This window comes from Anguilla anguilla, chromosome 15 (genome assembly GCF_013347855.1).
Source record: "Anguilla anguilla isolate fAngAng1 chromosome 15, fAngAng1.pri, whole genome shotgun sequence".
NCBI classification, from domain to species: domain Eukaryota; kingdom Metazoa; phylum Chordata; class Actinopteri; order Anguilliformes; family Anguillidae; genus Anguilla; species Anguilla anguilla.
In genome coordinates, this window is record NC_049215.1 from 11,541,596 (window position 1) to 11,685,285 (window position 143,690).

At 44.9% G+C, this 143,690-nt stretch overlaps 8 protein-coding genes and 1 long non-coding RNA gene across 18 annotated transcripts in view; 7 read left to right on the top strand and 2 right to left on the bottom strand.

Annotated features, from left to right (window-relative positions):
• The first annotated feature begins 16,163 nt into the window (after nucleotides 1-16,163).
• On the top strand, nucleotides 16,164-21,608 carry aamp (angio-associated, migratory cell protein). Its single transcript, XM_035392643.1, has 11 exons — nucleotides 16,164-16,532; nucleotides 16,891-17,025; nucleotides 17,135-17,254; nucleotides 17,645-17,784; nucleotides 17,953-18,097; nucleotides 18,488-18,571; nucleotides 18,947-19,062; nucleotides 19,711-19,808; nucleotides 20,039-20,129; nucleotides 20,430-20,584; nucleotides 20,953-21,608. Exons 1-11 carry the CDS (start codon nucleotides 16,442-16,444, stop codon nucleotides 21,026-21,028), a joined length of 1,251 nt encoding a protein of 416 aa, XP_035248534.1. The 5' UTR covers nucleotides 16,164-16,441; the 3' UTR covers nucleotides 21,029-21,608.
• A 4,587-nt stretch (nucleotides 21,609-26,195) lies between these two features.
• Nucleotides 26,196-34,381, top strand: LOC118213684 (G-protein coupled bile acid receptor 1-like). The gene is made up of 2 exons (XM_035392718.1): nucleotides 26,196-26,544; nucleotides 30,305-34,381. The coding sequence occupies exon 2, from the start codon at nucleotides 30,388-30,390 to the stop codon at nucleotides 31,399-31,401; it is 1,014 nt and encodes a 337-aa protein (XP_035248609.1). The 5' UTR covers nucleotides 26,196-26,544; nucleotides 30,305-30,387; the 3' UTR covers nucleotides 31,402-34,381.
• A 3,193-nt stretch (nucleotides 34,382-37,574) lies between these two features.
• LOC118214369 (coiled-coil domain-containing protein 173-like) lies at nucleotides 37,575-38,942 on the bottom strand. Its single transcript, XM_035394278.1, has one exon. The coding sequence runs from the start codon at nucleotides 38,940-38,942 to the stop codon at nucleotides 37,575-37,577; it is 1,368 nt and encodes a 455-aa protein (XP_035250169.1).
• Nucleotides 38,943-45,321: 6,379 nt separating this feature from the next.
• On the top strand, nucleotides 45,322-51,789 carry LOC118213656 (keratin, type I cytoskeletal 18-like). 2 transcript variants are annotated; one of them, XM_035392669.1, is made up of 8 exons: nucleotides 45,323-45,808; nucleotides 46,156-46,238; nucleotides 46,607-46,763; nucleotides 46,874-47,038; nucleotides 47,370-47,495; nucleotides 48,152-48,378; nucleotides 49,651-49,685; nucleotides 51,499-51,789. In XM_035392669.1, the coding sequence occupies exons 1-8, from the start codon at nucleotides 45,410-45,412 to the stop codon at nucleotides 51,669-51,671; spliced, it is 1,365 nt and encodes a 454-aa protein (XP_035248560.1). In that variant the 5' UTR covers nucleotides 45,323-45,409; the 3' UTR covers nucleotides 51,672-51,789. The 2 variants fall into 2 exon arrangements, with proteins under 2 accessions (XP_035248561.1, XP_035248560.1); XM_035392670.1 differs by lacking the exon at nucleotides 49,651-49,685 and having other exon boundaries at nucleotides 45,322-45,808; nucleotides 51,499-51,611.
• Nucleotides 51,790-53,234: 1,445 nt separating this feature from the next.
• On the bottom strand, nucleotides 53,235-67,076 carry arpc2 (actin related protein 2/3 complex, subunit 2). The gene is made up of 10 exons (XM_035394273.1): nucleotides 66,854-67,076; nucleotides 65,270-65,304; nucleotides 63,303-63,415; nucleotides 61,731-61,776; nucleotides 61,220-61,406; nucleotides 60,835-60,928; nucleotides 60,106-60,232; nucleotides 58,314-58,414; nucleotides 56,288-56,388; nucleotides 53,235-53,744 (listed from the first exon to the last, which is right to left on the bottom strand). The coding sequence occupies exons 1-10, from the start codon at nucleotides 66,925-66,927 to the stop codon at nucleotides 53,723-53,725; spliced, it is 900 nt and encodes a 299-aa protein (XP_035250164.1). The 5' UTR covers nucleotides 66,928-67,076; the 3' UTR covers nucleotides 53,235-53,722.
• Nucleotides 67,074-70,034, top strand: LOC118214366. Its single transcript, XR_004762611.1, has 4 exons — nucleotides 67,074-67,155; nucleotides 67,791-67,949; nucleotides 69,075-69,168; nucleotides 69,629-70,034. It is a non-coding gene; the product is annotated as an uncharacterized LOC118214366 (long non-coding RNA).
• A 14,022-nt stretch (nucleotides 70,035-84,056) lies between these two features.
• On the top strand, nucleotides 84,057-88,075 carry LOC118213809 (C-X-C chemokine receptor type 1). The gene is made up of 2 exons (XM_035392982.1): nucleotides 84,057-84,160; nucleotides 85,732-88,075. Exons 1-2 carry the CDS (start codon nucleotides 84,154-84,156, stop codon nucleotides 86,811-86,813), a joined length of 1,089 nt encoding a protein of 362 aa, XP_035248873.1. The 5' UTR covers nucleotides 84,057-84,153; the 3' UTR covers nucleotides 86,814-88,075.
• A 6,430-nt stretch (nucleotides 88,076-94,505) lies between these two features.
• On the top strand, nucleotides 94,506-99,655 carry cxcr2 (chemokine (C-X-C motif) receptor 2). 2 transcript variants are annotated; one of them, XM_035393046.1, is made up of 3 exons: nucleotides 94,506-94,619; nucleotides 95,010-95,123; nucleotides 96,412-99,655. In XM_035393046.1, exons 2-3 carry the CDS (start codon nucleotides 95,043-95,045, stop codon nucleotides 97,486-97,488), a joined length of 1,158 nt encoding a protein of 385 aa, XP_035248937.1. In that variant the 5' UTR covers nucleotides 94,506-94,619; nucleotides 95,010-95,042; the 3' UTR covers nucleotides 97,489-99,655. The 2 variants fall into 2 exon arrangements, with proteins under 2 accessions (XP_035248937.1, XP_035248939.1); XM_035393048.1 differs by lacking the exon at nucleotides 95,010-95,123 and having other exon boundaries at nucleotides 94,508-94,619.
• A 33,259-nt stretch (nucleotides 99,656-132,914) lies between these two features.
• tns1b (tensin 1b) overlaps nucleotides 132,915-143,690 on the top strand; it is a 221,163-nt gene continuing 210,387 nt past the window's right edge. For 7 of the 8 annotated variants that reach the window (XM_035394356.1, XM_035394360.1, XM_035394357.1 and 4 more), the window contains exon 1: nucleotides 132,915-133,361. In XM_035394356.1, the coding sequence (XP_035250247.1) occupies nucleotides 133,257-133,361 (105 nt within the window). In that variant the 5' untranslated portion in view covers nucleotides 132,915-133,256. The remainder of the gene's footprint in view (nucleotides 133,362-143,690) is intronic. The other variant, XM_035394367.1, reaches the window with a different exon arrangement.

Here is a 143,690-nt window from a genome sequence, read left to right on the forward strand (position 1 = left end):
CTCTCAGCGAATCCCCTCGTGTGCGGCCCGGGGTTTGATCTGCAGCCACGGCACTCTCCGCGCTGTGATCCCATCTCCGTCTGCAGCCATGGCACTCTCCGCGCTGTGATCCCATCTCCGTCTGCAGCCCTCTCTGCCTTCCCCCCGTCGGATTAAAGAGGCAAACCAGTCCGCCTGCTCGAGTTCCTCTAAGTGCAGCAGTGCAGAGAAGGACGGTGTACGTGTGTCTCACGCACGCGGTCCTCGCTAAACAAAGTAAAAATGCACAAAATGGACACCGGTTCAGGTGGTATAATTTAATTTACCCGCAGAGCTCAATCCCGGTGAGATCAATTTTCCTCCAAATCCAATCACCTCGGTTTTCAAGGAAACGCACGTCGCCGCGCCGTCAGCAAAATACGCACGCGAGCAAACGCGTCCGTTCGAAAACAACACCGGGAGGGCGTAGAATATCTGCAGTTTTAAAACGGACAAGGTAAGGAGAAACTCGGAGCGGATTCGGCTGCTCCCGATATTGCAGACGGGCTGGGCTCCTGCCACCGATATTTCCACACGCTGCTTTCATTTCCAGTTCTTCTCTGAGAAATAAAAACACGCTCGATACGAGAGCAGCTCAGCGGGGCTGTCCCGCAGAGGTTCCCGAATGAAATTTTAGTCGGAATACCTTATTAAATTACATCTGGGAGTATCCAGAGGGGTGACATTATTTTTCAAGCGCTCGCTTGTAATAAGAAGCAATAACTATAAAATAACTAAACACTCATGCAAAACCAGAAGCAGGCCTTCGAGGACTGGGCTGATAAATCCATAAGTAAGATGGAAAACAATCGACCGTATCTATTGTAATCTTAGTCACAATTTGAAAGCGCAGCCATTCTGATCGTGAAGTGCTGCTAGGCTACAGATTACTAAGGCACTCTTTCAAACTGATTTACTCTGGATACACCTACTCCAACTAAAGACATCAATTAACCCACTCAAGTGTGTGTGTGGCACATAATGTTCAGAGATCTATAGAATTCAAATAAAACACCTTCATTGGACATGCCTAATTTGTAAGTTTCTTTCTCTTTTTCTCTCTCTGTCTCTTCTGCCCCTCTCTCTGTCCCTCTTTCCCTACTCTCTTACATCTTCCCCTCCTCTCTCCCATTCTCCATCCCTCTCCCTTACTCTCCCTCCCCCCTCTCTCTCTCTTTCCCCTCTTTGCCCCTCTCTCTCTCCCTCTCTTTCTCTCTGCTACCCCCTCACCCCCTCTCTCCCACTCTTTTTCTCTCCCTTTCTCTCTCTGTTCCCCCGTCTCTCACTATCTCCCTCTTTCCTTCTCTCTCCCTTTCTCCATCTCTCTCTCACTCCCTCCCTCTCCCTCCCTCCCTCTCTCCCTCTCCCTCCCTCCCTCTCTCTCTCCCTCTCTCCCTCCCTCCCTCTCTCCCTCATATGCGCGTGATGCTGAGGCAGTAACTGGCATACGTGCAGCTGACAGAAGGAGACGCCCTGGCAGCAAGCTGTCTGTGGGCCGCTCCGGGGTCCCTTCCCGCCGCTCGCTCACTCGCTCGCTCGCGCACGCAGGCCTGTGTGGGCTGCAGGAGACAGAGCAGCTTGACACATCTCCTCATTCCGGAGGGGTAATTAAATATTTCCAGGAAGGCGCAGCGCACTTGAATTTTCGGGACTAATTAGGAAGCCCAAAATAGTCTCGTCTGTCAGTTAAGAAAACGAAAAGAGAAAAGCGCGCAGGCAAAGAGGGAGAGCTGGATTTTTTGTTTTGGCCAGTGTCTTTCGCCAGCAACCTCGAAGTGGATTGACGGCCGACGGCGAGTGAGAGCGGTGGGGAAGTCCGCATTTCAGCTCCGCGCCAGTCAGAAAGCCAGAACGCCATACTGAGCTTCAGAAGCATAGCCACTAGCCAACATCCCAAAAACAGGGGGTACCCTGACAGCACGATGAAGCCTACGGCTGAGGTTCACGTTCACAATGCGTGGACTGGTTCGTTTGTTTACGCGATGAAAGAAATATTTACAAAAGGGGACCACTCTGCCAGCGAGATCAATGCTCACAGCACATAAATGATTAAAGCAACATACAGAAGCATAGATGAGGGGGACGTGAAATAAATTTATGGGAAAGAGTGAAACCATTAAAAAGGAATCGCTGGCAAGGGAGCGGAAGAGAAGAGCCAACGAAAAACACACACACATACGCGGAGGGTTCACACGCCATTAAATAAGCTAATTTATAGGAAGCCGCTCTCGTTCTTGTTCTCGAAAACCTGCGCAATTTGGGAATACCAGAAACTTCAAACATAAAACTAACCAGAGGTAAACAACAACTCACATCAACAAGACAAACACCGATGCTCTATTCCCCCCCCCCGTGAGCCTAAAATACTCCCGATGTTGATTAGATTATTCGCTTTGAAAATTAATTCGGAACGATCTGCGTAAAAGATTTGCACTCCGGCGAAAGGTTACTGCTATTTTCTTAGAAAATCAGGAGACCAATCAAGGCTCGCTTCTCCAGATGCAATCAGTCATCTATGAAAATTAACCTTTTGAATAGCAGTCTTCAAAAAATTAGTATTAAGAGCTGAAGCTCTACTGTTGGCAGATGTCTCTGCTACACGATTACTTACTGTTCCCCGCTTGTGGCATTGAAAACCGAGCTGTGCCTTTTTTCATTTGCATTTGACAAGTGCATTTATCACATTAATTAGGCTATCACTTCTACTTTTTAAATTCCCCCAGAAATTGAAGTGGTTTTATAACAAAGGAGTATTTAAGGAAAAAACTGTTGCCTGCAAATTGCCTTTGAAACCAATAACAAAAAAAAAACACCAAAAAATGACAAGCATAACTTTTTAAAAAAAGCAAAAATACAGCACTGATTCAAAATGGATTGAAAATGGAAACTCTTTCTATTTGCAGGGTGATAGAAACTGCCAGAGTTGATTTGTAAAAATACAGCGATGCATGCAGAAACACATGTAGAAACACATGCAGAAATGCATGCTCCTTGTGCCTTTACAGGTTGGTGTTTTATTGATGCCACCCCTCACGGCCATTGGCGGGTGGGGGGGGGGAGGGGGGGGCAGCAGCACTGTCGACCCTGACCAATCACAGCTGAGAGGAGGACGTGAGCACAAACCTGTGGGTAAAGGAGTTTAAAGGCATACTATGCAGGATTTTGCAGCCCTTGTAGGTTCTGTGTTTGCAAACAAAAAAGTCTGCTCCTTTGTCCTCAAACCCACCCACACCTCCGTTGAGGACACACCCTCGAGCACTGCAAGCAAAATGTCAAGCGAACAGGTGAGCTGGTCAGAGATGCCAACAGGACAGCCCCCATCTACTTGCAGGACATGATTCGATCCCATGTGCCTGCTCGACCACTCCGCTCTGCAGCAACAGGGTGCCTTGTACCCCCTCCCACCCGACCAAAGGGATCACAGAGCTTCTCCACCCTAGCTCCCCAGTGGTGGAACAAACTCCCCTTCGAACCTCCCCCTCACTACCCATCTTCCACCATGGCCTGAAGACTCATCTCTTCAGACTATACCTGGACTAACTACCACCAGGCTGTATATTTCACTCTAAATCACCCCCCCCCCCCTTTTCATGACACTTGTTAAATGTTGCCCCATCCCAGCACTTTTTGGTCATTTGTATTTGTCCTAATACTGTAGCTTATTCTTCTGCGTAGTTGGCTTTGCAGAGGTTAGGTCTGAATAGTGTTCACTGTGTGAACTAAACTGTGTTCTTGGCTGGAAATAGCTGTACAAAGTAAGTATTGTATCTTATTGAACCTGTGTTTAGTAGTTGTCTATGACCATGAAATGCACTTTTTGTACGTCGCTTTGGATAAAAGCGTCTGCCAAATAAATGTAATGTAATGTAAAGATATTGAAAATAGCATTGTTAGCAACAAGGACAGTTCTACAGTAGTACATAGAGTTTGAAAGGGTCAGAGAAAAGCCAGGGGTGGAGTGAGCGTTGTGTTTTCAGTCAGGGTGTACCCATTCCTGGCCTCACAGACCTAATGGGGCTCCCTCAGAGAGTGGGGGGTGAGAGGATTTTAAAGGGGAAAAGAATCTCTGAGGTGTGAGATCCAGTAGGTTCATGCAAAATAGGCAAATTTGATTACAGTCGAGGCGTGCCTTCTGTACCGCCCCCCTGCCTTCACCAGGTAATGCTTTCCTCTTTTGACTAAGGGAGCAATTGTTGATTTACAACCGACTGTTGAGGTGGTAAACCGTAGATAATCTCACCAACCAGCCCAAAGACCCAGCCTTACTGTGTAAACACAATGCACCAACGGCAGCTGTCACCGAAGAATTCTTTACAGGCAAACCATAGTTTTGTACAAATTGTGAAGAAACAGCATTCTACAGATATTAATACATTATTTGCATTTAAAAGACACTCATATCCATCACGACGACTGTACCAATCATAAATTCTCAAATTGCAGTGTAAGGCAGGGGTGACCAATCTTGGTCCTGGGAGGCCGCAGGGTCTGCCGGTTTTTGTTTTCACCTTAAATACAAACAACCACTTAGACCAAAAGAAACCAGGTGAGGTGAACTGATCAATTAAATGCCAAGTAAAAACAAAAACCAGCAGATCCTGTGGCTGTCCAGGACCTGGGTTGGCCACCCCTGGTGTAGGTGACAGGGTGACTCACCTCGTCCACCACTTTGGTGATGCACGGCAACCATTTTGTGCCAAAGCCCTGACCATGGATCAGCTTTGCTCTACAGTATGTGGAGATAACAAAATGCTGCCAAAGATAAATCTGCCTATGGCGTAAAACCTTGTCTCTGGAACGAGATGATTCAGTTTTGCCTGTCAATCTTTCAGTCATCATTGTCTCATTTTTCATCCATGACAGCTTGAACACAGAGACTTCCTATTGGCCGACAACTGTAAGCACACGCTTTTGTGCTCTGGCAGCTGGGCCCACGATGGGCGTGGCCAGACATGATCCAGTTTCTCCCTAAACAAACAGACACCCACATCCTAGAAGACCAATGCAACGCATACCAGAACCACGAGCCCTGATTGGTCGGAGCCATCGCAAACAAGCGCGCTTCAACCGGCTCTTCTGTTTAAACAGCCTATGGGCTTTCTCAAGGTTCCAGTTATTCAGGACGTGAAGATGGATAAGGCAATGTAACCGCAGTATGTTTCTCCCTAAAAAAAATATCAGTTGTGTGTCCTACACTCTCAGAAATAAAGGTACACAAGGGTACAAATTCTGTACAAGTACAAAACTGTACCTCTAAAAGTACAAGTGACAAGCGATTGTACCTTTCTAGGTACTGAATGGTACCTTTTTTCTGAGAGTGTACTCAGATTATGCCCATGGTAGTCTCCTCCAAACTGGCAAAGTGCTTCACTAATGAGACGCTGTAAAGTTTTACGTGCTTGGCCCACTAACCAAGCAGGATTCTGATGTTGAAGGTTGTCATGACCACCAGACACAACAACAGCCTAACGAACATATATTAAGGAGCGTAATTCTTTCCAGCTGTCTGACAATTAATCAAAGCCAGCTGATTTTTTTTTTTTTTTTTAAGTATCAAGCCGCATTCAAAATGCTCAAATGCAAATCGGGCTTTGCTTCTAACGGTAACGGGATACGCCGGCGCGGGTTTTCCCATAATACCACCCTCCGCGGCGCGGTACGGAGTAATTCAAAAACGCTGCCTACTTCGCTTCTGAACCGAAACTAGGACTGAACCGTCCCTTTTCTCGTCGTGAAACCGCAGCCGCGCGATTGCAGTCAGGAGCGAGCAAGGGTTCCCAGGGGCGACAATTAGATCAGAAAAACACATTGCATTTCTACATCAATGGCCGCGCGGGAGCCGCTTAGCCTTCAGTGCTGAAACACGGCACCTCGGCTTTAGCCTTCCAGATCGTATTAGAAAAGGATGATATGTCTCCCTCAAGCGCTACTCTGTCCGCTGTATAAACTTCAGCATCGGAGCGTAGTTTATGACTCAGAGAGAGATGCCTCTCTCTCACAAGTGTTAAAGCAGCGGTAACCAACCCTGTTCCTGGAGGTCCACCGTCCTGCAGGTTTTCATTCCAAACATAACAAAGCGCACCTCGTTCAGCAGCTAGAGAACTTGTTGAGCAGCTAATTAGTAGCGCCGTCAGGTGTGCCAAATTAGCGCTGAAATGGAAACCTACAGGACGGGCGCTCTCCAGGAACAGGGTTGGTTACCGCTGTGTTGAAACATGTCACGCGCCCTGTGAATCCTGCTACCTGTAACCGTTCCTTTTCCAGGTCTGACAGGATAAGACTGATGCGCGAGGACGCATCACATGGGTACATACACAGAACAATCCAGTGTTAAATCAACTCTGATAGAGTAAATATTACTTTGACAGACATAGGTGAAAAGTCCAGGGGTCAGAAAGTAAAACTCAGAGATACTCAATAAAAATAAAAATAATATTTTTGGAAATTTTCACTGCAACTTTTTTTGTCATCCAAGACAAAAAAAAAAGTCAAATAAAGTTAAATAACTTTTTTTTCTGTTGGGTTGCAGGAGGACATATCCAACATCGGGACACTGGAACACGCATTATTATCCTCTAACATGCATGTTATTGGCTGTTCCAAGACAGGAAAAAAAGAAGTGTACAATTCCAGCGCTGTTGAATGTGTAGAAAGAATATTCTGGAAAAAATATTCCACGTGTTTTGGTTTCCAGAACAAGGCCTCTGCAGGGAGGAGGGATTTTATTCTCACTGAGCGAGGCTCGTTTCTGGGGCGGAGCTAGCAGTGCGTTCAGGCCTGTGCAGGCCTACGGTCAGAAGCGTATCGCGTATTAGCTATTAAAGCTGAAATATTTCACCTCCGTTTGGCTCCTGTTTCCTGATCTGCCCTTACAGTAATGTTTTCATGTTCTAGCATTTCACTTGGAAGACTCCCCGGCTCTTTCCAGGAAAGGGAAGGTGCCGGAACGTTGTTATTTTGGCGAGGGGAAAGGCGCCCGGTGTCACGCCCTTCTGAGGAGCGCCGGTCTCGTCGGCCGCTGAACGTGAGGAACGTGAGGAACGTGCGCAGGACAGGGACGGGGACGGGGCTCCAGCGGACGCCCCTCTCCCCAGACGCATTCCTCACAGGCGTCGGCGCGCGGACGCCTGAGCTGAAGACCGTACGCTACGCACGCCGTCAGCCATGCGGGACGGATAACGCGCGCGGGAGTCTGTCAGGGTCAGGGCTGGGGAAGGTGAGAGAGAGACAGAGCAGAGCAGTCGCCAGCGAGAGGACGGGGAGAGGAGTAATCTTTTAGCGTAGCGCTATCCCTCAGTATGGCGGTAATGCTGGTCATGTGATTGATTGGGATGTTTTTCCCCTTTTTTGCCGCTTCTATCCTGTGGATGCCTGTGACCCTGCAATATGCGGCTCACGTGGTTGGCCGGATGTCCTCCCTCAGAGTCGCCGGGGGCAACGTTACATGATGTCACGGCTGCCGGGCAACACAAAATCCGAATGTCGGTGCCGGCGGCGGCTAACGCAGCCCCAGGCTAACCGCCCAGCCGCGGGCGGGAGCACATCGCGGGGTCGTGACCTCGCCGTCGAGGCCCACGGGAGCCGCCCGCCCCGGATCGCCGCGTGCCGATCGGAGGGATCCGATTTCCAATCTTGGGTACGCGGCGCATCCATGAGCTTGGACAGAAACAAACTTCTTGTCTGTACCTGCCCCACTTCCTCTTATCTCCCTTTGGATTTATTATCTTAAGTTCTGAATATTTCTCTTGAATTTTTTAACCAGTAAATTTTGAAACCCGGTCCTTGAAGCCTACGCCAAATAGCGACTTAACCGCGAATGGTTCAGGGACACATTCCGGCTGTGTCGGATGGGTCCTCTAATTGAATCCAACTGAAATCACTGACAGCCGATACCACTGACAGTAATGTGAAAGCATGGTGTTCATTACAAGGAAGAGAGAAGGCTGAAAAATGATCAAATTTCCCTGTATTATATTTCATTTCAGTTTTCTGGGCTGGGAAATTTTGACCGTTTAAAAAAGAAAAAGTCCCCAGCTCTCCGGGACGTGCTTGGAGAAGGGGGTGGGGGGGGGGGGGGAGTGTCCGAGGGGTTATTGAGCCCGACTTCCGACCGGCACAGTCAGCGTTCCACAGTACGGAAAACTCCGGGGTGTTGTATAGTCGCAGCCTCGAGCCATTAACCGGCAGGGAGGCCTCTCAGCGGTGGCTTGGTCCTGTCGAGGGCACGGCGAGTTTTAGTCCCCCAGGAGTCCTGGCCTGACTGCTCCATTGTTTCCAGCCACCCACAGGCTGTCAGCGGTCATCAGCGAGGGATGCATCTCTCGTCCAATAGGCGCAGGTTATCAGTGAGAGATATACTCTCTGACCCAATCAGTGCATTCCGTTGGTGAGAGATACGGGTCTCATCCAATCGGCACAGGTCATCAGCGAAATGATATGGTCTCCGACCCAATCAGCACATGTCATTGGTAAGAGATACATCTCTCGTCCAATCGGCGCATGTCAGCGGTGACAGACACTTCTCTCCTCCAATCAATGCAAACTCCTGTAGTACGGGGTTCCCTGTGATAGGCCATTTCATACGCCAGTTCACTGAAGCAGGCCGGGCACTTTTGACAGCAGTGCTCAGTGAGTAACTGCAGACCACAGCACAGCAGTATTTCAAAAGTTATTCCAAGCTGGGGAGACAGAATAAAGAGAAGCAAAGTAGTTATTTAGCTTTGCAGAAAGCGATTCTGACGTTTGGTAATGGAGGAAGCTGCAAAGGCAGCATTTGCATATCTGACAGGGCTTTTAGCCCAGGTGTAAAAAAAAAAAAAAAAAAGAAAAAGGTACAAAGCAATAAAAGAAGCGTTTGGCACACCGGGATTTACATGACATTAAATTCATTTAGCGGAAGCTCTCATCCAGAGTCACTTACGCTGAAGGAGAGACGCAAGTGCATCCGGCACATTAATATGTGCAGGAGCGCCCGTCCTGGGTAACAGCTTTCCCATCCCAGCCAGGAAGGAGGCGACGTTTACTGCAGGTCTTCCCGCAATAAAGCTTCGCCGGCGGCCAGGAGACCTTCATCGGATCGTCAAGGTGGGACCGGCGAAGGTTCAGGAACCGCGCCGAGCGGAGAGAACTCGACGACGAAATGAGAAACGACCTCTCCAGGCTGAAAACTTTGTCATTCATCACAGACAAATTAAATCAGCTGCGCAATCTGTACATTACACAGCCTCAATATATTAGGCTTATGTATCGATCAGGTTAAAACTGGTCTTGTTGACATGTATTATTGATGGGTCTCTATTATTGATGAAGTTAGAATTTTAAAGGGGGGAAACATTGAATTAATGCATTGGGGGGGGGGGGGGGGATTTGGCTTATCCCAGATGATGTGTGTTGGAGATGATGAAGGAGAATTTCCTTTTTTAAAGAAAGGGGTTGCCTCTGTGACTTGTTAGGAAAGCCCCCGAGAGGAATCCTGCCCTTTAAAGTTAAGCTCCAGCTCCCTTTGACGCGGCCTTGCTTTATTTATATCTCCTTCGGATAAATTATTTACTTCAGGAATGTCGGCGCCTTTGGAATCTTGGCGGCTTCGAGCGCACGGGGCCTCGCGGTCTGAAAGAACTGGAATCGCGCGGCGGGTTTGGGGCCCCCGGGAGCTCGCCGTGGCCCGCGGGGTCCGTGGTTCTTAATCCCACGTTCCCAGGAAAGGAGGGACTCTGTCCCTTCTGTACGCACAAAGGCCGCTTCTTTATTTTCGAGGAGAAAGCTCAATTCTCGGCGGACGTCGGGTTCGGCTTGGCTGCGGCGCTCCAGAGGAGAGGAGAGGATCTTCAAAAGCTTCTGCGTCATCTCTGGGGGCGAGGAGATCGTGAGCGGTTTTGTTTGGATGCTGAATTTTGCTTTTCTCCTATGGAGTGGGCTGGTAGAATCACACATCATTGAGCTAAAATGACAGCCTCTATATGAGAGAGAGGAATGGGGCTGGTGGAGATATGGGAGAGAGGGATGAGGCTGTAGAGGTATGGGAGAGAGGGATGAGGCTGTAGAGGTATGGGAGGGATGAGGCTGTAGAGGTATGGGAGAGAGGGATGAGGCTGGTGGAGATATGGGAGAGAGGGATGAGGCTGTAGAGGTATGGAAGTGAGGGATGAGGCTGTAGAGGTATGGGAGAGAGGGATGAGGCTGGTGGAGGTATGGGAGAGAGGGGTGAGGCTGTAGAGGTATAGGAGAGAGGGATGAGGCTGTAGAGGTATGGAAGTGAGGGATGAGGCTGTAGAGGTATGGGAGAGAGGGATGAGGCTGGTGGAGATATGGGAGAGAGGGATGAGGCTGTAGAGGTATGGGAGAGAGGGATGAGGCTGTAGAGGTATGGAAGTGAGGGATGAGGCTGTAGAGGTATGGGAGAGAGGGATGAGGCTGGTGGAGGTATGGGAGTGAGGGATGAGGCTGGTGGAGGTATGGGAGTGAGGGATGAGGCTGTAGAGGTATGGGAGAGAGGGATGAGGCTGTAGAGGTATGGAAGTGAGGGATGAGGCTGTAGAGGTATGGGAGAGAGGGATGAGGCTGGTGGAGGTATGGAAGTGAGGGATGCGGCTGTAGAGGTATGGGAGAGAGGGATGGGGCTGGTGGAGGTATGGGAGTGAGGGATGAGGCTGCATGAGAGCGTTCTGAATGGATTGAGCACAGTGAAAACTACTCTTCCCCAGAGAACGGTCTCCTCATCTTCCTCACCTGGGAGGTCAGATTATTCACACACACCCATCTGTGTCTGCAGCAGAACCCTCCCTACGCCTGCCTGCCCATCGTCTTCCTCAGTAGTCATTTCACTTTTCATTTTGTGATCACTTTTAGTTGCTGCCAGAGTCAAGGATTCAAAGTCACTGAAAGAGCAAGTTCCTGTTTTATGTAACACATTTATGGCAGAGCTCCATGTTATTATGGAAATAAGGTTTTTAAAATTTTCAGTTGGTAATTAAATAATGACACAAACTATTGCAGGCATGAATATGATTAAAAAGCAGGCCGAGCCACAGCAAGCCTCGACTAAACTGACCCCTGGAACTATCCTGAATTATTGAAAAGTTTTAAAGGATTTGGCAGTGCTTTATGATTTATTTAAGTAATGTATTTCCCTATCGTCTGATAACCTACAGGCAGGGCATTGGCTGCCCTCCTCAAAGCAGTGTACAGCCGAGTTAGAGAGACTGCTAGCCCACAGGAACATATTCGGTGGTCCCCATGAGCCACTGTTCACACACCACTACCTCTGTAGGGAAATCCAGATATTTGCATCACAAAGCCAAGAGCACACTGATTTTTCAGAAAAGAGAGAAGAGAAAAAAACAGAATACTGGCAACCATCTTATTTTTTATTAATCTGAACAGTGCCAGTGTCTTTTTACATTTTTTTATGTAACTGAAATTAATTTAGTCGTTTTGTTTTTTCTGGAAATTCCCCAGTACTGTTTCAGTCATTCAAGACAAATTAACCCGTTCAGACCAGCAATGATCTTTTAGCACCACCTTGTGGAGACAGGCTGCATTTAAAAAAAATCAGGCATACATTCTGTGAAAACAAGCCAGAAACTCATATTACCACGGATTTCTATATCAAAATCTGAGATCACAGAGGGGCAATGCAGTAATCTGCAAAACATTTTTTTGAAACGTGCGTTATAATAACATTATTGGTATAGAATGTGAAATTAAAAACTGCGTTATTGTACAGACGTCTTAAGATTAGAGATTAAGCAGATGGTCACGTGCTTGCCGGTCAGAGAGAATTTGGACTCTGGACCACCCTCAGAGAGGCAAAAGCATTTCTGAGGTCCCTCGGGTCTGTTTGACCCCGAGGCCTCTTTAAAATATAGCATCTGAGAGACAGCCATGATGAATGCTTTAGCTTAAACCGAGGGCAGCTGGCCCACAGGATGTTTTTTTAAAATAAATATTGTCACCCAACTTGGGGGTGATCGTGTCCAGTACCTCCCTTAATTTGGCACGTCCAATGAGCTATTTGCAACCGCAACCGCATTTGTGGGCGATTCCACTGCCGGTTCGGGAGAGCACACACATCTGCGGTTCGCCCCCGGAACACATGGTGTCACCAACTGCTTCTTTTCACACCGCAGCCCACGGCCAGGCTCGCAGAGTGGAGTCAGAGGAAGACCTTTGCCATGCAGCTCATGGGCACCCAGTTGACCAGCAGGGGTCGCTAGAGTATGGCGGCTTTTCGTATCCTCCTGTACCCTGGGTACCTTAACCAAATGAGCTGACCACAGTGCGCCAGCCACTATGGCTGGATACAAAATGTAAAATAAATCTTTTACAGGCAAACTTTTGACTTCATTCGGATGCGCAGCTAAGGATTAGCCTCTGTAAAAGACTGCACTAGGCTGCTCTCTTAGCTTAGCATTTCTGTAGTGCCAGCCTCCAATTAATTAGCCTGTTACCGAGTTTCTTTAAAGAGCCTCGTTTGTTCAAGTAGTTTTAAGTATCTATTGCACTGCAAATTCTTATACGTTATGCCAAATTTAAAATAACATTTTTCGTTAAAGAAAATAACTAAAAACGGTCTCAAGGAGGTTCATAATGGTATAAGGGCTTGTAAATTCAGCGTTTCTTCCTTAATAGTTGACCGGCGTGACCTCCTTGTACAGATTCTCTCATAATATTTTCAGATATTCGACAATACATTTGAGAGCCAACCCAGTGTGACACTGCAGCGTTTTTCTCTCAGAAGTAAAATGGCTTCACGGCCGATATTGGCTTTACAAACGCAGAGAGCGCGTAACGATGCGGGGACCGTCCTGCGTAACAGCGTCCGGGTGTAACGCGGCGTGAATGCAAACTCTGGATCTGTTTACCATTTAACCAGCTCCACCTGTAGGCTTCGGGCTCCACCACCTGGAATCCACAAACCGACCAGAGCCCCCGAAACTTTCGCAATATCGAACGCCCGCTACCAGCCCGCTCTCCTCTGCAGCAGGACGGACACTTTCATAAGGCTGCAGCGGCAGGGGAATTATGCCCCATTAAACAGAATAAAGGGAATATTTAATGACGCGCGCACTTTTTATTTCTTAAAGGAAAATGTAACCCTGAGCGCGCATTTAAACGGCGTTTCCTGAGATGTTGCAGATGAAGCAAATCTGCGGAGTGTGGAGAGCAGCAGTGAGACTCATCACCTGAAACGTTAATCTTTCAGCACCTGGTTATTAATGTGTCCTCTGTGAAAGGACACATGCTCTGTACTGCTGAACACGAGCGGACATTCTATAGCCTACCTGTTACCAGACACATACTCTGCTGCTGTGTGTGTATACCCATGAGTAGCGAGCAAACACACACACATGCGTGCACATGCACACACATAGCCTACACATACACCCACGCACGTGGGCACCCATGCATACACACACGCAGTCTCTCTCTCTCACACACATACACACACTTACACACATTCACAGTAAACAGCTGGAGAGAGGGAGAGTCAGCCATGATCCCTGTCTCTGCCGTTTCACCTTCTCTCAGCAAGATGAGCTGCCAAACTGGGGGTGGAGACAGTCTGCTGCTCTGCTTCACATCTACTGCCCTGCCTCACATCCACTTCTCTGCCTCACATCTGCATCTACCACTCTGTCTCACATCTACCGCTCGGCCTCATGTCTACTGCTCTGCCTCACATCTGTATCTACCACTCCACCTCACATCTACTGCTCTGCCTCACATCTACTGCTCTGCCTCATGTGTACTGCTCTGCTTTGATACATCCAGAGGATCATCAGTCCCTACACACCAGCCAGACCTCTCCATTCTACCACCTCTGGACGCTTGGCACCTCCCCCTCTTCGTGTCTGTACTTCCCGTTCGCGTCTGCTGTCTGTCCTGGCCCCTCGCTGGTGGAATGACCTTCCCGTGGCAGTCAGAACAGCAGAGAGTCTGACTACCTTCAAGCGCAGACTAAAGACTCATCTCTTCAGGCTGCACCTCTCCCCACCCCTCCCTAGCCTCTAGTTTAGCTCAATGTACCTAGTTAGGTTAATACGATCTTGTTAGTTTTGGATTTGGCAGGATTGTTTTGTTTGATTCTGATTAGGCAAATGTGATTTCAGTGCTAGTTTTGTACTTGGCTGGATTGTTTTGTTTATTTGCTGAGCAGGTTACCCTACAGGGTTGGAGTCCTGATCTATGTGGTCACTTCTGGCATTCTTTACTTCACTCTAGTGTGTTTTTCTGCACCTCTGCACCTTGAACTGATGCACTTGTTGTACGTCGCTCTGGATAAGAGCGTCTGCTAAATGCCTGTAATGTAATGTAATGTAATGCCTCACATCTGTATCTACCACTCCACCTCACATCTACTTCTCTGCCTCACATCTACCGCTCTGCCTCACTTCTACCACTCCACCTCACTGCTCTGAAGTCCTATGCCTTCTGCCGTATTACCAACTGAAAATGTACCCAACTTCTGCAAAGGACTAAACCACTAAACACAACAGCAAATGATCAGATGAAAAATATAGGCTATGTTTTCTAAGTTTTTAATAAAATACTGTAAATAAACAAATAAACCAGTTTGTATATATTCCTGTTGTTTTCTTTTTTGCATTAGAGCATTATTGCCTTTTCAAACTATGTACCTTCCGACTCCTCAATTCATGTTTTCATTCTTCACGATCACAAGACTGCTGTCTCTATCTCCTTTGTGTAAACGCGAAAGGAAACCAGCGCAATAAGAGCAATATTGTTCTGCGCTTGTTGACGAAAGATCCACTGATGCTGGGAAAAGAGCTGTCCTGTGCCACACCCACAAGACTCACAACCCAGTAGCAGCTCTCTTACGTATGTTTACACACCCTCAGTACCGGAATAAGCACAAACCTACACACACAGATGGCACAGATTTAGATGCAGCTGTGAACATTTGAGAAGGTGCAATATCATATACTCTTGCTGTTGCTTGCCACATAAAATAAACAGTGTAGTATGGTAGTATGGTAAGGTAAGTAGGCTTGTAACTCATTAATTGCACGATCAGTTCGCAGGTGGTTGTCACCTATGAACACAGTAGCTCGTGTGTTTAGCTCAATTGCTTCAGTAAATATTCAGTTGTATAAAGATCAGTTCAAATATGTAAATATAATAAATGCATTTTGGGTCTGCTAAATGACTCAGACTCAAGTAAAAAGGATGGAGAAAAGCACAAGAAAAGTGAATTCACACAAGAGTGGAAACAGACTAGAGAGAAATAAAAAATTCTCAGATGTCCATGATACATTCCAATATTCTGCAGCTTACAGCCAGCTGGCTCAAGGATTTACAGAAAATGTGAGATGTGAGAGGAGTTTTGGTCAGTGGATGAGATTCAAATGATAGTTTTCCAACAGCAATTTATTCATTCCTCTCCTTGTTATTGTATATATTAGTGGCTGAGATCAGACAATTTGAGAACAGATCAATATTTATTTAACTCAAAATACACAGATATTTGTCCCTACTGACCTCCCAGTGATAAACCGAACTTCCGCTGGCGGTCAGAACAGCAGACTCGCAATCCATCTTCCAACACAGAAGAACGCCCTACCCCTTATTACTCCATAATCACAATTAACGTTATGATATTTTAAAGGTTTTATCTTTTTGTTCTCCGGAAAAAAATGGTTTGCTACTGTGCCATACAGTGTCCCTGTTGCCGCATTACAACATTTCTGGGTTATTTATTTTGTCTAAAGAGACAGTGTCTAATTTTTTAGCCTACGAGCACTGCTTACAGATGGTCTCCCATCCGAATACTAATCAAGCACATACCTACCAACTTAACTTCAATCATTTCCCATGAGCTGGGTACATTGTGCAGTATACCATCGGCTAAGGAATGGCATCTTAATACGATAATTGGATTTACGACATTATGTTCCACATATTTTAGCTGGAGTACAGTTATTAATTAATAAATGTTCACCAAATTTCCCAGCGTGACGCCCTCAACCAAACCCTCTGTGAATCTCCGCAGACCGCAGGCCACGGGCGACTCGAATGCGAACTTAACTAAGGAAGTCCCGCCTTCTTAATATTTGATTGGCACTTACTCGTAATATCGTCATTTCTATTGGTTTATTCCCTTGTCAGTCATTTCCAGCGTCACAGGAACTTGTCCTGTTTTCCCCTCGAACACGTGAAGAGAAGCATGGGCAGGAAATCTTGAGCGAAGAATAAAACATATTTCACTTGCATAATTATTGCGCATGTTATAACGTGACAATTTCAAACAAGCTGCACGTCGATTTTTATCTGGCCACAAGTTTATCGATATAACTGTCAAGCATTTGCTATTTAAGGTCGCTAGCCAGCAACTTATTTCAGGAGTTGGTGCAAGTGCTAACGTTATCAGAAACCTAGCACACTTTGCTAACTTTTTCGAAGCATGGCTGACACAGAAGAACATACGGTGGACCTTCATGGGGATGAAGAAATAATCGAGGTCATCGATTTAAACGAAAACGAGCCAACAGCAGGTAGTGCTGCAGAAATAACTCACTCACTTTAGCCTAGCTGGCCAACCGGCAGCGCAGCGACTGTAACTAACGATGTAGCTTAGCAATGTTATCGTAGGTCGATAACCTAGGCGATGGCCAGCTAGCGTCTGGCTGTAGTGCTAGTGACAACTGCACGTTTTTAGCTTCTTATCTAGTGACGAGAATTCGTTACAGCTAGCTAGATATCATTTAAATGTCTGAAACCCTTTTATAATTTAGAAACAAGATAACCAACTCTCGTTATTTCCCATTTGACATTTAACTTATAACAAAAGTCAATACATCTAGCTAAGAGTTTTGGTTTGAGATTACTTAGTGTAATTTGTTTTTCGATCAGATGATTTGGCTGAGGAGTTTGAAGATGTGGACTTCGACGAGGCTGGAGGCGAAGATGACGAGGGATGGGAGACGGAGGATGAAGAGATGGAAGCAGACCAAGACGACAGTGAACTCACCTTTTCCAAACATACGGGTAACTTGTTCCACGACGAAGCGGTTTACGAAATGTTCACCAGTTGAATATCTCCGAACGAGTTGTCCACACACAAGTTGAAAGACGTGTGAATATGCTTTATTATTAGGGTCAGTGTTCTGCGTAAGTTTGGACCCAGCAACAAACAGCTTAGCGGTGACAGGCGGTGAGGACGACAAAGCCTACGTGTGGCGAGTTACTGACGGAGAGGTCGTATTTGAGTGCACAGGTGAGTGCAATGATTGTGAAGTTTTTAAAACCATAGGACAAATCAATGAGACCATAGTTCTGATTTCTCAACCATTGTTTCTAGGATTTCCTCAAAGCTTGACACATAATTCAAATGTGGATTGGGTGATGGTAGTTGAAAATGTATTTACCGTAGCACTGTAGATTAAATGAGCAATGTGCAGTAGTTGGTTCCACCATTTTTTCTTTGCATTGTTAGTGGAGTGTTAACTCTCTAGCCACTGCTGGTCTCTCAGATTTATTGAATGCACCGATTTACTTCTGTGTATTTCTCGGAACTGGAGCTTCTGTTAAATGGGTGATGAAATCGATGAATTGATGGTTGCAGTGCACACTGACCTCATTGGCTGAAACCTCTGTTTGCCGCTAGGCCACAAGGACTCGGTCACATGCGTGTCCTTCAGCCACGACTCCAAGCTGGTGGCGACGGGCGACATGAGCGGCCTGATCAAGGTGTGGAAGGTGGAGACCAAGGAGGAGGTCTGGTCCTTTGAAGTGGGAGACCTTGAGGTGAGAGTACACCTGCAACCGTACCACCCTGTGCCCTCCTCATGGCTAACTGCTAAAGAGTTCTCAGTTTACCTGCCTGGTATAGTGGAGGGAAAACAGAATAAATTAAGAGAGGGAGACGTCCCAGATGAGATGTGTGACAGTGGGTGTGGGGATCTGCCCTTTCAGTGGATGGAGTGGCACCAGTGTGCCCCTGTCCTGTTGGCGGGCACGGCGGACGGCAGCGTGTGGATGTGGAAGGTGCCGGGCGGGGACTGCAAGACCTTCCAGGGGCCGGGGTGCCGGGCCGCCTGCGGGACCATCCTGCCGGACGGTAAGGGGCCCGTCCTTGAGCGGAGAGGAGAGGCACAGTTATCCAGATTACCTGTTTATGGAGCTATTAGCCCGAGCTGTCTGCAACCAGCTTGAATACTTCTAATAATGCCACACTGCCACTGTGCGCCCAGTTCCTTAATGGGTAACTGGGCTTGTAAACTAAAGGTTGCGGGTTCAATTCCCGTATAGTACACTGCCGTTGTACCCTTGAGCCAGGTACATACCGTGCATTGCTTCAGTATGTATTCAGCCATATAAATGGATGAAACGTAAAAGCTGTGTAAGTCGCCCTGGATAAGAGCGTCTGCTAAAAGCCTGTAATGTAATGTAATAATGTGCACGATCATATCTGAGTGTGAGTTTGAGAGATTGTGCCCGTTGCTGGCAGGGAAGAGAGCCGTGGTTGGCTACGAAGACGGCGCCGTTCGATTCTGGGATCTCAAACAGGGCAACCCTATCCATGTCCTCAAAGGTAAGTGCGATGCTGAGCCATTCTAGTTTGTATGTTAGAATTTGTATGTTCATCTAGCACATTTGTGTTGCACTTGTACTATCATCTTGATGTTGTAGCTCTTTATCATAATCATGGCTCACTTCTAGTTTGACTTGCCTTAACTTTACTGACTTAGCCTATGTTTACTGCTTGAACTAGACCTGATGTTCAGGGCTGTGGGTAACTGATATTTAATGAGAATTCTATTCTATCGTATCGGACTTGTGTTCTGTAGTTGTTCCAGTGACCTTCGGTGTGCACTTTTTGGACGTCCCATTGGAAAAAAGCATCTGCCAAATAAATGTAATGTAATGTACTGCAGTTGATCTGTCCTCTGTTTTTATGCTGTACCAGGCAATGATGGCCACCAGGGGGCGCTCACCTGCATGGCATCTAACAAAGACGGGAGCCTGGTGCTGACGGGCTCGGTGGATGGCTGCGCTAAGCTCATCAACACTACCACAGGGAAGGTGGGTCCAGCCTATCAGAAACGGGAAAAGAATACAAGGAATACAAGGAAAACTGCTGATTGGCTGATGCTTTTGTGTAGTCATGAAAGAACAGGACACAACTGCTAATGAGTTGCATTGTTACATAGTGGGCAGTGTTAATAGGGGGAGGGGGGGAATCCGTCTATGCTGCTGTTCTAATTAATATGTTGTTTGGGACCACCTCTTAAGCTTTGATCAGCTTAGAAATCTCCAGAGCTTTTCCCTGTTCTCTACACTCTGTCTATAAATATCTTTTCGCTTGGCTCCAGTAGGTTATGGTGAGATATTGGCTGGTAGTTGGTGTGCACATACTTCGGACTCAAATCTTTTCTCATTTAACATTGATATGCCTGTAAATACATTTTGTCTGCCTGAAAATATGGACAAATTCAGTTGCAGAAGCTAAAATTGTACCCTGGAAAATGGCACATCTCTGATTGGTCTGCTTGCTTCCTGTGTGTCAGTGGAATCTCATATGTATATACCGCTAGACAGGTTACCCTTGCATGGCCTGTGTGCTTTCCTCTGCGTGTGGAAACTGTGTGGATATTCAGTGTTTGTGCTTCAGTGCTACCCGTGTGGACAGGATGCGAGGTGTTGTGTCTGAGCTGTCTTTTACCTGTGCAGGTTGTCGGGGTGTTCTCCATAGAGGACGGCAAGGCCGCGGGTTCGAAGGCGGATGAGGAGGACTCAAACTCGGTGGAGTCTGTGGGCTTCTGCAAAGTGTGAGCCAAACCACTGCTGTCTATCCGTCCCTGTCTGGTTTGATTTGCTCCCCTCCCAGTTCTGTCTCTGTCTGTCTGTCCGTCCGTCCGTCTATCTGTCCATGTGCTTTGATTGCTGCACATTCCTGTTTCTCTATTTAAAAAAAGGCTGGAGTTCTAAGGCTAGCCGGCCGTGTTTCCATGGCGACCGTAGGGTCCAGCAGTCACCCATAATCCCCTCTGTCTCGCAGGTTGCCTCTGATCGCGGTGGCTTACCTGGACGGCACGCTGGCGATCTATGACATGTCCACACAGCAGCTGAGGCACAGGTGCCAACACAAGGTAGGCAGCTCTCAGACCTACTCCTGAACATTTCCCCACACGTCCTTTATGTGTGTGGGGTTGTGTACTGATAGCCGTATGTGTGCTTGGGTGTGGGGCTCTGTACTGATGCCCTTATGTGTGCTTGGGTGTGGGGTTCTGTACTGATGCCCTTATGTGTGTTTGGTGAATGCTCTGATGTTGTGCTGACGTTATTCTAATGTTGGGCTGACGTTATTGTAGCATTTTCCTGTGCCTGTATACTGCCGTAGTGCTGATGGTATTGTAACGTTGTGCTGACGTTAATGTAACGTTTTTCAGGCGGGCATTGTGCAGTTGCAGTGGGAGGAGGGCTCCTCCATGGTGGCCACGTGCAGTTTGGACGGGGCGGTGAGACTGTGGGACGCTCGCTCGGGGAGCCCGGTGTCTGAATACCGGGGACACAGCGCCGAAATCCTGGACTTCACACTCAACAGGTCAGTGCCTCCTGACACACACACACACACACACACATGAACACACGCACGCACACACACACAGTCTCTTTCTTTCTTTCTCTCTTAGACAAACTCTTGAGTGTCTGAGTGATTGATTGATGTATTCTTTGTAAAATAGCATTACGTTATGTGTCTCAGTACCTGCCCAGTACTCACTCGGTGCACATTTATACATACAGTGGCAACACAGACTATTAAAAGTGTAAAAAAAAAAACAGATTTAAAGACTTAAAAGGAAAACAAACACGTGATTCACACTTTCAGTCCGACGCACGATGACCTGTGATGTACTTACCCAGTTAACCCTCGCTGGTCCTCTCTCCTGCTGCCCCCGGTGTGTCCCACAGAGAGGCCTCTCTGGCCGTCACAGCCTCTGGAGATCACCAGGCCAAGGTCTTCTGCCTGCAGAAGCCGGACCGGTAGCGAGGGGCGGCACCGTAACCCAGACCCTTCCCCCCGATCGCCCCTTCTTACAGACCCCACGGTCTCCACGGGACACAGGGGACCGCCCCTGCATCTGCCAATCAAGTCCGCCGGAATGCCGTGATTGGTTAGGATTAGCGAGCCGCTGGGAATGGCGGGCAGTGTGTGACTAGATTCTGACGCTGTGGTCTGTGATTTGTGGTTCGTGGGGGTGGCCTGAGCTCTGATTGGATTAGGGCCTGAGGAGGCGGGGTTGCTGTCACTCACAGCTGACATGCCTCATTGACAGTTAAATTGATAATTTAAATATTATCCATGCATTTTTGATTTTATCACCAGCCACAGATATTTAATATTTTGAAATACATGGTGTTGTAACTGATGTAAAAATGAATTTGTGACCGGAACAAAATGACTGTACAAAATGATCATTGTAACAATATTCAACTAGATACTTTTCAGTATTTGTATGGAACTTGTTTTTTTTTTTAACTTTACGTGATGCAACGATGTAAACTCAATTTCGCATAAATACATTTAGACTGTCTTATAGCAGAAACCATTAAATGAGTTTAAGTCATGTGGGCTGATTTTATTTCCTGTGTACTTGCATGGGTGTCAGTGGTTCTAGAAGACATACTCTTCTAAGGAAAGCACTAAACCATCTTGTTGACTTGGCCAATGTTTAATATATGTTTTGTATTACAAGGTACCTTTAGACAGTGTGGCCAGATCCAAGGCAGTTACTCTCTTAGTGTTAGTGCTTAGTCGGTTTTGTCATAAAAACATTTTAAGATTAATGGTAAAACCCTGGGCTTACTTCCTTATGAAAAGAGTGAAAGCCCTCGGGTATGTTTTTGTGTAGATGGGAGCATTTTTGTCACTGGTCCGCTGGGTAAAACAATCACTTATTTCCCCCCACCTACAGAAATAAGGAATTCGGTTTTTTTTCGTTTTTTTTTTTAAACAAATAATTTCTTTTTTTTGTTTTTAATAAATTGAATTTATTTATAGTTATGACCCATATATGGTGTTTCTAGAAAGTAAACCAGGTATCTGGATACTTAGGCGCTCTAGTTGCTATGCCAACCATTTTGAATAGGTCACATTCTTTACTGTTTCCGGTCTGTAGTGCTAATTGGTGTGGTGATGGGTTTGTGTCGTGTGAAAGTGGAATGGCCAGCTCAAAGTACAGTAATCCCTGTTTTTCACAGGAGAGACATTACTCTGTGCGTACAAAACATATGAACTTCTGAAGCTATGCTACAGTCATCTTGCATTCATCAGGGTCTGTTATTCACAAAGACTTACAATGCACACAAGTGCAAAGACCAGGGATCGACATGCTGTAGTTGCATAGATGGGGAACGTATACGTCGAGCTATAGCTATGTATTCGGTAAATACAGAAGTGAAACATACATGATGCAGGATGATGCTTGTGCTAAGAGAGTGAATCCTGAAGCACAGGATTATGGGTTGTGTAGTCCATAGTTTTCTGTGATGTTTAGTCATCAGTGTAAACCAGGCGTATCGAGTTTATCCAAAAAGGGCCAATGTGGGTGCAGATTGTTTGTTTAGCCCAGTACTAAGACAATTGATTTTACTCATCGAGGTCTTGATTGAAAACCATGAGTAGCTAATTAGTTGAATCAGGTGTCTTTAGTGCTGGGCTAAAACAAGAATCTTTTTTGGATACGACCGGACACCCCTGGTCTAAACCATTTGTCTTAGGGCCCTAATGCTCGTTTCTTTTAACTTTGCATTGGCAATTGCTTTGGCAATCGGTAAGTCGTTTGTTTCGTAAGAAGATGTTTATGCAGTTTTCATCTAGAACTCGAAACCTCTGTGTGATTTAAAGGGTTTACTTTGACTCCTTCAGACTCATTGGAGGAGGCTAATCTGTTTACTCTCATTTTGCTCGAGTGAAAATGCATTGGCATTAAACCTTTGCTCAGCTTCGGTCCCCACAGCTCGGCACAGCAGTCCCGGTTAATCATTCACATTTAGCCAACCTTAGCGTAAACGCATAGGCTGTCTTACCATCGGAAAGGCTCCTTCTGCAAATGAAGGCGCTCTCCTAAGTTTCGTGATGGACGCTTTCTTGCGTTTTGGCGAGATGGCCGCACGGCATTGTTGGGAGCAGACGTTTACGTTTCCCTAGACAGTAGAAAAGCAGGATGGGGCTTCTGTGCGTGTCGGTGTTGCGTTCGTCTAAATTTAGGTACAGTAAACAAGTGCAGGGCCTTTGTGAGGGCTCCACACTGCCATTGTGTGCGAAGTGATGAGATGGGAGGCCGGGGAAGGGGGTTGCGGGGGGGGGGGGGTGGTTGGTGATGAAACCGGCGGAAGCCAGCTGCCAACCAGCAAAGGATCGCTTCCCCTTGTCACTCTCCACCCCTCTCTACCCCTCTGCCCTCCTCTTTCCTTTCCTCTCCTCTCCTGCTCTCATCCCTTCGTCTCTGAGGGAGTGGGCATTCGCATTCGCCGACCGCGCCCGAATTAACCAATCGGCCAGCCCGGTTTTCCACGCACGTCTGGTTTCACGCGTCCTTGCCGAAACCGGCCCATCACCTCGTCTGGCAGCCGACACCTGCGCCCAAAATCAGATAAGAGCGCTCGGTGGCCGATTGGCCGCGCGGTTAAACGGGAATGGCCTATTAAATCCTGGCAATGAGCGGCATGACGTGTCGGGAGACGGCTGTGTTTGTCCGGGCTGTGGCCGATGACACGGTGACTCACGCCTCGGGGCTCGGGTACCGAGGATGTTTCGCACATCCATCATGTCGCTCGCGTCCGAGCGGCGCTCATCAAGCACTTGATCAAAGACGAAGAGACGCAGGGGGCGTGACTGCACACAGCACCCACAATAGCCGAGATCTATGGTATTACACTTAATCACATTATGGGAACGACTGGACCTGAATACGCTGCCGGCTTACTCAGGAAACAACTGTCTGGATTCTTTTTAAACAAATACTGAACTTTGGTATTTCAACTGAAATTAATCTATTTCTGGCATAGAATGCCCTGCATGCTCTCTCAGTTTATTCACTGTAAGGGTGAAATTTCCCAGAACTTAAATTCAAACCCAAATAAATAATTGCTGTGTGTGTGGTTGTCCATATGTATTGCGCCAGTTGAGAACTTTGGCTTAATTCCCTGAGATCTGGATATTTTCAGTTTGCTGCCAGGGCCCAGTTCTGACAGCAGTTCTCCAGGAGATCAAGGCTCTGATATAACCCTGCCCAGTGGGCGACGACAGAAGCGAGTCGTCTGCATAGAGCAGGGATTTCATTTCTATATGAAGTATTGTTAAATAAAGCTGGAGATTACAGACTTCCCTATTTAACACTCCACGTCTTGATTGCAGAACTGTTCTTTCGTTTCCAGTCCTAATTCTGCAATGGCGTATTGTTGTATTCATTGATTTTGTTCTTTGCTAATTTCAGATAAGATATTTCTTGCTATTTCTCCAAATACATTATTTATATTTGTCACTGGCAGATTGTCCCATTCTTAGCTGTGCGGTTTCCAGAAAGGTGTCTAAGTGTGTTTAAATGCTGTGGTTGTTTTCTGGTGTACTTCCATACTGTTTTGGGTACATCTGTGTGAATCTGGTATGTGGGTCTACCAGGCTAAATTAGCTTGGTGGTGTTAGCTTCTGTCCTTTTGAGAAACAGTAATTTGACTGATCAGAATGTGGTGTCGGTGATTTTACCATGACGGCTCTGAGGGGGAAAGGATCTATGTCTGCGATCATTTAGTCAACCGTGCTGCTGCCAGGAGGGAAGCAACAGGTATGTCTGCCCACAGAATCCCCACTTACCCTACCACTGACAACGTACAGACCCAAGCTTCAAACTGCAGAAGGCCCTTTCCATGTTTCCTGATCTTTGTCATACTTTTTCCTGTGGAGAATACGAAAAATGACATATAACTGTTAAATAAACTTTGACTAGTGATGCACTTATCTCCTCCTGTGCTGGTGAGATCTGGTGGGTCAGTAGCTGCATTCCAGTCCCCTGAGATTAGTTTCCTTGGGCCATGGAAGCGCCACATCTCTCCGAATAAAAGAATAAACTCTCCGTAGTCTGGCAGTAAGAGGCCATGTCTGCCCTGCACACTGTCTGTTTCATTATTATTTAATCAATGCCTTTAGCTTCAAACTCAGATGCAAACCTCTTCAGTCCAAAGACTGTAGAGCTTAGGCCCAGAATGTTCCATATGCTAAATGAAAGTGATTTTATAAGAGAAATGACTTCAGGAAACAACTTAAACAACTTGGTGTGTTAAGATGAGAGATAACCAGTGCAGTTTTTTAAACATTTGATAACTATTAGTCATTTGTTTGTTTATGTATGGTTTCATTCTATTTGTCTCGTAACTGAAAGGGTAATCCTAAAGGGGTCTGTCCGCTTTGTACACTGTCCTGCACAGCAATCCCTCACAGTAACATTAACCAGTTATCTTACCGAACTCACGGTCTCAAAACCGCACCATAATCAATCCCAAGCACCACAGAAACATTCCAAAGGGAGTCGCTGGTTTTTATTAAATGTCAAAATTTTGTAGAACTTATTTTTTCCCTCCTCATTCTTAATCGTAAGATGAGGCATGTACAGCTGCTACCGTTATCTTTCATTTTGAACGTGAACATCCACAGCACACTGTATACTGGCTACTTTCTCCTTTTTGCTCTGTAGATACTTTATCATTTCTGCTGGATGTCTGCGTCCTCTTAATCTCAAGGGGAGCAGTGAGCAAAAAAGGAAGCCACTGGTATAGTGGGACGGAAACATTCCCCTCTTAAGTACTTTGAGGGGAATGGACAAAATCAAATGGCACAAGATGGGCTTACTGTTTTAAATGTGCCAGTTCAGTTTTATTCTGTTCCTTTGTTTTAAATGGCCATTTGTACATTTTTACAGCAGTGGCACTTAAGCATTCACAAAACGCAGATACCTATGATTCTACTTTTCCATACCAACATTCAGTTTTTTGTTGTTGTTTGTTTGGTTGTTGCATTCTCAGTGAGGTGTGGAGCGAATTGACAGCAATGTGAGATAAACTATAAATGTCTGTGGTTTCCTCTCCTGTGTCGACACACCACAGGCCTTTATCATGAACAGTTTCACTCTTCACAGTTTCATGAACAGAACGCTCTTAAAGGCGCAGCGCCATTTTGCGCTTCCTCCCCGCGCGAGGACTTTCTCACAGTCTGCGCTGCCCCTGTGCAGGGGTTAGCAAGTTCGGCTGAGCCGGTCTGTGAAGCGATCGCCCCTCTCCTGCGCTCCGTCCCTCTCTGCCCTCAGAGGGGAGGAACGGACTGACGGACTCCCGCCGGTCAGTGGGAGAAGCTGCTCGACTGTCAAAACACACAGGAAACAGAAGACGCACCGGTCGCTGGAGCAGCACGAGCGGCCGGTCTCCGAGGATCCCTGATGGATGCGAGGAAAGCGCACGAGTTCGTACGTTTCATCTGGCACAACCGCGGATCCCCGCACTTTCACTGAGGTAAGCTCCGGTTTTTTATTTTTATTTTTCTTTCTTTTATTTATTTATTTACTTATTTTTACTACTAATATATCTGAAGTTGAAGGAATTTGATTTGAAATGCTCCTCACCAAACTGCTTGGTGACTGCCTTACTTTGAAGATAACTGACATTTTATAACCAGCTTACTGGTTTCTTTTGAGGGCTCAAATGATTGAATGGATATTACTCTGCAATATATTGGCACAATGCCTCTCTTGGGCCCAGATGCATGATAAATGTCATTATCACAATGCATAAGTACAACTGCAGTGGAATATTTATAATTGTGTACATCATGTATATGTGGACAGATAGTGATTTTGACAGTTATCAAAATCCAGTTTGCCATGAAAAATGTTGCTAATGCTTATGTAATTGCATAAAGAAACTGAAACTGTTCCACATAAGTTGCATATGTTATGTTCATGTGTTCTGTCCCATACACTGTATATGGTTCCAGACCAGGTTATTAAAGGTATTGTATTTTAAAAACTGTTTGACATACAACAGACTTTTAGTCTATAGTGGATATAAGATATGTATTTTTAATTGACTTTTCTGTTTCTGTTCTTTATTTCACTTCAGAAGAAATTCTCTGAGAAATTATTTTAATTCTGGAAAAATAAAATCAATCAGCTGTATAAGGAAAACCATGGCTAGATAAAATTTAGGTGCAAATGAACAAAAATAACGAACTCTACGTCAAGCAGTGAAAAGTGAGCACTTGAGCACTTTGAGATAGCGAAAGTGACACATTCATCTAGGAACTTCCATAAATAGAGATTTGCTTTGAGAGAATCAGTTTCAAGTTTTTGAAGGCTGCCCGTGTACACATTCCCATTTCTAGTATATTCCAGTGCCCATTTTCTAATCCATTTCAGAATGCTCAGATGAACAGGAAAACAGTGCTTAAACATCACACATAACGTTTCCTTCACCCCGCTTACAAAGATGAAAAAGAGGCCAAGAATGACTAAAGCTGTAGCACAACAGAGATAAACAATCATGATAGTAAAATCCATTAGGCCTCTGTGTTAGGATAGCGAAGTCAAGAGACCGAAATGTTTGCTGGATATTGCATGTGCCAAAAATTAATGGTTTGTAGCCTGTGTGATCATCCTATTAAGGCACTGTTCTAGTGCATGGATGAGCTCTATGGTCTGGTATCTGTTAAGGCTTTGTGCTAGTGCATGGATGAGCTCTATGGTCTAGAACAGTGGTTCTCAACTGGGGCCAGAAAGGGCCGGTGTGGGTGCAGGCTTTTGTTCCAACCAAACAGTTACACACCAGATGCAAACTCTACTAATCAAGGTCCTTAGTGAAGACCCCAAAGGTTGATAAGTAGAATCAGGTGTGTAACTGCTTGGTTGGAACAAAAGCCTGCACCCACACCGGCCCTTTCCGGCCCGAGTTGAGAACCACTGCTCTAGTATCTGTTAAGGCTCTGTTCTAGTGCATGGATGGCCCCCAAGGCTTTGTTGTAGTGCACGGATGAGCCCCAAGGTCTGGTATCTGTTAAGGCTCTGCTCTAGTACATGGATGGGCCCCACAGTCTGGTATCTGGTGGAGCCGAGCATATGCACATTTGTAATTCCAACCAATCACTTCACCTGCTGATTTCACTAATTAGTCCCATCTTGTCTGATTGAAGGTGATAATTAGCAACATCAGCAGGTGTAGCGATTGGCTGGAATGAAAACACGCATACCCTCAGCCCACCATGACACCTGATTGGGCACCCCTGACCTAGTGTCACTCAGGGTAGGGTAGGGAGGGATTCATTCGGCTGGGCTGATTGCATCTCACCACAAAACAGTGACCCCTGCTGGAAGGGTTTGGTGCCTGCAGGTCCACCTGGTTAGCTGCAGGTGTAATGTCGTCCTCCAGCTGATATCTACAGGAGCCTGATTAGCAAACTGCAGTGTGATAAGAAGGGACGATTGGCATCACGGCCGTCTGCACTCTCCCGAATTTATATATGCCAAATTTGGGCACCCCTGGTCAAATCACGTTATGTTCATTTGTAGCTAAAGCAACCTCTCCAGGGAACAAACTTCAACATTTCTGTAAATTTTTAATGCACTGATACGTTTTATTTCACAGTTGAAAAAGAATATAACGGTTAATGTGGCACACGCAATTGTGCGCTAAGATCTGCGGAAATGTTTAAGTTTGTACCTTGCAGAGTTTGTGCTAACGTCTTCTGCTGTGGGGCCCAAGTCTGATATCAGATGTCCATTCTGTGTGGTCATTCCCGCAGCCAAGAATATCAAACCGATAAAAGGAGAGACAAATATTATGAAGTGCATTTCCTGTTATGCGTGACCTCGGAAACATAACCGAACAGGACAGACGGTCTGTGGCATTATGCGCTCCTGTTCACAGGTGGATCCCCGATTTCATGGCATAGGAAGAAACGTTTAAGGACAAGAGAGCCCAGTGGCCTGAATCCAGTTAACCGGTTCAATTCAATTCCGCACAAAGCCAGACGCACGGACCGCTCTTGGGTGTCCGGTGGATGATGTTAACGGCTCCAGACACAGCAGGGCTTTTAAAGCGCTAGTCTCGACCTGGGAGCCTTTAGCGCTGATCTCTGAAACCAACGGACTCTGTCTAAGCACGCACGTGAGGCACAGCTCATTTCACTAATTAAATTGGCCCGGTTATGAAGTCCACAATTCAGTTTTATGAACATGCCTCTCAAGGGCAAAACGCCAGTGTGTGCCTACGGGGGAGGCTCGGGACACAGCTTCATAAAGTCAGCAGTTAAAATGATGGCAAAGACTGGCAGTAACACAACAGCCCTTGTGGAAATGGAAGACACTGGAAAGTGTCGTAAATATACGGGCTTTCCCTAACATCTGTTGACCTGTTTCATGTCAACGTGTTTGTAAAAATATTACTTTTTCCGATATCTGAAAGTGAAGATAATGTGTACTTTGTCCATATATTTTACGATATAATTGTCATATATTTATAATATTTCAATATTTGAAAATGTAAATATTAAAAAATGTATTTGACTGGGCCTATGTGCAATGCTTGTGAGAGAATTGTCACCATTTGATTTATTATACCATAGTTAGTCCCTGATCAGGCTACAGTCATATGACACAATATACATACAGTTTTTGAGGCCTAGCCAGGCCACACATTGTCTGCCAACATTGCAGTCCGACATACTGCTGGTAATGTGGTCTATGGACCGCTGCACTCGTTTAATGTCTGTGACATTATTAGAGTTATTTAGTCTGTCTAAGTAGAAAATGAGGTCAATGCAAAAAGACCGTAAAAATAATAAATTACCCGTTTCTGTGAGTCCTCAAAACAGATATTTGCTGTCAAAAAAAAAAAACATAAAAAATGAAACGTGTCAATGGGAACAAAATAAACGGGAAATATAATCATTTCAGCAACTTTTAAGAGACAATCAGAAGCAATATTGAGCTGTTTTAGTGTTATATTATATGGTTTGATTCTTCGTTTCAGTCACTTCAAAGTATAGTCATTTCAAATTCAACTATGTGTTATGTGTGTGTGTGAGAATTGAGGCTGTGAGATATTGTTCAAGGGAAAGTTTTGCTTGTGAAAATGCGGAAGTGCTCTGCCGAAATGTTTCATAACATCCTACCCGCCCCCCCCCCCCCACCAGCTGCTCTGTCTCCACCCCCACCCCCCCACCCACCAGTTGCTCTGGCCACTTACTGTAATCTTCTCTCTCTCTCTCTCTCTCTCTCAGGTCCTGCTGCGTGAATGGGAAGAGGGAAGGGGAGGTGGGGGGTGAGCGGTGGGCGCTGCTGACGAAGTTCGGAGCCCCCAGCCATGACTCCCGATGACCCCGCCCAGGAGCGACTCATCCTGTGCATAACCCTGCCCCTGTCCACCGCCATCATCCTGGCCAACCTGCTGATCATCCTGGGCATCGCCAGCAACCGCCAGCTGCACAACACGCCCAACTACTTCTTCCTCAGCCTGCTGGTGGCGGACCTGTGCACGGGCGTGGCCCTGCCCTTCATCCCCCGCATGGGCCTCAGCCGCGACCTGGACTTCAGCGCCTGCCTGCTGGTGCACATCTTCCCCAACTTCCTCTTCCTGTCCTACCTCTTCAACCTGGTGATGGTGCACTACGAGCGCTACCTGTGCATCGCCAGCCCGCTGCACCACAGCCAGTTCTGGGTCCACCGCTGCTTCCCCCTGGCGCTGCTCACCGTGTGGGCCCCGCCCCTCCTCTACGCCTCCCTGCCCGCCTTTGGCTGGAACAACTGGGGCTCCGCCTCCAACGCCACCTCCGGCGCCGGGGGCGGGAACGGCTCCGCCCCCTCCGGCCTGGGCGAGGAGGGCTGCTCGTACAGGCTGGTCTTCCCCAACACATTCATCTACCTGGAGGTGTACGGGCTCCTGCTCCCCGCCATCCTGTCCATCGTGGGCATGACGGGGCGGGTCCTGTGGATCGCCCGGCGGCAGGTGCGCGACCTGTGCAAGCTGCGGCGCTCGGTGGAGCGGGCGCAGGCGGTCACGGCCGAGCACAGGCTCAACCTGCGCTACGCCAAGTGCGTGGCGGCCGTCTCGCTGGTGTTCGTGGCCTGCTGGGTGCCCTACATCGTCTACGTGCACGTGTCCGTAGGCCTGCTGCGGCGGGGCGGGGCCGGGGGCGGGCCGGGGGGCGGGGCCTCCAGCACACACATCGTCCTGTCCTGCACGGGCATCGGCAGCATGGCCATCATCCCCGTGGTCCTGGGCCTGGCCAACCGGCAGTACACCGACCCGGCCCGCAGGCTGCTGCACACCCTCAGGGCCCGCTGGAGGCGGAGGGAGCCAGGCGACATCGCGCTCTGACCACCCCCCCCCCCCCCCCGGCAGACCCCAACCCTTACGGGACCACCCCCCTGTGGGGCCCGGCCGGCCTTGTTTGAGCCTCTCCATTTCCCCCCCGTTCCCTCGTGGGCCCAGGAGGAACCCCAGTGCCAAAGACCCATCCAACGGTTGCTGCCTGTGTTGGTTCTGTTTGGTTTTTACACCTTTCTTCCCTGGCAACATGGCAACATTTGTGAACCATCATCATGGATTGGTTCAGTATTGTAAACCATAATCATGGATTGGTTCAGTATTGTGAACCATCGTCATGGATTGGTTCGGTATGAAACTACTTGGATTTCTTTTTTTCGCGAATCCAAGAAATTATGTTTAGGATGCATCACACACACGTTTTAGGACTCGTTTAAGTGACAGTATTTATAACAAGGGCGGAAAACCTTCCTGGAGGGTCGGCATGGACACTGACCGATCATTCTGGCCTTCGTTTGCAATGGCTCTGTCCTCTGATGCGGTTTCTCTCCAATATCGGATGACAGTAAAACATTTTCACTACGGATACACGTTTAAGTCTGCAGCTGCAGCCCAGTTTAATGGAAAATGTCTGGCCTAATGGATGATTGAGCCAATTAAATAGAACAGAAGTGGGCGTGTAAGGCCTTATTTTGCACCCCTGATTTATGTCTTTGACATAAATTGCAAGGCATTGTACTGCAACTATCAGCCCTCTGGTTTTGAAAACTGAAAAAATTATTTTTTTTGTGGATGATATCTGAAATGGTAAATAAATTTTTAAAATGTTGCAATGGAAATAGTCACACTGGCAACTGTGGTGAATCATGGTCCTGAAGTAATAAAATATAATTATTCAGATTTTTATTCGGTCCAATTTCTCGCGACCTTCCCCCTCTTCTGATAAGCGGAACTGGAAGAGTCGCTGCGGACGGAGAGTGAGTCAGTTAGCCTATATTCAGAGTTTGGGAGGATGGTGGTTTTCACAATAACCCATGTGGACCAAGGATGACCTTTCAGATGTGGTAAAACAGCCCACTTCCTGTTCATTCTTTCACAGCCATTATGCGCAACGTCTTTACGTTTGGCCTGGCATAAACACAAGAGAAACTGGCCACTTGGGTCCAGTTAAAATGGCAGACGTTCTCGACTCGACGGACGTCACCGGTTCCTGTTTACAGAGCGTGAGTGACGTCCATTTGACACTCACATCCGACACTCACATGGTAAAAAACGTGGGGACAGAATAAGGGACGTTATTTTACCTTATGGCAACGTGCTGGCAAATGTTTAAAGGTGGATGGCAGTACCTGAATGAACACCTCAAAATGATAATGTGAAGAGAGCTGCACTCATAGGTGGTGGTGGTGGGGGTTGTGGAAAGGAAGTTTCTACAAGCACTGCTGTGCAGTTTGCACATGTTGTGCTTACAGAAGTGATTAATATATGCGACCGCTAAAGAGAAAGTTCTCGCATGACCAAATGTTCCATAAAATGCATTCCTGTATATCCTCCTAACAACCAGCAATGCATCTGTGTCCCCTGTAAGGGACATGTGTTCCATCTCTATATTCTACTGTGCTGAAACATACACTACAATGAACATCCATAGACTCACCAAAATTCTTAAGGCATGCTGTGCTGATGAGAGTATACATTTCTAGACAATCAAATGTTTCTTGCTGTTTGGCTTATTGTTTTTTTTACCAACAGTGACAAAAATACGAAGATTTACAAATTGCATCATAAAACGGCACTAATCCGGCGGCTGTGAGCCGAGCCAGCGACGCGTAACGGCAGGAGCTGTCGCGACACGCAGACACGGGCTCGTTATCGCTATTGTAGGCCTTGCGCGGGAGTGCTTGTGAAAGAGAGGTCCGGATACATTCTCAGATGTCTCGCCGAACGTCAGCATGCGGTTTCAGCAGCTTCATCATCGGTGGACTTTTTCCCTTCAGCCAGTAAAGTTCTGCTATTTTCACTGCTTATCAAGAACACCTAAAAATAAATGTCCCCCTGTTGCCACATTTAACTTATCTGAGAATCTGGTTTTCATTCTGGCTAGTGGCCATGGAACACGATTAAAACCAATCCTATTGACAGGTGATTTAAAACAGTCTTAAAAACCTCCATGGGTCTTGATGGTATCACTTAGGCCTATATTTGACTTCCCTGGGGCAAATTTGTCAAACCGTAAGCCAATATGGCACAATCCATTTTTTCCCAATACTAAAAATGTAATGCCACAAACTTTCCGCCACTTGACCTAGATTATTTTTGGTTTTACACATTTACAGTACAAGGTTGCTCGTGAGGGTAAAATTTTAAAGTTGATCTACAGCATGAAAACACAATTTTCTAAGCCTCTTATTTCCAAAATGAGATTTTTTTGTTTTTAACTTTCAATAAAGGTTACGCTAGCTCTAATTTCCTCTAGGTTTGATTAAAGCCATTCAAAACAGAATAACCAGTGTTGTCTTCTTTGCTTTGGTTACCTGTTAGAGCTACGTTTGCATTTTAGGGAAGTTTGCAGAGGATCAGTAGCCTACAGATCAAAGTAGTGAGACCAGAAAAGATTACTAGATCAGAAAGTTTTCAGAGTGTAAAACTAAGCAGTGTATCAAAATATCAAAACTTTTTTTTTTAAATCATACACTTCCTTTACCTTTGCACAATACAGTACACAACAAATGCATATACACATATTTAAAGAACATTTTAAAGTATTACTGGATTGTAGGATTTCGCTACTCATTAGTAGCCTAAAGGGTATTTTGGTGGTCACTCAAAAGTGCTCAAGTGACCGAGGTTTCTCCTTGGTAGCCTAAACCATGGCATAACCTGCAACCGTCGTTTTCTCTTTTATAAATTTATCTTTAATGCCTAATTTAATTTAATTGCTGTATTTTTTCCTGATGTAATTGTTTTCTGATTTTTGAAGCCCTTGACACCTCGTTTGAAGACAGCTATAGAAATAAAATGTATTGGAATACTTCTTGCTCTTACTGGTGTGAATGTTGCACATGCTTGTGTGGGATTGCGCAGTGATTGCATTAATGAAACGTCAACAGGACATGCTGGGATGCTAAAGGCTACTTCCTCTGCAAACAAAGCCTTTATTTTAAAAATGCATGCAAGCAGCCATCTTAGATTTGCACCATTTGAAATACTGCAATTAAATTTTTTTTTAAAAGTCAGTTTCACGCGAAAAACCACAAGGCACGTTTAAGATAATATAGCTTCACATACTACAAACTAATATCTGAAAACCCACTTCAGAGGTACTCAAAAACATTGCTTAACCCATTGAAGGGTAGGTTTTTTTGGCATATTCTTTCAAAATTCAAAGTCAGTATTCCAGAACTCCATTGCTTTCAGTTACCAGTAATTGTTACATCAGCATCCAAATGTTCAGTTAAAAACATTCCAATCATATATTTGTGACCTTGCAGCTGAAAGGGTTAAAGGCACCGAGTGACATCCTACGTGCAAGGCTACACAAACTGTGAGCCAGGCTAGCAGCCAAGATTTCAGTGGGCCAGCAGGGAATCAAACCCCACAACCTTGGCCTTGATTTACAAGCCCATGCAGTTCCCTAACAATTATACTACACTACCTGTTTGAGAGTCCCTCTGAGGCTGATCAGTTATTTTTAAAAATAAATTTATTTTTTGTTGCAGTTTCTGGGAGCTTCCATTGAAACAAATAAAATTACCAGATGCTAATGTGTTTGGTGTTTCATAATGCAGAGAAATACTGCTTTTTGTTTGATTTGTGGTGGCCAGTTCAAGATTATGGTTAATTCATAGGACAAAGTCACTTCTGCAAGTGACATAGGTATTAGCCACTGCTGCAAGTTTGATTGCGAAATAAATTGGTTTTTCATTGAGTATTTTGACATACTGCTTTAAAAAATATAGCATTTTAAATTTTTTTAAAAAAAACAGTGTGCCACCATGCCGTTCAATTGCTGTGATGACTGACAATTCAATTAGTATTTTTTTCCAACTGTCAAAGTGAAACTGGTAATTCACTTTTGCACAATAAAGTCACATCAATTTTCATTTGGCTTTATGGTGGACAAATCTGTTATTGAGTCCAATAAGCAAGCCAGAGAAACTTGTATGTTGATGCAAATGGCGTCAGAGGTCAATTTATTTCGTGAAGCAGGATTACGGAGTTAGCTGGATAACTGCACTGAGTAAACCTGGAACCCTCTCAAAGCTGGAACATAGACGAAAGTAAAAATAAAAAAGCGCTGTTCCAGGTTTTACTCAGGACCGTTATCCATCCAACTCAATCCTGTGTCGTGAAATACCCTCTGGATCATTGGGTCAAATTGTTCTTGGAGAGCGATTTAGTGACTGACACTCGGCAAGTTTGCGTCAGAGAGGCCAGGACCCGTGTCTAAACATTGCCATTTTCTGGCTTATAGCACTACCCAGTGGCCAATTAGCGCCAGAATTTAACTCGTTCTGCAGTTTGCAGAATACGCCTGTGCGAAAGATAGAAAAATCTGACCTGGCGATTTAGCCAGAACTGAGAAATTTGAATATCAGTACAATAATACTAACAAATACAACAGCGCCAGCACTGCTAGGCCCACGCATAAAGCACAATAGATAAACTATAGAATAACAACGCCAAGGATTGCAAATCAGAAATATTCAGCTTCCGAAAGAAGCCAGATCCATCACAGACCAAGATAATGAAGGGGATTATATACACTCTTCATGTTATGTTATGTGACACGACCACAGTAGGTGGGCTGCAGGCTACCTAAACAAAAGCTGGGCTTCAGAGATAACGAGAAAAGTTACGCAACGCAAACCACCGACCGTATATTGCACGCCCTCTCCGGAAGCTGGAATGGACAAAAATGTGACCCTTATATAAACTACGCAAACTGAACCGATCCGGACTCGGCGTAAATAATTATTAAATTAAACTGGGAAATCATTCGCACCGGTTTCTAATCGCTTCCATTCGCGTCCACCACATTTTTCCCTGATTTCCATCGCACACACGTGCGCACCTGATCCGGTGCTATTTGCAGTCAAAGCCCAGACCGCTAGTCTCGTGTCCTGCTAAATATTTAAAATACTTGTTGATTTTATTATTTTTCGTTTCATGTTCCCCTTGGAAACACGTGGACAATGGTGGCTTTCGAAAGCTAAGAAATGCTAACAAAGAATATCCGTCCCAAAAACAAAGTAGCCCCAGGCTTTTAACAATAGCTGCAGTCATTTCTCCTCTGTGATGTGACATCAATGGAGCCTCTTCCAGCCCCTGAGAGATATAACACACTAAGACCAAAGGATTATGGGGGATTTGAGAACCCCAGACATAGAGCAGGTTTTGACAAAAATGGGAAAGTTTTTTTGTTTGTTTGTTTAGCAAAGTACATTTGCACCTCACAGGTTAGAAGGGATTAGTACACACTATGACAATTGGGATTTGAACATTGAACATTTGACATAATTCATTGGTTTTACTAATGAGATTCAAGTTTGCCTCAACTTCACAGTAAAACTTACAGTGTTCGATCAAGGTCCCAATAACTCTGGTAACACTGGACATTTTACTGTTCTGACATTAGTACTACAGCTATTAAATAGTTGCACGGAATATGTTTTGAGTAAATACCTGTGCAAATAGGTATGCAGTGTGTGCATAGGTGACACATATGTATATTTTAAGTCATGAGCTATGTACACATGCACTGCAGTCAAGATTGTGAATAATATAGCTACCACATAATTGGTGAATATTTTAGTAAACATTTCTTATGGTAACTCCACTATTACGTGTTGTGGACTATCGCAGCCTATCCAGGGCTTGTGTGATGGGAGTAGCCTAGGTGTTGAGTGCAGCTGCCACTGGCCTGTCTGTGCAACATTAGCCTGATTGGCCTTCTGAGCTACAGCCGGAGGTACCTGGTCCTTATCGCTTCTTCAGGGATGACATTATGCTCACTGATTTCAATAAAAATTTTGAAAGACTACTGCAAATTTGATAATCATTTTTCTAATGATACTTTACCTTGATGGTGTGTTGTGTGATTATGACTAATATATAAACACAGACCTTTATATCAAGTTGCTGCTTATTTATTTTCCTCATTAGAACTACCAAGACATCAAGATTTTCTTTGGTGTTCCTCTTTTGAACTTCCTCTTAATCATTCACCATATGAATCCAAGTCTTCGCTCTGTAGACTCGTCTTCAGAGGCCCTGTATAACCTGTTGATATCGCGAGCCGCGCTGTTGTAATACTGCGGTATTTGAGAATGGTTGGCCCCGGGAACCAGATAATTGGCTCTAATTCCACCCGAAATGGGCCCCAAGCCCACACCAGTCCCCTTGCAGGTGGTCTTGCGGAGCGGGAGGGTGTTCCTGTCGGCGTCTGTCGCCGCATCGATGACGCCTTTGGTGTACCTCTGGAACTCCAGGTCTTCCAGTGCGAGCAGTTCCAGAGTCTTCAGGTCGAATTCCTCATCTTCCTGCTTCCTCAGCTGCTCCTGGGCCTGTTTCTGGGCGATTTGCCGGTGGAGCATGCCGTCTAGCACGGCCCTGTCCTCCCGCTTCCTCTGGGCGGCCCAGCGCTGCGTCTCCTGGAAGGCCCTGTCGGCCTCCTTGCTGGACTGGAGCGTGTCCAGGGAGCTGCGGCTCTCCTCCATGGCCCGGAGCTGGTGCTCCTTCTGCTTGTACTCCCGGTAGCCCGCGATGGAGTTGGCCATGTCCAGGTTCATCTGCTTCTTGCGGTTGCGCTCCTGGATGAACCTGGCCTCCTGCTGGGCCAGGGCTTTGGCCAGCGCCCGGGAGTTGGCGGCTTCGCGCCACCGGGCCTGCTCGCGCGCCTGCGTCTCCAGCTTGGCGCCCAGGACCTCGCTGCGCCGCATCCTGCGCCGGAACCCGTCGGCGTGGTCCTCGTTGCTCGCTTGCGTCCACTGGTCCTTCTCCACGACAAAGCGCCGCCGCCCTTCCTCCGCCACCTCCTCCCGCTTGTCCTCCGTCTCCCTGTCCCTGCGCTTGTCCGCCAGGTGCTCCAGGTACGAGTTCATGGCCTTCATCTCCTCCTGCCGTTGGTTTTGCCTGAGCCTGCTCTGCTCCGTCGCGTACTGCCTCCGCATTTGCTCGCACTCCTGCATCTCCCTCTGCCTTTCCAGCATCTTCTGCGTCCTCTGTTGTTCCATCTCCCTCATCTGCTGCCTCAGGTCGTCCGCGTACGCCTTCTTCTTCATCTCCCGCTGCCTCTCTTTCTGTCGCTCCTGATCCATGGCCTCCGCCTCGGCGCGTTTCAGCTCGGCCACTAGCTTCCTGGCTTCCTCGTTGGCCGCATCCCTCATTCGCTGATTGCGCTCAATCTGCAGCTTTCTTTCATTCAAGGTCTCCGTCAGCAGGAGGTCTCTGTGAAACTGCTTCACGCGGTCGCTCTGGTAGAACTGCTGCCGGGTGGTATTTTCAAGAACCCTTTCTCTGTTGTCAACAAGAAGGCCTCTCCTTTTACCCTGGCTCCCATTGCTGGAAACCAAAGCAGAGGAAACTGCCATTCTGGCCCATTTGAGGTTTCGAAGAACGGAGATTTATAGAAACGGTATAAGAATTCTTACTGTTACGTCACATTGGCATCAGCCAGTAGAATTCGTGAACAGCCTTGGGGGCGTGCCATTGAGTTTCAGTGTTCCGCGGTGATGTCACAAGAGATTATCTCGTAGGCTGCTGGTGACGGAGAGCTGTCTTGACATCTTTATCAGGCTGTTATTTTATTACGAAATGAGAAGGAAAGAACTCGTATTATGAAATACGTTATTTTCAAGTACGTAGGCATACAAGTGCATGTCACCATCATACATAAGGTTTTTCCTGTAATTTCGCTCGGACAAATTAGTTGCTAAAATAAAATAAAGGAAGATTGAATGATCACGCCACGTTGATATCCGCAACGATCTATCAAGCAAAGAAAAATAAAAAGTAGACCAATAACTGTGCCGTTCTAGATGCACAGGCAACGGCAAATACTGAGCTAATTTTATTGCCTTAGTTAGTGCACTAAAGGATTTTGTAAGAGAAACCGAATTATAAAATATAATGACAAGGACACTGTACATAAGTGCATACTGGCGCTGTGTGGCTTAATTTTTCAGTGACAGGCTACTGCACAATTTTCGTATTTATAAAGGTGTCAGCATTTTATTCAAAAATCCACAAGAACCTGCCAACCGAAAACGTATTTTTTGTTCTCGTTCAATCCCCCCGGTTCGCAATTGCAACCCCTCCCAGTCAGCGAGTGGATCATTCTAGGCGAAAATTGCCACGAAAATTTTTTACTCTGTCCGGTCCTGTTTGTGTAATCTCATAACGCCTAAACTAAGAACAAAGACATTCTTATCTCAAGACAATCACCATCCACGATCTCTTCCTTTGGATTTTTTTTTCATTCGTAGCATGTATGAAAGAGAAGTTTTGAGAGTCCGAAGGCAGGTTGTCATTGAGCATGTTTATACTGACTTATTGTTCAGTCAAATGGAGTGCACATTTGGCAAAAGCATCATGGGTAATTTAATCGTCTGTGAAATCGAGTGACCCCGTTGCCTGTCGTAATTCCCAGAAGAGACCGAAGTGCTCAAACTCTTGTGTACATTTTTTCCTCCTAATGCGCAGAACTGTTTGTCTTAATGTTTCATGCAGCCCACAGGCTCATCACCTGCAGTGTAAGTGTGCGGGTTTGAGACTGTGGGCCTGCATGTCTGACAAGGGCAGAACCAGACTGAGGAAAAACAGACAGAACAAGAACTGGATTGATAGTAGAAAGGAGGAACTCCTTCAACACAAGAGACTGTTCCTGCTCTTGGTTAAGGTACAAAAGGCGGAACAGAGCGGGTGTGTGTTTAGGAAAGGGGACATGACTTTGTCTCATGCTCACCAGATGCAACGTAGCGGCTTTCCGGTATATTTTCTTCCTATATGCATGTGTTTACCAAACATTCCTGACAGCAGATTATGAAGACATGGGACTCATGGGAGGGCAGTGACTCATGGGAGAATGGAGCAGTGTCTCAGGGGAGAACAGAGCAGTGACTCATGGGTAAATAATCTCACTGATGTTACCCTTCTGAAGTAGGTGTCTTTTTAACAGGGGTCGAGAACCATGGTCCGCACAACAAAAGAAACCATTGGCCAGCTGATCCCCAGGTTCATGTATTAACCGCACTCTTATCGCATCACCAGGGCTGGGACATTGTGTGACGGATGCTCATAAATATGCATCTCTGAACTGTACTGCATCTGGTCCAGCAGGATAGCCAACCCAATGCGTCACTCCTAGCCTGAGGCTACAACCCAGCGCATCGCTCTTAGCCTGAGGCTACAACCCGGTGCGTCGCTCCTAGCCTGAGGCTACAACCCGGTGCGTCGCTCTTAGCCTGAGGCTACAACCCGGTGCGTCGCTCTTAGCCTGAGGCTACAACCCGGTGCGTCGCTCTTAGCCTGAAGCTACAACCCAGTGCGTCGCTCTTAGCCTGAGGCTACAACCCAGTGCATCGCTCTTAGCCTGAGGCTACAACCCAATGCGTCGCTGTTAGCCTGAAGCTACAACCCAGTGCGTCGCTCTTAGCCTGAGGCTACAACCCAGTGCGTCGCTCTTAGCCTGAAGCTACAACCCAGTGCATCGCTCTTAGACTGAAGCTACAACCCAGTGTGTCGCTGTTAGCCTGAAGCTACAACCCAGCGCGTCGCTCTTAGCCTGAAGCTACAACCCAGTGCTCCGCTCTTAGACTGAAGCTACAACCCAGTGTGTCGCTCTTAGCCTGAGGCTACAATCCAGCGTGTCGCTCTTAGCCAGAGGTTACAACCTGGTTTGTCGCTCTTAGCCAGAAGCTACAACCTAGCGTGTCTCTCTTAGCCAGAGGCTACAACCTGGCGTGTCGCTCTTAGCCTGAGGCTACAGGTGGTGCCCCTGAAAGTCACCCACAGCCAGTGATGAGCTATCACTCCAGATAGAACTCTGTGTGTGGTCCTGTTTTTACATGCTTTCCTCAAACACACTATTGTTATTCCGCCCAAATATCTGTACGCGTGTGGCTAGCCCAGTCTTTCCCAGACAATGCAAGTTCATTGGCCTTTTTGGTAAAATAAATATGACATAAAACTTTACAGAGCCGACCGACGCTGCCCCACTGATGAGGGCCAAAAACAAGATGTCTGAATAAAGCCTAGACGTGGGCTGGAGGACTGCACCCTGTCTGTGTCATCCGTGCTATTAGGCAACTCCGTCTCCTACCGCACACAGTAATTACGCTGTCATAACCCCCAGCAGTCTGCATCATCGCAGCGACGGGGGATTTGCGGATCAGCGCATCTGTCTGTGAGCCGCCCGGTGGCATTCCTGCCCGCTTGTTCTCATGCTCTCTCTCGATGCCGGACCACCTCGCGCTCGGCTAGCACAGAGCGCACTGTGCGCTCGCTCGTCATGACTGTTCCACATTGAGCCATTGGTAGCCCGAATAACTATTTTGTGCAACGCGACAAACCAATAATTAGGCTACTTACATTGAAGAGAGGGGAATGGAACACGCCCAAGATTTTCACAATGTGTAATTAAAACTCCTCCAGTTTTGCGTAGTTTCAGAAGTCTAAACCACCTTACCGAATGCCACGGGTGTGGACTGACAGTGTATCAATTGTGTTTCCTAGCCCACATCTGAGAAATATTTACTTCGTGAAATATTTACATCTACTCTCATTTGTGTTTTGTTGTTCCTCGAGGGACATTTTGTTTGTCGTGTCAAGAAAGCAACATCAATCACAAAACACAAAAACACAGCAAATTATATACGAGCAACAGCACTGTGGACCAGTCTTCTGGTCCTTGCACATTAGTGAAGCTTGAAAGCAGATTGATTCATTGATAATGGCATTAGCTTACACTGCCACTTATAGGAGAGATACTGAGCTGGGATGACTAAATGCTCTGTGACTGCCCTGTTGTTGGGCTACATGTGTTGTGTGTTTAGTGAGTGCCCTGTTGGGATGAATGCAGTGTTTTTGTATGAACAGCCTGTTGTTCCTGTTCATAGGCGCCCAATAACATCTCACAGCAGGAAACATTTCAGATCTACAGAATGAAGGCTGCATTGGGTCTGGGATCATTTGTGTGTTTGGTGAAGACTCTCTTAATGGATATCTCCTTGGCCGGCTTTGCTTGTTGCGTTAACAGGCCTTTGCAGATACTAGCCGATAACACGGATAATGAAAATACTGTCTGCAAATGTCTTCTAAAACTGTCAACATCAAACCAAATTTTCTTTAAAATAGAGTGGCACCTTTTTATAGATATTGTCTATGATTTTACTCCATTATAATTATTGCCCAGCAAGAATGTCGGATACTTATAGTCCTCCACTACTTCTACTGCCTGCCCTTGTTGGTGAAGAAGTTCTGTTCCTCCTGAGCTCATGCAACTCAGTCATTCGCCACAAGAGGGAGTATGTGGGGAATGCTGTCTGTGCAGTTACTGTAGGTGAGATTGTGTGCGTGTTCTGTAATGTGTGAGCAGACAGAGGGGAATTTGCCGTTAGCCCAACATGCTCAAAGGATACATCCCTATCATGGAAGACAACCAGGTCTTTCACAAGCACAGGTTTGCTTAACAGGTGTAACAACAAACAGCCTACCTAACCACAGGTATTTCTTGCCCTCTTGACCATATTGATCATGTACGTTAAGTCATAGCCACACCCTTATTTGAATGAAGTCAGTCCTGTGAAATTTCCAAACTAAACATCAAACTTAAATCAACCTTAACAGGAGTAAACGTGCAGGCAACAAGCAGAGTAGACTTTTTAATTTAACTCTTTTTTGTGCTTTGCTGTGTCCTGCTTTTGACTTGAAATGATGTGTTAGTATTTTGTGTGTGTGTGTGCGTGTGTTGTAATTGTATTGTATGTTGGTATTGTTTATTATGAGTGTACTGTGTATTTGTATAGTTATGTATTTCAAGTGTACTCTGTCTCTAATTTTTGTTGTGTATTGCAAGTGCACTGTGTTTGTTTATATTATTGTTGTGTAATGTAGGTGTATTGTGTGTTTGTACTGATGCTCTGCATTCCCAGTGCTTTGATTGTGTTTGGTAAATGTTTTAATGTTTGGCCTGAAAACTTGCACACTGAGCATCAGTTTGCAGTAATGACTTAATAGTAATAATAAGTCATTAATGCAAACTGATGCTCAGTAAAGAGCTCACAATTATCATCAATACCAGTATAAAAAAACAATAAAATATTTCCTTGTAATGATCACCTGCATCTAATAATACAATCAAAAATATGTTATTATGGGGCACTGCAGCAAAATATTACAGCTTCTTAAAGCACTGGTGTGTATATTTTGAAGGTCAAACATTAAAAAATTAACCAAGCATTGCCACAGTGCTGTATCAGTATTATTGTTTTTTTAAACAGCCTGATATTATGAGCATTATGAGTGTTTAATATAGTCCATGAATACATAATTATCAACTAAGTTTACATGCGCTGTGAATTTAAAATAAACATAAAATATTGGCAGTGTTGCACAAAAACCTTGCATCTACAAAAAATATAAATGTCTGGAACAGCAAAGGTTTCTTTCACCTCTTCAACAAAGCAGCATTTTGGTTTAGTTGGATTTTAACCAGCAGAGCAAGGTGGGGACTGTGGAATTACAAGACATATACTGCTGTATATAGTGCTGGATAAGAACAATATATTACAAAATGACAGGAAATGTGGGCAGATTATATAAGTGAAGATTCAAGAACACCCAGAGGGTCTGTTTCCAGCAAAACATGCATCACTAAAAAGTCTTAGAAGTGTTGAAGGAAAAATAAACATGCCAGTTGTGAAACTCTCGGTAAATGCAGCTTGCTGACTTAGTCCTTTAGACAGTACTATACCGGGCAATTTCAGGTTCGGTTTATGAAGCCCTATTCTTATCTGTAGCCCTGTGAGTGCGTGTGCACATTGTGTTTAAATCACAGGTATAGTCTACACTTTACCTGAGACACCACGCCGTCTTATAATTCCTTCTGCTCAATCTCATTGGATTCATCTGGTCATGTGGCTGCTACAGATATAACCAAACTATAGGGAACATTTCGGTTCTGTTTGCATTTGCACTTCCCTATTCAACGATCCTAAGGCAAACAAACCGCTGGTAACATTGCACCCATCGGCGGGACGGTTGATGACTCAGTAAGACTGAAAAGACAATAAATGTGTATAATAGCTGAACAGGTACAAGATTAAGAAGGTACAAGACGAGTTGGACTAAATGTAAAATGCATTTCTGCAGGATTGCTGTTTACATAGCTAAGCTGAGCAGGGAGAATGCACTGCATGCTGACCCTGTTAAATGAACTCAACCAGAAGCTAACAATAACTGAACTAAATAAACAATTGCAACAATTACATTTGACCCCTTTTAGACTCATACAAACTTACATTTAATTGTCATTAATAAACTCCTTTTATTAATATACTTCCTTTATTCTGAATACTTACTGAGATTTTGTATTTTCTAAAATACTGTCTTTTCACCTAAATTATATGTGTGATGTTTAACATTGACGACCCAGTTTTAAAAACTTGTTATAAATCATACATAGCCTATACAAGATAAAAGGGCAGTATATTAGGAAATACACAATACATTGTAGTAAGTACACTGACAATACTGTTGAAGTTATCAACACAATGTGTTCTGTAGACATAAAAGCTGCGCCTTTCCGTGTATAACGTATGCATGTCGGTTGTGAAACTCAGGTGACAACGGGAGAGTGACAAAGACTGTGGCGAATCTGGTTGGTAGAAAGGCGCTGGGTTGTCCAACCACCACAGCAGGTTGGACAGCACAGATCACGATGAGGTAAACGTTGGTATAAAGGCGATTCTACAACGCCTCCTGCACTCCACACCTGGACAGGTGAGCGAACAGTGCGGCGCTCCTTCTTTTATCTAAGCAAGACCCCCGTGCCTTCATTATGTCCGTGAGGTACTCCAACGCGCCCCGGAGTTTCTCCAGCATGAGTGCTTCGGGCACGCCGGCTCTGATGGGGGGTCGATATAGCTCCAACAGCATGTTCGGGGGCGCAGGTGGACGCGGTTCTCGCATCTCCATGTCCACATTTCAGGGCGTTTCAAGCGCGCCGCGCCCGTACGCCCAGCAGAACAGTGCGGTTTTGGTGAATGGAGCGGACGACAAAGGAAAAATGCAAGATCTGAACTGCCGCCTGGACAAATACCTGTCCCAAGTGCGTATGTTGGAGGAGTCCAATAAAAAGCTGGAAGACCAAATCAAAGAGGAACTGTTGAAGAGGGGAAGTCAGGGTACGCGAGACTGGAGCGTCTACGACGAGCCGTTGGCTGACCTTAGGGGACGGGTAAATATTTATTGATTTATAAAATTTGAATCACTCAAGATTATATCTGATTGTGATATCGGCCACAATAATCGCAACTATTATAATTAGTTATGGAAATGAGAAAATCAATTATGATTCCCACGCCCTTCAGGTAGGCTGCCTGTAAGTGGCCACACCCAGATATTTAAGGGAAAAGCCTAAGAACTTTAAAATATATATTTTTTGGTTAACGTAGTGATTACTCTAATTGTTTTGTTATTTTCACGACGATAATAACTACTTTCCTTTACAACGGAGAGCCACATCGCCGTAACAAAAGCTTGGGAAAGTTTCAAATGGAATGGTTTTAAATCTTTGCCCCGCAGATCCGCGACACGACCATGGATAACGCTCAACTGCTGCTGCAGATTGACAACGCCAGACTGGCCGCTGACGACTTTAAAGTCAAGTGAGAGAAATTTAACAGATCATTAAATTAGATTTTAACCTTAATGTTATTATTTTTGAATGAGCTGTATTCAACATGCAAGTATAATAAATATGTTTTTGTTTTAAACTTTCGTTTTTAATGCGAAATTACATTCTATTCACTTAGCAGTTCTTATCCATAGCGACTGCTCTTCCGCTGTAAGAGAACACAAGTGCGTAGCTACACTTCAGCTGATATAAATGTGCAAGATAATCGGGCAGGAGGGTAAATGAGCATAAATAACCGGAGGTTTTTGTTTTAAATCTTGAACAAGAGTAACTTTCAGAATTTATTGTGCGGACTCATTCTATTGCTCGCTGTTCTATTGAACCGAACCACCTCCGCAGGTTCGAATCTGAGCTAGCCTTGCGGCAGGGTGTGGAACAGGACATCGCCGGATTGCGCAAGATCATCGACGACACCAACATGTGCCGCTTGCAGCTGGAGAGCCAAATCGAGGCCACCCAAGAGGAGCTGGCCTTCCTCAGGAAGAACCACGAGGAAGTAGGCTCTCTCTCCCTCAAAATAACCGCCGTTCTCCCTTTCAAATCTCCCAGCGACGAGGGCGGTCTGTCGGCTCATCTCGCGTTTTGTCGCCCTGTGTTCCCTTAAAGGACCTGGCCAACTTGCGCAGCCAGATAACCAACTCCAACGTCTCGGTGGAGCTCAACGCTCCTAAAGGTCAGGACATGAACGAGACCATCTCCAAGATCCGTGATCAGTACGAGAAGACGACTCAGAAGAGCCAGGAGGACACCAATGCCTGGTTCCAGGACAAGGTGTGGGCACTGAGGAGGAGGAGGGGGCGGGGCGTGCTTTGTCATGACCTTCATCGTTCTTGATTCTGCAAGTAGAATCTTGCAGGCTTCTCTCTCTCTCTCTCTCTCTGTTAATCTGTATGTCTCTCGCTCTTTCTCTATTCAATTTAATGGTGCTTTATTGGAAGAGCAACCAGAGTTGCATTGCCAAACCACCTACAAACCATGTGAAGTATGACATAAAACACATGTGACACAACTATGACAACTACTACTACTAATACAACTACTACTACTGCCATCACTAATAATAATAATAATAATAATAACATATCCTCTGGATCTCCTCCAGTTCGACAAACTGACAGCGGAGGTGAGTCTGAACACGGAGGCCCTTCAGGACGGGAAGACGGAGCTGACCACCCTGCGGCGGGAGAAGCAGGCCCTGGAGGTCGACCTGCAGGCCCTGCACAACATGGTGAGTGAGCCGGCCGCTCGGTCCCGCCCGACGAGCCTGGCAACCGCAGCATTCAGCATGTCACTCTCACACCCTGCAAACCTGGCAACCACAGCATTCAGCATTTCACTCTGACACCCTGCAAACCTGGCAACCACAGCAGCTCACTCTCCTGCCTGCCGAACCTGGCAACCGCAGCATCTCACTCTCACTCTCGGCAAGCCTGGCAATCGCACCCCAGCACCCCAATGTAATCAGATGGTACAGACACATGTAGAGTCCCTCACAATGTCATACTGTGTACCCAATGTTTCATGGCCATATGCATGAAGTATTATATTTTCACAAGAACAAGTTTCTGCTGACATCCTTGGTTGATAGAACCATTGCCTGGATTCTAGCCTGCGCACACCAAGGTACGCCTAGGTCAGGATCCAAACAGCATTTATCCATAACTTTGACTAAGGGCAGCTGTTTATTGACCCTGCCCCCAGTGTACGTACCTTGTTTTGTCTCCATGGTGACCCTCCTGTCAAAAGCCTGTGACTGCACACAGTGAAAAGGTCTGTATTGAGTCCGTTGATGAGCCCGACTGTGTCCCACTCAGCATCACCTGCGCACCGCGTGGTTTGCTGCCGCGTTAAGTCACCCCTGACTGCGCGTCCCCCCCCCCACAGAACCACACCCTGGAGGACACGCTGATGGACACGCAGAACCGCTACGGGCAGAAGATGACGGAGCTGAACCAGCAGCTGCGGCAGCTGGAGGCCCAGCTGGCCGACCTGCGGGCCCAGGCCGAGAGGCAGGCGGGCGAGTACCAGGCCCTGCTCAACCTGAAGAGCAAGCTGGAGGAGGAGATCGCCGACTACCACCGCCTCCTGGGGGACGACGGCCAGGGCGACAGGTCAGAGGGAGGGGGATCCTGCCGGGGGGAGAGGGGGAGGAGGTGGGTCGTCCTGGGGGTTTGGTGATCAGTGCTTCAGTATCAGAGCTTACCTACTATACTCCAATCCCGTAAACACTAGGAAAACCTTCTGTAGATTTAGAGAAAGCAAATATTTGCCAATATTCTGAGTGAAATCTCTTCTCTCAGACATGTGAGTGTTTTGTATGTGTTGGTTAGGGACGTATTTCACTTAAATTTGTCAGGGAATTGCAGGAATCTGATCAAATTTGACCAACTCATGAAGACCTACTTATAAAATTTCAGATGTCTGAATCAGGTCTGTTCCATATGCGTTAGCCGACTTCCCTTATTTCATTCAAATCTACACCACAGTGTGGTTATCTGAGCCAGTAGAATTCCCCCCCTACTCACTGATGAGCATTCAGGCACAAAATGGCGGCTGTGCATCCGCCAGGCGGGTGTGGCCCATTGGTGGTGGCCCCTCCCACTGTGAAGTGGTTTCAGATCCGTGAAACGTACGGAGTCCATCAGCCAATCGGCAGCTTCGAGCGATGCAGTGCGGCTCACACCTGTGGTTACAGTCAGATACAATCCTATTCTTCCTGTTTTGGAAACAAAACACAATACCCCCTCGTGTTTGCGTCAAAGCTGCAGTTCTCTTGTGTATACTTACTAGCACCTGCTGTGAAACTGTTATCCTGGATCAGACATTGTTGATTTTAAAGCAATACAGAAATAAATTTCTGCAAAAATGCACTATGTATTATCTATCTCAATTCCAAACAATATAAACAGTAATATACGGTTAATTGTTTACCATTTACCTCTGCTAGCTCACATTTAACAATGAAAGCGTCATTCATTTGTGATTAAGATGTGATTTATATGAAAAATCCACTGTAGTGAAGGCACGGATTGCATAAATCATGCTTATCTGTGAAGTGGAATACAATAGATAGTTGATATTTATTGTTTGGAACTGAGACTCAATTTTTATCTTTCTTTACATTACAATAACTGGGCAAAAGGACAAAGCAAATACAGATGATGAACTACAAATAGAAACGCAAAACAAGAAACAAATTTGCACTGGTTTAGTCGCTCAAAAGTGAAAAACATTTCTCTTTGACTGAAAGTTTAAAATAGGTCACTTTGAGCCATCTGGGTTTAAGCGCACTTGCTCTCCGTGGCGGGGGGGTGGGGGTTGTGCGAAAGGGTGGTGCCACGCCCGTCCGTTGAGAACGCTCTCCCTGTCTTCTCCTCCCACAGAGTGGAGTTTTCTTTAGATCAGGCCCTGCAGGCTGGTAAGTGGCACTCCCGTTACTGTGGATAAGTAGCCATTAAAGAGGCATGACGGGGCGGCCTCCGGTGGCGTAGCCCGTAGAGCGCCTTCCGCATGCTCGCTGCGAGCCTCCACGTCGGCGGTTCGAGTCCGACCGCTGTCCTTTGTCACGTCTCTCCCTCCCTCTCTCCCCTCCTAGTTCTTCCTGTCTCTCTACACTATCCTGTGTAATAAAGCTGAAAAAAGCCCCAAAAAAATATATATAAAAAAAAAAAAAAAAGAGGCATGAGGGGTTAAACTGTAAAGCATCACTGTCCTGTCGTAACCCTGTGTGCGTCCAGCATGTCTGCATGCCTAGAGTCTGCCGCATTAAACGGCAGCGCCTTCACTCTTCACCTCACTGGAACCAACCCTGCGCCGTTCGCTCACCCTCTCTGCATGCTTCGAATCACGTCGCCGCTGAACCGGTTACGATTTCCCACCGCTCTGTGTAATCGGGTCTAGGCACAAGTGCGTGTGATTACCCGTCAACTCACGGCTCCAAGTGTCTGAAGAAGAACGTGAATTCTGTGGTGGTGGATTTGATGTGCTGTCTGACAAGATTAGAAATTAGACCAGGGGGTCCTCAATCTTCAATCTAAATCCTCAATCAAACGAAGGGCCGGTGTGGGCGCAGGCTTTTGTTTTAGTCAAGCAGGAACACAACCCCTTAGTAAACACTCTGGTGGCTGATTAGTGGAATCAGGTGTGTAACTGCTTGGTTGGAAGGAAAGCCTGCACCCACCCCGGTTCTTTTGGGATATGGTTGAGGCCTCCTGAAGTAGGCTTGAAGCAAGCTTCTCTGGGTGATCAGCATGGAGAATGTAGAAAGGGGTAGCAACAAATAGAACCTGCAAAAACAAATTAGTACACGCCCAAATCCACACTTGTGGACCATGATCACTCTTTGCTTGGAGTTGTGCACTTTGCTTCTGCAGATAGAGCCATAGCCAGGGCTGTCCAGCTCTTTTCCAAGAGATCAACCATCCTGAGAGTTTTTATTTCAAAGCTAACAAAGCACATCTGATTCTATTCATTAGTAGCTGAGAGAGATCTTTAGGTGCTGAATGAGTTGTGCTTTGTTAGTGTTGGAATAAAAACCTACAGGACAGTATATCTCCAGGAACAGGGCTGGGCAGTCCAGGCCATGGGTATACGTCCTTGCACAGGATTCTGAAATCTGCCCCTCAAGGTCAGTAGAACTGCTGGTTTGCTCTTCTGCCTCATAGTCCACAGTCCAGTAATGTCACTGATTGGCCAGAGGTTACACTCACCTGGAGCATCAGGTTTAAATCAGTCCCTGATTGGAGGGGAGGAATGAAAACCAGCAGTACCACTGGCCCCGAGGTCCAGGTTAGAGTCTTACTCGTCTTTGTCTGTCATTACCAGGAGTGTTCTAACCCAGGGTTGTCCAATGTTATCCAGAAAGGTCCAGTGTGGGTGCAGCTTTTTGTTTTAGCCCAGAATTACAATACCCAATTCAACCAATTAAGTGATCATCAATTAGATAATTGATTATTAAAAAATCTAAATTATTACTTATCTAATTATTACTTCAATCAGTTCTCTTAGTCCTGGGCTAAAAAAAAAGACAAAAAAAGAAAAAACCTACATCTACACTGGGCCTTTTAGGATAAGATTGGATACCCCTGTTCTAATCTCAGTGATTATGCATAATCCAACTCCAGTAAATGTTTGCCAGCATAGAACTCTCCGTTTAATTTCTCCCCGGATACAGTGTTAAACCAGTACACCGGGTAACCGTGGAGATTCTGACCGTCTGTTCCGCTCCACAGCCCCGCCGCCGCAAACTCGTAAGAGGGTGATCATAGTCAATCAGGAGATCGTGGACGGTAAGGTGGTGTCCCGGCATCAGATGGAGGCGGACGCTCCGAACGGCTCTGCCGAGGATGAGGACGAGGAAGAGGGCACCCGGAGCCCGCCCGAGCAGGAAGTGACCTCAGACTGATGAACGCATTGACAGACCGCCGTGCTGCCTGACCCCCTCTCTGCCTGAGGGTCCTGTCCTGGAGAGGACAGGGCTCCCATAGCCTCCGCTCTCTAATAAAACACTGATTTACACTCCACTCCTCCTGTGTGCCTCTTCTCATTCGCAATGACATAAACCACTGTGGTTCTGCAGGGTGTATTCTTACATGATTACTGTGGATGTGACACACAAGCTGACTTTCCCCTGAGTTAACTGCACTATGACTTTGGGTTATTATAGTTTTAATATAGTATAGTATAATTTTTTACTTTTTTATTTTTTTTTGGGGGGGGGGGGGGTAACCCATTGGTTAGTGTAGGGGCATAGTATTATAACTGGTATTGTGTAAGATAAACAGTAAATACAATTATTTTTAACATTTAATTTTGCAAACCATTTCAAACTAACCTGACGTCTTGAATGATCTAATGAAAAACAGGTCCAAACTACAATCAACAGTAAGTCTGAGACAGAGTCATGCTCATAGCAATCCCAAGAGGAGCATGCCGCTTTCTCGCGGTATTTTCGACATATATTTAGATTTTTCTAACTCTGCAGTGGAGTCGCATGCTGACATTTCCTCATTCGCCAATGCGTGAGCAGCACGAGGTGCCCATGGTTAGAGAGCAACGATTTGTTAGTTTATTGGATCGCACAAAAATGCCAAGTTACTGCAGCACACAAAGCGCTGTCTATTAGCCCGTAATGAGAACTTGTAAAATCTATGCAGTTAACAGCATAGAAGGCTGCTAGCTTGTGCGCTGTTGTAAACATCTGAAGAATAGCTAGGCACTGTAGCTACTAGTTAAGCAGGCTAGTTAGCCGTACCAGGAAACGCTGGTTAGCTAGCTACACCTCTAACGTTATCAGATTCTGTAAAGGAAACGCTATTCACTTTTTCCATTTTAACTGAACTGAGCTGAAGTTAGCAAGTTAGCTAGCCGTGCAGCTTGTTTAATGTGTGTAAGTAGCCTGCCAGGTGTATGAATGAGACAAACATGGCTATGTAGCTGGCTACACCATGTTTTGGTTAGCAGTAGTCTAACGGTTCACCAATTCAGAGGTTTTATGGCCTACCTTGTAACGATAGTGATACAGCTATCGGAGTCATGATAGGAACGATATTATGTGGGGTTTGCTGAAATGAAATTAATTAAATTAAATTAATGAAAGTTAATTAAAATAAAATAAAATAAATTAATGTGCTGCGAGTCTATGGCCATTGTGGTTACTTCTGTAGGAAACCCTGAAAACTGTCCGTGCTCTATTGGTATGGGTCATGCTGCGAGGCGACAGTGATATTCACTGCAACCACGTGCTGCCAGTGAACCACACACTAATGAGAAATTGGAAACCCGGTAATTTCATAGGGTTTTACGATATCTAAGGGGCAGATGGTTATAACAGTACCTTGACAATCAGTAAATCTGATTTGTTGTTGACTAGCAGGTTTGTCAAGTGTAATAATTATTACCTGGCTAGAGGCCTCAAGGAATAAGAAAAATGTTATTTTGCACCGTCATTAAATACAAACATGACAGGTTTTTTTTATAATACAGGTTTATTGATTTATTTTTTTTACCAACATGTGATTTCAAAATGGCACATACAATAACGTAGCCATAGTTCAAAGGAAAAGGGGATACTGCATTTTTCTAGCAAACACTGTTGGGTATCAGCAGAGCAGTGGCAAAAAGGCAAAAATGACCAAATGTCCAACAGAATAAAAGTCATATTGTATCAAAAAAACTCATTTATACATGGATATGTGACTAAGAGTGACTTGCCTGTCTTTCTAACTACGCAAAGTAATGAATGCTCTTATTGAATTCCTTATTTTCCTCATAAATTCCCCCCCACGTTGAAATGCCAGGTTCTGCTGCGACGCAAGACGCTGGCCAGAGAGGGCATTTGATCCAGCTGGTCTTGAGGGGGTAGGGGGGCGGGGGCGGGGGGGTATTTGGGGGAAGGGGCGGTGTGCTGCTCGTCTGACGTGTCCAGACGTGTCCGAGGGCTGATGCCCCGCCCCCTTAGCGCAGGAATGTCTTGCCCCTGAAAAACAAGACGTCGGTGTTCAGCACTCAGGGATTCAGGCTGCCTGTTCAAACACGTACAGGTGTGAGAGTGGGTCAGTGTGTGTGTGAGTGTGTGTGTGTGTGTGAGTGTGTGAGAGAGTGAATGAGTGAGTGAGTGTGTGTGTGTGTGTGTGTGTGTGTGTGAGAGAGAGAGTGAGTGAGTGAGAGTGTGTGTGTGTTTATGTATATACGAGTGCCCACTAAGTAAACTTGTGAAAAAGGAGAAAGACCTGAACATTAAGGAACGAAACGGTTCAGCTCGAGCAGGGGAAGCCCACACCAGTAAGCCAGTAAGCAGGGATATTTAACTGTCCTGTTAGAGCACGCTCGTTCGGACAGAAATCCTCCTCCGCTCAAACCAAGAGTGGGCATTCCCAAAACGTTCCCTCGGGCCATGTTCCAGCCCCAACGACAGACGGGATCTCTTGAACGCTTTCCCTGCCACACTCCAGACATTCTCAACAGACCGGGGGGCCGGGGGGGGAGGAGGGGGTCTCCTCTGTCAGACCCGGTGAGGTGCAGAGGGGCAGGAATTCAGGCTGCGGAGCAGGCCGCGTTCAGGTGTGCGGAATGAGGCCGCGCGTCAGGGAGGCTGCGCAAGCACGGGTTTCCACACGGCCGGAGCCATCGCCACAGACCCCGCCCCCGCCCCCGCCACGCTAACCTCAGCAAATATTAACACAGCCGCGCTCGCCTGCAGAGGGGAGGGCTCCTGCTCGCGGGCCTAATCTCTTCCTTTCAGAAACGCTGCAGTTAATGGAGGACAATAAAAAGGCCCCTATAAGCCGCCCCCACAGCATGTAAAAATACCAGCGTTCTTAGGTCAGCTTTGCTCTGTGACTCATAAGAGGAGAACAAAAGAGAAGAAAGACATTCATTGAGGCTCGAGTTCCTTCATCTAAGATTCTTTGTTTCTTTTCAAAGCACTACTACCACCCTAAGTTAAGAGTACCTGTGCTAACATAATAGTACCTGCACTGATAAAGCCGTACATGTCATCACAGCACATTTAAAACTTTGCCCTTCGGTTCGTTCATCTTGGTATGGGCAAATCTGGAGAGAATTTAAATGACAAATTGTTCGGAAACTCAAAACTTGGAAGTGCAACGTGTCTGAACCTCAGCGTGTTGCACGTTGGTTCATAATGCAAAGTCAGTGAGGATATTGCTTAATGGAGTAGTGAGTAAGGATTGGTCATAAACTCAGCCATAATCGTTCCGTTCAGACATAGCCGCAGAGTAATGTGCAACGATGAGATTAAGTTCCAGGCACACTGGTGATCTCTGCCCTGCCCCAAGGTGTGTGTTCACCTTTGCCTTTGCCACTACTGTGGCCACTGCTTCCCGACAGCAACCAGGCCTTCCTCAATATAACCACTAAATCAATTATTACTCTCAAACCGTTTCCGCCTACGTTATTGGTTTTCAAGCAAACTATTTTTTTTCTGAATAATAGATCCCAAGAACAATGCGGTGGCACTTTTCTTCATGGCACATACATTATATATATATATATATATCTGAACTTAGATGGATGAACGTAGCGTATCTTTTGTTCTAGCGCCAGAATTAATGGAACATTGACTCCATAACCACCAGATCTATACAGATCAGGTGGCTTAACGCTCACTGAAAAAAACCATTGTTTCCATCTGAAAGTTTATTTGCCAAGATTTAATTGAAATTTCTCAGAGCTAGCGCAGTAAACAGGTTTAAGTTAAAAGTAGTCTATTCAGTCTGATTCAGTTTATTTTTACTTTCCTGTAGTTCTCCAAGGCGATCCAAAGAAATTTGAACACTACAGAATCAAGAGGATGCTTCAGGATTATCTGCCAGTGGACCTTTCCAGCAGCCCGCATGCTAACTAATGGTAACATGCTAACCGTCACAAATAAAATGGGTCGAGATCAAATGATGTGTTTAAAGATGTGTTAGGTTACTGAAGGCATGGTTGTACAGCCCACAGGACCCTGTGGAGCTGCCCTCGTCCCCCTGCCCCCAGGACGACCCGTCCCAGGGGTGCGCAAGGACCCTATACCCTTTTTTGGATTTAATGCCATATTCTGCACTCGATTACTGAATCAGCCAAACATTCACATAATCTGACATTTTAGGTCTATTTCTTTTTAGGCTCAACGGAACACCGTTATGTTCCTACACAAAACATTGGAATATATGGCTAATTATCCAACTGACCCAAGGGGCTAATCTGTGGAAGCCAAAACCTGTCCCCACCCCAGCATGTACACGAGTATGCTGACATCATTCAGCTGATGCTCCGATCTAGAGACTCCTACACAAGCGCTTTCAACTTAGCGACAAGCGCTAGCATGTCTTTATCATACACCGAGTCCATATCATACATCGACTCATGTTTAACATCCCCGCCTTAAGGCCTGGTGGCCATGGGCCATTAACACTGAACGCTGAGGGTGGATAACGCTGAACGCTGGGCCGAAACGGCTGAGCGCCCCGAGCCAAAATGGCCGACGAGCCATTATAGGCTGCAGACGGAACTTACGACATGGTCTTCATCTCCTTCTTCTCGGCGTCGGGCCGGGCTCGGTTCAGAACCTTCAGGAATTCGGAGGTCTTGGCCCTCATGCGGGTGTGGATGTAGGCCTGCGGCAAGGGAAGAAGCGCCCGTCAGAAACGGGGAACCTATCAGAGGACGAGCTGGCCGTTGAGGCCACGCCCACTCCCAGACTGCTCTGCACACAAACGGAACGAAATGGAGAGCAAACAAGCAGTGGGCTGCGGCAGCCCTGCTGAAAGCTTGCTTTGTTTCCTCTGTGAAGGTAAACAGAGGGCTCTACGGAAGCTTCTGGGAGTAATCTGATCAGTCATTCAGTCAGCATGCGAGGGGAGGAGAGGTTTCGAAATGCATTCAAGTTAATTTCCCAAGAGCAGATTACAACCTTCAGGGCAGGCACATATTTTTAGCAGCATAACAATGGAGTATGAAGCCAGTGTATTGATCATTTCATATGGAAGCTATTTTTTACTGTGCTGGGACTACATAAATTAATATTTGAAATTGATCACGCATGTACTACAGAATTATAGAGTTCCGAGCGGGGTGTACAGTAGGGTCAGTAGTATACACGCACATACAAAGGGTGTACAGTGCGGTCTGATGTCAACACGCACATGGAGAGGGTGAACAGTGTGGTCTAGGGCTGTCAAAAAATATTCGAAGTTCGAAAACTATTTGAAAATCTTTCTTTTTTAAACCTAAATTTGAGCATTCGAATATTAGTTTTGTATCCCGCGTATTGTAATTAACATGCAGGCTTTAATTTCATGCGGCGAATCACGTTCATGCACGCAAAGTTCATTTCCTGCGCTAACGTTACTTCCTCTGTCAACAAACAACGTTCATCCCTGGACCCAGGTCAAGTGGATCGCCTGGTTTTCCTTGCCAATAACCTCTGGTGATACTTTCAGCTCCATGGACACCGAACGTTACTGGTCAGCTAGCCTCGCGAGCCAGTCTCTTTTTTCACTTCGTTCAACAGATCTGGTCAGCTAACAATTTAGGCTAAATAATGTTCCCATGGCAGGCTATGTTTCCTCTCTTTTCTGAAGATTTTGATAAAAATTGGATGATGAAAGAAGTTAAACAAACTAAACAGTAAGTAATTTATGTTGTTTTAGGCTACAGGTATTAGCCGTTTGAATAGTTTTTGTGTTAAGAAATAAACAGGGATTACTTATAAACAATCATTTCCCTATGATTAATAAATGCCGATTTGTGGCAAATTACATCCACGAGAAAGTGCTTTATTCATTTGCACATTAGGCTATAGAAACTGAAGGGGGCTCATTTATAAAAATGAACTTGCGTGCATACGTCAAGTGAAGACCTGACGTAGAGCCACAACCGTTTCCACGGTCAAATCGAGTCATATTGAAATTTTATAAATCACTACTTTGACGTGGTTTTCTATGCACGCGCCACACAGTTGATCTAAAATACGTTTTATAAATGAGGCCCCAGATGTAGTAACCTAGTATTAAAGTTCACCGATGTCCTCTATTCTACTGCCTGCTTGTGGAAAATAACGCATAGGCCAGTTTAGAGGGAGCGTCACGTGCATATTGCGCCCGACAATAAGCAGCTTATTTTTGTGAATTATAGGCAAATGATATTCAAATATATTCGAACTCTAACTAATTACAAAAGCTAATATTCGAACTCAATTTCATGGCACTTTTGACAGCCTTAGTGTGGTCTGTGGTCTACATGCACATACAGAGAGGGTGTACAGTACAGTAAGTAGTGCGTGGTCCACATGCACATACAGAGAGGGTGTACAGTGTAGTAAGAAGTTTCTGGTCTACATGCACATACAGAGAGGGAGTACAGTGTAGTAAGAAGTTTGTGGTCTACATGCACATACAGAGAGGGAGTACAGCGTAGTAAGAAGTGCGTAGTCTACATGCACATAGAGAGGGTGTACAGTGCAGTATGTGGTCTACATGCACACAGAGAGGGTGTACAGTGCGGTCTGTGGCCTACGTGCACAAGGAGGGCGCAGTCTTACCTTGGAGCACTTTATGTGGTAGTGCAGGTAATCGCGGAAGGTGTGGATGAGATTGATGGTGTTGTCTCTGGCGTTGGCATTGGTGTGACGAGGGAACAGGACTGCAGGAGAGGAACAGAACCTTTTAGGCCGGAACCGGCAACCATGATACACAATCCCAGCTGTCCCAACCCCAGGCAACCCTGATACACAATCACAGATTTTATTTCACTGGAACTAAGGGGCCTAGCCTAAACCATGAAAAACAAGACCAAGGGAGGTCCAGATACTTTTGGTCATACAGTGTATTTTAAAGTATATATTGATTGACGAGACACAGTACCTATATTACACTTTTTAAAATTCTGATTTATGAGTAAATGAAAAAAGAAATCTGCAGACCCTTTGAGCTCCGAAGAAAAAGAAAAACAAGCACAACTGGAGTGATCATAATTTTGTGCTTCTCAGCAAATCTACGAAACCGTGACCAGCATAGCAGAGCACAGCCAGAGCTGCAGCGACTGTCACGCAGACAAAGGCTGAATATCGACAGGGAGCAGAGTAGAACTGAGTAGAACAACTATACGGCAGAAATCCAGGTTCAACATGAACCAAGGAAAACAACACCGGCTTGTAAATCTCTAATTAAACGAATATTGGATTTGTGTGCTGCTCAGGATGTTCTAACTTCTAAAACTCAACAAAAAAACAAATAAATATACTCCAATTAAATTGTTCCAATTATCAGCACAGAACTAGGTTTTGTAAAATGTCGGCTTGTTCTGCCTGCTCTGTTCTAGCTGCTCACCCCTGCTCAGGGAGGCAGGACTTCTTAATGCTTGTTTTACAGCGTCTTCCTTGCAGAAACATATTTTACCTGCAGCAGTGAGTTTTACCTGCAGCAACGCGTTTTACCTGCAGCAACGAGTTTTACCTGCAGCAACGAGTTTTACCTGCAGCAGCGTGTTTTACCGGCAGCCATGAGGTTTACCTGCAACAGCGTGTTTTACTTTTGCTTGAATCAGTGCATTTTACCTGCAGCAATGAGTTTTACCTGCAGCAGCGTGTTTTACCTGCAGCAGTGTGTAAAAAGGCCGAATAGAGAGTTGTCCTCACAGCAAACAAAGCGCAGCTGCAGGCCAGTAAATCCCCCCCCCCCTCCCCCCCACGGTGTCTCCTTACGGCTCACCGCGGCCCCGCTCGCCGGAGGGCGGAGCAAAAGGAGCAGTGGGCGGAGTCAGCGGAGCGCACAATAAGGGGCGTGGGCGTGCGGGCTGGCTGAAAAGGCGCCGCAGGCCTCGGGGCGTGGCGCAGACCGCGTGACGGTTTACAGAGGCTCTGCCCGAGCGCCCCACGCTACCACAGCCCCGCCCCGCTCCCCCCCCGCACACGAAAGAGCGGGCCGCAGGGCACAGCCCCCCCCCCCAGCGTTCACTGACTGCACCGTCAGCTTCGCTGCGGCACACCTCTGCCAGAAATCCAGAATTTAAAAGGCAAATTCTCTCTCCTCCTCCACATCCGCCTCAGCCATTTCCTCAAACACACCCCCTGTCTGACTGCCGTGGGTACACAAGAAAGCCCTCGATGCATATAAGGGCCATTTTGAGATAATGTTACAGGTGGATTCCAGACAGTAATACTGTGTCAGTGTTCTGGTAAACCACACTGCATTGTGGGTAGATGTCCATGAAACCTTCCACCAGCCTATAAAATAATGTGAAGGGGAGTCCTGATTTGGTCTACAGCGCTCTGAGGTTACTGTGTGTGTGTGTGTGTGTGTGTGTGTGTGTGGGGGTGGGGGGGTGGGACTGACCGAAGGTGATGTAGCCGATGTTGTCCCCCACGGCGGCGTCGGTGTCCTTAAGCTCCAGGGGGGGCTCTCTGTGGTTGAACAGCACCTGGGGGGCGGTGTGGCTGGCACGACGGCCCTCTTTGAACTCCTGCGCAGACAGGGGGGAAAGGCATGTGAGCCAATGGCAACGCAGTGTGAAAGGACAGTCAGCCAATCAGCACTTCCCACTACAACATGAGTGTGAAGCGAGCCAATCAGAACTCCTCGCTAGAACAGGACAGTGAAGAGGGCCAATCAGTACTTCTACACACAACATAAGACTGCAATGAACCAGTGCACTATATGCACTATAATTCAGTACTTGGCAGGTGTTCTTATACAGATTAAATTTTTTTACATACAATCCATTCCAATCTAATACATACCCAGGTGAAAAATAGCATACTAGGTCACATGATATAGACTGGAATTATATTTCACGTATTCTTCAGTATAAAATAGTAGACTTAAGCATACTATTTTTTCACATGGGTACATAGCTGGATATTTACAGAAGCAGCTGAGATTATGTGCTCTGCTCAAGGGTACAACAGCAGTATCCCAGCTAGGAATCAAACCCACGACCTTTCAGTTACAAGCCCATCACACTTCACTGCCACCCTTCGGCTTGGTTTAAGGCCTTCCATCTTTAAAGTGAGCGCGGCCAACCACAGACACACACACGCAATCATTTTCAGGTTTACGCCTCACCTGCATGAAGACTTTCCCGATGATGACGTCATCGTCGTCCTTGAAGACCGTGCTGAAGACCACGGTCACACGGTCCTTCTTCGCCTCGAGGTACCTGAGCCACGAGACAGCGAGGAAAAAATAAAACCGTAGAGCGTTAACCCCTTGCAAGCCGCGCCATGTTAGCATTTTACCAATTCGCCAAAACACGTTTCTAGTCAATCGGACTCTGAAGGATCATTATCAATGATGCAAATATTAAAAATGCTAATCTAAGGGGGTTTAAAGGGAAAATCCATGATTACTTCCTGAATGAATCAAAAGGAAGCAGAGGCCCTAACTACCGATACTCATTCCACATCGGACGGGCTCTATCGTGGCCTTTGGGGGCCCGGGGGACACCCACATGGACTCGTCGTCCCTGTAGTGGACCACGGCCCTCTTCTCTCCCTCGCGGCCCTCCTCCTGAAACTTGAAGTACTTCTCGAAGACGGAGGCGAAGCAGTTCCTCTTCAGCATGCCTGCCTGGTGCACCACCTCGTCCTTATTGGCCGGCACGGAGTCCAGGTCATAGAGCAGGGACACGTTGTAGGCTGAGGGCCGTCCAATCAAAAAATATGAATAACAATAATATAAATAAACAATAATACAAAAAATAAAAAATAAAAAAAACACACATCAAGCTCAGGAGGTACACTCACATGGCCTCAATCACCCAACCCATTAGAATGTTAGCTTTGGCAGGTTCCTGCCACTTGATCAAGATAGTGCACACAGACACACCAAGCTCGGCTGCTTTGATCTTAAAGTAAACAATCTGCCCGGTTCTAATAGTGTAGCAGTGCAAGCTATAAAACTTCGCGAAATCCGCACGGCGAGAACGTGAAGCGGCGTGGGTTTCGACGGACGTCTCTTACCGTCCTCCGGCGGCACCAGGAAGTTCCCGTACAACCTCTTCAGGAGCTGAAAGAACACGCGTCGGTCCCGTTACGTCAATCGGATGTTCAACAACGGATTTCCAAACGCTGCTTTTTGTATTTTACGGCCGCCAAAGGTATAATCACCATGTTATCTACATACAGCCTTTGGCGTTTTTTCTCAACTATAGCCTTGACAACGTAAGCGACCAGGAATTCTCGAGTTTAAAAACAAGAGCTTAAGGGTGTAGATTAAGGGATGACAGTTTACAGACAATGCAGAATGGATATTACGTTTGGCAACGGACTCCTGGAAACAACAAGGCATTGTGAAACCCCGCATATACATGTAAACATTGACCTTTTTCCCTTTACCCACCATTTTGATTTGACGTGATTGATTTCAGTTACATTTTTTTAAACAAAGGAACCCTCTCTACAGGCTGGGTCAGCCAGGATGTAGGTACACGGGTGAAAATGAAGGCCTTTACACTGTGGTTTAGACGCCGTTTCGGAAATTGTTTTCTCCAAAACTAGCATCAGCGAAAGGGCACATTCCTGATGCTACGTCTCGCTCTACACTACCGCCAAGCGTGGCACGAAGACGTTTCAGACGACGACGCGTTCCACGCGTCCTCAGCTGCATGCGCACACACGCAGCGGGACCACGGACTGCGAGGGACTTACGACAACGACTCACTCCATAAACACCCTGCTGCGGTTTAGTTTCTTTAACAAGCGCGTAGATTATCTGAATAATCCATCGGCAACTAATCTCATCGTTTACTCTCAACTGCCTCGAAGCTCTGATGAGCAACGCACCTCAGTGAGGGGTTCTTCTGTCGAGGGGCAAAAAATAAATATAAAAAAACCTTTCACAGAAAAGTGCCTTTCCCCAATTCTAGATCGCACAACACGTACATTACAGTGTAAAGATGGCAGATATCTCAGGGATTGTCATCAGGAAGAAAGGGGAGTGTGGGCTGGTTCTATTTGCACTAAATTTCCCTGTGCCTCGTGATGGGGGGGGGGGGGGGGTTAGGTCGAGCCCAGGGAAGGTGCAGGTGCACTGTAGATGGCTGTGACTGTTGGTTTTGATGGATTAAAAAAAAAAAAAAAGAGGCCCCAGTGCGGTTTCCAGGCCCCGCAGCCGACTATAAACGGCCCGCGTGGCATCGGTCCAAAAGCGCGAAACCCTGCAGGCTATTTGAGGCCTACGACTTCCTCTACCAGACGGTGAGTCAGACCGCGTTTCCTCTCGCGCTTCTGAGCCGCAGCAGCTGCGTTCTTCCTTACAAGGAGAGATTCTGACCGGCCAGCTCCGCTGCGAGCGGCTCGGTTACAACTTAATATGGAGTTAGGATTTAAAAAAAAAAAAAGGGAACTATAAAACGCAGTCAGCTTTATTCTCTGGTCTTTGACTTCGTTCCTAATAATGTCAGCCGGAACACCAACCCCGGTCTCTCGCAGGGGCACATTTGACTGTCAAATTCTCTGTAAGCCTCGGAGGTCAAGCGCTTCGGGGATAATCGGACGACTCGACGCGGCAGAGGACGGAAACCGTGACATTACCTCATCGGCGCCGTGTTCCTGCAGCTCCTTGTAGAACTTTAGCGAGATGCTGACCATCACCTTGGTCTTGTCGCCATTCGGGTTGGAAATGTGATAGAGGACGCCATCGAAGTCTGCACAACGGAAAAAAACCCATTTCAGAGGCCTTGTTCTAATGACGTGATTTCAGACAGGAAACTGGGGAGCTGTTCTTTACATTGGCATTAAACTACATCTTACCTCAAGGATTAATTCAAAGAAGGACTTTATTTTAAGGTTACTTTGCAAACACCCAAATCCTCTCGAAGGCTTAGCTCATCCAGTCTTCATGATATTTTAAAATAAAGATTTCCACCCCCTCTGCTGGTAAAACTCCTGCAAAACTTTAAAAAATAATTTTACACTCTTTGTTCAGATAAGGTTTTCCCCACACAACATGCAATTCCCAGTTATATTTGCCAGCCCTCCCCATCCTTGTAAAATCCTCCATTTTGGGAGAGTGCACATGAGTACAATACCCTTAATGAGCAGCATGAGCAGGAAGACCGCAAGCATCCCATTGGTCAGAGGAGTTGTGGGCGTGGTATGAGATTAAGACAATCCTACCAAATGAACCCCACCCTCCCTGGTAGATCCAACGCCCTCATAAGTGCTACTCTGCCAGCCACGGCTGGCTCCGGCATGGGTAGGACTCATCACCAGACTGTGGGGTGAGTGCGATAGGCTATCAGCACAGTCGTGACAGATAAAGTAGAATCCGCACACTCCATACCGCTCCCAAGATAAACGTGTTTATTAACGCCACGGACGTGACGTTTCATCGGTCTACTTTATCTATGACTCATTTTCTGACTGGCGCCTGTTTAGATTTTGGATGTGTGAATTTTTACTAAGGGGTCAATACTGCGGTGCGTTTTTGTAGCTCACTTCCTGGTCTTGTTGAGAGACGTTACTCACTATCGCCTGTGCAGTTGGCTCCAGTATAGGTGTTTCAGCCACCCGTTTCAATGCAAGTGAATGGTAACAGTATGGTCAAAATATGAAGTCAATCCATTTTTTCCACAAGAAAATGCAGTCGCAATAGGTATTTTTTCTTTGTCTAATGTTTGCCGATTTGTTAAGCTATTGTGTTATTTGGACAAGACTGTAATATCTTGTGGATGAATCAAGGACAGTTTGTGAGTCACTGCCGAGTCACTGCATCTCACGTGCTTAGTGGATGACTGGACTTCATGTCCCTACTGCACAGTCTCTGGCTCCAATTTGTACAACATGGTGGCGTCCATAAACTACACTTCCCGGCCTTCAAAACGCTTTTCACCAAGCCCATGGAGAGTCAATGGGTGACGTCACAGTGACTGCAGAATAGTATGTACACAGTCTATGGTTTTAACTCCACCCCCCCCCTTTTATAAATTATTATAGTCATACCTTTTGTTACAGTAAAATTGTTTGTTAGATAAACATTACATTTATCGATTTATTTTTGTATTCCTGAGAGTTAGATTGATGTTCTACACGACTGTATGTCGCTCTGGATAAGAGTGTCTGCCAATTGACTAATGTAATCTGTTGAATGACCACACTCAGCAAGTGCTTTTGCACCTGGCAGTCAATATAGGCTTAGCATCATATAATACATACGGCTGCAGACTTATTACAACAGTCAATAATAAGTGAGAAGGAGGCCTATGACATCAGTATAGGAACTAGAACAGAGATTGGTCACTTCTGTCCTGGGTGCCACGGTTTTACTGTTTTAAGAGGTGACGTACAGTTGGTAATTGATTCATATAGATGGTAAACCAGATGATTTAAATAATTCACATTTTCAATATTTTTTTAAAAAGCAGCTGGCCACATCACCCTAATGGATGGAGGCAGCCCATTTCTAAAAGAGTGTACACTTCTCTGTACAAACAGACTAAGCCTGAGCTTATAGTTAAAATGATACCAAACAGAGCTCTATTAAACTCAGTGAGAATTACCTGCAAACGTGACTTCTACTGCTTCAGGCTTGTTCCTGAAAAACAATTAAAAGGCATGTTTCAATTCTCCAATTTAACAAAAGACACTTCAATGACAGGGGGAAAGGATGCACACTCAACTTCAATTCAGACGCAGCGAATTTTAACGGTCAAAGACAACTCTGAATAGGCGGTACGGCGTGTAAAATACAATCAGATAGGAGTCTCTTGCACGCGCAGGGTGGTCAATTCATCAGACCTCTTTAAACCGGTCGGACCGGTTGACATGCGATACCTGCTGAAACGCAGGCAAATATAATCAAGGTGGTGGTACACGTTCCCAAAATACTGAGAGTTGTTTAACAGACGGGAGGAGCCTTGTTCTTATAACGGAAAACGATCATTAAAATTCATACTTCAGCATTTTCTATAGCTGAAATATACTTTCCTAATATTAATCATATCTTCATCGAAACACCACTGGAAACAGGATGACAGACTGCTGTCCCTGTATTCAAACAAATAAGTGCATTTCTGGGCTCTTCCAGTGCAAAATCTTTTTTTTAATTTTTTTGATTCGAATACATATTTCCTACCAGCAAGGGTTTTGTTGAATGTGAACCCAAAAACTCATGCATGCATATTTGATTACAGAAATAGCTTCCACTACGAAAAATGACAACAGTGATTTAGGAATAGACCTGCAGGGATCTAAGGAAGGGAATTCTATGGCCGAAAGACAAGTGAACAGCACGGTAGTCGCTTCACAATAGCCTTCTAATATAACTTGTAATATTCCCTTCATTCAATGAATGTGCACATAATATCGGTCCGGTTAAAAATGCCCTGTAGGTACATATTTGTGGAGAAACAGTAGAGTATCGCGTACAAAACCCGCCTGCCTGAACACCGCCCATACCTGACCCACCACCGCCCAGACCTGACCCAGCGGATTCAGGAACGCGGAAGTAGACGAATACGTGAACAGAATGCAACGGGAAGGAAATCGAGATATGACAGCAAGCACGAAAAAACTAATCACAACAGTGCTAATTTATGCTCAAAATATTCTATAGTCATTAAATTTGCAATCTGGTAACATCAGTACTGTGCACACTTCAATAATGCGGAAGTAGCCTACTCGACAACTTCAGTTTGCTTTCTTGCTAGCTGCGCAGCGTTCGCTAGCTAGAAATGTGGAACTTGGGAGTGATTCCTTCATGCCAGATTCACGCAAATGGCATATGATATGTCAAAGCAGTATCGTTAAACATCGTATCTTATGTGATAATATAAACTAATAAAAGATTCAGTCCAGAGGCTGCCTGACGCCTGCCACGAAGCACATCGCGGTTTTGGGCTAACTAGCTAGCTGCGGCTACCTGGCCGGAGACACACCCCGTGTTGTTAACTAGCACATCACTCAGCTATGAATGAATCGAAGCGGAACTGTGATTTTCAGGTCCCAGCTAGCACAGGTCCCCAGAAATCATCGACTGTTCATTAAATTAAATAAATCTGTAATGCATACATATCCGCTTAACCAACTAGCTTAGTCAGCTAACAGAACTGCTGAAGGAGAGAAACAGGAAGACGCTGCCTCACCCGTTTGAAGCGCTGTCAAATTTGAGAGACAGCGTCTCCTCGATAATCCGGTTGTTGATTTCCAGTAGAATCATTGCAACGGAGGTTCAGCGGATTGCAATTTAAAACAAGCTTTAAAATATTTTCTGCAGCTGTACCCCTTCCAATCCTACTGGCTGGCTAATTTTCTACCCCGCAGAAGCGCTTCCTTCCGGCTGTCAGATCTTCCGCCTTCTCCGAAGGACCGACAGAAAAGCCGTTTGCAATTGTGCCTGTCACAATTTCCCTTGTAACCGAGAGGGGGAAAGTGCACATCATCAGTGGTAATCGTGTGATATTTATGCATAGCCTAAAATGTTACCCATGCCATAGAATTTTCCTAAATTATTGCAACTTATTCATGTTTTTGAAACACGTATCTAGATAGTGAATGCTAGCTAACTGGCCCCAAAACGGTGCCCAAAACATTCATATAACCTGACCAAGTTGTCGCCTTTATAGTCACAAAACGTCATCGCAGCAGTACTGTGTATCTTTGAATAAAGGTGAAACTAAAATTACATTGCTTGTTTTGGTTTCGTATGTCTACCTGTAATATAATATCCCGCGGGTGCACCTTGCTTAAATAGGCTAATCGACAAACGGCGACCTAACGTTCTAACTAGTTTTTTATGCTGTTTGTGCCAAGGTCCCTTATGCATTTTAACCCATTCAATTGGCTAATACATTTCCAGGGCGACAGACCGACAATTACTGAACGTTTAGTTTAGGTGTACAAATATTCAGAATAAATAATATGTGATATGATTTTTACTAGGATTGTTTTAGCCTTGTTTTGGAGTGAAACGTGTATCTGTAACATAGGCTACTGGTAGTTTTTTGCATGGTTTAAGCGTTTGCACATGACAGTAACGGACATGTCCATCCTTCCTCCATGGTCTGTGTCTCACAAACAAAGCGCGCTCAGAATTCAGAGTGACGAACAGAGACGATGTTCCACCAATGTCAGTATCTGGAGACCGGAGAACGGGGCGACTCCACTCTCTTTGCACTGCATCCATCCAGAATTCAGGAAAGAACGGATTCGACTGAAAGAAGTGCAAAGCGCCCCATGCTGGTAAATGTTAGAATTGAATAGCGTAATTGTACCCTTCGCTTAAAACAATGGAGCTACAATAGTTCCTGTTCAGAATATGTAGTGTATTGTTTGTTTCTTTCGAATTTGGTCAGAGGGAATAAAATAAATACATGAATAAATAAAAACACAGAAGCAGAACATTTTTAGCTGCTTGGAATGATCAATAAAGTTAAGTAAAGATAATCTACTACTGATATCTACCTGCCATCAATCTCCGTGCATATGGAACCTGTGTGGAATTTTGGGACGTGCAAGGACAGGCCCTGTCAGAAGAAACAAGGATGTGAGATATATCGCCTCTGAGCTCAGTATATTCTGTTGGCTTATGGGGTGTACATGGCACATAATTGACATACTATGGAAGTGCTACATACGTGTGTGGGTGGTGGGGAGGTGGGTGCGGGGGTGCAGGCAATGCGACAAAGATCAGCCATTCTAGACGTTTAGCTATTGGTGTAAGCATGCTGAACCAATCTGTTACAGGTAGCTTACTGAGGAATGATAGAATCTTCAAAGTGCTCTGAGCAAGTGTCTGATTTGTTCAAGTGCTGTTGGAAATCCTTTACTAGATCCACATTCTCAACTGTAGGGAGGAGCAGTTGCATTGCATTATGTACTTAATGCCACATCATACATTCATTTTTGTGTGCTGGTTCAGTTTGGTAGGTGTTTCCAGGACTTTAGTGGAGTGTTTTATGTTTACAGTGGATATGACAGCGCCAGACTCAGTACTTAGCGACCAACAGCGATGATAGCCACTGAAAACATATAGTGATGCTTGCATTAGATAACCTGGCAATAAGTAAAAATACATTTTTTTATAGTGCACAATACTTATCTATTAGCCTTTGTGAAGTCTGGATGTGAGCTTTCTTTGTTTACATTTACTGTTTTTGAGACAAATCCCTGTTGTGCAATAGCTTACAAATGAAAGTTTATACTTGGTAGTAGAAGTATAGGGTTCACGCTGTTTCTGTAAGGTAAGTTACAATAGTACTATCCATGGAACTCTAGGTGAAAGTAAACATTTGATTGACGGCTGGTGGGGGTGATGACTGTGCGTGTGTGTTCTCTTGTGATTGGCCCACCTACCGCGTGCAACAGGGAGATGCCTCCTCGGAACGTGGAACCCGAGGTGAATAGGATTCCAAGAAGCCTTACTGGGATTCTCCAGAAAATTGCAGCACTGGGCATTAAGGTGATTAGTACGCAAGGTTGAATGACTGCCTTGGGCTAGTGTGGAAATGTGTGGAAAAGTGTGGAGAGTGCAGAGACTGGAAATTTCTCCTATTGTTTCTGTACCTCACCTCTCTCTCTCTCTCTCTCTCTCTCCATCTCTCTCAAATTATATTGCATTTCTTGTGATGGTTTCTCCTTGTGTGTGTGTGTGTCTGTGAGTGGGTTTTTGTGAAAATGGAGACCCAAAAGTAAAAATAAAAGTCTCTCTCTGTCTCTCCACCACCTCTTCCTCTTTCTTTCTCTCTCTCCCCCCACTCTTGCTCTCTCCCCCCCTCGCTCTCTGTCTCTCTCCCTTCCTCCCCCCACCTCTCCCTCTCTCTCTCTCTCTCTCTCTCTCCCTCTCTCTCTCTCTCCTCATGTGTTCAGTGTCTCTGGTTTTAGTCCACGCCATTATGCTAAATGATGGATTTTATGCGTAGAGGAAATGTCATTCAAATGCGGCTCTGCGCACCAAATGCTGGTGTAATTCTCACCGCACAACAAAGGCCCCCGCGTGTCAGAGAAGAATCCCGGTCCCTAATTCAACGTGACGCGGCTGAAAGGTGTTCCAGCCGCTCCACATGTTACCCAGAAACACCGGCTGCCCGAGGCATCTTCGAAGGTAGCGTGTGATCCGTGCCATGGAGTCAGATTCAGAAAACTTCAAAGCAGGCTGCTGGAGCTGGATAATCATCACCTCGTCCCTGATTCAGTCCATGTTTTGTCCACAGGCGTTTTTAAGAGCTCCACTCTTCTTGTGCAAAAACCAAAAAACGCTGCAGGGCAAAGTCTGAGTCCATGCTGCTTCTCAATGGAAACTCTAAGGCATTCCTTTCTGATAACTAATAAAACAAGGCTTCGTTATGGTCGTATCCCATCTTCCTTTGCAACTGAGCGAGATTACGTCAGAGAGAAACGGAAACAGCTGGTAAAAACACATATACGCACTTAATTTCAGACATTGGTTGCTAACCGTGATATCACTCAATTCCTCCTGCCGGTGAAAAAGTCCACCTTTTCCTGTCCGTGCTGTTAGTGTTCTGGCACTGTTCTAGAGCCCTCCTGAAAAAGTGAAAGAACCTTTTCCGCAGGCAAGATGTAGCTGACGGCAATGACTAGCCCCCTCCATAAAACACCAAACCACCCCAATGTAATGGCAGTTGGCTCGCTTTCTCCAAGTTCTCTCAAATAGTTTTCACACAAAATTCTTAACAAGGGGTCATTCTGTCTTTCTGTGACCGGTTTATCGAACAGATGAAAACCCTACAAACACATTTTCAATCCAACCCAACAGACACGACATCAGATCTGAGGAGTGGTTATAATAGTGACTTCAAACCAACCTGTCAATCATGTGAACAAGAAAGAAGAGAATAAGGCATTTTATTTGACAGCTAAGGTGCACGGCAGCCATCAGTTATTAAAAAGCTACGCCTTTAAGACTCACAGCGCTATAATTTTCACATGAATCCTTTTGCCGCTGTTCTTCAAAGATGTTTCTGGAAAGAAGTTTTTCTGGGGTCCGCGTGTTGCGTGATGGACAGAACTGAGCCAGACGTGCTTTTTTCAAGCTCATAAAGAAGAGATAAACCCAGAGTCACCCCAGCCCTGTTCAAAAGCTCTTTGCTTTTGTTCTATCTAGCGGGTGTGTCATGTGAGTAGCAACAAAATTAAATCTGGGAGTGAACTGTACAGCACAATTTATGGGTTAAGTGTGAGATTTAGTCATGAGATCAAAGGTGTCATTTTAGAATGTCAATTAGCTACCTTTACACACTCGCCGTATATCTTTGGTCTGCGGAAATATGGAGATTTTAATGATGTCCTTAAACTGAGCAAAAATAAATAAATAAAAAAACCTTTCCAAGCACTAAAGCATCTGGTTTAAATCCCTTAGCTTAAGACCCAGATAGTCTTTCTTTTTTACAAATCCCTCTTCCGTGCCTCTTTGACAAGTATTTGAATAGAAGAGACCCAAGTTATTTAAAGACTTTCTTATCAAACCTCAACCTCCAATGTGTGGCTACCTCTTTGGTTCTCCACGGCAGCCATTTTGTGGAAGAACACTCATGCACCACACGTCCTGGTGGTGATTTAAAAACATACATGTTCTATTATACGTTTTTATTTCACCACCAATAATGTCCAAATTGTAAAATAGATCTGATGCCGATGTTTCATGTTGCATTTAAATCCAGTTTCAAAATCAGTAACCTCTACTTTTTACAGTTTTTCTCAAATGTTTACACACTAAAACTGGAACTATGCACACGATGGTGAAAACTTGAAGCTCATATGTCAACAACAAAGACTATTTCCACAAAACTCTAAGCACAATTCCTTTGTTTTCACTCAAATAGCAATTCTAAATCACATTTTTGCACAACTCTACACACAAAATCTCATTATTTAGCACAATTTTGATAATCAAGCCTTGTTTGTTCACACTGGCCTTCAAATGCCAAACTTTAAGTACCAATTGGTCTCACTCATGCCACACCTGCTCAGACTCAATTGGCTAAACTTTTAAATTATCTGTCAGAGCATAAAAGAGACCTCATATGACTTCTATTGTGTTGGAAAACAATGGAGCAACACGCAGCACAGCACGGTAGAGGTAGAGGAGGAGGAGGAGGAGGAGGAAGAGGAGGTGTACGTGTATGAGGTGAACGAGGAAGAGGGAGATGAGCTAACATTTCAAATGAAATACGTGCAACTTTGGTTGATCATGTATTTGTTTTTTGTTTTTTTTACAGCAGGCCTACAAACTACGATTTTTATTTTTGTAGTCTGCTGAACAAAGATTTATTTTACAGTAACAAATAAAGATTTGCTTTGTTACCTTTTTGAATTTGTTCATTGATTTCATATATGACAACAGATCATTACATCCATTGTCCAGACTGACACAGTCTAAGCATGTTCTAGTTTTGAGAAGCCACAAATGTTATATATTTTGGCAAAACTCATAATTCACTGATAAGGAAAAAAGAAAAACACTTCTAACAATGTTCAGTATGACTCTTGATGGAACCTGGGTTGTGAGTGCAGCCCAACTGGACCTCATTGGCAGGACAATACAGTAAATGTGCATTGTATCATACACAATAACAGCAACACTCAAAGTGATAACAGTTCACACACTTTGCTGTACTGTACTGAATTAGAATTAGGTTTACCTAGCAAATGCACTATTTATATGATGGTATATTTACTGTATTGTATCATGGCAACAGTCTTTATATTTACTGTAAAATTGCAACCTATTTTGGAACCCCTCGAAAAGAAAACTAAAACTTCAAAAAAGGAGAAAATATAAGCAATTTTTACACAATTTTATAACTTGAATATGTAACATGACCTCATGAGGCCAAAACATATATACAGTATTTTGATGGTTGTGCTTTTAAATTTATCGCACCAGTGTGAAATCAATGCTCAATAAGACCTATTCATATGAGGCCTGTGTGAATCATTTTGATGGAAAAAGTCAGTTTTGAGAAGAGAGAACATGGTTTTGAATGCATGAATGCATTTTGCAAGAGATTTGTGTAGTTTTGGCAAAAGGTTAACTGTTGCTGTGCTTTGTGTGTAGAGTTTTGAGAAACTGAGCTATAGTTTCAGAAAACGTGTTTAAACAATTGAGAAAAACTGTAAGAGAGAATGATATCCTCGATAGTTGCTGGACAAGCCCAGGACTCAGCAAATGAAGGAGCAAGCTATCCACACATTCAAAAAATAGCCAGAGGTCTTTAATGTGCGTCAAAAATGTATTTTATTACGCTTACCCTATTAAGGAAAAGATGCGTAAAGCGGTTGTTGATGTTGTTCTGAGCAGAAGCCCTGCCGTACCCGTGCCAATTTTGACCAGGGGTCCAGTGGAGTGAGCCATTGTTTGCCACAGCAAGGCAGAGGGGGCTTTGGTTAGCAGTCAGTTCAGCTGGTTGGAACTGCAGAATATAAAGATGCAGTCTATTGAAACAGGTGTAATATGCCAGCAGTGTGTTGGCTCCCCCTAGTGGTAGGTTAAAATTAATTACAGTTTTTCTCAAATGTTTACACACTAAAACTGGAACTATGCACACGATGGTGAAAACTTGAAGCTCATGTGTCAACAACAAATAATATTTCTGCAAAACTCTAAGCACAAATTCTTTGTTTTCACTCAAATAGCAATTCTATATCACATTTTTGCACAACTCTACACACAAAATCTCATCATTTAGCACAATTTTACTAATCAAGCCTTGTTTGTTCACATGGAGAACACTGGCCTTCAAATGCCAAACTATACGTACCAAGTGGTCTCACTCATGCCACACCTGCTCAAACTCAATTGGCTAAACTTTTCAATTATCTGTCAGAGCATAAAAGAAACCTCAGGTGACCTCTACTGTGTTGGAAAACAATGGACCAACACGCAGCACAGAGAGGTAGAGGTAGAGGAGGAGGTGAACATGTACGAGATGGACGAGGTGGATGAAGAAGAGGGAGACGAGCTAATATTTCAAATGAAATACGCGCAACTTTGGTTGATCATGTATTTGTTTTTTTTTGTTTTTTACAGCAGGCCTACAAACTACGTTTTTTATTTTTGCAGTCTGCTGAACAAAGATTTATTTTACAGTAACAAATAAAGATTTGCTTTGTTACCTTTTTGAATTTGTTCATTGATTTCATATATGATAACAGATCATTACATCCATTGACAAGTCTAAGCATGTTCTAGTTTTGAGAAGACACAAATGTTATCTATTTTGGCAAAACTCATAATTGCACTGATAAGGAAAATGAAAAAAACACTTCTAACAATGTTCAGTATGACTCATGATGGAACCTGGGTTGTGAGTGCAGACCAACTGGACCTCATTGGCAGGACAATACAGTAAATGTGCATTGTATCATATACAATAACAACAACAATCAAAGTGATAACAGTTCACACACTTTGCTGTACTGTACTGAATTAGAATTAGGTTTACCTAGCAAATGCACTATTTATATGATGATATATTTACTGTATTGTATCATGGCAACAGTCTTTATATTTACTGTAAAATTGCAGCCTATTTTGGGACCCCTCGAAAAGAAAACTAAAACTTCAAAAAAGGAGAAAAAATAAGCAATTTTTACACGATTTTATACACTTGAATATGTAACATGACCTCATGAGGCCAGAACATATATACTGTATTTTGATGGTTGTGTTTTTAAATTTATCGCACCAGTGTGAAATAAATGCTCAATAAGACCTATTCATATGAGGCCTGTGTGAATCATTTTGATGGAAAAAGTCAGTTATGAGAAGAGAGAACATGGTTTTGAATGCATTTTGCAAGAGATTTGTGTAGTTTTGGCAAAAGGTTAACTGTTGCTGTGCTTTGTGTGTAGAGTTTTGAGAAACTGAGCTATAGTTTCAGAAGACGTGTTTAAACAATTGAGAAAAACTAAGCACAAATGAGTTGTTTCTGTAAGCTGGAAGAGAATCTTGCAAAGCTACCTATGTTTTGAAAGACTGCACACTTTTTGAGAATCACAACCAACAGTTAGCATGTTTATGTTTAATAAGGACACCCACATGAAGCATGTATAGGATTCTGGGTAAAGATTTACCTAACATTTATAGACTGGTAGTATGCTGAAATAGACAGGGACATTTTTTTATTTATGAATTTCCATGAATTCAGTGCCTTCGAGTGCTGCCGTAAGGCATGGCAGATTTGGTTAATATTATATTCCTGGTTAAAATCCTAAAATCAATGAGGCTATTTAGCAGGTAATATTTTATATTGTTGTTGGGCATGTGGTAATAAAGGGAATAAACATATTGTTTCATTGTATGCTAACACTTCCTGTTTTTAAACATGAACAATGCAGGTAGCATTACAGGCATTTAGCAGACGCTCTAATCCAGAGCAATTTACATAGCATTTACATTGTACCCAATTACACAGCTGAATATATACTTGAGCAATGCAGGTTACATACCTTGCTCACGGGTACAACGGCAGCATCTTACTTTGGAATCGAACCTATGACCTTTAGATCACAAGATCAACTCCAGACCCACTACTGCACTGCCCCTGTAGCATTCTGATGACTAAAGACAGTGTTTTGTGTGAATTTCATCATAAATTTACAGTGAGGGTTCATGGTATTGGATATCAACGGAGAGATTTGAAATCAGGGAATTAGTCTGTACAGAGTCTGTAACTTGAGAAAGCAGAAAGAGTAAAGCTTTGGCAATTACATCACCCGTTTCAACACAGCTTGCACGGATTTCACCGCAGGTTCCGACAACAGCATAGACCAATTAGGCAATTTGATCCGTCAAGAAATGTGGAAAAACGTAAATGGCTTCATTTGACGTAGATGCTACACGTGCAATCTGTAGCTGTAACGGTACGGGTGCTGGGACCCAGGCGCAGAGTGGGAAAAAACACAAAACTCAAAAGGGAGAAAATTAACAAAGACTTTACTTACAGAAAATTAACAAAGACTTTACTTACAGAAAGGCAAACAGGGAACAGAAAGGACACGAAGGGCAAAAACACAAACTCAAAATCTAAATAAGGCAAACAAACAGGGAACAGAAAGGACACGAAGGGCAAAAACACAAACTCAAAAAATATCTAAATAAAACGGAAAACAAGAGGAACTCACAAACATGGGCAGGGCAGAACACAGGCAGGTAGAGGACAAGGGCAGGTCAAACAGAGCACAAGGACAGGTCAAACAAAACACAGGCAGGTAGAATCAGTGGTTTGCAAACAGACATCGGAAACAAACACAAGGAACCAGCACCCGAGTCAAGGGAACAGAGAACTTAAATAGACAGGGGTAACAAGACACAGGTGAACTCAAAAAACAATCAAACCAGAAGGAGGGGATAAGACACAGGTGGGAACAATGATGGGATAACGAGACAATGAAACAATCATACAATTAACAGGGGGGGAGCAGGACACAAAACAGAAGTGCCGCCATCTGGCGGCCCAACAGGGGAAACACAGACAGGAAAACAGGACCATGACAGTAGCGAGACGATATACACTTTAGAACGAATCCCCTGTAAGTAGCATTACAGACCTATGAAAACAGCTGCCCATGCTGCCCTTCAAGAATGTATTGCTACAGTTGCCATTTCAGATGAAGTTTAAAAATTCTCCAAAACACCTATCTCCATAAACAGCACTGACCACTGACTTCCATAGGAAAAAGGAATTATTGCAGATTTATTTACCCGGAATACAAGAGCATCACTGTTCTCCTCATCTCCGTGCAGGTTTCCTCCAGGTACTCAAGTTTCCTCCCACAGTCCAAAGACATGCACGTAGGCTAATTGGAGACTCTAAATTGTCCATGGGTGTGAATGCGTGGGTGAGTGGTGTAGTGGTGTATGTGCCTTGCGATAGTTTGGCGACCTGTCCAGGGTGTAGTCTTGCCTCTAGTGCAATTCAGTTCAATTCAATAAATTTTATTTGTCCCCAAGGGGCAATTAATTGCTGGGCATATCATCAATCAACATCAGACACAGACAGGACACAGTACACACAACAACCTGACGTCACATTCTACAGAAATTCAAATAAACAAGCAGAAAGGAAAATGCAGTACAAAAAAGTGCAATAAAAAAGGTATCAAGTATGCATGCAAGCATAAACACATGCACATGTGCAAATTCACTTGTGCCATTCAGGCTCAGAGAATGCAGGGGAAAGGTGACGGCCTCTGGCTCAAACGTTACTCTCCGCCTGACGACCCGGCACCGGGGGCAGCGGTACCGTCGACCCAAGGCTCCCGCACCCCCCGCGACCCTGACCAGGAATAAGCAGGTTCGATGATGGATGGATGGATGGATGGACACGTGCATCATGCGGTGGTTCCTTAGTCTTTTTAAATGGAGGGTACATTTATACAGGGCACACAAACCTGGGTCAAATACATATTTGTTTTGGATTCAAATACTTTTCTGTGCTCTATTGATCTTGCCTGGTGTAATTGAGCCTGCCAATATGATCAGAAGGCAGGGTTTGCACTTTTTGAGAGTATTTCATTGGTTCCAATACACCAGACAAGCTCAGTAAAGCGTAGAAAAGTATTTGAATGCAAAACAAATACACATTGGACCCAGGTCTGAGGGCATATCGGTGTTGAATATTTTCCTTCTACCATCACAGTGACCTGACATTTCACTCACTAAGCAGATGTTCTTCTCCACAGTGACACTTCCCAGAGAACAGTTCTCCATTATTTTATATTGTGGCAGAAATAATATTTATTTTCCTATAATTTATTTTGCTTTCAACCTTTATGCAATTATTTCAGCTATATTGCTGTTTTGACGAATGTTTACTTTCTTTTTTTGATATTTCATTACTTTACTTTTGATATTTAATTACTTTGATATTTAATGACTTCATTACTTAAAATTTTACCAATACTTTTAATGTGTGAAGCAGTGGTTCTCAAACTCGATCCTGGAAACCCCGGTGTATGCTGGGTTTTGTTTCAACCACAATTGCAATCCCAGAATTTTAACAAGCTGTTATTTCTTCTTAATTAGGCGCTTTTTATGCTAGAGGGATTATTTAAGCCCTCTTAAGCCACATGATGTCAGAAATTGCTATGCATGCCATGAAGAATAAAAGTCCTGTGTTCACATTGTGCTATATGGTATAGTTTAAGGGAAAATTATGAAAGAATACAGGTGTTCAGCAACCTAATTAGAAGCTTATCAATTCACCTCAGTCTTCAATTGGATCAGTTAAAAATATGTGACCTCTTAATTGATCAATTAAAGTATTTAGGGTGAAAACAACAACCAGAAGACCCTGCTGCTCCCATTATTGAAGGGACTATGAATTCTACTCTGTACCAGAAAATTCTTAAGGAGAATGTTCGGTCACCTGTAATGAATCTACCAATATATCTGAATTAAAGCAGTTCTGCAAAAAAGAGTGGGCTAAAATTACTTCACAGCGATGTGCAAGACTGATTTCAAATTATAGGAAGCTTTACTTCGTTTCCTTTGTCTAACATTACATTTTGTTACAGTAAATGTATCTGAAAACATTCACTGTATCAAATATGCAATAATGGAGGAAATCAGGAATGAGGCAAATACTTTTTCACGCCTCTGTATGCATACCATGTAATAAAATCACTGCAAATAAAGTTATTATTGTCATTATTCTAAGTAGTATTGAATTCATTTGTATGATAAAATTGCATTATTTGTGTGACAGAGTCTGCAAATACACTATTTGAGCTTTAAAATGAGTCAGTTGATCACATGTTAGTGGATCACATTGGTCAGTTCATTGCATGTCAGAGGATTACATTGTGGAGTTAATGCTGACTTCCACTCAGGGTTCTGCTAGGTTTGGTTCCCTAGTGCACCCTGGGAAGCGAAACTTTTTATAACCTTAGAGGCACAAACTGCAGGAACTCTCCTCACTGTTAGTGACCCTGACTGATTTTCTCCCAGTTACTCAGATGGTAACACAACACGTGCAGCTGCTCGCCTCTGTTCCTTTGCTAGTATTTAAGTTTGGCGATGGCGCGGTCCCGCTGTGTTACTTTACAATTCCATCCTTTCTTCCTTTCATCCTTCTTTCCTTAATTATTCAATCGTTTTCAGCAAATGCATCTTGTGCATCCACTCAAATAAAGTGGATCCATGGTTTTTCAATGCAGTGTACAGCAAATATGTAGGAGCTGACCGAATTTAAGAGGTTTGGGTTTTGTGAGAAGCCCCAGTTTCTTGCCTCATTTCCTGTCTTGCACATATTTCTTCCTGTGAAAGGTGTTCAGACAGCCTTTTCTTGAAAGTGACTGCTTCGTAGCCCATGTGACGTTTTGCTCACTTGCGGGTTTTCACGCACCTCAGGGGGATTTTGAAAGAACAGCTTCGTGAGTTTCATGTCGTCATTACTGTTTCATGACAGGAAACAAGCATGGACACAGAGTCGGCTCTAGGGTTTTGGTGTCCCCAGGGTTTTGATGGCCCCAGGGTTTTGATGGCCCCAGGGTTTTGGTGGACCCAGGGTCTTGTTGGCCCTAGGGTTATTGTGACCCCAAAGTGCTCCAAAATAAATTATACCAGCCACTTAACAGCTGAATGAATGAATTCACTTACTTGCTTATAGCATTCCATGTAAAAACAAAGATGCCTGAGACTCCATGCTTTGGCAGGACGAAACTCTGTTTCTGTATTTCTGATGCTGCATGTGCCTCTACAGGGATCAAGTGTTTATGCCAGCAGCCAGGACTAGACACAAAAAACTAAAACAAATGCACACAGAAGATAAACTGTGAGCTGTAAGAGGGGATGGCCATCTCTTTTCCCAACCGGCCGTCTCCATCAGTCATATTAAAAGCCAGGGACAGGCAACCCTGGTCCTCTCTATAATCCACTCGAAGTGCTCCTGGTTTTTTTTTCCAATTCAATTTGTTTGCAAGCGCTTTATGGATTATAGAGAGTCTGAATTGTGAAACACTGGGTACCTCCAGCACATGGTCACCAGCGTTCAACAAGCCTAATAATGAATCTGATAATGTAGTTATGGGTTTGGATCAGGTTTGGATGGAGCAAAATCCAGGAACATCTCTGAAACTCCAGTGCCATGGTTGCCTAGCTTAGCAGTAGCGTTAACAGCAGAAGTAAAGCAGATGAAATATAGTTTCATCTTTTTTATCACTCCTGTCTGAGTCAACTGGACCAGGCAATATATTATATTTACCTTTTATGAATTTAGCAACTGCTGTTATTCAGAGTGACTCACACAAATTGCGTTATTTTACATACAATCCATTTATATAGTCAGATATTTTTACTGAAGCACAGTCATTTGCTTGCTTAAGTGCTTAAGCTTAAGCACTTACAACCTCAATGTTGCAAATCCAATATCCTAACCATTATGCTACACTGTTGCCCAACATATACATTCATATATTCTGTTACCATAATAATATTGCCATACTGGGTTAAATGTAGCAGACTTATTTCTTAGCATTTGATATCATCTGGAAAGTCCCCTACTTTTTCCCAGGAAACAGTTTTCCTTTATCTAATAGTAATTTGTTTGTCCCCAGTGCTAGACTAATATTTATTTTCCTAAAATTAATTTTGCTTTCAATCTTATGTAAATGTAATGCTTAATGTACATTTATACCTCTATTCTATGGAATATTTACTGTCCTGTTCTGCTTTATTACTTCATGGGCCAATTTCACAGACATATATTGAGCTTAGTCCTGGACTAAATTGAGTTTTGTATGGAAAATCTCCATTCAACATTGAATTTAGTCTAGGAATAGGCCAAATCTGTGTCTGTGAAACAGGCCCTATTTTTCCTGTGCTTTTATTGTGTAAAGGAATGTGGTTGGCGTATAATAAAAGCACTCTACATATAAAGTTAGCATTATTCTAAGTAGTTTTGCATTCATTTGTATTGCATTATTTGGGCAACTGGGCCTGCAAAGATGCTACACATGGCTTCAAGTCCCACAATGCTTTGCTTTGAACAAGTAATCAGACGGACAGTGGAAAGGACAGTGCATAAGTTTACTGTCCTACCATAACTATGAGATGTTTGTTCGTGTTAACATGCATTTACATGTGGCTCCTTGTGATCTGTAATCATTGCAACCTTTACCTAATGAATCCTTTCTTCATTCTTTCCTCCTTACCTTAGACGCATCTGTAAATGAAAAGCAATTTTGTCAATTGTCACAAAGGACAGTTTACAATAAAAGGCAGATCAACCTGAGTTAGAGCACACGTATGTAGGAGGCTTCAGCTTCAACCCACGAGAGACTGAAAGAAAGTGACTGAAAATGATACCCAGCAGTTTCCTCTTTTTTGGCTGCTTCTCCTTCTCTCCTTTTCTCTTTTTTTTTGTTTCCTGTGAAAACAAAAATGAAAGGTTTGGAGGGAACGAGGGAAAGGACAGCAGGCAAGGAAACAGGGAAGACTTTTAATGAACTGGAACACACCCTTGTGTCTGCCACAGGGCCAAATTAGGACTGGTTTAAGCTTAAGTTTAAGTTTAAGTTCACAGCCCTGTATGAGCTGGACCCAGGTTCTGTTTGAGCTGGACCCAGGTTCTGTTTGAGCTGGACCCAGGTTCTGTTTATGTTGAACCCACAGTTCTGTATGAGCTGGACCCAGGTTCTGTTTGAGCTGGACCCACAGTTCTGTTTGAGCTGGCGCCAGGTTCTGTTTATGTTGAACCCACAGTTCTGTTTGAGCTGGCGCCAGGTTCTGTTTAAGTTGAACCCACAGTTCTGTTTAAGCTGGCGCCAGGTTCTGTTTGAGCTGGTCCCACAGTTCTGTTTGAGCTGGACCCAGTTTCTGTTTGAGCTGGACCCACAACCCCGTTTGACCTGGTCCCACAGTTCTGTTTGAGCTGGCGCCAGGTTCTGTTTGAGCTGGTCCCACAGTTCTGTTTGAGCTGGTCCCACAGTTCTGTTTGAGCTGGACCCACAACCCCGTTTGAGCTGGTCCCACAGTTCTGTTTGAGCTGGTCCCACAGTTCTGTTTGACCTGGTCCCACAGTTCTGTTTGAGCTGGACCCAGGTTCTGTTTGAGCTGGACCCGCTCCAGCTCTGTCTGCCTGGGCACAGCAGGGGCAGTGGAGGTATGGGCAGGGTCATAGACCCTATAATACTTCACATAATTTATAAGAATAAATGTCAAATGTGCCACAGTCTGCTTTCAGATAACAACATGCTTTCATAATTGAGGAAATTTAGTTAGATGTGTCTACTTTGAACAATTATTAATAAGCATTGCCAAATAATCCCAAAATATTTACGCCATTTAAAAAACATGTCAGTTCTTTTGTGAAGGAAGAACACCCAAACACATAATTTCCATTGAGATTCAAATCTTTTTCGAGGGAGTCCTGGCCAAGACAGCAGCACAAAAAGTTACCCATACAAACCCAACAAAACGCTTAAAACAGACAGCAAAGTTCGTCAGACCGTGAATTTACAATTTACAGCGTTTAGTACATTACTCGGCACCATATGTGCATTTAGTAACCAAGTAGTCCTTAATCTTGTTTTAATAAGCCTCAATGATTATGAAATAGTCCAATGTAAGATGGACTATGGTGATCACACCAGGATGATGAAGGTGCAAAGACTCTAAAAGCTTTTTCACCAAAAACAGGGCAAGGTAAGGCGTATGTGATTTGTCCCTGTGGCCAAAGTTTAAAGCTATTGATAGTTTTGTGAGTCATAAAAATGCAGCAGTGTTCCATTCTATGGTTACAAAAGGCCTGGACTAAAAGTTTTGCTTTGGCATACAATTTTAAGGGGTCCACAGAGAATGCATATGCACTGGAATTTTGTGCTACGCCCCTGTAGATCATTAATATACATTGCAAGCAAAATAGGACCTCAGATCCAGACCCTTGAGGGACACCATTTTGTATACTCAGTGGGCTAAAAAATAAAAAGCCAACTTGGAGTTAGTTAAGTTTTCTAATTCTGTACAGTTTGTGAGCCAGATGACCATCAATCATCAATCTTGCTAGGAGACACCTCTTCCCCAAAAAACTATGATTTTAGCATGGCATTTTGGGATCCCTGGTTAATTGGCCTCCATTTGCACATCTTGCTAACCAAGCATTTGTTGGATTTTTTTATTCAGTGCTTAGAACATCTTAAATGTTTCCAATTGATGTATCAGAATTTTTTCATGGTAAAAGAATGTGACAGTAATCCCAACTTGGATTCAGTTTCACAGCTGTTTTTGAATTCTCCTGAATAAAACTCCACTGATGTTTTGCAACCACTGTCATAAAACCAAAATAACCCTAGGTTATTTTAATATAGGGAACTGGCTCATAGCTAAAACTATGAAATGAAAATAGCTGTGTATGGATGCTGATGGCTGTTTTCAACAGATTTTGTAAGAGTATTAAAGAACATTAAAGAATGTGTCAATAATCACATTATTTGTTTCTCTACAGTTACTCCAATTATGATTAAAGCATGTAGATAAATTTAGGGATATTATTTTTAATGCATATTCTCATAAAGTCTTATAAAGGGTTCATTCTGGAGGCAGAAATAAAACAGATGAATTTAGCCAGGGGCAGTTCAGAACATAATCTGTAAGTGAGGCCTGCTGGATGCTGGACATATTAGCCAGTTACGGGAGAGAGTTACACAACTAATTCAAGTAAATGTTCTTCTGCCAATCACAACAGGTCTTCTCTACAAAAGCCACAGAGGAGCACACAATACAGTAGAGCATCTTTGCTTTGGTACATTTTCTTGGCATGTGGAAATATGTTCAGAGTTTCAGAATGACTGGAACCCATAAGCTGGGGCTCCTCTGACACATTTTTAAAATGATGAAACAAAGACAAGGCAAGACATTAACAAAGTACACAAAGACAAATCACATAAAACAAAAAAGACTATAAAGGAACGATGAAAAAGTGATATTATTTTCACAAAAAATACTTCCATCTTTCAGTGCCAACATTACCTTTAACTACCTTTACCTTTTATCCGCTAATGTCCCCCCCCCACACCCCGATTTCAAACCTAAAATTTCAATATTTTATAAGACCACTGAACTATAGCACAGAAACACTCTTAATGACTCGCATACGACACAAATATATTTCATGCAAATCTGTTAGAACACAGTATCTTTTTTGTGTATCATCCGCATCACTCAGATTATGAATCTGCTTTTTAAAATGAATTCAGTGAAATAAAATGTAATTGTATTATTCAGATGATTACTATGTGATATGGGGTTGGGGTTAAATTCCTTTTTTAAAAATCACACAGATTTTGAACACAACTCAGAATTGAGCAAACAGGAACTGGTGTCACACATTGACGGGACCATCTCTACTGCTGTGTTTCTGCGGCAACAGGGATCACAGACTGCAGACTGACAGCTCTGGTTACCACCGAAGAGAACACCGTCACCATGGGTGGTAGGTACTGAGATATCATACTCCGTACATACATGTTAACCAAGTTATGAGTAAAAATACTTGCTAAACAGTATATTAGTACGACAGATACATGTAATTGCAGTCTAGCATTACGGTCAGTTTACTTTTTTAAAATAGCATATGATTTTAATTGTTCATTCTGCGGTGTTATCTGTAAATTTTGGATTTAGTTTCCCAGCATCTCGACCCACTGAGTGGTGAGAATGTTTTAGCCTGAAATGAATGTGGTCCATCACATTTGTGAAAAGCAGGGTGTGTTGGAGATTACTGCCTTGGTAAAGATTTTCAAGACTGTGGGACTTTTAAAAACATTTCTCAGCTTCATCTCTTTGTAACTCCTGCGGACACCTGAGAAACCTTTCTTTGGCAGGAATAATTGAATAAACAAATAAATATGGAGCCAGATTCACATTATTTACCATGATATATACATTAGTATTTTCTTGCACATAAAATTCAATGTTTTCTACAGTTTTCTTTTCCTCCAGTAAAAAACTAAAATATTATTACACATTTTCCTAATGTAACCTACATTTAATTTCCATTCATTATTATTTGTATTATTTCTCATTTTAAGTTGAACACTTATGCAAACATTTTAGAATAGCTTTTTATAGAACTTTAGTAATAAGGTATATACATTTATTTGAATTTGTGAAATTTGAATTTATTAAATTAAGCATGTGGTTTATTTATTTATTTATCTATATTTTATTTGAATTTTATTAGAATACATTTGTCATAATTTCATGAAATTTACAGCGATATGTGGAAGCAGCTCATGAGAAAAATCAGAAGTTACTCTCTGTTACACATTTCCTCTGCTGATGACATAATACTATATGTGCGTGTATATGAGTGTGTCTGCTTGTGCGTGTATGAGTCTGCATGTGCGTGTGTGCATTAATAGTTATGTGCTGTAAGTCACATAGTAGAAAGTCATGCATGTAACGATAGAAATATCTATGCACAATTATATAATGTGCTGCTGTTCATTCATCTCGCACAGTCAATTCAATGTTCTAGACCCACGTATACGCAAATAAAATATGACATATACCTCCACAATACATAATTATATCACTGTAGAATAATATTTGCTTCACAACCAATTCATTACTACAGGGCCCCAGGGGAGACTTAAAGATAGCATATTTATGATGTGGCCACCTTATGGGAACAAGATCCTTAACTCATGGCCACGACTTATTTCCACATAGCCACAAGACAAAACTAATTATGGCATGGCCAAGACCACCCCATTTAAAGGCCATTCACCTGCACACACACCACCCACCTGCCTGCCTGTGTGAAAATGGGAATGTCTGCACCAGTTTTGTTTTATTTTATCCGGCTTATCGCTTGATCTCCCGCAGGTGAAGGATCTCGCGGCCACCAGTTAATAAAATTTGTGGCCGCGTGTTAATTAATGATTTATATGTGGCCGCTAGTTAAGGATCGCGTACTGACAAATTAACAAATTAAATTCATTTGTATGTACAAATATATTTGTTTGTTTTTGTGTAATTATATGTTTATCTTTTACGCAGAACCAAACACTCCTTTCTATGTGCTTGACTTCGAATCCTTTTACGAAGAGACGTTCAACGTCACGCTCGACGACAGCACCGTCTACGAGATGAACGAGAAGACCCTGATCTGTGCCGATGCGGCCCTGCCAACCGTGGTTCGCGTCGTCATGAGTTGCTTCTACATCCACATCTTCCTGGTGGCTCTGCCCGGGAACCTGGTGGTGGGGCTGGTCGTAAGGTCCTGCAAGCAGAGCCTCTCCCCCTCGGACGTCTACCTGTTCCACCTGGCGGTGGCTGACACCCTGCTGGCGCTCACCCTGCCCTTCTGGGCCGCCTCGCTGGTGTGGGGCTGGGTGTTCGGCGGCACCCTATGCAAGCTGGTCAGCCTGGTGCGGGAGGTCAACTTCTACAGCAGCATCCTGTTCCTGGTGTGCATCAGCGTGGACCGCTACCTGGTAATCGTGCGCGCCATGGAGACCAGGAGGGAGCGGCGGAGGCTGTGGAGCTGGGTCGTGTGCGGTGCCGTCTGGGCGGCGGGAGCCGTCCTCTCCCTGCCCGTGCTCTACCACGAGGTCTTTGTCCCCAAAGGGCAGGAGCAGGCGGTGTGCATGGAGAACAGCGACCCGGAGAACGCGCGGGCGCTGCGCCTGGTCACCCGCCTGCTGCGCCACACGCTGGGCTTCCTGCTGCCGCTGGCGGCCATGCTGGGCTGCTACTGCGTGACGGTGGCGCGGCTCCTCCGCACGCGCGGCTTCCAGAAGCAGCGCGCCATGCGGGTCATCGTGGCCGTGGTGGCCGCCTTCCTGCTCTGCTGGACGCCCTACCACGCCGCCGCCATGGCCGACACCCTGATGAGGGCCCGGGTGGTGGGCTACGGGTGCGCGGCTCGCCAGGCCGTGGACCTCGCCCTGTTCGCCACGCAGAGCCTGGGGCTCCTGCACTGCTGCGTCAACCCCGTGCTCTACGCCTTCATCGGGGAGAAGTTCCGCAGGAACCTGCTGCACCTCTGCAGGAGGAAGGGGGGCCTGGAGCGCGGATCCGCCTCTCGCTACAGCCGCTCCACCTCCCAAACCTCGGAGGCCATCTCTCCTGTCATGTGACCAGGGACACTGCTCAAACCTCAGAGGCCAACTCCCCTGTCATGTGACCAGGAACGTTGCTCAGACCTCAGAGGCTAAGTCCCCTGTCATGTGACCTGGAACATAGCTCAAACCTCAGAGGCTAACTCCCCTGTCATGTGACCAGGAAAAATAATGGTTAGGGAACTGGGCTCATAACTTTAAGGTTGCCAGTTCTGTTCCCTGGTAGGACAGTGCCATTGTACCCTTGAGCAAGGTACTTACTATAACCTGAATTGCTTCAGTCTGCACCCAGCTGTTTAACTGAATACTATCTAAAAATGCAAAAGTTGTATAGGTTACTCTGGATAAGAGCATGTGATAATGCCTGTAATGTAAAGTAATTTTGGGTTGGGGGAGGGGGGAGGGGAGAGGGTTGCTGAAAGCGCATGCATTGTTTAAATTGAACTGTCTCACAGATCATCATCGATCCCTCAACAAGGAAACCTAGGTCTTGACCTATTTCTATAGAAATGTTTGTGATTCATTATCTCATTTTCAAAGTTTCATTTGCACATTAAACATGACCACAATTTTTTTCCTAATGGTGACTGTAATTGTTTAAACACCCAACATCAAGCTGCAAAACTAACGGAGCTGGTTAATTTCACAAGCAAGCGATATGTGCAGTAAAATGCAGTAGTTAGGTAGGTGAGACTGTCATGCTTAAATTCAAGTAAAAAGCAATTTTTTCCAGCATTGGTGCATGCTAGCCCCCCTGCCCCACCCACCCGAGTGTCACTCAGTGCAGTTTTACTTTGACTTGTGCCTGTATGTAACCGATCATGTCCTTCTTACAAGGGACATCTACAGCAATTTCTCTCTTAAAATGCACACAAACACGCACGTGCACACACACAAGCACGCACACACGCACACACGCACACACACCCCCATACTGTGTAACACAAGCGTGAACAACAATGACAGGATAATGCGTCAGTATCTGGCAGACTGGATCAGAGAATTTGCCTCGAGAGCAGGCTTTTTGCTTTTCTGCGTTTGCACACTTCTCTGTGCCCTGAACTTAGCCTTTTGAAACATTAACATCATTGCCAATGCTGGGCAGCAAACCTGTGGTGTAAGGACTGTAGGCTATTAATATTGTACGCATTTCTTTCAAAAGTGTTTTAATGTGTTGAAAGCAAACACATTAATAATTGATAGTCTGCATAAAATTGTATTCCTGGTTGTACATCTCGTGGCATAACTAGTCAGGCAAGAATAAAAGATTTACCGGCTTTTAAATGAAATTGATACTGTGAAAAGTTTGTGGTTAAAAAAGGTCATCCTCAGGTGTCATTTCTGATTTATCGATGCCTGTGATGACTCACTGCCATCTTGTGGTATCTGTAGCATATGACGTTCATTTTCTGTGCGCCAAGACAAGTATGAAAACACAGTAAAGGTCACACAGTGCTTCCTGGTGAATAAAACTAGCAGTTGACCACTATATTACTTTATTTATTACTTCACATTTTGCTCAAGGTCTTGAGAGTGATAACGTTCAGCCAGGAATTGGTTCATTGTCAAGCTAGTGGGTAGCCAATCGATGTTACGATAAGTTACATGAGTCAGCCAGTCACAATCAGCCAGATCAAGAACAGATACAGTCCCTGGTCCTCCCGTGACCCAGCCCTGATCATTTCTCAGAAAAACAGAGCGCTCATCCAAACTTCCATCCGATTGGCTGATCTTTTGTCAGATCAGAAATAAATGCACTATGGCCACTAGAAGCGCTAAAAGTGAATACTACAAGCAGCGTTTCACTAACTTTACATCTAACCCCAAAAAGTTTTGGCAAACTGTAAAATCCATGGAGAATGAAGTATCTTCTCCCCAGTTGCCAACTACACTTAAAATGCATGAATTGGTTGTTACTGATAAAACTCATATGGCTAAACTTTTCAATCAACACTTTGTGAAGGTTGGTCATATTTTTAATTCTGCATCTCCCAGCCCAGTGCCTAGCACCCCCTTTTCTGCTCATAATGCTCCCACGGTCCCACCTCTACTTTTTCCATATTGTCATTTTCTGAAAAAGGAGATACTCCATGAGCTCCTTACCCTGGATCCCAACAAGTCAGCCAGTGATGATGTTGATCCATTCTTTTTAAAAACTGCTGCCCATATACTTGCTGCTCCAGTTACACACCTGTTTAATTTATCTACATCTACATCAGAGTTTCCCCAAGATCGGAAAACCGCGATAGTACTTCCCCTCTTTAAGGGCAGTGATAAGAGTGACCCTGTCACTGTGACAGACCCATTTCACTTCTGCCCTGTTTGGCTAAAATAATGGAAAAATGAGCTAACAACCAGCTTTTACGCTACTTGGATAGCCATTGTATTATTTCTGATATGCGATCCGGTTTTCGTCCTAAGCACGGGTGCCCCTCTGCAATCCTGAAGGTCTTGAATGACATCCTCCCTGCCCTTGATCGAAGAGAGGTATGCGTGGCCGCCTTTATTGATCTGGAAAACGCTCTGTGGATTTATTTATTTATTTATTTAGGATCCCCATTAGCAATACACAGTGTGCAGCTAATCTTCCTGGGGTCCGAACATAAAATACATACAATACATACAAGATTATATAGTGAGACATAAAATCAAACAAACAGACAGAATAATACGAAACAGTAACATTAGAAAAAATAAAATAAAAACAGTAATAAATGAAGAATAACAATAATTAAAAAAAATAAATAAAAAAAATTAAAAAAAAATATATATATATATATATACACTGTTCAGATGCTTACACAAGGACAACTAAGTTAAGCCACCTTACGTAAAAAAAAAAGAAAGAAAAAAATCCACTTATATATTTAATAACAATTAGAGTTCATCTTCAAAGCTTTGAGCCGTGGTTATAAATACCTGAGTGCCGATTACAGACATGAAGGTTGTATTTATGTGTAGGTATGTGTGTGTGTGTGTGTGTGTGTGTGTGTGTGCCTATCCGCGTGTATGTACGTGTGCGCGGGTATGCTACATATGTGTGCATGTAGGTTTGAGTACTGTCCAGTCATTCAGCCATTTTTGCCAGATGATTTTTTACATGCTTTTTAAAAGTATACTTGCTATTGACACTTGAAATTATATATTTTGGCAGTGAATTCCATATTGAGATTGATCTGTAACTGATGGTCTGTTTAAGTAGGTTAGTTCTTGGTTTGGGTAGTGCTAGGTGACCATCGCTTGCGCCTCTTGTGCTATAACCACATTTGTTAGATACGCTTACTAACCGTTCAGCAAGGCCAGCAGGTTTATCAGAGCTTACTACTGATCTAAGGAACATCAGGAGACTTAGAGATGCCTTTTTAACAACCGAAAGCCATCCACTCTGTGGATCATCATATCTTACTGCAATGGCTATCATATCTTACTGCAATGGTTATGTAATGTGGGTACTTCCCAACAAACATTAGCATGGTTCTCCAGCTTTTTGTGTTCCCACATGCAGTGCGTCAAGGCTGAAAATATACTTTCCCAACCTCTTCCTATTACTATAGGTGTGCCCCAGGGCTCGACTTTAGGTCCTACACTCTTCTCCATCTACATAAATAACATTGCACAATTTACTGGTAATGCTCAAATACATCTGTATGCTGATGATACCATAATATATTGCTCCCACCCTTCACTACACTCAGCCCTCACCAACCTGCAATCATCCTTCCTTGGTATCCAGAAAGCTTTCACCGATTTACACCTCAAACCTAACACTAAGGAAACCAAATGCATGGTCTTTACCAAAAAGAAATACACTCTGGACAACATCCCTAAAATCACCAACATGGATAACTAATCTCTGGAATTTGTTACCTCATATAAATATCTTGGACTTTGGTTAGATTCTTCCCTCACATTTCAAACTCACATCAGTACATTACGTGACAAAGTTAAGGCCAGACTCAGATTCCTCTACCGTAACAAAACGGCCTTCACCTACACTGCTAAACTTACACTGGTCAAGATGTCAATACTTCCCATTTTTGATTACTGTGATATTATTTACCGGACTGCTTCAAATACATTGCTGAGCAAACTCAATATACTTTATCACTCTGCTATCCGTTTTATTACTAATGCTCCTTTCGCTACACACCACTGCACTTTATACTCCCTTGTTGGCTGGCCATCCCTCCACACCAGAAGGCTCATTCATTGGCACCTGTTTATTTACAAATCGCTCTTCCACATCACACCTGCCTACCTCTCAGATCTTCTGCATCAGTCCTGTTACACTTACAACCTTAGATCAATACATTTTTTCACCCTGGTCGTGCCCAAAACCTTAACAATGTTTGGTCGAAATTTCTTTAGTTTCTCTGCTGTGCATGACTGGAACACTCTAGAATCCATTCTCAAACTCCCCAATCTTAACACACCCATATCCCTCTTTAAAAGACTTTTACACAACACATTTACTGATAACTGCACATGCTAATCCCATCTCTTTGCTACTGTTGACTGCTCCGTACCAAATTTAATGCAATTTTCTGTCTTTTTATTTTATCTCTGTAAATGTACTGTGGTGAACTTGGTTTTTTAAAGCAATGTTTGTATGTTTTTTGACTGACGCATGCCTTCTTGGCCAGGTCAGTGTTGTAAATGAGAATTTGTTCTCAATCACTTTTGCCTGGTGAAATATAGGTTAAATAAATAATTAAATAAATAAACAATTTGCAAAGGTAAATAGACCTGCTACTGGACAATACATTTTAAAAATCACTATTTATTACAATAGAGTAGCAGATTTTTTGACACTGCTGTCGCTACTGGATTGTGGGATACAGCGGATGAAATGTCTTCAATTTTTACTCAAAATGAAAACCAACACTTTACCATCGTGAAGGAGAATGATGCATCTCTTCAACAGGGCAAGCTGTCTGTCACCAAGAACTGTCCTTCAATTAACAAAGAGACTGTTAAATAACTGACCACGATTACATTTTACAGTTTAGAAACTTGAATTTCCATTTTAAGTACACACATGACATTGATATTATTTTAAATATACCTCTGCTATAACTATTTATGTAATTAAAACTATTTATTTTAACTTTATTTTGCACAGGTTATATAACTGCTCTCATTTTTATGTGCATTTCCAATTCCCACCACTGAAAACAAAAACTACTATCCCCTGTACAACCTTGAAGATTCTGCCATGTGTTCACAATCCAAAACAATCCAAAAATTGGACTGAATTTACAACACAAGTATCACCATTATCATCATCATCATCATCATCTATGCTCAATTAGTGGTAATAACGTTATCATTGTGGATGATGGCAGAGCTGAAATAAGGACAAATGTTTGACATGTGGTTTGACAAAAAGTCTATCGCCCCAATATTGACGGAGGACTGAAGTGTATGTGAGAAAACACTCAGGGACAAACTGGCGGCCCTGTTAATGCCATATGACATTTTGACTATTGTTATGACAGTGTCAACATGGCAGATATGCGAAGCATCTTGACATGTCGTGAAGAGACACAGTTCACAGTTCACAGAAAAAACCCACCTGTGACGCGTGGTATTCACTTTTAACGATGGTTATAGTACTACATCCTTTGTAACTGTCATGGTTTTGGGTGGTAGTTCCATTTCTTTTCCATCTGCGTCATTCTTTCGTTTGTTACGGCCTTTGGTTTTTCTTTTTTTGTTTTTCTGCGCCTTTCTTTCAGTGATTACGGCCACGGGTTTTTTCTTCTGATTGATTCGTACGCGTGCATATTTTATTTTACGATTTTCACCTGTTGGCTTTTCTATTTGGAACCCAGGCAAACCGTTAAGCTTTGCTTTAGTGTCACTTACATTACACGATAGAAGGCAATCTGTCAAGTGTGGTGAAGGTATATGATTGAGTTTTTGCGGTATTGGGTTGATGCAGCTACAAAGTTAGCACAACAGTATTTAGCTTAATTGGTAGTTGGCAACAAGTTAGTGCCGCAACCTAAACTCCGAATTCTTTTTTTAGGGCGTTACTGTTTCAGCCTCGGTTCGAGGCCTGTTTTCTTTGAGTTACCCCGTTTTCTGCACAGGCAGTTTGGTTTTATTTTCAGAAAGTTCATACTCCTTAAGCTTTTTTTTTTTTTTTTACCCTGTACGTGGGTTGTTTAGAGCTTTTCTTTGGGATACTCTCCCTTAGGAGTATTGTCGTTCTTTTCCCCCTGTCCTTTTGACTCTTTCGAGACTTAGTGGTTATTCTACCCCAGGTGAATATCTTAAGGCAGTGGTGTCAAACTCGTGCCATGGAGGGCCGTGTGTATGCAGGTTTTCATTCCAACCAATTAATGCTGCCTTAATTGAGTCCAATTACTCATTCAGCCATATGCGTTTAACTGCATTGAAGCACAGAATATAAGAATTTTTATTTAGACAATGCGGGTCACCATAGACGTCGGGTCACCATTGTGCACAAACCTGCATCCCTAATTCAGCAAATAATTTTACTAATTATATAATCAAGATCTGAGGCTGGAATGAAAACCTGCATACACACGGCCCTCCATGGCACGAGTTTGACACCACTGTCTTAAGGAATCCCTGTTCAGTCGCATTTGGTCTCCCAAAACCCCCACTCCCTCACAGTAACATGAGGATATTATTATTTAGTAAGAGTCAGAATTTTGTCCTCATTTGACAACTTCGTAGGGTAGTTTAAAGTTTAGAAGTTGAGGGGGAAAAATTAATTTGTAATGTGGGTCCTCATTTGACAACTTCATAGGGTAGTTTAAAGTTCAGAAGTCGAGGGGGAAAATTAATTTGAATAATTAAGACTCTTTTGTGCATATCTGAAGTAAGTTTGGCTGAAAGACAACAGAACCTTGCTAGGGTGTTATATTCTGTTAGAGGCAGGGCCCACTTTGCGAAGATGTGGTTGAGGCACTGAAAATTGTATCTCATATCTATTCATTTTGCATCCATTACATTATGCACCAGGTTCTATAAATACTCCAGACTCTGTGAAATACCAGTGAAACTCACCTATCCCACTATCCCTGATTTTGCATTATGCTAATGAAGCCAGCATGAGCGTAGTGTCATTTATAAAACTCTCACTGTTAGGTTCAGACGCCTGTGTATTTTTGACTCTTGTTATCTCCTCATTGTTTCACACCTGATCGTTATCTGTGGACATTTAAAAAAAAAAAAACACGTTCGATTGTCAGTCGTGAAATGTAGTGATAACGTGCTTGCACTGCGTTCAGAGAAAAACAAAAAGCGTCCTTACAATAAATGTGCGTATTTCAATCTGATGCGTAAACTGTAATAGCCTAGACAAGCGCATCTTTACTTTCAAAAAACAAAAGCCCTTCATGAGAAAGCATTGCTATTGGCACAGACATCTGTCATCACTGATAAAAAATAAATGAATACCACGGTTGCAAATGCCAAATGCCTCTGATATTTAATATCGGGACTGCAAATCTAACGTACGTGGAAAATCACGCAGCTATCACCCCCATAAGTAAAATCACTCAAATATTTACGCAGAGGGGGAGTCCTAGTATAGTTCACTACCCACGGATGACTTTGATCCTTGTGGGCGAGAAAGAACAGAAGTTGAGTTTTTTTTTGTATTTCGACCGCTTAGCAGGGTTCATCTCAGCAACGTGACTCAGAGTGCGGCATTTAAACCGCCTCCATTCTCCCGGCGTGGCAGGAAGGACCAGGCTGCAGATTTATAACACCCTCAGAGCTCCTCGTCGGATAAACAGAGCTAACTGATCGCATTTCACTGACTGAAAATAAGACAACCTGCAGCAGGTAGGAATTCTAGCATTTCAGAAATCAGCTTAATATTACATCTGAAGTCAAATGCAAAAAGTATAAATATTCTCTGAAAAAACAAACAAACAAACAAACAAACAAAAAAACCATTGGCTATATTTACAGTAAAAACTCTGCTTTTGCACTAAGAATGGTCACTGGGTTTTGCGTGTAACTCACAACAAGTAGTTTTCATCTTAAATTTTGATATCAGATGTCATTACTCTAGATTGGCCTGCGTTTTTTGAAGGTGGGTCATTATCACGACGATATTATTTTAACGGTTAAATGAGATGCCTGATTAGCGTTACAATCTCACTTCCTGTCAAATCAAGTGAAATCAAATTATATTTCTTTGGACATAAGTTTGCTGATTGTACTCTTCAGGGCTGTAAAGTGGTTCACTGGTGAAAGCCATGCATGCGAAACATCCCTGCCGCATGTGAGATAACAGTCGCTCCAACGTTCACCCAACGCTCACCAAACGTTCATCCTATGGAGGTGAGAGGAGAATGGGCTATTGCTTTATTAATGTGGCTACCGGGTAGGAATTCAGTCACACCCAAGAGTGGTCGCAAAACCCCAACTGTGCTATGTGCAGCTAGAGCAAGAGATAATAGTCTATAGAAATGCGTTTATTTTTCAGTCTTTTATAGTCGGCACTTTCGTGTCTTATGTTGAGAAACAGCTGCGGCCACATCCTTCTCTGGCCAGCTTCAAAATGACCAACAACAGCCATGAAATGTTATAAAAGGTTTATGAAGGCTAATGTGGCAGCATGCGATACATGCATGTCACAGGAGCAGCAACAACAGGAAGAGTTGACAGTGGTGAAATAGGACTGGTGCCAGACAACTGTCCAGAACAACACACAGTACCATGGCAACTAACGACCAATTCAGTAATCAAGATCAGTGTGAATCTTCGACATTAGAAGAAAATAACACAAAATGAATGATAATTGTGTGCACACAGACTTAGACACCACATGTACACACACACACGCACACAAACACATTCTTATTAATGTAATGTGTGATCAGGACCAGATTACATTTCCCCAAGTAATCCAGCCAACACTGAATGTACGTTCAGAGTAATACATGTACAAAAACTGCAATACCTACCGTTATTATTATATGTAGCATTGTAGCTTAATTGCAGTAGTAGGTTATGTAATCACAAATATACATACCTCACATACTTATGAAAAACGGTGTTGAATTTCTTTTATTGATTTTCACCTTGTGATGCAGTGGGTACCTTTGTACACAAAACACTACAAATGCTTTTCTACTTTTGGTCAACTGCACAATTAGGGAACTTAAATGTCACTGAAAATATTAGCAGTGGTTAGCACTGTCTGCCTCTCAAGAAGGAGGTTGTGGGTTCGAGTCCTAACCGGCCGGTTCCTCCCCGCGTTGAGTTTGCTGGTCCGCTGCAGGCTCGCGTGGGCTGACTTCCTCCTGAAGTCCAAAGACATGCAGGCTCCTGGGCTCACTTGCAAAAGAGATGTCGGCCTTGACGTGGCCACCCTGGTTAAATAAAGGCTGCATTAAATGAAAATAAATAAAGTAAAATAAATACGCGTCTGAACTGCTATGCGAATCGACGTGTAAGTAGCGATCGTGAAAACGCGGAACGGGCGGCTTCGTGAGAAGGTTGTGCCTGCAGTTTCCCACAAGGCCCCTGAACTGCAGCCGGGCTGTGATAAAATCAGTACTCCAGACGTAGCTAAATGTGCATACCGTATGCACGCCGAGCTTAACCACACGCTGTTTCACCACAGGGCTCTCTCATTACCGCGATAATTATGGAGGACATGATGGATAATGACAGCTATTACTATGAGAACACCAGCGACTCGTTCAGCCTGGATGACCTGATGAACGGAGCGGAGTCCCCCTGCGTTCCCTGGACGCTGGGCTCCGGCAGCGTGGCGCTGGCCTGCGTCTACAGCGCCGTGTTCCTCTTCAGCCTGCTGGGGAACGGCCTGGTCATCTCCGTGGTGTCCTGCGTGAAGGGGGGCAGGAGCTCCACCGACGTGTACCTGATGAACCTGGCGGCGGCCGACCTGCTCTTCTCCGCCACGCTGCCCTTCTGGTGCGTGTACCTGCACTCCGGGTGGGTCTTCGGCGGCCCCCTCTGCAAGCTGCTCTCCGGCCTGCAGGAGGCGACGTTCTACGGCGGCGTCCTGCTGCTGAGCTGCATCAGCGTGGACCGCTACCTGGCCGTGGTGAAGGCCACGCAGCCCGTCTCCCGGAGGCGGAGCCTGGTGGGGACGGTGTGCGGCGCGGTGTGGCTGGGGGCGGGGCTCCTGGCCCTGCCCGCCCTGGTCCAGCGGCAGGCCTTCCGCCCGGGCAACGGGGCGCGCACCGTGTGCCACGAGCACCTAAGCGCGGGCAGCATGGGCGAGTGGCGCGTGGGCCTCCGCGTGCTGCACCACGCCCTGGGCTTCTTCCTCCCGCTGGCCGTCATGGCGCTCTGCTACGGCCGGGTGGCGGCCGCGCTCTCCCGCGCCCGGAACCGGCAGAAGCGGCGGGCGGTGCGGGTGGTCCTGGCGGTGGTGCTGGCCTTCGTGGCGTGCTGGCTCCCGCGCAACGTGGTCGTCCTGGCGGACACGCTGATGCGCGGCGGGGCGGTGGCCGAGACCTGCGCCCTCCGCCGCCGGCTGGACCTGGCCCTCCAGGCCACCGAGGTCCTGGCCTTCCTGCACTGCGCCCTCAACCCCGTCCTGTACGCCTTCATCGGGCAGAAGTTCCGCGGCCAGCTCCTCAGGAACCTGCAGGCGCGCGGCCTCGTGGGGAAGGGCGCCCAGCCCGCCTGCAGGAGGAGCAGCTCCAACACGACCTCCTTCACGCTGTAGGGCGGCGGTGTGGGGACGGCGATCCTGGATCCTGGTGTCTGGTTCACCCTCCAACCCTCCAAGCTTAATTTCTTTAACCAGGCACACCTTCCACAATGGCATTATATGATGTGATGTACACTACCGGTCAAAAGTTTTAGAACACCCCCATTTTTCCAGTTTTATTGAAATTTAAGCAGTTCGAGTCCAGTGAATGACCCGAAATGGTACAAAGCTAAGTGGTAAACTGCTCACTTAAAGGTTAAAGAAAAAAAAAAGGTTACCAAAAACTGAAAAATAATGTACATTTTAGAGTTATAAAAAAGGCCTTTTTCAGGGAACGAGTAATGGCTTAACAACTTACAGCTTCCCTGCAGCAATGGAAGTAAATTAAGCCATGAAAGTTAATTCAAACAATTCCTACAGGTGTCCAAACCTTTGTCGATTACTTACAAACCCTCTGGCTGTATAAAATCAGACTGTATTACTACACCCTCTGAAGCATTATTTGGACAATATTGCACTGCAGGAAGTAGTATATTGTTATCGTAGTGGCGAGAAAAGGGCAATTAACAAAGGAAGACAGACAGACCATTACAACCATTAAATGTGTAGAACTTTAGAGAAATTGCAAAGGAAGCCAAGGCATCAGTGAGTACAGGGTCCTATACCATCAAGGAAACTGGAGGAAACTCTGACAGAAAGAGGTTAGGCAGACCCAAAACCACAACAGAATCAGAAGACAAGTTTCTGAGAGTAAACAGCTTGCATGGTAGGTGGCTTACAGGACAATAGCTTCAAGCACTTCTAGTTTGAACAAGAAGAGAAGTCTTCGAGCTGCAGGTTTGACAGGTTGAGTGGCAGTACGAAAGCCATTGCTAAAATGGCTAAATAAGAAAAAGAGGCTTGCCTGGGCCATGAAGCCCGGCAGTGGAATACTGAAGACTGTAAGAAGGTCTTATGAATCAAAATTTGAAATCTTCGGTTCATCAAATCATGGAATGGCCAACACAGTCTCCAGACTTAAACCCCATCGAGCTGGTTTGGGTTGAACTGGACAGAAGGGTGAAAGCAAAGCAACCTACAAGTGCAACACATTTGTGGGAACTTCAGCAACAGTGTTGGGAAGATCTTTCTGAACAATATTTGATTTCCATTGTTGAACGAATGCCACGAGTGTGTTCAGCTGTTACATCTGCAAAAGGTAGCTACTTTGATGAGTCAAAAAATTAGAATAAATTGTGTTAAACAGAACAATTCCATGATTTATCTTTTTAATTGTTTATTTGTTCTATGCTTTAATTTCAGAGACAACTGCGTAAATTTCAATAAAAACTGGAAAAATGGAGGTGTTCTAAAACTTTTGACCGGTAGTGTATAATTTCACATTTTGGCTGAATTTCTTTGATAAGATCATGAGCGACATCTTGTGTCCCTACATGCATCGCTTTACTGTGGTGTAATCCTTGAGTGAACTGGCATAGTCTGCATAGCTAATAAATGTGGAAAACAGACAGAGACATATTCTAACCCTAACCCCCGCTCAAAATAAATAAATAAATAAAAGAAGTAGCAATCATTAATGCATACTTTCACCTACCATGTGAAGGAGATAATTAGTTAGAAAGAACTATCTAACTGCAGTAGATGAGTGCAACAATGTTATAGCTGAGACATTGATATTGTCAGTTCAAGTATGGAACCACACATTTGGGGATTATAGTATACCTGCTGATTGCATACTTGGGGAAACAGTATGGCAACTGTACTTGCTGTGCTTTCTAACTAGAATGCAAGTATGCATAACGCAACAGACATAATTTTTTTTTTTTTTACTGTTGTATGTGGAACAGTCTAGGGCAGTCTTGAAAAGCAATGCTTAAAAACCTTGTTGACTTGTTCACAGGTGGGAATCAGTTGCAGCTGGCAGAAGCTATGACTGTTGCACAGCTAAATTAGAAATGAAATGTTCATACCCGGCACTTGAGTGTTGTTGATGGGTGTTGCTTATTTTTCTTTTGTTTATGTTAAGTTTAAGAGGAAGAGATTTAAGAGTTTCAGGGCATTTCTCTGCAGATCTCTTGAGTTACTATATAATTCATATGTGTAACACCGATGGAGAGTTAAGCAAACCTCTTAACTCAGTGCACTGGCTTGCTGGCTAATTAAAAATAAAACATTTAAACTATTGCTTTTGCATGTGTAAAATCTTTATGGGAAACTCACACTTTATATTTCTGAAATACAAATGAAATACACCCACACTTCAGACAGCTCTGCTTTCGGCATTTTCACCGAGTTTAACGTTGGCTATCTTGCTAAAGAGATGACAGACTGCGTGCATAAGGTAAGTAGCCTACAGATGCCTCCGAAATTAAGCACTAAAGTCTGTTATGCGATTTGGTCTGGTAGGTAACATTACCGGTCTTATAGAAACTGGCGAAATGCAGACTGTGTGTTTGCATGTACTTGTGTTTATGCATGTCTCTCATAGGCTACATTTATATGAATTACTATTATCAGTTACTCATAACAAACACAGTACAAAAAGAAATTAAATCTGATGAAAAATGTGTTTTCAGTGCACAAAAATGCCAAGTTACTCACAAAACACTGTAAGTCATTAATTCCAACTGGCAAAATCTAGGCCTGCCATTAAAAGTAAAAAGCAATGCAACCCAATGTTTCCTACCCAACGATTCCTAAATTGTTTCAACTAACTTGACCCTGTGTTTTGATCTTATCATCTGAAGACAATGTGGTCATTCAAACTTTGTGTCACATCAAAGTGTCAAAAACCAAAAATTCCCTCATGCAAGACTTGCAAATGAATGTGTGAAACTGCTGGTGAAGACCCACAGAAAGCACACTCCTCCAGAAATGATACGTTTATACTTGGTTGTCATGTTCATTTTACAAAAAGTACAAATTCTTGTATATTTGCTGATTAAAATAAATACCGTTTGTAAAATAAATACTGTACATGCATACACACATACATAGAAAACTTCTTTATCCCCATGGGGACATTTCCCTTGCAGCCTGTTACATTCACATTTTCAAAAAGACCAAGAAACATACAATCATTCATGCTACAGAAAGGGGATAGACATTTACTCTTGACTCCACACATTTGTTTTCCCAATTAATGTACTCTATGCTTGTACACACAGGGCCAAGTTAATATAACAATTTTGGAAACATTGGGTAGCATTGCATTCAGCTTGTTCAATTTGTGTGAGGTAAGATAGCCAATATTGTTTCTTGTAACTTGGTGCAATTTTGATATCAATACTTTTAATGGCAGGCCTAGATTTTGCCAGTTTGAATGAATGACTTATAGACAGTGTTTTGGATGTGAGTAACTTGGCATTTTTGTATACTGAAAATGTGATTTTTTTCATCAGATAGTAGATAACACAGGGCTACACCCCACTGTAGATTTGGGGTGTTTTCACATCGAAGCGAAGAAGGAAAAACTGCAAAGCTGACAGAGGTATTGCACGTGACAGTCATACAGATATTATCAGTTAGCGTTCAGGTATATTTCTGCCTGTACAACTCAAAAAATTAAAAATACAGAGACGGCAAACACCCCCTGGTTACGGTCTGATAAGAGGGATATGGGATTGGCAGCACCAAGGGAAGTGGTTTCTTGCAGCGCACAGGAACACATTCGTTTGGAGATCTTTAATGATAAAACACACTTTGTACAAATACAAAAACAGGTTCCACTAGTCATATCTCATTTCTCACCCCCAGAAACTGGTTTTGCGTCAATAGGTTACAATGCTCTAATTCTTTTTTCTTTTAACAAGAAATTTGATCGTCTTATGATAGGACTATTTTTCTGAGATTTGCATTACCTGTAGGAGGTTTTCGCTGAATGTCAATTTTTCTGCCCTCACCCTTAAACTTTTTTCTAAACCCCATCTTAACATCTTATCTTGTCTGTTGCTCGTGCCTCACAGACTCTAAACGTGCAGCGACACAAATGTGTGGGGCTTCAGTTGATTCACCTGACTGCCTCTCTAGTCCCTCTGCGTTAAGCACACAGAATCGGGGAATGAACAGTTGACTGGCTGTTAGACCAGTAGGGTGGTTTACAGAAGTGTGGCCCTTCTCAGAGACTGAAAGGAGAATGGCCCTTGTTTACAGGGTTGACGGGGGGTCAGCAGGGTTTGATAAAGGGACGATGTCATTGCCCAATAGCACTGTTGCAATCAAACCAGAGGCACGTTTGCATAGATGGTCGTATAGAGCCGCACTACTGGCGGAAAGAGGCTATAGGCATTTGCAGTCTCCTCCTTTGTATGAGTGTTAGCACTGGAGAAAGGTTAAAATATTATTTTGGAGTCAGATAAACAGGACAACACTGAATTAAATTAATCCTGTTCCGGTAGCACCATGGAAGACTACAAACGTTCCTTCGCTACTCAGATACTTCTGCAGTTTGGTGTATCTGAGGGAAGTCTTACAGAACTGCTCTGACACTGAGTGAAACAGGTGAAGTTTGAGACTTGGTAGAGGAAAACATAGGATCACAGCCACATTTTAGAATAGCGAATACAGGTAAACGTGCACAAATTTGGCGAAAGTGCTAAAAAACAGAGATTGCCAATGTATCATAGATATGACTTAGCAAGGTTATTTAATAATATCTCCAAGGTAAAACTCCTGCATAGTATGCCTTTAACAACCAAACATTCTAATGGTGATGTAAGAGTAACTGCTGGTAATTGAAAGCAATGGAGTTCTAGAACACTGACTTAGAATTTAGAAAAAAAAAAAAAAAACAACATTCCAAAACACCTACACTTCACTTTAAATCTAAAGATGACCTCAGCTGTACAGCAGGCAGGGTGGCAGACTCTCATTCTAGGTTTGATGTTTAATATGAAGCAAATATTTTAATATAAGGAAAGCTATTCTGGTCAGAAGCTATGCAGGGGCTGAAAAATGAAGCAATATGTGTTAGGGGAAGAGTATAAAAAGGGTTGTCTCATACCGAGAGAGCATCCCTCCTCTTTTAAACTGGGAAATGCAGTCACCTCATATAGCAGTTGACCCTGTGCTATAGACTTGCGCAATGATGCAATAAGGAAAAAAGGAACACAGCTGACTCTGAGCACGCAGATCTTTATAGTGTTATTGTGCAGCCAAGCGATTCCACAGAAGAGTGAATTTGATTAAACTAAATGCCACATTTCACACATCGTGAAGAGATGATTTCTAGCGATAGGGTCGTCCCGTGATGGCCATTTTTCAAAACTCTAAACTGTTTACAAGTGTTCTGCAGCGACCTTCGAGATACGTTTTCACGTATCGTTTCGTGAGCTTGTGACCAGGAGCAGCGAGCGGCACGTTTAAGGATTGGTATCATTCTGTACAGAATTGCCCTATCGACAGCCATATGTACATTACATTACATGACATTAGTAATGCCGTCCCATAAGCAACAGCACGCTACAGCTGGGCATTCAATAGAGCAACTTTCCAGTTTGTTACACTGCAATAGTTCTCTTACCTTAAAACCGTCCATGAGCCAGCCAGCTCATTTCTATGGCTTCCCCAATTAATTAAGTTTTCTTCCAAACTACAGTATACTCATGTAGTACTTCCACTCTGGGTAAGAATGTGTCACTATGCATCATAACCTAGACTGGGACAGCAGAATGAAGTAACTCACTGTGTAAGATGCTGTTACTGCTGTAAATCATTGAACAACTGACAGTTTTATTATACAATACAGCAAAAGTATCAAATAACAAATACAAAAAAGCAGGTGTTTTTAAGTCTGTGTACACTAGCCTGCATTAGTTTGCTATCAGGGTAATAAACACAAACTAAAGCTCTCCAGACCTCTCTGATCTGCATTTGGAGATTTGAAAGCTCAGAAAGTTGAGTCGCGTGGTCGAGACGAGCGTGAAGCTGTCCGCGCTGCTTCGGGTCGCTCGTCCATCGAGCGCCCTCTCACCGGGACGGGGCTGCCGTCTCTATGCAGGACCAAGGGCGCCACCAGGGATTTCGGGCCCCGTGAAAAGACCTCATGCCGGGCGCGGCCACCCCAGGCCACCCCATGGCTGCATATTTACCCCGCAGTCAAGGCCCATGGAATCACTCTGAGTGAATGTTGCTCAGACGCAAGTCAAGGCCTCATCAGCCCCAGCTGGGCGAGGGCGTCTGATTTGAAAAGCTCTGAAACACCCTGTGGCCCCACGTTACATAACTGATGTTGTGACTTGAGTGAGTCAGAGGATGCATTTTTCTATTTGCAAATGTGCTTTGCACAACAGAGCTAAGCAAGGAGGATAAAATAAAGGAAATCGGCTTCTTCGCTGTAATAAACTGGTAACTTGCAGAAACAACGCCTACTACCTTGGGTTAGATCAAATCCAGACTATTTAAAACCATAATCTCAATATTTAAATAAATACAAATTCCAGAAATGTTTTGATTCCAAGATCTTTTTACTGATCATTGGGATAATTTTCTTCCTTTCAAGTTTGAGAAGAACATTTTTTTGAAAAGGTTTTGTCTCTTCCAAGCACCCTTAGTTGGGAAATGCTGTGACTGGAGGTCACGCCAGCCAATCATAAATGAACTCCTCCACCTTTGTTTGGCTGAAATTGTGGCACAGTTGTAACACCCTGTATGTTGAGCAAGCGCACAGGCAAAGCTCGGTGGGAACTGAGCAGGGATGTTGAAATAAAGAGAGACAGAGAGGAAGAGAAAGAGAAAGACAGAGAGAGAGAGAGACAGAGAGGGAGAGAAAGAGAGAGACAGAGAGAGAGAGAGAGACAGAGAGGAAGAGAAAGAAAGAGACAGAGAGAGAGAGAGACAGAAGGACAGAAAGAGAAAGACAGAGAGAGAGAGAGACAGAGAGGGAGAGAAAGAGAGAGACAGAGAGAGAGAGAGAGACAGAGAGGAAGAGAAAGAAAGAGACAGAGAGAGAGAGAGACAGAAGGACAGAAAGAGAAAGACAGAGAGAGAGAGAGAGACAGAGATTGCGAGCAAGAGAGAGAGATACAAATATATATATATGTATATGTGTGTATGTATATATATATATATATGTGTGTGTATATATGTGTGCATATATATATATATGTCTGTGTGTATGCATATGTATGTGTGTATATATAATACTCTTATTGAGAAAATACTTTTTTTAAATTAATTAAATTTAGTTAACTTAATAGATAATAAGTATTATGTTACTGTCATTTATGCTGTTATTGTTGTTACTGCTTGTTTTCTTTTTTCTTTTTAATTATATACTCTTACTGTGGTTGATTATTGTTATCACTACGCTTTGGCAATATGTATTTTTAAATATGTCATGCCAATAAAGCATTTGAATTTGAATTTGAGAGAGAGAGAGAGAGAGAGAGAGAGAGAGACATGGTGTGTGCAGAACTACACAGAGTCACAAAGTCAGAATTCTGCGCATGTAAATATTAGCAGACATGTAAATAAACCTTTATCCAGTACAAAATTTATTTTCATTTTCTCAAAATGAACAATTCTTTGTACTACAATACATTTCTCCATATTCTCAAAAAATTATGTTAATTTAAAAAAAATTTGCACGTGCAAAAAAATTCTTTATGGCCCTAAATTATCCTCTCACGCATTTGTCACAAAAACAACTCCATACTTCATGAACATTTGTTCTTCCTAGAAAGAATGAATTTGCATGCGCCCTCTACAGGCAATGATGCAATTTTCACTCAAAATATACCAGAAAACCAAAAACAAACCCTTTTACAAATTCCCCTATTTGTGTGGGTTACATTTGCAGCTCTTGAAGATTATCAACTACTTAAACATAGATTTTTTTTTACCACTAATTTCTCAGTGACATTTTTACCCCTGTTTTTACCCCCTATTTACACCTAATCCCTCCCTACCAGGATGCCAGTCAGTAGTGTGCCACGGTGAGGGCCTGTTGGCCAGTTGGCACTGGGACCGGGGGGCCTACCGACACATTAAAACAGGGCCCAAACAGGATGAGCCGCCTGGTCGCACCTGATTGGTCACTTTTCTTGTATAATCGGGATGTTTTACACTTTCATTTCCACATTGCATCAGAAACATGTCCACATGCTAAGAGTAATAAACCTCCCGTGTTGATCTAAGAACTTAATCAGCCGATCAGCTCTCAGACAATGAACGCTTTCATTGTCTGCTTTTGTAGAACGATTCCTCAGATAGAGGTTTTTAATGGGTGAACACGTGTTCTCAATTACCTCAGCTGATGAAGAGATTTGTCTGGAATGGAAGGTAGCATGTGTGCAAAGGCACAGAGGACCGGAGGCGCCTTCATCTACACTGCAGGCCCTTCAGAAGGTGCAGTGCGCAAAAACATTACTGGCACACACTGTAGTTTCAGCTGTCACCCTGTAGAGGGCAGGCATGGTCCAACTTCCCTCATCTCTTTAGGCTGAAGTTGATCAAACCACAAACTAGAATCCAGAGTACTAACTTTTGACTCCAGAAACATAAAAAGGGGGGTCTTCTGCATAGAAAAACTTTTTTTGATAACTCACTTTAAAAACATTTCATCACTTATTCCTGACTGTTATCACCCCACGGTACTGGTTTTGTACTTCATAGACATATAGTTTCAATAAGAAAAGAAAAATCAATTGCCCATAACTGAATTTGAGTAAAACACTACTCTGTGTTCTCCAAAGAAAAGCTGCTTATGTCAATTTACCAATACAAAACTATGGTTTAGGTTCAAGGTTTTAACAGTTAAATTATCACTATGTTTACAGTACATATACCCGGATCAAAGTTTTATGTGTGTAAAGAAGCAACAAGGAACTGAAAATACAGTCAAATCTGACAGTATGTAACAACAGCCATAAACCATCCACTCTCACCATTTTTCAGACAAAATCAGTCAAAATGTTATGTTTTGGCATACTGCCTTTATCAGTACTGCACACCAGAGTAACAGAGAGGACACAGAACACACCAGAGTAACAGAGAGGACACAGAACACACCAGAGTAACAGAGAGGACACAGAACACACCAGAGTAACAGACAGGACACAGAACACACCAGAGTAACAGAGAGGACACAGAACACACCAGTGTGACGGAGAGGACACAGAACACACCAGAGTAACAGAGAGGACACAGAACACATCAGTGTGACGGAGAGGACACAGAACACACCAGTGTGACGGAGAGGACACAGAACACACCAGAGTAACGGAGAGGACACAGAACACATCAGTGTGACGGAGAGGACACAGAACACACCAGAGTAACAGAGAGGACACAGAACACACCAGAGTAACAGAGCGGACACAGAACACACCAGAGTAACAGAGAGGACACAGAACACACCAGAGTAACAGAGAGGACACAGAACACACCAGAGTAACAGAGAGGACACAGAACACACCAGAGTAACGGAGAGGACACAGAACACACCAGAGTAACAGAGAGGACACAGAACACACCAGAGTAACAGAGAGGACACAGAACACACCAGTGTAACAGAGAGGACACAGAACACACCAGAGTAACAGAGAGGACACAGAACACACCAGAGTAACAGAGAGGACACAGAACACACCAGAGTAACAGAGAGGACACAGAACACACCAGAGTAACAGAGAGGACACAGAACACACCAGAGTAACAGAGAGGACACAGAACACACCAGAGTAACAGAGCGGACACAGAACACACCAGAGTAACAGAGAGGACACAGAACACACCAGTGTAACAGAGAGGACACAGAACACACCAGAGTAACAGAGAGGACACAGAACACACCAGAGTAACAGAGAGGACACAGAACACACCAGAGTAACAGAGAGGACACAGAACACATCAGAGTAACAGAGAGGACACAGAACACACCAGAGTAACAGAGAGGACACAGAACACACCAGAGTAACAGAGGACACAGAACGTGTTAATGAGGTGTTAGAGGGCAGGGTGTCACACCCTAGCACAGGGAGCAGGTGCTGGCTCCAGCTGAAGCCCTACACTAAACAGGTGTCCAGCAGGCTAGCGGCAATGGTCTGGGCGTGTAGCATTTAGCTGAGCCAACAGTCACCTTCAGACCTCCTCTGCTCTTTCAGATGTGAATACAGACCCTAGCATTGGCCCCCATTCTGCAGGGCCCTTCCCAGCCTATGCGTCCCAGACGCTAACTGAGTCACTCAGTCCCATCGGATCAGTAAAGCCCGGACAGGGCCAAAGGCTCTCACCACACCCACCGAAACAAACACACACACGCGCACACACACACACACACACACACACACACACACACACACACACACACACACACACACACACGCACACACACACACACACACACACACACACACACACACACACACGCACGCACGCACGCACGCACGCACGCACACACGCACGCACGCACGCACGCACGCACGCACGCACGCACGCACGCACGCACGCACGCACGCACGCACGCACGCACGCACGCACGCACGCACGCACGCACACACACACACACACACACACACACACACACACACACACACACACACACACACGCGCACACACACACACACACACACGCGCACACACACACACACACACACACACGCACACACACACACACACACACACACGCGCACACACACACACACACACACACACACACGCGCACACACACACACACACACACACACACACACGCACACACACACACACACACACACACACACGCGCACACACACACACACACACACACACACACACACACACACACACACACACACACACACACACACACACACACACACATGTGTGCGTCACATTCTCGGGAGGGCCGGACCCTCCGAGCCCAGCGAGGACCCCGCGGTGTTAATCTCCACTGTCCCTGGGGTATAATCGCTCACACGTCCTGTTGCGCCGGAGAGCAGTGCATTGTGGGAAGCCACATGCCGCCTGCTGAAGGCCGCTTCGCAGACAGGACCGGTGGAATCCGGTCAATGTTCAGAACGTGTTTTTGGAGTACCGTAACAGTTTGCTCAGCATAACTCCAGGATTCTGAACACATCCACTGCCCTCTGCTTTAAAATACGAAAAAAAAAACCTGGTATCACTTTCTATGAAGCAAACACATATAATACCTTATAGCTGCATTTATAATGCCTAATGATGCTCTTATAATGCACTATAAACACTGCAGTAGAGACTCATAACACTTCATAGGCAATTGCAACAAGCTTCATAATGATATACAAATCCTGGTAAGAGCATAATAAGTGCAACATAAGGCGCTATAAACGCAGCTATAAGGCATCATAGGTGTATGCTTCATAGAAAGTGTTACCAATCAGGAATTAATCTTGAAATGAAGCATGCTGAGAGAATGAATTGGTCAACCCTTCATATTTTGATGCAAATAAATCTGAGTTATACTCCCATATTTCTCTCTGGTAGCATACATAGAATCATACAATTCACCAATCAACTTCCAACCCAAATACATAATAGACAATAATAACATATAATTACCGCAGTATAATTTATGTTTAAGCTTCATGGAACCAGATCTACAAATCACTTTTTTTAGCCTCCCACATCAGAATGTGTACTTCTCCCTGTAACAATCTGTCTTTTTAAAAATATTTTTAATGAATAAAGCACAAACACAAATGAGAGATCTTGTTTTGGCCCAAATACAAGGCTTCCAGTTCCTTTTAGAACTGATTTTAGAGATTCACTATTCACTTTTAAAGCAAGGCTCGGTTTAGCCCCAGAATTACAGATCTCTTAAAAACACTCCCTTAGATCCCCAACAAAAGACCTCCTCTCTGTCCCAGCCACAAATTCTTTTTAACCAAGAAAGGACACATCATTTGTGATTAGGACTCTGAATCTCACTCATTTAATCAGGGCCTCTGTTTTTTCTTGCATTCAAAGGTTTATAACTATTTTACCTATATTATTGCTTTATGCAATGTTTTATTGTTTTTTATTCTTGTTTTATGTGTCCTTATTTTATCTATGCACTTTATACTTTATCATGCAAAGTACTTTGTGTACCAAGACAAGAGCTATACAAATAAAGTCATTATATTTCATATTATAATTATTCACATTCACTGACATTTCAGTGTCTTATCGCACACTTGACAGGCTCCATTGCAGTCTCTCCGTTCCTCTACACCAGCGGCCTGTTTCTACACCAGGGGCCTGTTTCTACACTAGAAGCCTGTTTCTACACCAGGGGCCTGATTCTACACTAGGAGCCTGTTTCTACACCAGGAGCCTGTTTCTACACCAGGGGCCTGTTTCTACACCAGAGGTCTGTTTCTCAATAGGGGCCCGTTGTGTGGCTGATCTCAGATGGACCAGGATTGCTGGGGAACTGGGGTTCTGAGGGCCCGGTGTTCTGGGGTCCCCAGGAGGAGAAAAGGGCTATCGTTAGAGGCAGCGCTAAAGGTCATCTGCTGAGCACCCTGCCCTCTGTGCGTCTGTCAGTTGGCTGCAGCCATGGAAACAAGAGGCCATGTGCACATCTCACGGAGATTAATTGCACCCTCCAGGCCCAGACTGGGGTTGGGGGGGGGGCTACATACTCCTGTGGTTAATTGGGGGGAAGAAGAAGTTTGGAGGGAGATGATTGATGGGAGTAGGGGAAGCACTGAACAATCCCACTTTCATCTTTAGTAAGCTGTGTACTGACAGAAACTACAAAGGATGTCATCTTGTTAGCCTTTGGGTACTTACCAATCTAAATATATCAGCTCATTTATGTAAGCGGGTCTATGAATCACTTTCAAAGCTGCCGCCAACTCCTCCAAGTCATAGCACCACCTCCCCCAGGTTACAGCACCACCTTTCCCAGGTTACAGCCCCCCCCCCCCCCCCCCCCACGATACAGCACCACCTCCCCCAGGTTACAGCACCACCTCCTCCAGGTTACAGCACCACCTCCCCCAGGTTACAGCACCACCTCCCCCAGGTTACAGCACCACCTCCCCCAGGTTACAGCACCACCTCCTCCAGGTTACAGCACCACCTCCCCCACGTTACAGCACCACCTCCCCCAGGTTACAGCTCCACCTCCCCAAGTCACAGTGATGTTCTATGATATGCTCTTTGGGTTTCCTTTCAAATGCTGATGAGAAGCAAGGCCACCAAAGTTGGTCTGCTGAGGGTTGACATTTATTCCTCCCCAGATTGGGAGGAAAAATACAGAAAATACTAATAATTAGAGAGAGGAGTGTGTCTTACCGCTACGGCTAAAGACCTGTCAATAATGTGCAAAAGTCAGCAGTGTTTGAGGTAAAGAACATCAAACCTTTCCTAAAAGAATGGACGTATTTGATCAACGTTTTTACTGTGGAGGATCTGAGAGGTGGGCAAAGCCAGTCATTCCACTGGGGATTGTGAGTAAATCCGCTACACAAACAGATGCAATTCGTGCAAGGTTACCACTTAACTAGGCCACACTGACACACCTCCCTGAGTCAGTCCAACTTCTCTTCTTTAGACCAGTTGCCAAGAGTGAAATCAGAGAGGCAACTCTAGTACGTGACTTTCCAAGAGGGTAACCCCATCATGTGTTTTTCTGTTCAGTATGAGTACAACCGGGATTTCTATGTGGCAGAAAGAAAGGTTATCTAAAAAAATGCTTTCCCCCATTTTTTCTCAGAGTTTGGAATGCCCAATCATTACATTATTACATTACATTATAGGCATTTAGCAGACGCTCTTATCCAGAGCGACTTACACAACTTTTTACATAGCACTTTACATTGTATCCATTTATACAGCTGGATATATACTGAAGCAATGCAGGTTAAGTACCTTGCTCAAGGGTACAACGGCAGTGTCCTTACTCGGGATTCGAACCTGCGACCTTTCGGTTACAAGCGCAGTTCCTTACCCACTGTGCCACACTCCGTCCCTCATCAATCATACTCATCCTCATCAGCCCTCAGTACTGAAACCGCCGCTATCGAAACGTTAAGACAAGCGCTCCTCCAAAGGGCGCGATGTCAGCCACCGCTTCACATCGTTCATAAATCGGGCTCACACAGACACAAGTCGGAGGAAGACCCTTTCCCTGCAGCAAAACACGGTGCACTTTCAGGTGCCTGCCTGACCAGCAGGGGTCACTGGTGTGCAGAGAGACACTGCCATCCCAGCTGACTGAAAGCCTCCCATCCCTGGGCGACCATTACGCACTGCCCTGTGACCCTGTGCTGCTGCCACCAACGGACGGCACTGGCACTGCTGGGTCTCAATACCAGACCGTGAGGCTCATCCAGCACTAGACCCGTATCCAAGCCACTTGGAAGGCTGAAAAGGAAGGTTTGCATCTGAAGAACCCGGGGCTAACCTGCCAAACCCTTCTGATGGCTGTCCGGGGTCCTGCCCTGTCTCTAGGCCCAGTCTCAGATAAGCGCTGTGAAGCTATACGGCCCTAAAACATGTCCTATGACACGTCTTCCTGTCACTCCCAGTTCTTTTTAAAAGTCCGATTCCAACACCAGCGTGACCTCTGACCTTCCACATGCCTAGCTCTTGGGGAGAGTTTGGGGAGAAACCTACTCTCGTTGTCGCGGTGCAATCTGACCCCCAGTCATTGTCACAGGTATGGGAGTCACCATTAGACCTGTCTGTTTGACCCTTTAAGCAGTTTAGGGTCACTGTCCGCAGAATGGCTGAGGGGGGTGCGTTTCCACGGCGAGACCGACGCCCTAAATCTGTGTTAATCTATCGCTGCCGCGCGTGAACGGCTCCTCTTCTTCAAACTGCGGAGGAACTGGATGAGATGTGTCTGAGGAGCTCCTAACCGCACTGACAGATTACAGCGGCCCATACATCAAACTGTCAGTTCTAATCTTTCAAGGAAGATCCTCCTTTGAAATAAAGTGACTAAGTGCTTGTGAAAAAACACTTGATCATTTCCTAAAGTCCAGTACATTGTCCGTGTCAAAACAGCCACGACCACTTATAAGGAAACCACGTCCAGCTTCAGGATTCTCAAGCAAACTTTCCTAAACGCAGGGCACAATAAAATTAAGAGAAAATATTTACCATAAAAATATTTGTGCTTTGATTGGTCTCCATATCCCAAATATACACATAAATACAAATCCAACCAAAATAGACTCTTATGTGTAAATTCATGGTGCCCAAGTATTTGAGTAGTCTAATGAACCGCATACATAATATTTTCATATAAAAAATAAAATGTGATTAGACATATTCCGCACTTTAACTAACTCCAAAAATGACGAAATCATGCAATTCTCATTGTTATGGGGGACTCATGGTGAACCACCATAAAACACGAAACATACTTTAAATGCTTACCGATACGCTCCATCAAAACCAGTTTACTCTGCTCAAAGATATGAAGATAAGATCAAAGGCCTCGGCGGGGACAGGCCGTTTATCCTAAGCGTTTGCGGCAGATTATCCGCAGTTTCACACTGTCGGATCCAGCCCTCATTAAAGATTTTACCAACCAAGCAGGGATGAAATGAAACTCAAGAACTTCCGTCAACTATATTAATTTTTTTGGACACCGTTGCTTTCATTGGATCCTCTAAAAGCATGCTTGCTTTTAGAGGATTACACCTCTGCTACACAGCTAACTTTTTGACATAGGCTAGTGCTGGGAAATGCTAGGTTTTCCCCAAATGTTTTTTCACATTTACTCGTACGTCTCCCGTTTGCGGAGCACGGATAGCTGTCGAGATGCAGGTTGGTGTGGTTCTGTTTTCAGCCTGGCCCGCTGTGTTTAGTCATAATTTCGGTACATGTTTTCTGCGTAATGATTTAGGGAGATTTGGATTTTCTTTGTTTTCCGTGTTTTCTTTGGGCATGTGTTCAGAGCAGCGTCTGATGCTCAGCAATCAGACAACACGCGCTCTCCTTGTCTGAACCGGTTATTCTATCTTTTTATTTTTGCGCGCTGTTGGCACGCCGCATCACGCTCTTGTATTCTTCGTTCTGTTTTTACTACGCCTTGCTGCTTTTGGCTCGGCTTCAAACAGCATCTAAACAGAGGGTGATATTGTGATATTGTTCATTATCTGGGTTTCAAGAGAAAACGTTCCAGCTGCACAGAATAGTGCTTTTGAATATCCTGCATACACACGGTAACCTCTCTAGTTCAGTCATTACTCAACTGCTCAAGTCCACGAGTTAAAGGGGAACTCCACCTAAACATCAGAATTTCATCACTGTGAAAAAATTCCAAGGTAGTTCATCTTAAAAACACAACAAACTGCCTTAAAATCACAAATAAACTCTCCTTGAAAATGTTTCCACATTTAAAATCACATTGAAAAAGTTTTGATTAAAAAGTTTCATAGTTTCAATTAAGTTTTTTCAATTCAATTACAATTTTAAGTTGTTGAAGTTAATCTAACTAATGATCATTTGTTGTTTCAACTTGATTTTCTGATTTTAAAAAATAATGACTTCACATCATTAATTTAAGAAAACTTGCTGCATTCAGTGCACTGGGTCAAATAAATGTAAATTTCTGCACCGTCAACTCGTCATTTTAAGTTCCAATTAAATACATACGTATATACACATCAATAGCCATTTTAAGTTCAGAGCACTAAACGTTTTGTATGTGTTTCAGAAGATAAGAAATATTAGTTCTCTGAATTACACTATTCTCAGGTTGTCAGGTGGGAAGAGACGATGCACTAATAAGGAATTCACTATTAGCCGAGCGGTTAGGCAGCCTGACCGCGAACGGATCGCCACGCTACTCCCCATGAACCCACGGGGCGTGCCACAAACAGGCTGCCGCCCCTGCGAGGCACCGCCCCCTCCACCAGTGCCCCGCCTCCACTTCTAACGCCAGTGTAGTGATCGACTCGTGACAGAGAGACCAAGCGGATCTGGGACAACACTCACGCTTCTTTATTAAACGACAGAGCGAGTCATCAAATCAGAACAACCCGCCCAAACAATAGAGAATGCCAAAAGACCATTTTCTCGGCTAAACAAAGAACCAAAGGTCACCCCCTTACAGACACACAGACGTGGCTTTAAGGGCGTTATTATTGTGATGACACAATAGTAGCCACACAACATGATGCGGAACACTAGCCGAAATCACCGCAGATGATACCAATGCGAACATCGTGTGTGATTGGTCAAAAATTCAAGGTGGGCGTGATTTATTTTGTTTTATTCCCGCAAGCTGATTCCCCGTCTCCATGGAGACCATCCTGCCGGCAACGTTACAATAATTACATATATACACAATACAATAATACATAATAATACATTGGCAATTCAATCCAATAATACGTTTACAACCCATTCATACGTTACTATGGACAGTGTTGAAGAAAGGTTGGCTGAGGAGGTGGTGTTGTTTTGTGTCCCAGCGAGTAGCCGTATTGATACTTTTGTTGCTACGTGCTGTTGCGAAACCGCGTCGAGAATAAAACAATTTCGTCCGCAGAGAATTTCTTCGGTTTCGGCAAGCTGAAAAAAAATTCAACTTCTTCTGAAGTATGCTGCCCGCTTTAGCCTTTCAGTGGTTAGCCAACCACTGTGTCGACATGATGTCAAGTTCCCTTTGCTGCCTTGTTTGCATGCCTGCGGTGGCACCACATGTGGAAGTACCAAACAGAATAGGGCTGAATGGAATCTCTTGACCTAATTTACTTTCTAGTTCTTACTGTCGAGTCCTGTGGTGTTTCCCCACCTTTTTTTTGGAATTTACCAGATAACTTGCAATGGACCTAAACTCGCCTCTGACAACTTTCAAATAGTCAAGTTAATGAGTGATTTTAAGTTAAAAATGTAAGTTAAAACTTAAAAAATTGAGTTTGATATCCCAAAATGATCATGATACATATGCATTGAAGAGAATAAACACGTGGTCATGACTAAATAGTGCTGTTGATTTTAGTCTTATGTTCTGTCTTACCCGAGTAATTTGTACTTATGAGTCAAACTGAATTGTTCATCAGTATTTACAAAATACCAATTAAAGTCATGCTGTGATTTGGGTATAACTCCTCTGAATTCTTTGTATTACTTAGTGCATTGGTATACACAGTCCAGCCCTGGAGGGCTGCAGTGTCTGCTGGTATTCAGTGTATTTCAGCACTAGTGATTCATTAAGTTGCTGATTGGCTAAAGAACCCACACAGCTTGCTCTCAAAGCTTTAATTGGCCCCAGAAAGAAACCACAAATCTCAGCAGTAACTGCATCCCCCCAGGACTTGGGTTTGGCACCCCTGATTTAAAGATAAGCTAAACCCTAATTTGATGTTATTGCGTTTGTCACCGATGCCAAAATGCCACTCAAGCAGATTTCTCCAGAGTGGGACGTCTAGAAGATTGGTATGCTGTAAATGTTCTCATTTTTTTGGGAGACAGATCCACTTACATCAGACATTGATTTTAGGGGGTTAAGTTTCTCTTTAAGTAGTGCGAAAAATCTACATGCCAATGAAATAAATTGAATATTTCAGTGCATTTACATGATTATTATTTGAAAACTTGAATCTACAGATGACCATCATAAACAGGGTAGTAATGACATCACTACTTTGTCTGTACTGCAGCTTCTTTGCATACATGCAGGACAGGTGTAAACTGGGACACCTTGTGATTTTAGAAACTTGGAAAGATAGATCAGAATATAAGAAAGCAAGCTATAAAATAATCTAGGGAAACCAATAACAATGGAAATTGAACAAAGTCAAAGAGTGTGAAAGCGTATTAACAAAAATACAGAATGCAAAATTACTTTAAAAAGCTGTGAGTAAAATTGCATGATGTAAGTGTATAAGTGTGTAAGTTTCTGTGTGTGTAATTGTAGGTACGTGTGCATAGCCTATGTGTATAATTGTGTAACAGTGTAGGTGTGTGCATAAGCGTGTAACTGTGTGTGGTGTGTACAAGCGTATACAGAAATCATGTAATTGTGTAAATGTGTATAAGTGTATAAGAGTGTAAGTGTATACGTGTATAAGTGCATAAGAGTGTAAGTATATAAGTGTAAATGTGTAAGTGCATAAGAGTGTAAGTTTATAAGCATGTGCAAGTGTATAGGTGTGTAAGTGTATTAGAGTGTAAGTGCGTCAGTGTATAAGCATAAGTATGTAAGTGTACGAGTGTAAGTGTGTAAGTATAAGTATATAAGAGCATAAGTGTGTAAGTGTATAAGTGTAAGTGCGTCAGTGTATAAGCGTAAGTATGTAAGTGTACGAGTGTAAGTGTGTAAGTATAAGTATATAAGAGCATAAGTGTGTAAGTGTATAAGTGTAAGTGTATAAACGCAAGTGTGTAAGTGTATAAGAGAGTAAGTGTGTAGGTGTGTAAATGTGTAAGTGCATAAGAGTGTAAGTTTATAAGCATGTGCAAGTGTATAGGTGTGTAAGTGTATTAGAGTGTAAGTGCGTCAGTGTATAAGCATAAGTATGTAAGTGTACGAGTGTAAGTGTGTAAGTATAAGTATATAAGAGCATAAGTGTGTAAGTGTATAAGTGTAAGTGCGTCAGTGTATAAGCGTAAGTATGTAAGTGTACGAGTGTAAGTGTGTAAGTGTATGAGTGTAAGTGAATAAGTGTGTAGATGTGTAAGTGTATGAGTGTAAGTGCATAAATGTGTAGGTGTGTAAGTGTATAAGAGAGTAAGTGTGCAGGTGTATAAACATAAGTGTATAAGAGAGTAAGTGTATGAGTGTAAGTGTATAAATGTGTAGGTGTGTAAGTGTATGAGTGTAAGTATATAAGTGTGTAGGTGTGTAAGTGTATAAGAGAGTAAGTGTGCAGGTGTATAAACGTAAGTGTATAAGAGAGTAAGTGTATGAGTGTAAGTGTATAAATGTGTAGGTGTGTAAGTGTATAAGATAGTAAGTGTGTAAGTGTGTAGGTGCGTAAGTGTATGAGTGTAAGTGTATAAGTGTGTAGGTGTGTAAGTTTAAGTGTGTAAGTGTATAAGATAGTAAGTGTGTAAATGTGTAAGTGTATAAGTGTGTAAGTGCACTGCTGGCTGAAGCTCAGGGCACTTCAGGGGAATTGTACATGTGAGGACGCTGGTTATGGCAGAGCACACTCGTAAACCACTGTCTCAGCACATCCAGCCCACCCTCCTGTCTAAAAACATGCCAATTATGACATCAGCAGCCCAAATGAATACTATTGACTTCTGAAGGAAGGAAAGTGTTGGGTTGCCTGAGGACAATTATATTTTTACTAGTTTTGTCTTGCGTACACTGTTTACAATGGAAGAGCTGCAGGGACTTCCACAGACACCTGCCCAATAGCAGAAAGCTGAATGACCCAAAATACATTCTTTTAAAATATATTTTCTTAAGTCAAGGAGCAGTATGCTGATGTAAGAGAAAGCACATGATATTAATTAAAGGCGCAGTAAAATATGAATCCCACGCAGACTGGGAAAACATAATTTTGCAAGTTATTCCCGATTTGGGAATGTTCTGGTTTTTACGACAGTATCGGATAGCTCGCGAGGAGGAAGCCGGAATGTTTCAGAGCCCGTTCCCATCGGAACGGGCTGGCGATGTCCATGCGCTGCAGCGGAACACCTGCGCTTCCCGCCGGTTTGACCGGAGCGCTGCGCGGGGCGGGGGCCCCCGGCTTCCTGTCGCGGGCACACTGGGTCCTTTGTGTCGGCGCTCAGAGTCGCGCGCGGGAGCCCAGGCCGGGGGGGGGCGCGTCGCGGGGAACCGAGAGGCATTTCCTGCCGACTCCGTCTGGTCTCGGATTACACCCAGGGACCCGGCGGACTGCGGAGGGCCGGGATCACTCAGACAATGGGGGGGGGGGGGGGCTGGGAATTACTGGGGTGGAGTGGGAGGGTGGGGGCTAGAGGTGAAAGGGATGGCGAGGTGGGGGGGTGGGGGGGTAAAAGGGATGGTGTGGTGGTGTGGAGGTGGGAGGGGTAGGTAAAGAAGATGCTGGGTTCGGGGCGCGGGGGTCGGGGTGCAGGTAAAAGGGTGGGGGGTAGGGGGTGCAGGTAAAAGGGATGGCGGGGTGGAGGCCGTGGTCAACCGAACATGTTCGCTCACCCCTGCTTTGATCTGTAGCTGAGGGGAGATTTAAAGAGGTAGACCCCATGAGTGATGACTCCCAGGGGCCCATACTGCCAGAGTCCTGCTGTACCCCCACTCCATACCTACTGACTGCCACACCCCCTTACACCCCCCCCATACACCAACCTACACACCCACTTACTCCCCCACACCCCCAAACTGCCACACAACCCCTCACCCCCCCCCCACAACCCACTTATACCCTCACCCCCACACCCCCTCACCCCCACACACCCCTTCCCACCCCCACTCCCCTTACCCTCCTCCCCACACCCCCTCCCTCACTCCCATGCAACAGGCCCTTCTACTCACCGTAAGCAGTACGCACAGGAACACACCTACGTGTGCCAGCGAGTCTTGGGTTACCTCTCACAAATTCAATTACAGCAACACAAGAGCTGTTTGTTATGGCAGACCGCAGCTCTAATAAATCAGGGACAGGCTCGTAATGAATGGCTATGAAGGGCTGGACAGAGTCCACCACTTTTTTCTGGGGCTCTTCTCCTGTTTCTCCCGCTTTCTCCCAGCTCCTCCTGCTTTTTGGGGAGAGTGCGGGGGGGGGGGGAGCGCACAAGCTCTCCTGAGAAACACGCGGAGTCAGATCCCCCCCCCCTTCCTATTGCACCACGGCCCCCAAACCGGGACGCCCGCAACACGCGAGTCGGAGGAAGACTCTTCACGCGGGCTCTTCATCGTGCAGACTGCGGACGCCCGGTTGACCAGCAGGGGTCGCTGGTGCGCAGTGACACACGGTCACCCCCGGCAGACCGAATCCCTCCCTCCGTCCCTCCCTCCCTCGCTCCCTGCGCGATGCGAGAGTCAGTTATTCCCCGCCTGGCGTCGGGCCACAGTCAGCACTGGAACAATGCAGATTCGATACCAGACTGTAGATCCTGTCAACACCCAGTGCCTTAACAGGATGAGCCAAGCCAGGACAGGTCCACCGTTAATCTGAAATGTGAAATTGGGGTAATCACATGTCCCTGACGGGTTGTTTTCGGAGAGGATGTGCGCCACACTAAGCTGCCGGTCCGGTGCCGTGCAGTTTGTCATTTATTATTATTCCAGGGCGCCGCTAATTTTGGGGAACCCCCCTCCAAGATGCGTGCGGTTTTCCTCTCGCTGAAATGGTTAGTTAAAATAAAACTAGTGCTTTATGGTCAACTGAAATGGCGGGTGCTCAACAAGGCGCACTTTCACGGAGAAAGAGGCCCCACACAGACATTTTGCAACCGATTGGACACGTGCAGCGCGCCTTGTCCCAAAAAAACCGCATGAAAAATATATAAACTTTTTTTCTTTTTTCCGGTAATACATTCTTTTCTCCGCAAACAGTTTCTTTTGAGCTCAAGCGAAGCCCCCCTCCCTGTTTCCACTTGCCCTTCAAAGCGAGCCGGCGATCTCCGGACCCCCGAACCGCAGAAACGGCATGGAATCGCTTTTGTTTTCCGTCCCAGAGTAAGACCCCGTCACCCCGTCAAAGAGGAGGGGAATAAAGATGTGCTTTGTGCGGAATACTTCTGTTATGACTGCATACCGGTGGCGGGAAAATGAAAACACGGATTGCGTAAGATCGAGAGACTCACTTGAAAGGAGCGAAAGAAAACATTGTCGGTAGCAAGGGGAGACTGAGAGCGGATGTAGACAGCCCCGTAAGGATATGCACAATGGCTTCAGCACTTTCACTAATTATACTCTGGGGCTGCTGGGTGGCTCATCCTGTTAAGGCACTGTTCTAGTGCACGGATGGGCTCTATGGTGTGGTATCTGTTAAGGCTCTGTTCTATTGCATAGATGAGCTCTATGGTCTGGTATCTGTTAAGGCACAGTTCTAGCGCATGGATGGGCTCTACGGTCTGGTATCTGTTAAGGCTCTAAACTGTATATATATAGTGACCAAAGTTATTTTTATCTTTAGCATGAGCATTAGCACTTTGTGCACCTGAGTACACTTTTAATATATGATTACTTTAATGCACACCTTATTGGCTTTTTGTGAATATATACAGTATATATGGCTCCTTAAACTCACAAGCTTCCTTACTGTAAGTACTGTGGGTACTGTAAAGTCATAATTCTATACACCAGACGCATGACCCAATACTTCAGAATAACTGCTTTTTCCATGCTTAAGACTTCTAGTTAATGAAACACGGCAAATTCCTGTGATCAAACCGAAGGCTTCGTTTGACTGAAGACCCGAGACCATTTTGCTCCAAAACAGCAGCGCACGCTCGTTAGAAGGGCAGCCGCTCTTTGCATCGAGGCCAAGCGGTAATTTGCTCAATGGGCTTGAGAATATAATAATAAAATCAGGTTGCCACGGTGAGGGAGCCGGCGCTGGCACAGAGCCGTGGCTTCCTTCCTTTAACGGCGCCGTTCCCTCCCGTCCGAAAAACTGCCCGTCCTAAAAACCGCTGCTCGTTCTGGTCGACGTGCGCCGAGGACAGTCGCGTACAGAAGGAGAAGGCCTGGTACACAGCGACCCCCATTTTAACGTTGAGCCGCCCCGCCCCGTTGTAGCATAGCGTAGCGTAGCGCTCCCTGGCAGGGCAGTCGGCCGCCCATAAGGCATTAAAGGATTACGCGGGCTTTAAAATGGAGGGGGGGGGGGGGGGGGGGCGACGGGACCCGCTGCGGCCCCCGATAAGGCCTTCTCCTCTCGGGGGGCTGGCAGGCTTTCACAGGCAGGAATTACCAGCCCGCGTTCCAGCTGGCAGCGGACCCTGCGTACGCGAACCAGCCAATCAGAGGCCGGACAGGTGAAGCGCCACTCCCCCCCCACACATACATAGGAGCCTTCGGTGTCCAGAGGCGAGGGGGGAGCACACAAATGACAAGGAGGTGAAAGACTTGCAGAAGAAACGAGGAACGGCCCATTTCAGGAGTTTTTTTTGTTATTACAGTACGCAGTTCACAGTTCACTTCTCGACTGCCCAAAAGCTTTGCTATTACGCGCTATACGTTGTGTATAAATCTATCGTGAGAAAAAAAAAAAAATCCACGAATGGAGAGAAATTATTAAAAGAGTGTCGAGATGAAACTTTTAAGGCCTATCCGTGACTTTCCACAATCGCGCTTTACATTTCTGGAACGCATACAACCGCCGGAAAAACCTCACCGCCTCTCACTCGACCAACGAATCCTTTTTCCATCTACCCCCTTTGTGCGCTAAATAAGAAGGATTTCGAGAAATATGCGGCCTGATCCTCGGTGTCCATCCCTGCATCTGTGAAAACAGAGGATGACCCCGCGGGAGATGCCGGGAGAGTCGCGGAGTTCAATAACAAACAGATGACACCGTTCGGGCCGGGGCGATCGGGCCGGTTCTATTAGGGGAAACTCGTGAGAACAAAGCCCGGGCCTGGGAGCGCGGGAGGGGCGGACCAAAGCGTAGCGGGACTCTCCTGGCTTTGACACGTGCGCCCGCTGCCGCCGCCGCCCCCCCCCCCCCCCCCCCTCCCCGGCGGAATTCTGAGCAGCACCGCGGCATGCTGGGAAGTAATGTTTTCCAGGTTTGTCTCGTAAGGCGGGACCCCTGGCAGGCCTGTACAATGAGGAAGAGCTCTTCTAATGTCTGACACCACCGAGTAAGAATTTTTCCATGTATGGACCACAGTTTTCTTTCAGCTGAGATCAAAATCAAGTATGAGATTCTGCTAAGTGTCTTTAAATTACCCACTTAATGGATGAGTGAGCAGCTCCCCCAAAGAGACTGTAATACATCTGTTTTACCAGTAGATGGCACAGTCACTAACACAGGGAACCACTTCTCATGTGCTAATGTTTCCTATAAAACATACAGTCCTTTTTACTATCATAGTAAAGTGTAGTGATGTATCTGATGGAAATGCACAGGTAGCGCATTGCATGCATTTTTTTTTCTTTCTGAAGTTGACACTTAAATGGATATTTCAACTATTGCGATTTGTTGCGCACAATAAAACATGTTACCACCACCAATGGTATATTTGGTGATGAAGTCTTTAGAATATCTGAAAAAGGTTTATGTTTTCTGTGCAAGAAACTAATGACAGGTATTGCATTATCAAGTTTTTATTACATTATAAGAGAAGGTTATTATATCATGACAAGTTATTACAATCCCCGGTGTTAATACAGGGCCAAATTATCCATGTTTCCCAGCTGTGTTGAACAGAAGGGTGGAGCCACCGGCAACTCAGCAGGGGAATCAGAATCAGCAAACAGGCCTGTCAGTCGGTCTCAAGGCCAAATCTGTGTCCTCTGCATTCAGGACTCTCAAGTCACGTTGTGTGCACGTGCATTATGGGTGTCAACTTCTTTCACGCCAAGAGCAAAACCGCTGTCACTGGAGAGGCTCCTGGGGGACTGGGTGTGGTTACTGCCTGAGCCTTCCTGAGCGAAGCCAGCTGTGGATGACATCACAACCATTCACAACACTTCAGCTCCCTTGGCCCTTGCTGTGATGTCACAGGCACTTTCTGTATTAATAAAGTGTCAGTGTTGAGGGGAAGGAGCGGAACCTTGGGTATTACTGTGCTGTTGTGGAATTCTTATCGCTGCCCCACCCTCTCCCAGTATAAGGATGCAGAGAGACTTAGGGATGGATTTTGGAGGGTCCCAGGAAGAGTCCTGACCAGAGGCCCCGGCACCAGGAAAACACAGAGGGGGCGGGGCAGATTTGCCAATTGCTGCTACCATTCATTTCGATAAGGGTTACAGCTAATGCTAGCACCCGACCATTCTCTGATAAAACTGCCGCTGGGTACACACCCTTAGGGGTCAGGGGTCACACAGAATCACTGCTGTTTTTGCATCAGAAACAGGGACGGCGTTTCCGCGTTCCTTATCTACTGTTAAACAATGACGGGCAAATCAATAGCGCTAACACAGTGAATAATGTGCATTCTTCTCCTTTATCTCTGAATTCCACTCTTGGATTACATGGGAAAAATCCAAAGCAGCTCAACTGTAACAAGGATCCTTCTTCTTTTTCTTTTTTTTTGTTAGCGTGGAGTGAATTGATGACCTTCCTTAGAAACAGACCAGCCCTGTAATGGCTCTTTGTCTGCAGAAAGGTGCGGAAGCTGTACCTTTAAGTGCAGGCTGCCTTACAGATGTTAACTTTGCAGACTTTAAAAATAAACAAACCGAGTTATCCTCGTCCTTGCTTGTTCCCAGTTAAGACTCACGCCGGCTGGCCGTGCTCAGTATCGCATGATGAACACAGGTGCTTCGTTGAGTAAAAGCTGAGTCCGTGATACTTGGGGCTCAGTGTGGTGTTGAGAGGGGAGAGGGGGGGAGGGTGGTGGGCGCCTCCTGTAAGGCGGTCCGGGGGGGGGGGGGGGGGGGGGGGGGGGGGGGGGGGGGGGGGGGGGCGATTAGAGCGCTCCCCCAAACGCTGCCCACCGAAGGCTAGAGATGATAAAAGCTGGCTGCTCTCCAGGAGCGCCTTTCCAGTCACGCTGCCAGCTCCCAGAATGCCTTGCTGCAGTGCCACATGGGCTTTACTCCCCCCCCCCCCCACAGCATCCACATCAAGTGCTGTGCTATTTATTTGTGACCGCACCAGCAAAGTGTTCTGTGACACTGCCCGGAAAAACATTTTTTACCTGCAAGTGAAAATGATTCTGAATTCTTCCGCATAGATACTTTGCTTTATTGATACAATGGGTTCCTTCCAGTCAAACCCTCATCTATTACCAAAGAAAACTCTTTTCCTTTTGTGATAGAAATGTTATGGATATAACTGTGTAAGGATAGGTTTAGCTGTGTAGTGGTAATGACTTTTGTTTTTACAATACCAATTGTTGATTTGTTCTGCTAACTTTAGCTGATTGATTGAACAGTCGGTAAAGCCTGATTTATACTTTGTCGCATGGCCCAAGTGTATTTTCAACTGAAAAGTGTTGTGCACCTCTAAAATTTTGCTATGTTGCAGAACTTCATACTTTGTCGCACAGCGCTGATTGGACAGCCAAATGGAACACCAAAATTAATTGTCATGGATACGTTATTTTCGGTTTATGGACAGTGATATGGAATTTTCGTTGTTCTGGTTCTGTAATCCAGTACATTGATCTTGAAATGAAACAATGAATATGAGGTTAAAATGCGAACCGTCAACTGTATTTTGAGGGGTATTTGCATCGATATGAGGTGATGCGTGTGGGGACTACAGCCATTATTATGCATAGTCACTCCATTTTATGGGACCAAAAGTAATTATACAAATTAACATAATCTTGAAGTTGTCATATTTAGTACTTAGTTGCAGGTCCTTTGCATCTGATGACTGCTTGAAGTCTGTGGCTCATAGACATCACCAAACGCTGGGCAGTGCTCTGTCAGGCATGTAGAGTACTGCCACCATCTTTAGTTCCTGTCTGTTTCTCCTGTCTGTGATTGACTTGGCTTGCCAAGAATATTCCACTTTCTGCCCATGTTAAAACTCCTTGGTTCCTTCAGCAGTGTGTTTGGGGTCGCTGTCCTGCTGCAAGGTGAAGCACTGTCCAATGAGTTTTGAGACATTCTGTTGGATCTGATTAGGTAAGATGTTTCTGTACATTTCAGAATTCATCCTGGTACTGTCAGCATTCACATCATCAATACAGGTAAGTGAGCCAGTCCCAGTGGCAGCCATACATGCCTAAGCCATAACACTACCTCCACCATGCTTTACAGATGAGGTGGTAAGCTTTGTATCATGAGCAGTTCCTTTCTTTATCCACACTTTCCTCTTAATTTCCGTCACTTTTGTGCAGGTTAACACTCGTCTCATCTGACCATAAGCCTTTGCTCCAGAATATTTAATGTAATTCTGAGCAAACTCTAACCTTGCCATTCTGTTCTTGTGGTTTAACAGTGGTTTTCATCTTGCAGTGAACCCTCTGAGGTCATGCTGGTGTAGTCTTCTCTTTATGGTAGTCTTTGACACAAGACATCCATGCCTAAATCCTGGAGTGTGTTCTTGATCGGTTTGGCAGTTAAAAAGAGGGTATTTCTTCACAATTTAAAGTATTCTTTGGTCGTCCACTAGTGGTCTTCCATGGTCTACCAGGTTGTTTGCCATAGCATTTTTCCCCTTCGGTATGATTTCATGTCTGAATTCGGTGTGGTTCTCTACGGTTTCACGGATCGAGCGTACAGAAAAACAAACACGGCCCTCCGTGAGGTTCTCAGCCGGCCCAAGAATGCTGTCGACCAGCGATACTTCGCCGTTGCCGTGGTAACTGCTTAACACAGCAGGTTAATTTGTGGCAAAAAGCGAGGGATGCAGCGGGCGCCGGGGAATTTCCATTCTGCCGCGCGGCGGGGAGGGTCAGCGGCGCTGCGGCTCTTTCTGCTCGTCCCGGCCGTGACGGACTCAGACCGCCGTTTCCTTCCCACTTCCCACGAGGGAAGAGAACGCAATTCAGGACCTAACCGTGAAATGGAAAACCCAAATCACCCACAGCACAAAAGCTACGGAAGCAGTAAACATTCGCTGTGGCAAATTAAACTTCCGTGCCCGATTAACTCGTCATTTGATAATCAGCAGGGATTTGATGTTGATGATACCGTAAATATGCACAACCACGACATCACAAGTAAAATAAGACGGTTTTATTTTCATAATTGTATGTAGGGCACACATCCACATTATCAGATGTAAAATTTGAGGTGATTTGATTGCCATAACTGCATGTAGGCACACATCCATATTATTACATGTAAAACTCAACAGATGATTTCATTTGGTAACTGCATGTACACTCACATCCACTGCAGAACTGGGAGATAATATAAAAGTATAAATATTAACATTATTGAGGATAAAAGCACAAAAAGCCAGAGGAGGGTAGCAGTCCGTTGTTTGTTTTCTATGGTACAATGTTCCCTCACTGGGTCATATTTGTACCTAAGAACGCTAATCTAAAAGATTAAAGGGTACAATGGGTGTACCTTTAAGGGTACTGTGCCAGAGACACACCAATGTACTGTACCAATAGAGGTACAATTTTTGCACTTTTTAAAAAAATGTTTTATTTTTACTGTGTGACGAAAATAAAAAGTGACAAATATAAACTAACTGATTGTAAATTGTTCTGAAAATCTGATTTTATACAGAAAAAAATGACACAACAACCAAAGAAAAGAGAAAATGAGCCCCTATCTCTGGGGAAACAGCACTCTGTAAGGCACAAATTTCTAACCCCGGGCACCAAAACACAAGAACATTAAGCGTTTGAACAGGTAAAGGGATAGGTCTGTTTACCCCCTCCGTGGGCCTTCTTGTTTTGGATACACCAGCTCAAGTGCTGAGTGGAGGTTTCAACGACAGACGAAACCGTGCACCACGGAAAAAACAGGGACGAACCCCGAAGACAAATTACCTGTCCCGGAGCGGGTCAGCGACTCCCTTTTGTGCCGCCAGGCTCTTCGGCTCCAGGCCCGTCCAGACCCCGAGCCGCGGCGATAACACCACGCGGCCGGATTCCAGGAAGAGGGGGGCTGGCCGCCGCTACGCGAATGTGATTCTCGAGTGCCGGGCTGGCCTCTTTTCCCCGCCGGGAAGCGGGAGGAGGAACGAGGAATACCGGGAACGTCGTTTGTTTCATTAACCGGGAACGTCACTCATTTTATTAACCGTGCGTAATTCCGTTCCTGCCCCAAAGTCAATGCAGAGCCTCAACACAGAATGGGAAGTCTTACTATGTTTATCATAAGAGCTGAATTAGAAGCTGAAGTTGTATTTATTGTGCTGATTTTCTTGCCTTGGAGGAACAACTCTTGTGTTCAACATCAAACTCCAGCTCATTACCACAAAATTCTTCATGCACAATCAACCCAGAAAGAGTCCATTTTACCGCTGATAGAGTATCTTTTACCCAGTGTGGTCTCAAACTTACTTGAGTATGACCACAGTGTAGAGTTAGAGTTAGAGTTGGATAAGCCCATGAGATCTTACTGCGGTTCCTCAACTACTCTTTCCTTGTGGCCAAATTATTTTTGAAAATTGTGCATATGCGGCAAATATATTTCCACATACCTTTTTTTTAAAACAATGAATGAAAATGACATATTGTATGTGTGTGCCACAAAGCAGATGACTTCTAAAAATATTATTATTCTGTCATCAGTGGGAAGCATACTGACACTGTGCCGTTAAATGCCTGGACGTTGGTGTAATTTTTTCATGCTTTTTGGCTTCTCAGTGACCAAACCGTCGAAGGTCTATTTATGGTGGACAGCCAGCTGGAAAACCGTCCTGCAAGCCAAGCAATAGGGGGAGAGCGGCGTCTCCTACGATCAACTCAGAGTGAGGTGTCTGTGCTGTTCGCATTTAGCCTCTATCCACCTGCAGAACAGGTGGTCCGGAGCAGGTCCAGCTTTGAGTATCCATGTTCTATTGCTTCCCAACTGAAAATGCCATGGCGATACAGACAATGCTCTGAGCATGTGGTGTCACAGGAAAAGTGATGGTTTTCCTTGTGAGAGAAATGTGTTCTGCCATTACATTAGTATTCTGCCCTCAGTACAGGGGAAATAATTCTGAATCACGCTTTATTGTAAAGTCACCAGTGCTGCCGACATAGTCCACTTGAGTTTCACGACCTTCACTCTCACTGCTCTGAGTCTAATGGCTGACGACTGATTGCCTTCAGCAGATAGCTGCCTGATGGAGGAGTAGGCCGAGACCACCCAGCTCAATTTGAAAGTGGCCCGGCTTGTGATCCTTGACCTTGGGGGCCATCTGGTCCGTCCTGCTGAGAGTCCCACGGCTTCAGGCTAGCTGGGATCATCTGAGAGCACTTTACCGCCATTCTCACCGAGCGTGGAGCAAGCCGCCTTCTCCGGGCCGGGGGGCCCAACTACTGGGGGGGGCAGGGGGCCTTTCTGGGAGGGGGCCGTCATGCGGGAGATTTCTCAGAGATCTTCAGCGGGATCAGCGTGAACGTGATCCTCTTCAGGGCATTGGGAGGAAAATGTTTTCTTACGACAGCTCCATAACTTACTCACATCCACCGCCCATTTCCCCAATTCCTCCGCAAGTCCCTTGGAACGGTTCCATGACACAAACCCTTTTGTATCGCTCCTGGGAACGCCGAGCTGGGAATCTGGTGGAGATGCCGGCTCTGTTTCTGCATAGAATGGGGCCGTAAATCTGCGGGGTCCGGTCCCGCGCGGAGGGAGAGATAACGGGGACTGTACGAAGGCTCATACGGCGGTGGGCCCGGCTCCAAAAAAAACACCCTCTCCCCCCCCCCCGCCGTCAAAGCTACACGCGCTCCGCACTCATGATGTCCCGGGCCCACCAAGCATGAGGTCATTCCAAGGCAACCGCTTCCCTTTCAACGGCTGTCTTGATAAAACACGGTGTCTTTCCTCTAGCCTTGGGCTACAGGGCTCAGTACAGAAAGGCTCACTCACAGAAAACACCTTTTCCCCTTTCTCCCTAAACGTACGGGAGGGAAGTATACAGGTAGGTCCGGTTAAAAAGCAAGCGGATCACATGACACCGAAAAGCAACGAGCAGGTAGGTATTTCAGGCCCAGCGGCCTTTGTCTTTATCCTCGTACAAAGAGACTACAGTTACGTTACAAAGTACACGGCTTCCGTTCGGAGGCAAGAGGTCACACATTTAATTATAATGGAATCAGGGTACAATTTCGTATATACTTTGATAAATCATATAATCCATAAGCCAGCGTAGTAACACAAGCAGGAATAATAGGACTGCTAGGTAACTATTCCTAGACACCATCGTTTATCCATGAACCCTGAGAGGATTAATAAAAATGGTGGGAAAGGACGATAAAAAAAGCAATCTGGTGGGTGTGATGGACATTTAACGGCAAAAGACCAGGGGAAACTCTCCTTGGGAGTAGAACACACAGTTCTGGCGCTGACGGAAAAAAAAAAAAAAAACTACAAATAAAAATTCTCAGGAAGGAAGTCATTATTTAAGCACTTCCTTATCAGCCCAAGACTTTAAGCCAATCAGCAGGAGCAAATGGACAGACTGATCGCAGTACACGGCAGTGCCCTGAAGATGCTCGTCTAGTCCACGGGAGAGGGTACAGTTCTCATTGGCTCAGATTTACAGAACAGAGAACACAGAGCTGGCTGCTGGCTTTAACACTATGCAGTCGTTTAGGGCCACAACCAAGCCTGGGCCACACAAGATGATTGTTATTTTTTGGATGCTATTGTCCTTGCGCCATTTACTGTTATTTATGTGTCTACAGTGATCGTTTCGCCGGACCGCGATTGCTTCTGACACCCCCCTCACCCCGTTTTCTTCAGAATTCGTACACAGAATATTCATCCCCAAACATTCCTTGTTAGGGCCACCCAAATCCTTCAGCCAGCTCTTAAGAAAACATGTCAGTTTCTCTCAAAACAAAACAAAATGTTTTTTTTTTTTTGAGGCCAATGAACTCATCAGATGTACACTCCCCCCCCCCCCCAAGAATGAATGAATGAATGAATCATTGTATTTATATAGCACTTTTCTGAACACTCAAAGTGCTTTATAGTGATGAGTGGGAACTCACCTCAATAAGTTATTGCAATTATTATTCCTATTTGGTTCAGAGATAGCAATATGATGATTATCATACCTCAAATAAACAAATTTATTGTTCCAACAAAAGTCAAATCAAAGTCACAGAAAACTGTTCCAGGTATGTATTGGTAACATCATCCGATTATGTTCTGATTTTTAAGTGAAAAAAGAAATAGTGGAGGATGTGTGTCCATAACATTTAAGACTGTTCTAAATGTAAGCTTTTTTTTGTTGCAACATTTCAAATAAAAAAGAAATTAGAGTAAAGAATACGAAAAACGTATTACAACTATTGTTATGCTGGTCCTTGTGACTAATTTTAGGGGACCAGACAAATGTGTCTTACTATGTACCAGGCAAATGTATTTTGCTAACTGAGATTAGAAGAGCTCCTGGGTGGTAGATCTGTACAGCTGACCAGGGCTGTGTCACATTAACTCACAGTTAGTGTTTGATTAACACAGTAATCAGTGGTGTGGACTTCCAAGGTTATCTTGGAACTTGGGAAAAAGTCTGCACTGTTCAAGATTAGGATACTTTAGACGCAATAAGAATTTAAACTCCCTGCAGTCCAAACCAAAGGCTCAACCACAGGGCTGTACACAGTCAGACTACACCTGTTAGGCCCAGAGTTTTACACAGCGAGAGTACACCTGTTACAGGTAGGCCTACACACTGAACCACAGCAAGCTGTGCACCTGTTCGATTTTTCTTTCAGGAGTGCGTAGGGGGCAGACATTTTCAACCTCCACAAACACAGTAATTTTCTGGAAATAAGACATTTCTGTGTTTCTCCTGATTGCAGCTTTTCCCAGTGTAATTCCCCCTTGCAGTGTGAGTAATTGTTGTTTTTGTTAAAGGAGAAAATAAAGTTGAGGTTGTTACTTGACTTTTTTTCAGGTCTCTGCTCAGAGGACACACATACATACACTCCCCGTGTCATTAAATCCAGACCCTGTAACGTCCCAGGAATTCTATCAATGTAGACTCTGTGAGGGTACGGGGGCAGCTTTTGGGGGCACTGACGCCCTCACTCGCTAACACCGAATGCTGGACAGTTAAGCAGTACTGCAACAAAACATAGCCATAACACCTGCTCTTTTACACTGACCTTTATGAAATGAGTTTCGGTCTGGGCACGCTCGTCAAGACGTGACTTTATGAGGGGCTGTTCCGCTAAACGAGATAACATTCTGTCCTCGGACCTCTGCTTTTAGAGGTGACGTTTTCTGTTTTCAGAAGTCCACGGTCTGACAGGCCATATCATTATGAAGAACGATATGGTGCAGTTCTCCTTTTCAAAAATTGTTTTCAGCTGCATATCTAACATTGACGTCATAATCAATGTACTTCAACTGGCCGTTGGGATTTTTAATGGTTTCTTTGCCGGAAGCAATATTACAATTGTGAAAAATGCATTTTTTGGTACATTTTTTCTCTTTGAGGTCCAATTTTGAACACGCGAGGAGCTATTATTTTTAAAAATTATATTACCAGGGTGATAACGCAGTTCGCTCAGTTCATTTTATTTCTTTGTACTTTATTTCATCCATAATCACGCATCTCGCGATACTCACATACGGCCACTCTAGTGGGTATATCTAACATTTCAAATTATGAGAATAAAATCCAAGATCCAATACAAATAGATACATTTGTCTGCAAGAATAAGCTCCAAGACAAATAGATACATTTACTGAGTGATTGCGACGTTTCCGTGGAAAACTACGCAGGTAGGCCTAATCATTTCACCTATCGCACCAGGTGAGCAAGCCAAACGGTGAATGACATCTGCGCCATAATGCGATGTCGCACTTCTCAGATTTGGTAATGCTCCATAGCAAAATGCCATGTTCTTCCCCCCCTCCTCTTCCCCCCAGACCTAGCCTTCATTTGCAGTGATGAAAACAATCCTTCAGTACGGCTCTATAATCCCCGAGAGGGCTCCAGGCGCCACGAGCGAAAGCGCTACTGATAAAAGCACTAATGATTAATATCTACTTAGTGAAGCGACACGTTACCTCTCATCACACGCAGGCCGTCCGCATACCTGCGGTTGCCCTGCACTCTACGGTCTCTCTAGTGTTGGAAACCTGATGTGATGTCGAAAGTGTGTTTTCTCTGTCTCTGTAGTAGCTTAGTTGCAGGCTTTCATCGCAACATGTAAAGAAATTCAATAGCCTTAAAAGAGACGAGCGTGCCTTTTTATTACTGCCCACCAGCATTAGCAAAAAAATAACAAAGAAATAATTTTAATTTTTTTTAAACCTAGAAAAATATAATAATACGTTTGCATATTTATAAATGCAGCTAGATTACGACACACCTACGCAATCAGTAAAAATACTGGCCCACACATTTTAAACTTTTTCATGGGTACGCTACAAGGACAGACCAGGGCACAGCTAAACGAGTTCTAACATGATTTAGACTATTACGTCCTAGAACTGACCAACCGTATAAAGTGAGACAAATGACACATACACAAAGGATCAATGCAGTATTTCCCTTAAGAACATTAATTCCTTCCACCATAACTGCAATTAGACAATGCAAAATAAAGGTGGAAAAATAAAGGCTATAAAACAAGATAAAATAAAAGTGACCTTTTTGTTTCGGGAATTTCGTAAAAAGATATAGGTTTGGCTTGACAAACGGGGTAGCCTGTGCTTGTTTTTTTTTTTTTTTTTAAGTGCGCGTTCCCTTCGGGATGCAGTGCACAGCCAGGTTGAGGGAGGGAGAAATGAGCGGAGTTGAATTACATACACATCCCAGATTTCAAACTCCTTTTTTTTTTTTTTTTTACTCCACTCTCAAATCCTGCCTCTTCCTGAACGGCGGGGAGGGAAAGCAAATGCGAAATTATGCATGCAGGTTTCGTGGAAAAGGGAGGCAAGACTTACTCGTGGTCATGGTCGACAGATCTGAGAGATAACTACTGAGCATTAAACCCCTCTTTCTGTTCAGATAAAAGTGCTAGCGAGCCGTTTCGGAGCGAGTGCCTTCTTGAATTAGCGCTTTGAGCGCAAGTCAGCGAGCTAGCCTTACCTGCCTGTGGAACTAAAGGACCGCGCGGCTGAAAGTTCAGCATACTTTTCCATAACAGACTGGGGAGAACTAGACGGTGCGTCGGCGGGTCTGGTGGTTTTGAATGGGTCAACTGTGCTGTGATCTGAATCTGTCTGGATGGGATGTACAGTGAGTTTCATTTGTTGTGAAGACGATCTGCTGCAGATGCCTTTCGATCGACATGAGGAGAAAAAAAAGGAAGAAACTAGGCTCCTATCAAAGGTAAGGAGAAGGAATCCGAGATTAGAAAAAACGAGTACCAGAGGTCCTTTCGAAAGTGGTATTTGAAAAGTCCCGGAGGACAGGTTTTGAACTTGACAATGGCTTAAAGGGCAGCCTGCAACGTGCGAAGGTGAATGAGTGATAGCGTCGGATGGGACTTGTTTACATGTACCTTAACCTGGCGCTGCACTAGACAATGGGCTGCCTATTGTGTGACGTTTTTAAAGCACGCTAACGTAAAGAGTTATTTACAGCCTGTTTTAACTCAAAACCTGAAACAGTCTACCGCCTCTTTTGAAACAACCCACACAGCCGTTGCCATACGTAATATGTATTCCTGCGGGCACCAAACTGCTTTGGTACCAGTAAACAGCGGCGACTGTATTTGAGAAACGAATGAATTGTCCACTACACAGATATACGCAGGACGATATGCACCTCATGTGCCATTTAATTTATGACTGTGTTAAACATGCTGGGGTCGGATTGTAGCGTTAACTATTCCAGGATTACGCGCGCATGCACCTTAAAAACAGCAGCAATGTAACAGGCAACGGGCCTGGCATACCACGTCGTTAAGCAAATGACTGAGCTGATACTAAAGTACCAAGCAGGATAATCTGAAGGGTCATTACTAATGTGGTGTGAGTTTGATACTTTTGATTTTAGAGCATTTCTATACGCATTAGCCTACTGGGTCTCTCCTTGTTTTGTGAACATTTCATGGGCTCGGTTAACAACTATGATTGTTTTCCGTATTGAAATAAGTCTGTTATTGACTTACACAACCGTTTGTAAACATGTAGTAAAACACATATTCTCTTCAGAATAATTGTTTGTGCTGGCATACTAAACACAGACACACACACACAGAGACACACACACACACACAACTGTGAGTGTTGGTAAGCCTTTTTTATATTTTATGAAAATGAGAGAAGCGCATGTAATGACTATAATTAAGATGAGCTTTGGGAGTTGTAATGAGACTTTCTGCATGAACGAAAATAACTCTGAACAGGAATTTAAACCGTGCTTGTGCATCATATTGTTTATTGGCCGACCACATCATAGCGTTGTGAGTGTAATAATACACTGGCAAATGGGTACATGCTAGTTCCACCTGCGCTATCCTCTCGTGTATTTACAGTTTGAGAACGCTGTCTTTGAAGGCACGCCACGAAAGCCCGTCTGCTTTACGGCACGCATTCGGCGTGTTCTCTTTGGCGTGTTGACAGTCGGAATAGGATAGGATAGTGTTCCATTTGTTTTATGCATGGAAATCCGAATTATTCTAACTTGCATGCATGAAATGAAAGAATATGTATTGGACGAATCTGCATGAAATGGGTGAATACCTATTAGACGATTCTGCATGAAATGAGTGAATACCTATTGGACAAGATCTATAGTTGTATAATTTATCCAATGGCATCTCCTGTTGGTTCTCATGGGGTCCTGTAATACGCTCAGGGGAAGTGCACCCCAGTTTCTCTTATGCGCTGTTATAAGTGAACCCCTTTCGACTTTTCACTAATAGGCTTAGTCACTCCTGTCTTGGCAAAAGTCAGTTGCTAGGAAGGCGGGGCAAAGGGCGGCAGATGGTTTTGATTGGCGGTTTGCGGGCGGAACTGGTATCCTTTCCATCTGGGGGGGGGGGGGGGGGGGGGGGGGGGTGGTGCAGCAGCCGAGGAGGTGGTCTCCTCTTGTCCTCCGGCCCAGGAGTGGGGGGGTCAGGGGGGGCGAAGGAGTAGGTGAAGCAGGAGTAACAGGGTCTCCTTTGTGGCTCGGGGGGGGTGGGTGGTGGTGAGGGGGGGGACTAATGAGGAGGCACACAGGAATGTGGTGGCAGACCCCAGGCCTCTGACAGCCCTCTCTCCTTCACGCACGCATGTGTGTGTGTGTGTGTGTGTGTGTGTGTGTGGGAGGGGGGGGGGGGTTCAATGCGAAGGCCCACGCACACGCTGACTCACACCCTGCAGCACGAGGCCGTGTTGCTCGGGAAACGAGGGGGGCGTGTCTCCATCCTGCCCGCTCTGTCCCCCGCGCACGCTCTGGCGGGAATGAGGGCGGGGCGAACGCCCGTCTCCCGCCGTTACCTGCGCCGACAGGTAACGGCCATGGACTGAAGCTGCGGATCACATCCAGCCTGCTGTGCCACAGTTTAGTCCCGCATCTCCGTTTCTAAACTGAGTTCTGTTCACAGTGATTTGAGTTAGATTCGGAATCGGTGATTCACATCAGTAGGCATGTTTGCTTTTGGTTGTGTAATGAAACCCGATGGCCCCTACATCTTAATAAGTGCCCTCATTCTACTCTCCCCCTCCCCCTTCCCCTTGTGGAAATGGAACATGGAGAAATATATTTAAAAAAATAGATTATGAACATATTTCAGCACTTCACAATTCAGGGACAACTGTACAAATAATGGCCATAGTCATCCTGTGTTTTTTGTCAATTTGCTGACAATATAGTCGGGACTGATGCAGTTATTTGCATTGTGATGTGCTGCTTCTCCTGAGCCAATCAGCTGTACATTACCCCATACCCCCCCCCCCCCCCCCCCGTCAGTCAGCTGTGTATTACCCCATACCTCCTCAGCCAATCAGCTGTGCATTACCCAATCCTCGCAGCAAATCAGCTGTACATCACCACCATAACTGCCCCCCCCTCATGTGACCCTTCCCTGGAAGGCACCCAGCTTATATCAGTGGGTAACAGCGTCTACTGTAAGTTCTGTCAGTTGGTCAAGCAGGTTCTGAGGGAGGACTGTGAGATGCAACGGTGCTGAGAGTCACATGGCCTCTCAGTTCCAGACTAATGGGATCTCCGTGGCACAGTTGGCGTGGGGGACTGTTGAGATTTGGGTACGTGAATACCCACAGGGAGGGGCGGGGGGGCGGGGGGGGGGGGGCTGTGGCACTAATTCCCTGTGATTTCCTGTTGCTCGGCTAATCGGGAGCTTTTGCGTGTCATTTGAGCGAAAATACAGTGTTTTCATTCAGCCAGACCTTAACCTAAGCTCCAGCGTGTCACTTGATTGCGGTGGCGATTTAAGCGGTTGCAAATGTTACTATAGGGCTGGGCGTAAAAGAGTGCGCATTAACTGGGGATTAGGCCCTGTTTCCCATTAAACGTGTGATTGGCTTTGGGGCGGCTAGGATTACGCTGACCATTCATGTGGACGTGCGGAAAGAAAGACTGACGTCCCGTTCAGCCCACTGCGGGCGCAGGGCCAAGCCCGAATTCGCCGACACACAATTACTACAGTAGTGCGAGCCTTTGTTCCTCAGGGGTAATCAGCCTCACGCTGGGCCTGAGCGTGTAGAGGCAACCCCAGGGCTTCGACAGAGAGAGGCGCTCAGCCTCACGCTGGGCCTGAGTGTGTAGAGGCAACCCCAGGGCTTCGACAGAGAGAGGCGCTCAGACCTACTGTTCAGCACCGGACTGCCTGATGTCTACCGGATGCAAAAAAAAAAAAGGAGCCTGCCAAACTAGCGACGTACATCACAGCAACCACCGATGCTTGGCTGTGGCATTTGGGCTTTGGAGCGACAACAGTCAAATGATTCTGAAACAAAGTGTAAATGTCGTCACCGACGGCAGCCTGCTTTACGAGCTGCTTCAGAGGGTGTTGGGTAACCATGAAATGACTGGGTCGTAAATAATGTGTTTTCTCTCATTTCTGTGAACAAATGTGTTATTTTATGCCTTAACCTTTGCAAATAAGAAGTGCTATTGTTCTTCTGACAGAATCATTGACAGAAACAGAAATACTATATGGACAATATTAACCTTAATACTTATAAACAGAAACAGAAATACTATATGGACAATATTAACCTTAATACATATAAACAATGACAACGTGTTCAAGCTCTAACAGAAGAAAAAGTTAATTCAGTCACCACAAACCTCACTGTGCATAACTGGCTAAATTGATTTCCAGGTAAATTTGGCGCCTGGTTGGTGGAGGGTCTGTGACCTAAGCGATTTTCGGCCCCTGATCGCCTGCTCTTCCGTTTCCATGGCGGGGGGGGGTCCCTCCTCAGCGAATCGTGCGTGGTCCGCGTCTGTCTGCAGACTCTTAGCGGTCCCCGTCAATAAGGAGGGGCTCCCTGCTCCTCCCGACGGCTCCCAAATCTTACCAGTTTCCTTGCGTCCCCCTGGAGAAAATAAATCGGGTTGTGGAGTGGCGGGAGGGGAGGGGAGGGGGGCAGGGGGCTGGAGGAGGGAGGGGGACGGACGGCGGTGGGAGGGGGGCGGGACCGGGGGAATTCCAGCGATTTACAGGAGGGCCAAAGACCACAGCTACCTGCTCCAGGTATAGAGGAGAGAGGTGTTTTCCTTCTTTCTTCGCTAGCTTGCGGTTGAACTTGAGGAGCTCGAGGAGATTAGTCCTCCCCATTCAGCCCCCCCCCCCCACCCGTAACGGCCTCCAGCTTGGCAGAGCCCCGCCCTTCCGCCCCCCCAGACTTGCACGGGCAAAATTATTAATAACAGTTTTTAAGCTGTTATTATTGGTGCTCTTTCTTTGGGCTGACACATTAATGCCGGGCAATTTATGAACGCTGGAGTCCGTTTAGAGACGCTCGACTTTGTTCTCTCTTGAGCAATCCGGCTAACGCGCTGTCTCGCCCGGGGGTGCGTCGGGCGGGGGGGAGATTTACGGCCGTTACTTCCCACTCCTGTCCTGTCGATACTTTCCGCGGGGTCCTCTGGGTAACGGTATCGTTAGCGTTGAGCGAACGTCAGGTATGGCGCCGCTCTCGCGTTCGGTTGGTTATTTGTCTTATTTGCGGGAGGTTTGTAGAGGCTGGAGAGGGGAGGGCGGTGTGGCTGTGTGTGATTGTGTTCGCCCCCCACCCCCCTCCTCACCCCCCCACTCCACCCCGGGTGCTGAGGCTCTGTCCACACGGCTAGCTCCTGGCGGATCTGTTAGCGCCTCAGCGGGACGCATTCCCCTGTCAGAGCCGCCACTCCTCCTTCCTCTCATCTCCTCAGTCACTCGCCGCGCCGAAGGGACGCGTCCTCCCTCAACAATACCCCCCCCCCCAAATACCGCCCCCCCACCCCCGGCCCACCCCCAGCCCTGGCCCACCCCTGGCCCCAGCCTCACCCCCCCCGGCCCCAGCCTCACCCCTGGCTCCAGCCCACCGCGGCCCGTCGTCTAAACATTTTGGAACCAGTGCGCAGGCGGGCGAGGCAGAGGCACAATGGTAGAAAGTTCTGGAAGGTGAGCTGGAACCCCCTCCGTTCCCCCCCGAAAACCTGAAAGCGGCACTCGTCCTTCCCCGCGGCTGTTCTGTTTCTTTCGGCGGCGAAGGCCGCGTTTGTTCCACAGGGGGAACGCTGGTTATTTTTAGATGTCGGCTTCATACAGGTCCCAATGCCCCCCCTCCCTCCGTCCCCCCCCCCACCCAAGCCCTCCACGTATTCCAGGCAGATCAAAGGCCTACCTGTCAGCCATCGGATAGACGGAGCGACGGGTTTTTACAGTGTTACGGCAGGAAGAGAAAAGCGAGAGAAAAAAAAGAGGGAGAGAAAGAACCCACAGGTCCACCCTCCTTGCCATACATGTGGGGGTGGGGGGTGGGGGGGGGGTGTTGTGCAACACCTGGCCTCCCTGTCGAAGGGGGCTGTTTATTTGCTCAAGGTGCGACCCAAAAGCCGGGAGGAACGGTGGGAGTTAGGGAAGGAATTCGCGGCTTACCGTTCCCCTTTGAGTTGTTTACACGAGCTGGGACCGCTGTGGGAAGAGCTTCACGGGAACCGCCGAGAGAGAAAGGGAAAAAAAGAAAAAGGAAATAAAAGGAAAACATTTCGGTAGCCCCAGAGCTTGGCGGGAAGGAGCCGACACGCTGGAGGCGGAGCGGGACAGGAATGAGAGCAATGCCGCCGTCCCGAAAATGAATTAACGTCCCCGACATAACGAAACGTGAGCGGGGAGGGATGATTGATTTTTAGGAAAGGGGGGGTGGTGTTTTGAAAAAGCGTGCGCCTGTGGGGAATGTTCCGGAATGTTCCGGGGGCCGGCTCTCGCCGTGGGACGGAGACCCTGCGGTGTGCGGTGGGAAGGGGGATGGGCGGGGCGTGGGGGGGGTGATGGAGGGGATGTCGTATCTGTTAGACCCGTGCTAAACCGCAACGCCGCGTTAGGTAAGCCCAACGCCGCGTTAGGTAAGCCCAACGCCGCGTTAGGTAAGCCCAACGCCGCGTTGGGTAAACCCACGTCTGGGGTGTCGAGCCTGGCAGCCGGGATCCCGGAGCCGCTCCTCACGTTGTGTCCTGATGCTGATTAATGGCTCTGTCCCCGGGGGAGATGTACTCCGTCTCGGGCACATTAGTCTTCACAAGCGCTTCCCCCGACAGCTCACCTTATTTATTTCTTTCTGTTCCTACCTGCTTTTACCTGGGTTGTTTTTTTATATATGAAGGTGGTATTTTCAGTAGAAAGCAGGGAATAGCCTACTCCTCTGAATATTTCCAGAGCAGGGGCCTCATTTATAAAACTTTGCTGAGGTTTTGACGCTGACAGGTTACATACACACAAGAGAAGATTGCGGCATCCGGCGAAAAATATCCATCCATCCGTACGCTCACCTGCACGCGGTGTTCTCACAGTCAACTTGAAATTTTGCATACATGCATGGGCCTGGTATCCTGCCTTGTTAATGCCTGCAACAAACCACAAATGGTTAATGGAACAGCCAGCGTGTATGTGATATGCATATAAATCAGCTTTTAATTCCAATTCGTTCTCGGGGAAAGTGGAGAAGTCAGACCACAAAACAAAGCTCTCGTTATGGCGGTAGAGCCCAGCGGGATATATTGTTTGGTGGAAATAGGTCTGGCGTAGCCGGTAAAATAAATTTTGTGGAGTGGCAGCGTGTCACAGTGGTCGAGCCGTTTCAGAAATGAAAAAGAGGCGGTTGGATATTAAATTGGATGCAATGAAGCGCATTACTGCACAAATAAGCACTTGCTCCCCCCTCCAAAATTTCATAAGGTTACACTGCCATAGCTAGGAATGAATAATAATTGGGTCACGACACTTATCAGCCTGTGATGAAGCATTATTCAAACACAATAAGATACGACAATGCTTTATTGTCTAATTGCACAGAAATGTATCTCGCATCTTAAAAGTGGCTCAGTTTTACATGGTTGCAAACATGAAAGACAGATACATCTGCACAAAACCGCCTAAATTACCACACAGAACCCCTCACCATCAAACTGAAATCACATTTTTGGGCCTCGCATTAAGCATTCGAATTGAATGTGGGATAAAAGAGAACTTGGTTCTTATGCATCTGTACTGTGGGACTCACAGTATACCATCTCCCTGAAACCATGAATTTCACGCGTAAAATGTGTCACGGCAATATTGTCATTTTTGGTCATTCTGGGTGATTAAATATGGACTTTCAGACTAATATCAAAAAGGCAGAAATTACTTAGGCCTGGATGTTCCTCTGATGAAGGATATTATTATCAGAAGGCTGTATACTTTGATATGAAGTGAAAGGAATTGAGTGAAACGTGTCTGTAGGACGTTTATCTGCGCTTCTCTACTTTGCCATCGGAGTCGCCAGTTACCCCAGTCTAAAATGTTTGTATGCGTGAGTCATAGTCCTGGCATAAATGTGCGCATGTTTTGATGTCAAGGTTGTATTTATAAATCCCAAAATTGCAGGGATATATTTTTTGTCTGTTTATAAATGAGGCCCCAGTCATTTTTTGGGGATAGACTATGACTTAATATTGTCTCTCTTAAGTGGAGATATAAGCCTCCAGTTCAGCTAGCTTGCGCACCTCTTAAGCTTTCTTAGAAATTTGAGCATGATGGGACAAATGCTCTCTAAAATTCCTCTTGCCCTGATACACTGTAAAATGCCAGTAATTCCACACCCCTCCATTCTCAGTGAATATGATACAATGTGGGAATACTTTCTGTCTCAAGACCGTATCATGGAAAGCGTAAAAAATGAATTTATTAGTCGTGATATGAGCGGAGCTGGAAGGAGTGCTATGCTTATTAAGGCCTGAGCCGATGATGAATGTCCCATAATGCAAGTGGCTGATACTAGACTCCTGCTTCGAGTCTCTGACAATGCGATTTGTGAGAACACACAGCGAGACACAAGTCTGGCCAGAACTGGCGAATGGCGAGTTCGAAATGCGAGCAGTGGTATTCGTAGAGGGCACTCGGGGGGTGGGACCTTGGTAGTATCTAGCCTATCACACTGCAGATTTCAGATCACGTTCCATTCCATGTACACATTCAGCTAAAATATTCAGTATGTTTCTCCAACTGCGGATATTAGTCCATAGTAGTCGGGACAGCAGTTGGATCCAGAAAAAAACACAAAAGCCATATCGGATAGTCGAAAATCCAGCTGTCCAGCTCACCCCTAATGAGACGCTTGATACTATAACTGGTAATGAGGAAGGTCATGCAAATGGAAACAACGGTTTGCCGATTGTGCATTTTTCATATTAATGTTTTTTTTTACTTTGAGCTCTTGCAATGTCCCAGTAATAAACATAAGACTATTTTTCAATGATTTCTGTTGGTTGAGTTGTTCTGTTAGCTTATAGTTCAATTTGCAAGTTAATGTATGAGTCTTAGTCTGCCTCTGTGCTGTTACTGATTTAGACTTCTACCCCTGGGGCCATTCTGTGATTGGTCTGTTATTCAAAGCAGGGCTCAATGTATGATGCTTCTGATGCCCTGAAGCACTACAGCATTGAGATCTGTACACCACTCTGTTTGCTGTTACTGTGTGTGTGTATGTGTGCATGTGTGCGTGTGCGTGTGTGTGTGCGTGTGCATGCATGTGTGTGTGTGCACGTGTTTGTGTGCATGTGTGTGTGTGTGTCCGTGTTCATGCATGTGCGTGTATGTGTGTGTGTGCGTGTGTGCATTTTTTGCGTGTGCGCGTACGCTTGTGTGTGTAGTCTAGTGTAATGTAGTGTAATGGGTAAGGAACCAGTCATGTAACCTGAAGGTCACGGGTTCGATTCCTGGGTGGGACACTGCTGTTGTACCCTTGAGCTAAAGGTACTCAACCTGCGTTGCTTCAGTATATATCCAGCTGTATAAATGGATGCAATGTAAATGCTATGTAGAATGTTGTGTAAGTCACTCTGGATAAGAGCGCCTGCTAAATGCCTGTAATGCATGTGTGTACACATGTAAGGGGAGAACTGTATAAAGAGGATGAAGGGTTCAAGGGTGGCCAGATTGAGGAAAAGAGTGGAGCTGGAGTTTGAGGGGATAAAGGAACAGAACTGGGTCTGGCCAATCAAAGCCTCCCGCACAGCTGTGAGGGAGATGGACACAGGAGCTGAGAGGTATCAGGGAGGAGGAGGTCTTACACCTGGATCTCAGGCAACCTTGTACCTTCTCCAACCGTGTTGATGACAGACGAGATTCATGAGATAGCACTGGCCTTCCTTTGACTCAACCTCCAAAGGGGGATATCTGTTAGATCTCAGCTGGTGGTTGCTGCTTAACACGATACTCAGCCAAGGTTATTCTCCACTCAGTTAAGTAGGAAGAATATGTTTTCCCACCCAACAACCCCACCCCCCAACCATCCCCCCTCCCCCCACACACCTAAACCTTCCAAAACTAGTCCCCCCCAACCCCATCGTTAATCAAGCACATGACCAATTTCCTCCATTGTGCATGAGGAACGGATGTCGTTATCCACGGGGAAGACGTGCTGCCTCTTATCAGCCCAGCCCAGCGGCTCGTCATTAGCGCTGTCTGTGGACGGCCGAGCTGATGCGCTGCTCGGTGTCTGTCGTTATTGTTCCCTCCTTTCCAAACGTCTCCCTTTAAAGGACTGACTAATGAGGAGAAAATGGAGTTCCTAATTCAGTTAATTAAGGAGGGTTGTGGTGGGGGAACAAAAGCTAAAACCCCCCTGACCCCTGTGGCCTGGAATTTGACCCTCCTGGCCTTCCGTGCGAGCCAGCCAATCAGCTGCGGGTGGGTGTGTTTCTGTGTTGTGGTCACATGACTCAGAGCTTGTTGCTCGTTGGGCCACTGAGCACGTGCACTGGGGTCCTCTGGACATGGACCAGTCTTCTCCTCTCAGAGTGATTGTGTTACATGTCACAAAGAATCCTTCCATTTGATTTTATTCGGTTTGTCCAATACGTCAAGATGAAGTTTAATTTCCTATGAAGTTCACTTAATACTCGTCATTAAAACGCAGTCTGCTCCTAGAGTTGCTCATAATGGAGGCTTTTCAGCCTTTGTAACAATGACCACTTCTCTTGGTCTGTAGCAGAACAGGGCAGTTTCCTGTCCTT

Coding starts and splice junctions, on each gene's coding strand:
- aamp (XM_035392643.1), top strand. CDS start 16,442: ATGGCTGACACAGAAGAACATACGGTGGACCTTCATGGGGATGAAGAA. Junction 17,255..17,644: donor GGTCGTATTTGAGTGCACAG/GTGAGTGCAATG, acceptor GTTTGCCGCTAG/GCCACAAGGACTCGGTCACA. Junction 20,585..20,952: donor CTGGACTTCACACTCAACAG/GTCAGTGCCTCC, acceptor TGTGTCCCACAG/AGAGGCCTCTCTGGCCGTCA.
- cxcr2 (XM_035393046.1), top strand. CDS start 95,043: ATGCGAAACATCCCTGCCGCATGTGAGATAACAGTCGCTCCAACGTTC. Junction 95,124..96,411: donor CAAACGTTCATCCTATGGAG/GTGAGAGGAGAA, acceptor GTTTCACCACAG/GGCTCTCTCATTACCGCGAT.
- arpc2 (XM_035394273.1), bottom strand. CDS start 66,927: ATGATTCTACTGGAAATCAACAACCGGATTATCGAGGAGACGCTGTCT. Junction 58,415..60,105: donor CATCGGCTACATCACCTTCG/GTCAGTCCCACC, acceptor CCTCTCCTGCAG/TCCTGTTCCCTCGTCACACC. Junction 53,745..56,287: donor AAGGAGATGAAGACCATGTC/GTAAGTTCCGTC, acceptor CTTGTTTTTCAG/GGGCAAGACATTCCTGCGCT.
- LOC118213684 (XM_035392718.1), top strand. CDS start 30,388: ATGACTCCCGATGACCCCGCCCAGGAGCGACTCATCCTGTGCATAACC.
- LOC118214369 (XM_035394278.1), bottom strand. CDS start 38,942: ATGGCAGTTTCCTCTGCTTTGGTTTCCAGCAATGGGAGCCAGGGTAAA.
- LOC118213656 (XM_035392669.1), top strand. CDS start 45,410: ATGTCCGTGAGGTACTCCAACGCGCCCCGGAGTTTCTCCAGCATGAGT. Junction 46,764..46,873: donor TCAGGAAGAACCACGAGGAA/GTAGGCTCTCTC, acceptor GTTCCCTTAAAG/GACCTGGCCAACTTGCGCAG. Junction 47,496..48,151: donor TGCAGGCCCTGCACAACATG/GTGAGTGAGCCG, acceptor CCCCCCCCACAG/AACCACACCCTGGAGGACAC.